Here is a 141,339-nt window from a genome sequence, read left to right on the forward strand (position 1 = left end):
CATAATAGCATTTTGGACATATGCAGAATTGGCAACATTTGGAAAACAAACATTAACTAAGGCTACAGTTTGGATGACAGGATTGAAAATGCCCACGGCTGCACTTTTTCTACATGGAATATATCAGTTTCAACAGTACTAATTTACATACACAATGTGGGTTATTGATTGAAAGAGATTGGACAGGATTTCGTTTTTCACAGCTTTTACTAGTGCATACAGCTTTTACTGTAAATAATTTACAGTAAGAAAAATACATGGGGCACAAAGGGAAAAAACTAAATTGAAAGAAACACAGGAAACACCACTTAGGCAAAACTTTGCATGCAGCACTGTTCTAGTGCTGTCTCTACACATCCGTTCCTGTCTGTCAACATATTCTCATTCACATCACACCGGATATTTTCCCTTGCAATGCAGCGTGGAAATCGTACACCTTCCACCTCCATGCTGAAAATAACTTAAGGAATGGTGAATAAGATGGGAGGAATTCCATCAGCATCCTCTGGTGGGTCACAAACCATGGCCTTATGATGTTTGATCGATAGCAACTCACATTATCACAAATGACAACATAATTGGGCAAATCCTCTCCAAACAGACCCCTCTCATCATCAGGGGTAAGAGCTACAAACAGTAAATGTGAATCTTGTCCAGTCTCTTGCACTCAAACTCCTTACACTAAGGTGTAACCTACAATTTACAATAATTATCATCAAAAATTTAGCCATAGTTTACATCAGAACATCCCTCCAGGGTACACTGTTATATTGACAACATGACTAAGCAATTTGACTGTCTTATCCGTACACAATGACAAAAGGACTTGTCATTCTGATGGCACTGACATGTTCATTCACACAAATATTTACTTTTGAGAGATGAACTAAGGATTTTGAGCAAGAGACTGGCTTTTGCAGGTAATCCATGGTGTTTTGCTATATATAATATATTACTAAAATCCCTCTCTCCATCATTCAGCTACCGTCGGCAGTCTAAATCATGTGACGACAGGTGATTGCAAGGGTAAAAAAGAAACCTGTGTTAGCGGCAGTATTCTTTTTGTCGCGTTACCTGTAAAATGAGATTGCGTTAACGAGTTATCACCGTTAACTTTGACAGCCCTAGTAAAAATGTGTTTGACAGTTTATGACAAATAGTTCAACAATTTTGCATGTAATTACTTATGCAAGGAACTAATGCCCAGATGTTTTGAGGGGTAAGACTATTCAACAGATAACCATCTACTATATTTTGATCAACATTACATGAGCAAATGAAAATGTAGTAAACAGCTGACACTTGTACATAATCAATTGCAATATGTACAAATCATTACCAATTTGTTCAAAGGAATGATTATTGCTTTCATGATGTGCACAAGTGACTAGATTATGTGGAATTTGTACAAGTAGTTTCAAGAATTTCGAAATGCACCAAAGCCACTGAGAAAAACGAATAGAATAAAAGTGACGGGACAAGCTGGGTACCTAATCGGAAATGCAATACCACCAGCATCCACCGGGCCTTTACCTCAAGCAGAGGGGCAGGGGCTTGGTCTGGTCTCTGGCTTGGAAGTGTAAGAGTGATAGCTATAGGTGGGAGAAAGAATGGAGGGAGGGAAGGAATACAACATAGAAAGAAAAGCACAAAGACAAGACATAAAAGAGGAGACACAAGGATCAAGGTAGAGTACATGTATATAGTCCCATCCATTTCAGCACTGGACAGCTCTTTAGACAGCAATAGGGCATTATACATAGAGCTCCTGTTTTAGATACTCTCCACCTCTCCAAAAAGTACTCTCAGCTCACAGTGCAGCTTCTGCCCCAGGAGAACCGATGTAGGTGTCTGATGGGGCCTGATAACCATCTCCCTTCCAGACGGTGTGTTCTCCTAATTCAGGGAGCCTACACAGTTCACAGAGAAAAACTGCTTGGAGCAGTTTTCCAAATGGCTCCTCTGGCATGAAAACCCAAGTTAAAATGTTAAAACTTCAGATCTGGGATCCATTCTCTTCAATCCCAACCTTCATTAGTGAGATTTGAACCCCTGTTAGTTCAACCTGAAACCTGTTTGTGTGTGGAGGTCGGGGTGTGCGTGGAGGTTGTGTATGCCCTGTGTTTCCATTGCCATGGGCCTCAAGTAGTTTGTGGGAAAGCTGCCATCATAGTCTAATGCACCGTGCTGAAATCTATAACCATCATCTACATCTGATATTACTGGAACCATTTTGGTTGCTGTCTTTCAAATGCAATCTCAAGGGAAAGATTTTTTCTCCTTTGCCGCAGGGACAAAGAGAGGGAGGAAGTAGCAGACAGAATGAAAAATGGACAGATGTACCTCTCCATCACCTGGTGATTAACATTAATGCACACTAGAATTGATGCAAAATTGAAGAGAAAACAAAACTTGAGGCTCAGGACTGCAGGTGACTTTTTTATCACAATAAATTGGTTCGGAAATTGACGGGAACAGAAGGTAGCCCAGATGAACTTGTTTCCCTGATGGATTCTCCTAGGGCTTGCAGGGTAAGCATAGTCATGCCTACATAGTGACAATATTGATATGGCAGCTGACAACAGGCTCACCGTTATGCCACAGTCAGACTGAGCCACAGTCCTCTCAATGATTCTGACATCTGTTGCTGGCAATAGAGCAACACAGGTCACGTGACAGCCAGAAAAATTCATAGGCGCCGTTATTGCTGAAGTCACCGTACATCCCCCCCATCGATGCTGCGTGCAATGATGCCAACTGGCACGGATCGCTATGGAAACACACCGGTTTCTCAAAATCCGTCTGTGCTTAAGGTCATAGGTAAAGATGAATAAACTAATGAAATTATAAATTATTGTCGGTATCGATCGAAAGGCAAAGCCTGAAGAGAAATGTGGGTGGCACTTTTTGTCGTCTTCAAAAAGCTCCGCATGAGTAATGGCTGCAAGACTTCTATCTTTTTTGGAAGACGTAGATCCACCCTGCGGTTCAGGGCTTATTTACGGTATTCGCATTTGCGGACCACCTTGTGAAATTGTGAGAGACGCATTGGTTCAAATCTAGATCACAGCAACTGCATTTTCTCTACTCCACGTTACACACTTCTTTTTTCCTTTGAACTGCCAGATTATTTGAGAAGCTTGGAGGGTCTTTATTTGCTGATAGTAGCTACATCAGGTGCGTGTTCAGTGGTCTATTACCGCAGATTCCGCGGGTTGCACTGTTGAGCTCTTGAAAGGAGCGACCTGCATCCTAAAGCCAATGGTTTTTCTCTACCGTTTTTTATAACCTCCACCACATTGCAGTCTTGTCACGTCACTCTACTCCCCCATCCGATTCAACCGCTACAGGAGAGGAGAGGGGGAAGAAAGAGGAGTGCGGATGAATGCGAACGACAGACAGCTTTTAAAGTGTTTCCTTGGTTGTTCTATAATTCCTTGGCGGTGAAATGAGTGAGTATAGCCCGAATCCCTGCTCTGCTACGGTCGGTGCATGGTTCAGAACGATGGGGAGAGGACAGACAATGAATGGGTTTAGCAATGGGATTGCGTTACACTTTCAATGATTTCACACACACGCGCGCGGGCGAGCACACACGCACACACAAACTGCGTTGAGTCAGCAGCCTACTGTGTTCATAGGTAGAAATTGTTGTCTAATTTGTCACATCGTTTTTTGTCAGCCATTAAACAGCCATGTGTCGTAATGACTACTAATTAATGTCCTTTGACGGATGTAACCATCCCATCCATTTGATCGTTGAGGCTGTACCCAATAGCAAAGGGCTGTGTTAGAAATAGATTGGGTTCCGGTAGCGGCACTGTGCCTTGATCGGACAGTGAGGATGATAGACACTGAAATTATGTGACATGAATAGGGAGAGGAATAAACAGTGACGGTCACCTCAGTGGTTTTTGCGTCAGTGAGCAGGTCCAGAGAATGGAGGCTCGGATCGGAGTCTTCACAGAGGCCAAGTCTAAACCACACCTGCATAAGGGCCTAGATAATTTAGATAGACCTTTTTACAATCTTCTTTTGTAAGGCTTGATGGGTTCAGTATTTCTTGTTTAACACTGATACATCTTGATTATCAGTTGTTTATGTAGTCTTAACTTAACGATTGTAGTAAAAACTGTTATTTTGGATAAAGAAAAATCAAAGACAAACAGACCATGGCTAGTATACTTGATGACCAGGTAGAGATGAAATTATATTGTTAGTATAGTAGTGGTGGCTTTCTATTCTTATTATCTCTCTCTGTGTGTCTCTCTCTCACACAGACACATACACACACCATGTCCCATGCTATAGAGTATCCAGTGTGCATGGAGAAGGGAGGGCTTTCATGTTATCAATATCAGATTTCAGCTATTTTTCCTGAGTACCGGCCTTGACTGACTGGTGGTTCTCTGACAGATTATGCAGTCATACTATTCAGGACCGCTAGCCTTCCCAGAGCCCACCATTTCTCTCATTTCCTCCATACCTCTCCCTTCTTCTGTACCTCTTCTCCACTCAAATCCTCATCTCTTCACCTGTCCTCAATCCCAATATTTTCTCCACATCCCTCAGGCTGTGATGTTTTCTGTCCTGCATCTTTGCCTCTTTCACTCATTCAGATCATTGCCATTTGATAATGATTCTGACAGCATTTTTGTTCATGGCTCCCCAGTTACATGAGCCAACCCCTGCCTTTTTCTGTCCAATTTAGATCTCATTTAGACCTGATGAGAGAGAGTAAGACCATATGAAACGATGCCTGTCTTTGTTGCCAGAGCAGCTCTCTCATCAGCATGTGCATTATCATCATCAGTATTACCAGCATCGTTCCTGGCTGTCATTGCGGAGGGTTAGAATCAGCCTCTTATGTTTTGAAGTGAATGTTGGCTCCTGCATGATGCTGCTGCTGCATTATCATTATCACAATCATCCATATTACAAGCTGTGAAGGTTGTTGATAAATCTCTTTGATTGATGGTAAGGTGTGTGGTCCTCTACATATTCTCTGCTCTGAAAGCAATTCAGGCAATGGTGCAATTCATTTCAGACTGGCATTATGACTCTGATTTGCATTACGTCATATTCATAATGCATTCATTACAATGTGAGAGTGATACTTCAGCTCCACTGAACAACTTTAAGTTTTACTAAGAATGTTCATGACACACACACACAAAACTGGCTTAAACACTACGACAGTACTGTAATTTGTAGACCATATTCTGCAGTGAGCCATTCACAGTAGTGCTTACTTTAGGACAATTAACAATCAGGCTTTGATTATGTCTATGACATACCAGTTATTTATTTAAATTATATTCCATTGCACTCTTCTACAATTTACTGCAATTCAAATATGATGTGTGTGTCTGTGCGTGTGTGTGCAGTGCGGTGAGAGCTCCCAGCCCTGGCTGATGCCCTGGGCTGGGCTAAAAGGCAGAGGTAGGAGGATGCAGTGGATCACCCTGCTAGCGGCCCTTGGGTTTGTGGGTCTGTCCTGGTCCACACATACACCCATCCCTACCCCCACCTTCACACACACCCCTCTGGTGGATGTCTCAGTGGAGGAGGGGGATGAGCCGTGCTTTGAGCCCTGCACATGCGAGGTCAAAGAGGGTGTGCTGCACGTGCACTGTGATGGGCGTGGCTTCACCAATGTCAGCCAGGTACGTGACTAAAGATGAGCTGATGTACGTTTTTTCACTGTGCCCTTAGACTTCATTGATTGTACCAACTGTGTCATGTAAGTCCATTTTCATGATCCTATGGCTTGATTTTCATAGCGCAAACAACCTATCAATCACACAGGTGTTCCAGTCTTGGCTCCGCCCCTTCAAGCTCAACCTGCAACGAAATTCCCTGAGGCGGCTTTACAGCAATGGCTTCCAGCATCTTAGCCATGCCGTGTCCATAAACTTGGGCAACAATGCACTGCAGGACATCAAAGTGGGCGCTTTCCACGGCCTGGCCGCCCTAAGGAGGCTCTACTTGCATGAGAACAAGCTGGAGGTGTTCCGCAACGATACCTTTATAGGCCTCGAGGCGCTGGAATACCTGCAGGTGCGTTTAGTTTAATGAGACATGATGATGATGATGATAATACAATTTCTCTGGTTGCAATAATCAAAAACCACTGGGGTGCTGGCAATCAACTGTCACCCTGTGGTTTATCTGTTCTCTAGATGAACTAATGGAATGTAAAATACATTAGCCCTGATCTTTTCGTTCGTAGGTGTAAAAAAATTACATGTTGGCCACTTTTTCTGGTACGCTTAGTACCTGTGGGAGCCAATTGAATGTTTTTTGTGTAAATCGCCTGTTATTTTTGTTTCTAAATCATTACAGGTTCACGGGGTCATTATTATTTGTTTCTTGGATATGTACAAGGTGTATATTCTTTTATTTATTTCATTTACTTTGTACTATTAGATTTTTTAAATGCATGCAGCACGCCTGCGCAGTGCTGCCTGGCCACGCTCGCATAAAAGAGGGTTAGAAAGTCCATGAGGCTGCAGGTAATGGAGGCAAGCAGCATGGAAGAAGAAATATTTATTTTATTGTTTTGAAAGCACTAAAAAGATGGAAGTTTTTTGCATTTAAGTTTTTGGGGCAATAAAACTTGTACTCTACGTTTTTCAAAGATTTTCTGGTCTAGTGTTTTTTCTACGCGTACGATTCTTTTCTTTTGCACCTCCAAGGAATGCGAGTTTGGACTTTGCTCCTATAGTACCAGTGGGTGGCTTTAGTGACTGAATTAGACCCTGATCACGGTCACTCTCCTTTTGCAGGCGGACTACAACGTCATCAAACGCATAGATAGCGGGGCACTACGGTTTCTACACAAACTGCGAGTTCTAATCCTCAACGACAACCTTATACCTGCTCTGCCACCTCACCTGTTCAGGTACCTGTCTATTGCTTTGACATCATACCTGTTCAAATTGTCATTGCTATCCTAAATCTATAGTTAGACACTTACCCCATGACAGTTGCAGAGTTGTACCTAGACACACAAGGTCATGCATTTCGGAGAACTGTATGACAAAAATTTGGTAGCAAGCAACACATTAAACCAAAAGATTAAGAAAGATTTTATTTAACCTCTTTATGATCCCTCTGAATAAAAATGCTCATTCTTCAATTCCCTGTCATTTTTGATGTAATATGTTAAACCAGTTATGTTGACTCTATTTCCACCGACTCCAGGTCGGTTTCCCTGACCCACTTGGACCTACGGGGGAACCGTCTGAAGAGCCTGTCTTATGGTGGAACCTTGGAGTACGTGGGCCGCTCCCTGATGGAGCTGCAGCTGGAGGAGAACCCTTGGAACTGTGGCTGTGAGTCAGTTCCCCTGCAGCAATGGCTGGACCAGATTCCATACACGGCCGTGGTGGGGGAGGTCACCTGCGAGTACCCCTTCCAACTACATGGCAAGGACCTGAGGGAGACACCACGCAAGGAGCTGTGTGCCGACCTCCCTGACAAGGAAATACAGAGCGAAGGGAACAGGATTGAAGTGCCACAGCCCCCGCAAACGCCCCTCAACCCCAAAGCGTCAAGCCCCTACCCTGATCAAGCTAGGCCCACAAAACATTCCTCCATGGTTCATGGGCCTCACGAGAGCACGCACACCTCCTCCTCTTCCTCAACTGAGCGCAAGGAGAGGGGGAGGTCCTCCAGGCCCACCAAGCGTCCCAGGCCCTCCAGGACACCACCCACTCGCAGCCCCAACCAGCCTCCACCCATGGCAGGCTACCAGACGCGGCCACCCATTCCCATCATCTGTCCTCTGGGCTGCACCTGCAACCTGCATATCACAGACCTGGGCCTTACAGTCAACTGCAAGGAGAATGGCTTCCTCAACGTATCCCAGCTCACACCCCGTCCTCTCAATGGACGCAAGCTGTACCTGAGCGGCAACCTTATCCAGAGGATCTACAGGTCAGACTTTTGGAACTTCTCTAGCCTGGACCTGCTACACCTGGGTAACAACAGGATATCTTACCTCCAGGAGGGGGCCTTTTCCAGCTTGGCCAGTCTTAGGAGCCTTTACCTGAATGGGAACAATCTGGTGAGGCTAGGCCCGGACATGTTCCTGGGTCTGCAAAACCTCAGGTACTGGAAATCTGGCATGACATAGCTCCTGGAATGAGAGATTCTAGACAGTGCTATATATTTAATTGAACCTTTATTCATTCTGGGTAGTCACACTGAGACCTAAGTCTCTTTTCTAGATGAGCCCAGTAATGATAAAGTGAAACATTTAAAGAAACCACAAGTAACGTAAATAAATTACAACAGTTGCTGTGCATAGTGATTTTGTTCACCTTTTATTATTTATTTATTCATTCAGCCCCTGCATTTCAGTGCTAGTGGAAACTATTCTAAATCTAAGTCTCTATATCTATTTCTGTTAATTAGACTGATTACCCATCCCTTTCTGTTTTCCCAGGTACCTGTACTTTGAGTACAATGAGATCGGTGAAGTGGAGGCAGGGTCTTTCAACACCATGCCATCCCTACAGCTCCTTTTTCTCAATGCAAACCTGCTAAGAACCCTCCCAGTAGGCGTGTTCTCTGGCATCTCCCTCTCCCGCCTGAACCTCCGCAACAACCACTTCCTCACCTTACCTGTAGAGGGCGTGCTGGAGCACCTCACCGGACTGGTAAAGGTATGTGCGGAGTGTGGTTGTTGGGACAAAACACCATACAGTCTGTCAATCAGTCTGACACACTAAGACAGAGGTTTTCAACCCTAGTCCTCAGGGACCCCTTGTCTTGCAAGTTTTAGATGTTTCCCTGCTCCAACACACCTGATGCAAATGAATTGTCGTTAACAGGCTTTTGCCTAACTAGATAACAACCCTTTCATTTGAATCAGGTGTGTTGGAGCAGGGAAACATCTAAAACGTGCAGGACAGGGGGTCCCTGAGGACCAGGGTTGAAGACCTCTGCACTATGCTATTGGTGGGCTTACACTTTAGTTATAACAATGTAATCGTTTATAAATTACATTTGATTACATATCCTTGAAATCATACTTGTGTTAAAAGTTGTTAAGTAGTAATTAAATGTTGTTTGTCCTTTTTTTTGTCCTGCACACTCTCTAATACTGTACGCTCTGGAGTGTTTAAGTAAAGTCATTTTGAAATAACCACATAAGCAGTGTTATTGTGAACATACTGATCTGTAATGAAATTGTCCATCTAATTACCTGTGGTTCAGGTGGATCTTCAGCAGAACCCTTGGGAGTGCACCTGCAAGGCGGCACCTCTGAAGTGTTGGCTGGAGGGCCTGAGCGCTGTGGTGGTGGTGGGAGAAGTAGTGTGCCACTCCCCTGAGGAGACCACTGGGATGGACCTGCGCTCCATCTCTATGGAGCTACTTTGCCCAGAGCTGAAGGATCAAGATTTGTATCAGGACCTGGATGGGGCCAAGGGGAGCCAATCACCTCCCTCCGTGGACCTGGACAGAGGGGTGTCAGCAGGTTTCCCTGGGCCAGGCCTGGGCCCCTTACTGCCCCAAGGGAAGGGCTCCATTCCCCTGTCTGTACTGGTGCTCAGCCTATTGGTCCTGCTTGTGTCTTCGTTCTTCGCAGCTGCGGCACTCATCGCCTATGCCTTTAGGAGGCGGGACAAGCTGCCGTTCCGCAGGCAGGGCGAGGTGGACCTGGCAGGCATCCAGATGGAGTGCGGGATATTCACAGAGCAGACACATCACCACCACCATGGCTTGCTGAAGCCCCCACCCCTTGCAACAGCTGAGCACAGCCACGTCTATAACACCATCCTCCCCTCAGACCACATTGGTGGTGCTGGCGGGGCTTCCTCCACGCCCATGTGCAGTAACCCCGTCTACAAAGAGGAAGACAAGGGTGTGACAATGAAACAGCAGTGTCATCTGCAGTTGTGCAGATCTGTAGGGAGTGAGGGTAAGTTCAGCTGCCCAGAGAAGAGAAAGAGTGTGGAAGGATACCCCTCTATGGCAGAGAAAGAGAGGGAGTGGACAGTAGAGCGGTCCTCCTCTCCTATCAGCACCATCGCAATGCAACCCCTTTCTGGTCTCCATGGAAACGGAATCCTGTGCCCCACCATGATTGACAGCCAGGGCCCGACTCCTAAAGTGGGATTGGTGGACTGCCTCTTCGGAATGTCCGCCCCAGAGTTCCAGGACCTACCAGACAGGTACGCCCGCCCTCCCCCGCGGTACCCCCACCCCCCAGACCCCAAGCAGGATGCCGGACCCGGACAGTTACCGGTAGTTACTGGGGAAATGGCGGGACCAAACAGCAGTAGCAGCCAGAACCAGAGTGAGGAATCAGGGGAGCTGAGGTCCCGACACAGAACCAAGCCTGACTACCTGGAGGTTCTAGACCGATCCTATCAGTTCTAGCTTTCCTCCTCACATTTTCACCTTTTTCTTCCTCCTCCCCCTTTTAATCTCTCTTTGTAGAAACAAGAGAACAAGATCCTACATGCGTGCAATGAGATGCTAGTATGGAATTTGCACCCTCAACACACAAATGTGGATGGATTTTACTCTCAGTCCTAGTAAATGTGTTTGAGAGGAAAAGCACTGAACTGAGGTCCAGTTTTCAATTTTTCCCACCAATGTTTTCAGTCAGGACTTAGGTGTGATATTACCATTTCTCTCTGCTTTAGTGGCACCTTCAAACTGGAGCAATGCTTTTGTATCGATTTTGTACATAGAAATGTGTCCGGTTGCTGGTACTCTCCAAAACCTTGGGAGGATAAATATACTGTATCAGCTCCCAGTTTCCACATGGATATCAGCCACAGCTGCGTCAATTTTGACACATAATGTCTACTGGAACACAGAGAGAGAAGGATGGACAAACAAACAGAGGGAGAGACAAATAGACAAACATGTGGACAGACAAATGAACAAATGGACAGACAAACGCATGGACAGATAGAGGGACAGACAAACAGATAGACAGAAAACAGCCAAGTGCCTTAGTAACAAGCAGCCAGCAACATGGTGAATGCTTATTTTTCTATGAATACAGATCTATTTATCTAAACAGTGGTTTGACAACTAACAGACAGGATGTTGATAATGACTGGGTCCCAACCAATTTGATCTGCTAGCTGGCCTTTCCCTAATTCCTTAACACTTAATTTACAACTGCACTATTGTGAGAGGGGGGTGAAGGGTGGACTGTGTACATGAACATTTTTTATTATTATAATGATCTTAAGTATTATTATTTTAAGATCTTACTCATTAAACTTTTCACCACAAGGGCCTACAGACCAATTTCTTACTGGGCAGTGCACAAGCAAGGACATACAATCTTCTAGTTTATGCAAGAACAGCCAGTAGGATCAGATTGGACATGGCTCTGGGAGTATGTGAGCTCAGGAGGAAGTGAAGATCACTTTTTGGAACACTATCTACACAAGATGGAATGCCTTCTGGGATTATTGCTGGCACTGCATTTATTCAATTGATTCCAAAAAATATTTTGTGAGAAATCTTGAGCAGAGAGAGAAAGGGACAGAACAAACCCAGGATGAATCATTCAGAAACAGGAAAATAATCAGCTATCAATATCTCTTTTATGAAGGTACCTTTTTTATGCTTTCATCTCCTACATCAGAGGAAATTGTGAATATATTTATTCTTAGTTTTCTGTGTGTTGGACCTCTCTTGTATGGGATACAGTTATATTCATGTATAGAACGATTCTGCATCTGGTCTAGTCTTCTTACCGCAAACCCCAAGAATACAATAAAGGGTGCTAAACTACAACAGAGGACTGCTTCTGTGAAGTCAGGAGGCGTGCAGTATAACACCCCCATGCACAAACCTATTGTATATTACACAGACATACACACACATATAGTGCAGTACACATGGTCAGACACTTCGACACACGCAAACATCCCATTAACAGTACTTGTGCTGGAAAGCAGCAATTGGCTCTGTGCTAACTTGATGACATCCCCACAGTGTAATAAAGATCAGGTGAGAGGGAAGTAACGATAAAAAGAGAGCGCCCAGTCTCCTCAACACAAAGAATACAAGGATTATTTGGAAAGATAAGCTTTAATGGTATGAAATATATAACATTTAAGCTACAAATACCATACAGTCAATTTGTAAAGATAAAGAACATGGGTTGATGTCCTCGGGCAGTGTGGTGAATTTGTCAACCATTTCAGTTCCATACTTGCAGGCCGACAGGAGTGTGATGTGTCTGTGCTGTGGTGTAGATATGCGATGTGTGTAGGGTTGCAAAGGGGCAAAAACATTTCTGTACAATTTTGGAAAATTTCCATGGGAAGTGTAAAATCCATCTGCAGAATCTTTGAAATTTTGGTCACTCAGAGGAACACTCCTCATCACCATGCTATATTAAACTATAACCTTTGTTCTTGTATTTTATTAACTATTTGCTAGTTTAACTTTAATACCGTAGATATAAATATATTTATCCTAATAATATCATCAACACTTACGTGACTGGATATAGTCCTTGGGCTCAAATGCAATTCAATAGTCCTGCTCTAGTGTGCAAGATTCCATAAATGATCTGTGCATATGATGGAGGAATGCAAAGTGCATGCAGGTGGTGTGGCCACAAGTAAGTGGTGTGTTGTGTAAGTGTGATTGAGGAATGCACAGTAGAAATTAAACTGAATTCGCATTTAATCAGGTTGTTTTAACCAACATGCTAAATGGGTTAGTTTCAACAAAATTTAAGATAGGTCATAGGTGAACATGCAATTTAGCACATTTCCAATTTTTTTCCACTAATTCCCATTAATTCAATTTCCTTCCCTTTAATTCCAATGAAAGTTTCCGACTGTTAAAGTCTTCAACCCTGTGTGTGTGTGTGCGTGTGTGTGTCTGTGAGTGTGTATGTGTTAATCTCCCATTCCAATGTTAATGTAGTCTGCGCATGCCACATCACCCCCATTGAGTCTACAGACAAAAACAGCAGTGAAACTGAATATTAGTGGTCGTAGTAAAAGTGACCAATTAAAACATCTTTCCCCTTGTTTTCTGTGTTACTGGTTCTATCTCCCTCACTCTTTTGTTTTCTCACCGATTACATTTTGCAGTGCCAGATGTGAGTATGAGCTTGTGTCTGTGTGTATGTATGTCCATGCAAGTGTGTGTGTGTGAGCATTCATGTGAGTACTTGACAGTTCCGTTATGGTTCATGTGTTTGTCTTCTCGGAGCTATCCTGTCACTGTGAAAACAGCAATAATTTCCCCCTGTTGATGATGAAAGAGTCTTTAGACTTGAAATACAGTTCCTGTGGTTTAGATGGTGCTCTCTATCCCCCCTGCTCTCCCTGCTACCATATGTTTAGCACCACTGTGTCATTTAAAAGCAGTATTACTGTGCCTATGGTTAAATTATGCTGGGAACTGTAACTGAACTATACAAATGCTTATCACTGAAAAAATGAAAAAAATACTCAGATATAAACACTCTTACATGCACATACATAAAAACAATCATATGGAGAGTGTGTATCACTGGTCTTACACATAAGTACAAACACACAAATAAGTAGACCATGCTGCGGTATAGAGGAGTTGTATAGTTGTTCTGCATTGCAGTAATCTGCTCTCTTTTCTCTCCCAGAGATAATCAGACTCAATAGACAGCATCATCCATGGAAATATACCTACAGCAGGAGAAAGAGAGAGAAGGAGAGAGAGGGGGGAAGATCAAGAGAGGGGGGAGAAGGAGACAGACGGAGGCTAAAGAATAAGGCAACAAGATGGGGCTGAAAAAAGGACAGAGAGCGAAAGGCTGTAAAGGGGGGCGAGCTTGACAGAGATTAAAAGAAAAGGGGAGAGAGATCAGGGAGTTGGTGCTTTTGGCTTGAGGCTTTAACTCACTTATTTGGGTGACTGTGTATGTGACAGACACATAAAGTGTGTGTTTTTATGTTTAAGTGTGCTTTTTTGTGTATTTGCAGGTGAGCATTTGTGCTTGTGTGTGAGTGTATGTGCTTGTTTGTGTGTTAGTGTGATACAGATAATCCATACCTGAGCACTGTGACAAGGTGCAGAGAGAATTAACTGTAAGCACTCTACGAAAAAAGTCCTGCCTTCGTATGGAACACATTTACAAAGCTGCAGGTGAAGGATTACTGTAGGATTACTGTCCTGCGGCCTCCTGCCAGAATCTGATATATGTCTGTTTGGGGTTATTACTGTACTCTGATAGGAAGACAGTAAGATAGCAGAGAAGGGGGTAATATTACCACCCACTCATGTACAACATGTATTGCTCTTTGTATGTGTGTGTCTTTGTCTCACTGTGTGTGTGTGTGTGTGTGTGTGTGTGTGTGTGTGTGTGTGTGTGTGTGTGTGTGTGTGTGTGTGTGTGTGTGTGTGTGTGCGTGCGTGTGTGTGTGTGTGTGAGCGTGCGTGCGTGCGTGCGTGTGAGTGAGAGAGAGAGAGATAGGCAGAGTGAATGAGACATTTCAGCTCAATGATTTGAATGTGTGTGTGCTCTCAGGTTCCATCCTTTAGTGCTGCAATAGGAAGAAAGCAATAGGAAGATTAGAGAGCCAGAGAGGAGAGGCAGCTCCTATGTAGGCCTGGCTGTCCTGTTACCAGGATGCTCCAGTCTGTCAGGATGCCATAGTTAGGGGGATTACACTGTGCTGTTGAATGCCTGTGGAAGCTGATACATCACGATACCCTATCAGCTTAATACCACAACCCATATGATCTAGCATTGAGAAGCAGTGGGCACACACTCTCCACACAACTGTCTACTTTTCACTTAATCGTTTATTACAAAAACAAATCTTAATCTTTCTCTAACTCAATTTCTAGAACAACATGAAACCAAAATAAAACTTTAAAAAAATATACAAAAAATGTATATATTTTTATATATAAGTACATTGTAGACTGGCTGTGAGGTTATCTGTAAATGTATCTGTGTGTGTGTGATTGCATGTGCATATTTGTGTGGTACGTGTTGTGGCAACCCTGGAGCTCTGGGTCAGGTGATACATGGGAGCTACTACAGTTCCCTGCTTTCCGGCAGGCTAACAAGGAGCACAGCTGTGACTCATCGGCTAATTAGGGCGAGGCCCAGAATTAAAAGACAAACAGGGCAGAGATTAGGGGACAGGATCGAAGGAGCAAGAAGGGTGAGAGCCTCACTCCGATGACATGTGCCTGTACTCTGCCTACTTTCGGTTGCCAGGCTTAAAAGCCACCAGGACCACAATGAGCTGGCTCTGGACTTTTCCCACCAGTGAATAAGATTCTACGTTTGAAATACCTTTTTTGTGTTAAACCTGTCCCTGATTATGTGACTATCTTGAAATTATACAAAGTCCAAAGCCCAAGTGAGCGTCCTGATTGCCACAATGTGTGTGTGTGTACGTGTCACCACATCCTACAACCTCGTAAAAATTACATTAAATCCATTATACTTTATTGTCCAAATTCATAATACCTTCTCTTTGTTTAATCTAATTCCATTATTATATATATAAACTGCCTTGTCTCTTACAACTGGTGCTCTGTGAGGCACAATCCAGACAGCTCAGCTCAGTGGGCTGTCAGGTCACTGCCATGGCCAGGCTTTTTCGGATCAAGATCAAAGGATCTAGGATCGAGTGCAAATATTTTTTTGTTATACCCAGTGGTGGGTATAATTTGAACCTATACTGTAGAAAAAATAACAGTAACAATATACTGTAATATACACATGTTCTAATGTACACATAATGGCCGGGTTTCCCAGATTCGTTAACAAGCTCTTAACGCTAAGAGCGTCTTAAGAACGTTCTAAGGGCGCTCTCGAACGCTCTTAAAACGCTCTTAAGAAGATCTTTGCGTTAAGCGCTTCTTAACAAATCTGGGAAACCCGGCCAATAGCTGTTTCAGCACAACACACGGTCTACTATGCACAAACATATATTTTAGCACCCATGCATCCATTGACTGCAATGCACTGCATGATTCGTCACAGTCTGGTGGATCACTGTATCATACCGTCCAACAGTACAGTGACTGTAAGAAGACATTCTGACAATATTGTAGAAAATAGTACTTTTACTGTATGTTACAGTTCATGGCACACACAGACACACCATTCCGTAATCACCTTTTTCAAAATTACCTGTAGGTTTGGTTTCTGTCCTATTACACTCTTTCTTTTGTACTGTGTAATACTGTATTCATAACCACAAATGCCACATATGAGAGGTGGGGGCTAGTTGATAGCCTTACAAGATCAGCCTTTATTATTCTGCCCTAAGTACACCATCTCTTGGTTAAAATAGACATTCAGAAATGTCTACAATTAATATTAATATAGGTTATCATTCCTACTATTACTTACTATTACAATTGTTTACACACAAATACTGGTACTAGAGACACACAATGACCACAACATGTAACTCACCAACCCCCTGTACCAATTCTGCTGAACCACAAACACAATTCTTGCTTTAGACTCAAATTGCAGTTCTAAAACACACTTTTTTTTAAACACTACACACAATTTTCTGCATTTGGCACAATTTTCATGAAGAAAATCTCTTGTTTTCACAAGGAACACACTGCCATTCAAATATGCACACTCACTCATCACATGGGCAGACATCTCTCACACAGTTTTACAATTAGCAATCAGGGGTCTCATTTAGAAAGCTTGCGTACGCACAAAACTGGGCTTAAAATGTGCGTACGAGACTTTCCACACTAAGGTTGTGATTTATAAAAAACTAACTTGACGGGAGAATGTGCGGCCCTCCACGCAAACTCAGACCCTCCCGTAGCCCTACGCACATTTTGTAAACAGTTGAAGTTGGCGACGCAGATGACCGTACTGTAGTCAGACTGCAGAAATTGAATGTGGGAAGTCAACAGGTGACCTCTTCTGTTTTGGAGCAATGGATGCCAACATTGGTAACAGAGGCAGACCCAGAGGAGTGAGAGTGAGAGGAGGAGGACGGGGAGGACGAGGATGAGGAAGGCCAAGGACCGTAATCTCCGATGACATTCGAGCCACTTTGGTTGACCATGTGGTCAACCATGGGCTGACAATGAGGGAGGCTGGGCAACGGGTACAGCCAAATCTGAGCAGGTTGTGGCATCCATTATCAGGACTTTCCGAAATGAGAATAGGTAAGATCTCACTAGAAAATTGCAGTACTGCGTATTAATACCGACTCAATGAGTACAGTAGTACAGTATTGCCTGTGGGCTGTTCTGTAGGACTGTAAAAAATTAAGTGTTTGTATGTATTCCTACACAGTATTTACAGTATTTTACAATTTGTTTGGCATAACTGAAAGATTACCAACGCAAGGTGGTTGGGAACGTCTTCTGTTTTCTGAACAAGAAACTGCAATCATAAACATGGTCCTAGAAAACAATGCCATAACTTTACGCCAGATACAAAGCAAAATAATAAAAAACAATGAGATATTTGAAAATATTGATAGGGTAAGCTTATCAACACTGGACCGTGTCTTGCGCAGAAATAGTCTAAGGATGAAGCAGGTCTACAGGATGCCATTTGAACGCAATTCAGAAAGGGTCAAAGAATTGCGATATAACTATGTGCAAGTGAGTCCTATAGCAAGCCTATAGGATTGTATATACAATCCCACAATTGCTGCATACTCTTAACACTATAAATTATACATATTTCAGTATTGTAATGATTGTGATTCACAATAGTGACCACTCCATGTCTATTTCTGATATTGTCATGTGTGTTTCAGACCGTCCTTGACCTAGACGTGGCTGCAGTGGAGCACCAGTTCATCTTCATTGATGAGGTTGGATTCAACCTCACAAAAAGACGATGCAGGGGAAGGAATATCATCGGCCAGCGTGCCATTGTTGAAGTCCCAGGCCAGCGCGGAGGGAACATCACAATGTGTGCAGCAATTACCCACAACGGCGTCATCCATCACCATGCTACCCTTGGCCTCTACAACACTGCCCATCTGATCACATTCCTGGACACCCTACACAACACACTCATTCCACCAGATCAGATAGACGGCCCAGAGCAGCTCAGGTACGTTGTCATTTGGGACAACGTAAGTTTCCACCGGGCTGCTCTGGTTCGTAATTGGTTCACTGCCCACCCACGCTTTTCAGTTGTTTATCTCCCTCCATATTCTTCAATCCTCAATCCTATTGATGAATTATTTTTCTGCCTGGAGATGGAAAGTGTATGACCGAAATCCACAAACACGTGTACCCCTTCTCCAAGCTATGGAAGATGCATGTGGAGATATAGCAGTTGATGCTTTTCATGCCTAGATTCGCCATGCTAGGCGATATTTCCCCCACTGCTTGGCCAGGGAAAACATTGCTTGTGACGTGGATGAGGTGCTACTGCCAGACCGAAACAGGAGAGAGGATGCATAGTGTTTGTTTTTTTTCTGTAGCTGTATACAGTAAATTCTTCTGTTTTGTATGTAGACCATTATGTGACACTTTGTTGGTTGGGATGTACACTTTGTACATTGTTTTGGGGGGAAAAATAAAATATATCTATTACCATGTATTTGTGTTTTCTGAGTGTAAAAACTATATTCTCAAATATTTTACAACACACTGAACAAAAAAAGGCAAAAATCACTATGATGATAGTGTTTTACATTGAGCACATCAGTGTTCAAATGGTTCTTATGAATGTCTATTCATATGATGGTTTGTGTGTGTCATTTGAAGACAAAATACAATTTTGAGATTAAATAACATTGTTTTGAATGTCAAGTTCAATTTTGCAGGAGAAGTGAGGGGTTTTGCCCATTGCGTGTATGTTTTCTTGATTTGTGTGTAGAGTTCTGAGAATATGAGGTATGCATTCAGAAAATGTGTGTAACCAATTGAGAAAAACTGTAACATAACCTGTGACCATGCATCTTCCTGTAACTGGTGTTCCAGTAAATCTTTTTCAAGATCAGCCTTTATTCTTCTACCCTAAATAGGCCTACACCATCTCTTGGTCAGTCTTTGACACTTTCTTCATGAGATGCAGTTTGTACAACTAATTTACTTGTAACTGGGAATACATGAAATGGCATTACATTTCACAGGTCCACATGTATGATTCACCTGCCATTAAATGAACATCTCACTATATACAGCATCCATGCTCTGTTGTCAGAATGTGCAAATCTTTTTTGTAGTCGTTATTCTCATAATTTCAGTGTAACTGACAATTCCACACAAGCCTGTAAATAAAAGTACATGGAGAGAGAACTACCAGTAGCTACCATACATCATTTGCTGCATCCATTTCTGCGGCAGCAGTCATTACAGTAATGTCTCTTCGTCATCTTAATCATCATCATCATCCTTTGATGAAAAGCATTCTGTTGGGGGAAACTGCTACTACAAGTTGAAATAGGCACCAATTGATATTTAAACTTTGTATCAGGTGGAATATGATTAAAACCATTGTGACGTTGAGGCTACAATCACATACGTACAGCCTAAGCAAAATATGCAATACCTGTTCAAAGTATGTTTGTATATTTTATAAAACATTGAACATGCTGTTTTATTAAATGAAGTCACCATCTGAAAAGGTTTCCTGTGTCTTGCTATAAGTTGAGCTGGCTATAGTAGCATTCTCTTGTATTCTTTTAGCACGGAATACTGTTGTTTCTTTGATTCCGCCATTTGCGGTCATCTATTGCAAATTGAATGAGTCTTCAATAAATGCGGGTGGCTCCACTAGTGGTAAAACTAAGAATTACAATTCAGTTAAGTGCAAGTTTAGGCTGAATCCCAATACTTCCCCTTACCCCTACCCCTTGCCCCTAGCCCTTATTTTACCCCTAGCCCTTGGCCCTCGAAACTGAGGGGTAAGGGCTACATCAGGTCTCCTACCAGGTCTCCTGGGGAGGCAAACTGTCAGACCCTCGCCAGCTTTCCACTGGTGTCCCACAGGGCTCCGTCCTTGGACCCCTCCTCTTCTCTCTGTACACCACCTCACTTGGACCAATCATCACCTCCCATGGCTTCTCCTACCACTGCTACGCTGACGACACACAGCTGTACCTGTCGTTCCCCCCGACCGATCCGGGGATCTCAGCTAGGATTGAGGCCTGCCTCGCAGACATCTCCGCCTGGATGACCGAGCACCACCTCCAGCTGAACTTCGCCAAAACAGAACTTCTCATCATCCCGGCCAAACCCTCCATCTCCCACGACCTCTCAATCACCCTGGGATCTGCGACGGTGACCCCCTCATCCTCTGCCAGGAACCTTGGGGTTACCATGGATGACGAGCTCTCCCTCACGACCCACATTGCTGCGGTCTCCCGGTCGTGTAGATTCACCCTCTACAACATCTGGAAGATCAGGAGATACCTGTCTGAGCACTCCACCCAGCTGCTTGTCCAAGCACTTGTCCTCTCCAAGTTGGACTACTGCAACTCGCTGCTCGCCGGTCTCCCAACATGCGCAACCCGCCCTCTTCAGAGGATTCAGAACGCAGCAGCCCGCCTGGTCTACAATCTACCCAGACGCTCCCACGTTACCCCGCTCCTCATCTCCCTCCACTGACTACCCATCACGGCCCGCATCAGATTCAAGACCCTGGTACTGACCTTCCGAGCAGTGAACGGGACTGCGCCCCACTACATCAAGTCTCTCCTGCAGCCTTACACCCTCACCCGCCACCTTCGGTCTTCTTCAGACAACCGCCTGGTGGTCCCACCGCTCAAGACTGCCCGGTCCCAACACAAGCTCTTCTCCTGCCTGGCCCCCCAGTGGTGGAATCAACTCCCCACCTCCATCAGAGACACAGACTGTCTCTCCACCTTCAAGAGAAGGCTCAAGACGCACTTGTTAAGGGAGTACAACGGTACTTAGGAATGGTTTGCTGAACCCAATGCTAGTTTCCTCAAGGATCACAATGACTCTTGCTTAGAGAGTTGTTGCTCTTGTTGGTTAGTGGTAGCTGATTTAAACTGTTGTATTCTATTTTAGTTAATCTTATTTTTATTTTACTGTTACTTGTTTTTCTACAGGTACACTTGCACTTACAGATTCATGTTATTTAAATTGTAACTTGCTTAATTACATGCTCTTATGGTTTTTCCCTTTGGCACGTATTTTTTGGTTGTTCACAATGTGTGCTTCTTGTTTTGGCTAACCGCAATGCTTTGGGGGCTATCTTGTTGTTATTATCAGTGACCTATGCACTTTGTAAAGCTCTCTCTTGGAAGTCGCTTTGGATAAAAGCGTCTGCTAAATGAATAAATGTAAATGTACATATCCCTAAGAAATGGGACGCCACTTGGTTACGGGTACGCCATCTGGCACATATCGATATTTCCAAAGCAAGTAGTGTTATGCACTGATATCAAATGAAATTCGCTGCTAATGGAGTTTACTTAAAACTGTAGACATGCTAGTCAGAAAAATGCGGGACTGTTGTGCAAATCAGCACTCTAACATCAGCGTAGCAAACAAGCAATTTTTAGAAACGTTTCAATTAGGAAAATGGTTGCAAATATATGTAAGGGATAATGCCCGACGAGTTGTCCAATATCACCTGATAATGGACGATGCGGAGGCGTGAACCGTCCGACGCGGAGTCCATTATCAGGTGAAATTGGACACCTCGTCGGGCATTATCCCGCTTATACCATGGTCACTTGCCAACAATTTTTTTTTAACAAACAAGCAAAAGAAATCTAAAGTTTTTTAACGTTAGCCAACTCTGATATTTTATAGTCCGCTCAGCTCATGGAACCAGCATCGGGTTTCCCTTGGCTGAGATATTAGCCCGAAAGCTAACGTTATGCTTGCAAGATTTAAAGGCAATAACATTGTGTGCGGTTGACAAACAGTAAATATAATTTTACAGTATGTTTGACACTAGGATTTGTTAGCTAACCAGCCATGTCACTGTCCCAAAATCAATATCAAGATTTTCACAAACAAAGTAGCCTAGCCTATACCGGCCATTGTCTTGGCCACTGTCGCCGACCGCAGCCTGTAGCGAGTTGAATAGCAAATTGATGTGAGATGATCGTGTCAAAGTTGACATTATCTCCTAACAGTAAACATAATTTGACAATATGTTTAACATCAAGACTAACCAGCTATGCAGCCGTGTCATTGTTACCAAATCAATATCAATATTTTCACGAACAAAGAGGATCGCTGTGACATAAAGTATCAGTAGGGGGCTGTGTAGCCTACTCCTTGAAGCTTTTTCATGAATTTCTAATGTTATGTCCACCAAAAGTTTACTCCAATGCTTGACTAGACTTGCCAGACTGGATGTAGTCTTGTATTGCAACAATTTAGCTGTTGGGTCGTTTTCCATAAGTAATGTTTTTATTGCAAAGAAACATGTTAATTATACAATAATTGCGCTCCAAAGATTGGCGCCAATGGAAATCATTGGTTATAGATAGAAAAAAAGAAGAAGAACGGCCATTTTGCACCAGATCAGCATGGTGCACAGCAGGTAAACCATTTTACTAGCAACAGGCCGATTTTTATTATTTAAAATTGAATTTGACGAGACAATTTATCATGAAATTTGATAATGATATTGGCAATTCAGGTAAAGGGGCTTTGGAAGGAGGCTCTTTAGGGGGCTGGCCATGATAGGTACTACTCTTCGGCGTATTGGAAGACAAGATGTGGCTCCAATCTCTTCTCTCCCGCACCGACGGAGCCCAGTAAGCCTGCAGGCTGCTCTCGCAACGGTGGCCTGTCACCAATATTATCTGGCGGCTCTCCAGGCCGCCAGATAATATCATATCATCCGAGAGCCGACCTACGGCGGTGCTGCAAAGGCTGTGGATTGTGTAGACCCTAGAAAGACCCACCTGAAAGGTAGAGGGATAAGGATATTTAGCCTATTAACCTGTATTTTGGGGATGGAGGGAGAAAATGTGGTCACAAAATTAGACTGCCATGTCTTTATTATACGCATTAGGCTATAGGCTAGGTTAAGAGTAAGCAAATAACCTCTTCGCTGATCTTTTTCAGCATGTTGCATAGATAATGGACACCCATCGGCTCCCGGCTGTACCATATGTCGGAGGACATCATGCCACGTTTTGGGTGGAGGTAGAACGATTTGGCATCAGATGGACATTTGGCAATGTATGCTTTAAAACTTTTGACCAGACACAGCGGATATCCAGGCCTGGCAAACATAAAACCTCTCAGGTTTTCTTTGTCTGGGTCATTCAGGTCTTTGTGGTTTTTTGTTTCAGGATTGAATGCCAGGCTGACATGCAGTCAGACAGGGAAAGACAGGGATATCATGCACTGATGTCCAGAGGAAGTGGAATGCAGGCACAAGGAAGAATGCAGAACAGAAAAAGGTGAAGCATATACATTTAAAACGTCACAAACCAGACCACATTCATCCAGGCTCATCAACATCAGCATCAAGTGTGTCATCTACAGAAGGGTGCCCCAAACTTTTCAAGGATCACTCAGAATTTAAAAGTTATGTCAGTTCCTCTGTGATGGCCCCACTATTCCAGCTACAGACGGATGGTCTCCTTCAGCGGTGTTACAGATTAGATATAGAGAATAATGAGTCAACTCAGAGCCAGTGTGATCTACAGATACCACATACAGAACACGGCACAACACTAACCTGTAAGAAATGTCTCACTTTTTATGAAACTTATGTACAACTAAGTCCTGCTCAGGCGGAGAAGTTGACCAAAAAGACCCAGGTACAGAGTGCATTACAACTGTGGCATGATGCAAGGAAGCTGCGACTGACAGCGAGCACAGCAAAGAGTCCCCAAAAGAGGCACTACTAACCCACAAAAATTCTTAAATGAACATTTGCATCCCATCTTTAATGGCAATGCTGAAACTAGATATGGAAAAGAAAATGAGCACATAGCCATGCAGCACATGGCTCAAGGGCACACTGTGGAGAGGAAAGGCCTGGTAGTTTGTCCTGACCATCCCTGGTTTGGAGCCAGCCCAGATGGATTTTTGGACTCAGCACAGCTCCTTGAGATTAAGTGTCCCCAAAACAGTCATGTGTCACTTGCAGAGTTTCTTGGTCGGCCAAATGGTGACATCAGATGCTTAAGTGATGGAAATTATCTAATTCTTCCCAATGGGCAAAGTGGATACTACATCCAGGTGGTTATCTGGACATCAACTTAGCACCTTGAGTTGGACATTTCATTTGACAAAGACTATGCAGATGCACACATTAAACACCTCCAGAAGTTTTATTTTTCACACATACTTCCAAGAGTAGTAGATGATTTTGTTACAAAAAATCTGAAGCTCTGCCCCAAATACCTGAGTCTGTTGGAAATACAGTAAGCACATAACAGGTCTTGTACACACAACAAACACCTAGAGCGCTGTAGAAAATCAGTAGTAGAAAAGTTAAACAATCAATAAATACAATATTATACTGTAACACACAGGTATGCTCCAATATGGGGAATGTCCTCAATTACACCAGGTTCATTTAATATAACACATAGGAAGGCCGTTTGAAAAGAAGAAGTTATACATAAACTATATCAAAACACATCTGTATTATTATATAGAAAAGTATATTACATGTGATCAAAAGTTAGATAATACATTTAATCAAAAAACATATACAAATGAAAACACTTGTTTTATATAAATCTTTGTATAAGCTTTCTATGCTTTATTTCTAGAGTAAAGGAATTTACGGCACTTTACGTGTTATAATTTCATTTATGAGTCAAATAATTCAGCCACATTCTTAAAATGAAAATGCATTTCTGGAAATGCATTTGAATTTGGGTCACAATTTGCTTCCATAACTCTCGGTTAGTAAGTAGTTAGTATTAAATCAGAAATGTAGGGAGAAACTTCTCCATGCAGGGCTCTGAAGGTGAGGACCAGCATTTTAAATTGAATACTGGACTGGACTGGTAACCAGTGGAGTGAAGATAAACAGGTGTGATGTGTGCTCTTTTGTTAATGTGTGTTAAAAGCCTTGCAGCAGAGTTTTGAACGGCCTGGAGACGGTCGAGCTCCTTCTTGTTCAAATAGGTAAAAAGACTATTACAATAATCTAAACTAATTGCCTCGGGGGAATGTCCCTGTAATTACTGTAAATCTCTCTGGATAAGAGCGTCTGCTAAATGACTAAATGTAATGTGATGGAGAAGTGAAAGGGGACTTCTTTGAGGAATCTTAATGACGATGTTTATTACAGTACAGTAGGAATTCTTGCTGGGGCTTTGCAGTTGATACCACCTAGAACAAAACGTATCCAATTTCTTCCTGTGGCTTGATATGATTGGACGTGGTCCTCCAGAGACTTTGGTTGGAACTGCTTCCACAACAATGGTTTGTTATTCAATGTGGTGGCCTGCTTTTCAGAAATAAAAACTACATAATGCCAAAATTTACAGATCAGATTAAAGTATTCAACAAAGCTGCAAAACAAACACGTAATACAAACAAAGAAATATAACCCTGTGGCTTTTACTCTTCATATTGCAGCTGCTGTTTGGCAGTTCTTTACATTCACACACATGCTGGTTAGACATACCCTTAACACACACACTAGGAAATAGATATCTTGCCTGTCTGGTTTTTCCTCGTTTCAATTTAGCTCCTTGTTGGTAGTGCCATACACTTGCACACATCTATACACACAACACTGTTGCTGTCTGCTCATTCTTAAATGTTGGCTCAATAGGCTGATATCTGGCTAAACTATAGAGCTAAAATTGTAGATGAATAAGTTCCAGTGTGGACTTAATAGAATCAATATACTTCAATAGACTCTGGTTAAACTTAAGTTCTAGTTATTTGAACAGGTCCATAACACTGAAAGAAGAGTAAAAAGAAAAGAGTGGAAAACCAAAACATAGAAGACAGTAAAAAGAAGAGAAGGCTTTAGTCACATCCCAGACTGGAGGTAAGTGAAATTACTATAGTTAGGATGAATACACTGCATATAATATATTTATCAACAGTAACATCAACGTGTTTGTCATATTGTGAGTTGCTGTCAGGGTATTTGGCCAGAGTATTATATTATTGTGTCCCATTAGAAACGGACAAAGTCTCTTTATTTGTCTCTCATGCTCCCTACAAACTCACTTTTTCTCTGGGCTGGTTGTGAAAAATGTAACACAATGACATTTCTAAGCAAAAGAAGGCCCTTCTGAAGATTTGGTACAGAAATAATGGAATATAGATCTGACTAAAGGTAGAAGAAAGAAGGAAAAAGAAGACTGAAGAAACAATGTATAAACCTATTACCTGTAAGCTGGCCTATTACTTGGGGGATGGGGGTGAAGCTCACTTTCCTGGTGCTCAAACTGTACTGCACAATATTGAACATGTAGTATTCACTCATGTACTCAGTGGCAGATCTAGAAAATTGTACATGGGGTGGCAAGAGGTCTTGGCATGGGTAAACGGTACTTGTGAATCCCTATATGTGAATGGCTTTAACAAAACAAACAAAAATACTTTTAAACTTTGGTATTTAGTGTTGAACCTGGCTTTTTCAGATTCCCCTGGCATCTTTTTCCCATTCATGTTATTCTTTTCGCATCAGCTTAATCTCGCTAACTCCCTCCACAACAATAAATGATGGTCTAGGGTTGGCAACAACGTTGGTACACGCACTTGTGTCTGAGAAAGAGAGAATGTGCGACAATTGAAAACAGCACTTTTTAATGCACAGTCTGATCATGCGCTTATTTAAATTAAAACCTAGTGTAGCCTATTGGCTTACTTATCAGTCACACAGTAACTTAACCCTTTACTGCCTAATACAAAATTCCGAACATTCCATATACTGTTGAAATATGATATGCATATTAATATTCATATTTTATGGATTTTCATATAAAATCATACACCTTAACTGTTTATACCATCTTGAAGAGGAGAACTAGGGGATTTTTATCATGTAAATGAATATATGATTACTTAAGGCAAATCATATTTTATCAAAGTGGTTTCAGGTAGATATTTTTAACAAAAACTTCTCCATCCACCATACCTCATCAGACAACTGAATTTGTCACCACTTTAATTACAAGATAGAGAAAAACTTTGAGTAGGTGGAATATCCACAAGTCTGTGGGCAATGTAGAACAGAAGACAGATTAGAAATACCTTATTTTGATTAAAAGTTATGACCATTCTTGTGACTAGTGGAGACATGGGGGAAACCGGAATTATCCTGTCCCAAAAGCAGCTAAAAGCAGCTAGCGCTATGGCTAGATACTCCTCTCGATAAGTAAAAAACGTTCGAGTTTCTTCCACAATCGACCGAATTGGCCAAACAAGGCATGTACATTTAGCTTAGAGTATACATAATCTACCTAGTTAATGTTGTTTTTCGAAGTTTTTTAGAAATCTGCTCAAATCGAAGCTAAACAGTGCTACTACCGTCATTGCTGCCTGTCACAAACGGCCAAGCCGGACACGTCATTCTTTCCTGAAAACACTCGCGTCACTCCCACAAACAAATTCTTCGTAAGTAAAAAGTTGAGACTTTTAATAGACAATATTGACAACACATATTAAGGAACTTGTCTTAACTCATAATATCGTCTCCGATTTCAATTCGAAGCTGTATATCTAACACTGTAGGCAATCTCCCATGGTCTCCGCTCTGGCTCCGCCTCAGAAAACAATGGCTGCCGTTGCAGACGATAGATTTATTTCCCCCTCCCACTAACCCCTTAACCAATGATATGTGCTTTGAGCTTAAGTTGTCATGAGTATCTGGCAGTTTTCAGAAATAAAATCGGTGATTGGATGGCAAAGTTATTAAGGCGGGTTCTATGGGTCTTTTTCGACCCATATTTGAATGGTCCGGCAGGAAAGGTTAACAAACTTAACACATCGTTTTATTCGGTGTGTGAAAAAAACCAAGACAAAGTGACCGATCCAAAGTTAATGTAGCTAACTACATGCTATGGTAGCCTTCGGCAGTTCTGTTAGCTCAACAGCCTGCTAAACATGCAATCCATCGCCGTCCAAAATTCATGCTCCCTCTATGGACGGCACTCTGAACAGCATCGCCGTCCGTAAGATCAGCAGCCATCGCCGTCATTCTATGGACGTCCATATGGACGGCTATGACGCCGTCCATGATCTATGCTCCCCCTAGCGACGGACGTCCCTGCTAATCCATCGCCGTCCAAAATATATGCTTCCTCTATGGACGGCACTCTGAACAGCATCGCCGTCCATATGATCTATGCTCCCCCTAGCGACGGACGTCCCTGCTAATCCATCGCCGTCCAAAATATATGATCCCTCTATGGACGGCACTCTGAACAGCATCCGTCCATCCATGCAAAGATCAGCAGCCATCGCCGTCACTGCATTTTTGCCTGAGCGCTGTGCGCGCTCGCATTAATGTGAAGTTCCGATTTCACCTCACATCAAAACCTTGACTAGTATGGAGGATTATAGGGGCCAAAACTAAATAAATAAATATTATAACACAAAGCTTAAATAAATGACTAATTATATAATGTAATGCCTAATTGACAGACAAAATATATAAATTACAAATTAAATGAGACACTAAATATATAAATGTTACATGTATTTGTGTGTATATTTACATTTACATTTATTCATTTAGCAGACGCTTTTGTCCAAAGCGACTTCCAAGAGAGAGCTTCACAAAGTGCATAGGTCACTGATAATAACAACAAGATAGCCCCACAGCATTGCGGGTAGTCAAAGACAAGAAGTACATATTGTGAACAACCAAAAAATAGTGCTAAAGGGAAGAGACCATAAGAGCATGTAGTTAAACAAGTTAAAATTACACAACATTGATCTCTAAGTGCAGGTGTACCTGTAGGAAAGCAATAAAAATAGGATTAACTAAAAAAGAAGAATACAACAGTTTAAATCAGCTACCACTAACCAACAAGAGCAACAGTCTAAGCAAGAGTCATTGTGAACCTTGAGGAAACTAGCGTTGGATTCAGCAAACCATTCCTAAGTACCATTGTACTCCCGGAACAAGTGCGTCTTGAGCCTTCTCTTGAAGGTGGAGAGACAGTTCGTGTCTCTGATGGAGGTGGGGAGTTGATTCCACCACTGGGGTGCCAGGCAGGAGAAGAGCTTGTGCTGGGACCGGGCGGTCTTGAGAGGTGGGACCACCAGGCGGTTGTCTGAAGAAGACCGTAGGTGGCGGGTGGGGGTGTAAGGCTGCAGGAGAGACTTGATGTAGTCGGGCGCAGTTCCATTCACTGCTCGGAAGGTCAGTACCAGGGTCTTGAATCTGATGCGGGCCGTTATGGGTAGCCAGTGGAGGGAGATGAGTAGCGGGGTAACGTGGGAGCGTCTGGGTAGATTGTAGACCAGACGGGCCGCTGCGTTCTGAATTCTCTGAAGAGGGCGGGTTGCGCATGATGGGAGACCGGCGAGCAGCGAGTTGCAGTAGTCCAACTTGGAGAGGACAAGTGCTTGGACAAGCAGCTGGGTGGAGTGCTCAGACAGGTATCTCCTGATCTTCCGGATGTTGTAGAGGGTGAATCTACACGACCGGGAGACCGCAGCAATGTGGGCCGTGAGGGAGAGCTCGTCGTCCATGGTCACCCCAAGGTTCCTGGCAGAGGATGAGGGGGTCACCGTCGCAGATCCCAGGGTGATTGAGAAGTCATGGGAGATGGAGGGTTTGGCCGGGATGATGAGAAGTTCTGTTTTGGCAAGGTTCAGCTGGAGATGGTGCTCAGTCATCCAGGCGGAGATGTCTGCGAGGCAGGCCTCAATCCTAGCTGAGATCCCCGGATCGGTCGGAGGGAATGACAGGTACAGCTGCGTGTCGTCAGCGTAGCAGTGGTAGGAGAAGCCATGGGAGGTGATGATTGGTCCAAGTGAGGTGGTGTACAGAGAGAAGAGGAGGGGACCAAGGACGGAGCCCTGTGGGACACCAGTGGAGAGCTGGCGTGGGCCTGACAGTTTGCCTCCCCAGGAGACCTGGTAGGATCTTCCCGACAGGTAGGATGAGATCCACTGGAGTGCAGTGCCAGTGATGCCCATCTCAGAAAGTGTGGAGAGCAGGATCTGGTGGTTAACCGTATCAAACGCCGCAGAAAGGTCCAGCAGAATGGACTGGAGTATATATATATAAATTTATGTTTTAATGTGTTCACATTTATTTATTTATACTTACATTTATTTATTTATTTATCCTTACATATATTTATTTATCCTTACATTTATTTATTTATTTATTTATCCTTACATTTATCCACGGTGTAACTTGCTGCAGCAAAATAAATTCGTCGTCCACGTCACCAAGTCAGGGGGCGGGTTAAAGCCTCTGATTGGTGGTTCAACTTGAATCGACTGCTTTTGACAATTCCAAGATGGCAGCACCTTGTGCGGATTCAATAAATGAAATATTGAATGCTACAGTGGGCGAAATGTTGAAGAGATGGAGGCACCTGCCAGTTCACTTCTTTTTTACATCATATTGAGAGCTTCGCTGAAATTATAGGAATGATATTGGCCCTAACTGACAAAGACATCAATGAAAATGTGTTCACGATCCTCAGCGAGATGATACAGCATAGGGGTGGGCATATCGATCTTAAGACCGACAGTGGCCGGGTTGGGAAACCCGGCAACTATCGATACCAACGTTGGTATCAATAGCCTGATTGATAGCGTGATAAGATCGATACTTAAGTTTCATTCCACACTGAGTACACAACTCCCTTTACATCATAGTGGTTGTGCAAACACCGTCTAACTTCGCTCAAACTCACTTTGCACCTCCACTGCTTTTCTAAGCCAAAAGTATCGGTATTGGCAATACTGGCCCTGTATTTACTCATTGGTATCGGATCTATACCACATCGTGCAGTGTCGCACACCCTTAGCAGCTGTAGAGTGAGGCGATAGAGCAGAGGTCGCCAACCTGTCGATCGCGATCGACGTGTCGATCTCGGAGACTTTCCCTGTCGATCTCCAAAATAATTTCAGAAATACTGATCTCCGACTAATTCATGAACGCGGAGGATTCTTAAACTGAACGCGCGTTCTCTTGTACCTGGATTTGCATATTGGCCTGTGCGTGTTGCAAAGCAATTCACCGACAGAATAAATGGGCGTTTTTTCCCGAAGACGACCTTTGAGAGACCTGCTATCCCAGGATACCTGTGGGCGTGGTTGCCGTTGGTTTGTTTATTTACCCGGCCGTGTTGTCCACATAGTGTTAGCAAGCATGGCAGAGGCACCACGAAAGAGGGCGAAAAACTACAGTTTCCATCATGAATGGGAGGAGGAATTCATCTTTACCTTGGTAAAAGACAAGAGTGTGTGTATGTTGTGCCACCAGCCACAGGCACTGTCTAAGCGAGGGAATTTGGAGCGGCACCACAACACTAACCATCCGAAATTCAAAGACTGCTATCCACCAAAGAGCACAATCCGCGCCAAAAAAGTTCAGGAGCTGAAAGTGGAGTTGAAGGCTCAACAGTCGCTTTTCTCACAACCTACGTCTCAAAGTAAGGCTGCAACTGAGGCATCATTTCGTATTAGCCACATTTTGGCTAAACACAAGAGACCTTTTACAGATGGGGATTTGTTTAAGGAACTATTGACCGTCACCGCAGAGACTGTTTGCAGCACCTTCAAAAACAAAGAGGACATAAAAGCTGCATTCCGTGCTGTGCCTCTTGGTCCTACAACAGTGACACGAAGGATCGAGTTACTGTCGGATAACGTTGGTCAACAGGTGTTGGAGGACTTGTCACTCTGTGAATATTTTTCACTGCAGTTTGATGAATCGCTGGATGTAATGGACACGGCTCAGCTTGTTGTATTTGTCAGAATGGCTTTCCAGGACTTTACAACAAAGGAGGACTTCCTCACTCTTCTCCAATTAAAAGAGAGAACGAGAGGTGAGGATATTTACAACGTTTTTAAAAGCTATGTCCGTGAAAAGAACATCCCCATTCAGAAACTGGTGGCAATCACTACCGATGGGGCACCGGCAATGTGCGGTGTGCACGCTGGTTTTATAGCACTGTGCCGTAATGATCCGGATTTCCCCGACTTCATGAAGTATCATTGTGTGATTCATCAGCAAGCCTTGGCTGGGAAAGTTGTGGACTTTTCTCATGTCATGTCACTGGTGGTCAAAGTGGTAAACTCGATTCGAGCAAAAGCGCTTCAGCATCGCTTATTCAAGGCGTTATTGGATGAGCTCGATTCGGCGTATGGAGACCTGCTTCTGCATGCTGATGTCAGGTGGTTGAGTCGCGGAAAAGTGCTGCAGCGATTTGTTGACTTGCTGCCTGAGATTAAGACGTTTCTGTCGAAAAGGAACGAGGAGCACGAGGAACTTTCAACGGATGCGTGGCTACTGGACCTGGGGTTTCTGACGGACCTAACCGGAAAACTGAACTCGCTCAACCACGAACTCCAGGGAAAAGACCGGCACCTCCTCCACATGATCAGCGCAGTGAATGCGTTCAAGGCCAAACTCTGTGTCTGGACCACGAATCTGAGGAAAGGGACGCTGACACACTTTACAAACCTGGAAAAAATGTCACAGTCCATCAAAGACTCTTCTGACTTTCACCCTGAGCAGTACTGTGTGCACCTGGACAAACTGGCAGCGGAGTTCAGTCGACGTTTTGGTGAGTTAGAAATCATGAAGGATATTGCTGCATTTCTTTCAAACCCATTCCTGCCTATTAATACAGAGGAGGTTGCAGACCAATTCGAGAAAGCATTTGCTTTGCCAAGTGGAGTGGACATGGAGATGCTTGATTTGCAAAATGACATTGAGCTGAAAGCCAGGTCAAGGGACAGTGACTTTTGGGGACTTGTCAGCCGAGAGAAGTTTCCTCTCCTCAGTGCATGTGCACTAAAAGTGAGTGCCTACTTTGGATCGACCTACCTCTGTGAAATGGCATTTTCACAGATGAAAATCACCAAATCCAAGTACAGGAGCCGGCTTACTGACAGACACCTCACAGACTGCCTCAGACTGGCTGTCTCTGCTTATGAGCCAAACTACAAGGCACTCACAGACAGTGTTCAGTCACAGCCATCACACTGACTTGTCACATGAGAAATTTGTCAGTGTTGTGTTGTAACTTCAGTTTATAAATAAAACCGTTCATATCCAGCCTGCTCATTGCAAAAGTGTTTTTTCTTGTTCATATTGTTCACAAAGTGTTTGATTTCATTCAATTACAATAAGGCCAAGTATAAAGTTAAGTTGTAAGTTCAGTCTGGAGTCTGTTCTGTCTCTCAACGCCTCAATAGGTAGATCTTCGGGTCACCAAGGCAAAGGTCGGTGATCTTTGGCCTAAAAAGGTTGGTGACCACTGCGATAGAGGATCCCTCTAGATTGAAGAGAGCTTGATCGACTGGTTGAGCCTGCCTGGTGTGTAATACTGTTCATTCACCAATCAGAGGCTTTGACCCGCCCCCTGACTTGGTGACGGGGGGACGACAGATTTAATTTGCTGCAGCAAGTTTCACCGTGGATAAATGTAAGTATAAATAAATAAATGTAAGGATAAATAAATAAATGTAAGTATAAATAAATAAATGTAAGTATAAATAAATAAATGTAAACACATGAAAACGTAAACATATATATATATACACACAAATACATGTAACATTTATACATTTGGTGTCATTTATTTAAGCTTTGTGTTATATAATTATTTATTTATCCAAGTATTTATTTGTTTAGTTTTGGCCCCTATAATCCTCCATAGACTAGGTCCTAGTAATCCTATTCTCACTTGATGAGACAGTATTTATGTGCACCAACGATGACGACCGACCACGTTGGGATGACAGTGACAACCATGTTGATACAGTTCGTTAAAATAATGAAATTATTCAAACAGACCACCAATGGGCTCATTCACATGGTTTATTATCATTAGGTATTTGTAGTAGACCTACCCATTCTCCATGTAGGCCTAGTTGTTGCGAGTACACGTATTGCAAGGGCACCTATCGCAGCGTCTAAATAGGCAGTAACCCAGACTCTGGCCCGCCGTCAAGTGGCGAGGAAAAATACTGGCCCGCGGCCCAAGTTTTGCCCAAACTTGCCGACCCCTGGCCTATACCAAGCTAAATGGATGTGTTTCCGATAAATTTTAATATTTTTGGGAAAGTACAGAGATTTTGACACTTGGTTAAAGGCTGAGTTGTTGACATCGCCAGTGAAGAAAAGAAAAGATCAAGAAAATGCCAAGAAAGGACAGCAGCATAGAAGAGGGCAGTGAAGCGAAGCGGCACTAAGTTTTGGATGACTTAGACAAGAGGATCGACACGAAATCAACACTAAAAGGAGCACAGTATGGGCCATGTCAGTTTTCAAAGACTGGTTGATAGAAAAAAATTATGCCATTGGACATATTAAACTATAGTGCCGAAAATCTCAATCAGGTGCTATACGCTCTTTTTATCCATCAGTGCAGAATGGCTAAGGCCAATCATATTCACTTGCAAGCTACATCGCACTTAGGGCAGAGATAGCACGTCACTTTTCTACCTTTGACATAATGAACTCTGGCAGTTTTAAATCGAGCAACAATATGTTCAAGTCCGTCATCAAAGACTCAAAAGAAAGGGCAAAGACACCAGCCAGCATCACCCCCCGATTTCAGCAACAGACCTAGATCTGCTCATCAATTCCGAGGTGCTGAATGTCAACACAGCTTGCGGACAGGTCAAAAAGGTGTGGTTCGATGTCCAGCTGCATCTAGCAAGACGTAGCAGAGAGGGCAATTGGGACTTGAAGAGGGACTCTTTCATTTTAAAGAAAGACGAAAATGGAATCGAGCATGTTTCTCTAGCATACAACGCAGAGACAAAAAACCACAAAGACGCCAAAGATCCTTGCAAAGGAAATTACTGTGGCTACATTTTGGCGGAGCCTGAAAATCCTAATTGTCCAGTTGCCAGTTTTAAAAAGTATGTATCCCTTTGCCCACCCAATGCCGATGCATTTTACCTGCACCCTCTCAAAAAGGACCAGCAACAGCTTAACCAGCAGGATGTCTGGTACTCTCGGGAGGCCATGGGACACAATTTCCTTGGACAAATGTCTAGGAAAAAGTGTCTAGACAGTGATTTTCGTCCCCACACATGGGCACTACTTTTTAAATGCATTTTTGCATAGACCACACCCTAATGGACATTATGTTAAAAGTTCTCCACAAAATATCCTGCAGTTTTTGTCACGATCCATAAATGTTTCTTATGCTGCTGGTTTTGCTTGTAACATTATTTTTAATCATTTTAGCAACACCAAATAGCTCTCAAACTGTCATTTATACATGTACCTAAACATTTGACACAGGTATTGGTGCATTAGTATACTCAAGTGTCAATGTAGACCATGAAATATGGTAAATTTTTGGAAAATATGCTTATACTTTACAGATTGGCACCAAGCAAAATTAAACATACACATTGTAAATTTAGCAAAACTGTGATATTTTATACATCAAAATATTCAGTAGGCACAGTGTAATAACAGAAAGATAAAAAGAAAGAAGCACACTGGCCCAAGTTGGCTGAAATGACTCAAAATGCTACCCCGTCCCCCTTAATTCTGAAGAATGCCAAACATTTGGCAATTCTACAATAGATTAATTGCAGCTCAAAATCAACCTAAAATACAACACAGCGCATCTTTACTTATCAGTATCATCCCTACTCATCAGTAACATAGGCTACTCATCAGAATCATATTTACTCATCAGAATCATCTTTACTCATCAGAATCATCCCTACTCATCGGTATCATCCCTACTCATCAGTGTCATCCCTACATATCAGAATCATCTTTACCCATTAGTATTCTCCCTACTCATCAGTATCATCAGAATCATCCCTAATCATCAGTAACATCTTTACTCATCAGTATCATCCCTAATCATGAGCATCATCCCTAACCATCAGTATCATCTTTCCTCATCAGTATCATCCCTAATCATCAGTAGCATCCTTAAGCATCAGTATCATCCCTATCGCTATAGTCAGAGCTGTCATCCCATGTATCCCTTTCCTCTGTTTCCTGGGTAACATTAGCACAATTTTGGCACCTACAAATCAGTACAAGAAAGTCTTGTAGACACACAGGAACATCTTCCAGACGACATTTGCCTTGCTTGCAACTGCAGTGGACTGCCTGCCACAAACAGGGGCAATCCTAGCTGGGATTTCTAGTCAAGTTCAAGTCTTTTATTGTCAGATGCACAGAACAACACAAGGTCAGACTGGTCACTGAAAAATTCTTAGGAAGAGACAACACAAAGTAACCTGGCATAACATAACAGATAATACACAGAACATAGATTAAATCTATGATAAGCAAAAATATAGTAAACGTCCTAATATATAATAAGTAAGAGATAATGTATAGAACGCCGGTCATTATCGGGAAAATAAGCCCCGACAGGGCGAACAGCACCCTGACGCGAAGCGGAGGGGTATGGTTTCGCTCTGAAGGGGCTTTCTGTGTCCATGGCAGCTCCCCCCCCAAGAAATCCGGAATGAAGTCAAGAATATATCTTTCAATATTCCGAAAGAAGCCGCATTTTTCTTGTCAAATTTTACAATTAATGGCAATGTACAGTTCAACATGAACAAATAAAATCTTAGGGTCACACCAGCTCAATAGAATTTCAGCAGATGATTGTGCAGCTGTAGAATGTTGAATGTTTTTGAAGATCAACTTCTTTGGTGAACTATTTCTTTGGTGATCAGATCAATACTACGAATGGTAACAAATAAATTGTAAAAAGACACACTGTGTTAAGTAATTTTTTCGTTTTGGCAAGTAGCCGTGTAATAAGCGGGATAATGTGTAGAACGCCGGGAAAATAAGCCCCGACAGGGCAAACAACACCCCGACGCGAAGCGGAGTCTGAAGGGGCTTATTTTCCCGATAATGACCGGCGTTCTATACATTATCCCTTACATAATGTACACCCCTGCAGCCAATCAGAATTGAGTATTCACCCAGACCATGGTATAATTTCTGATAACAGACCGTTGCTATGTATAACAACAGACCGCTGTCAAGGAAAGTGGCCTTTTTGCTTCTGATTCACAACTTTCGCAGCACTCCGCAAGTAGTCCGGTAACTTTTCATAAGTAGTGCTGTAATACTTGAAAAGTTCAAAATTGTGCATCCCTGAAGTAAATCAATGTATGTGTTTGTGTGTGCACCCGCACAGATTTAGTTGTATTAAACATTAAATGTAAGTATTGTTTACTCCTATGTTAATTGTGCAATTATTTCTGTTTGTGCAGGGTGCAGCGAATGTGTGACTGTTCACATGACTATGAATTGGATATGATTGCCTCCAATTAAAATAATAATTCAGTGATTAGGTGAGTTCTTGTAAATTCGAAACAAGCCTTAACTGTATGAATTCATTTGTATCAACTTAATCATATTGTAGTTTGTCTAGTCTTGTCTCTCATGGATGTTTGTAATAGAAAGTGCATACCTGTACAGTTTTCAAGTAAAACCCCTTTGATAATAAGCCTAGATTAAACTTTGTCTCAGGTTCGACCATCTCATCCTACCCAAATGCAACGAATAAAACTACAATGGAAGGTTATTCTCATTCTCATATATGCAGTTGCATGTATGGTCATTTTTGGATTCATAACTCGTATGAAGTCTTATGCTGTTCCAACCAAATCGGAAGATATTTGTCTTTCACTTCACGTGTCAAATGAGACCCTCACCCCTCTAACTGGCACCAGACATCTACTGGTGTCCGCCTACTTAGAGCTCAGGTTGGAGGAGAAGATGGTGCGAATTATCAGTGTGTTCAAGAGAGACTCGGTTCAGGATCTCTTCTGTGTGTTCTGCTGCATTGATAATATGTCGACTACCTTGCCCGCTCAGGTGCTGATGCACTCTGATCACTTTGGCTTCCCCTTTGCTACCACCGACATCCTCTGTAAGATTCCTGCTTACTGCAGCATTGTGCAATATGTCACGTTGATATCACATGCCGACGTCAATAGTACGCTGAAGCAGACCTTCCTCCCCATTAAAAACCTGCAGAGTGGACAGAAAAAGGAGGAGGACTATCACTATCAGTTTAACTTCACCGTCTGCATCTCCAACCTTTTTGGGAACTACAACAATGTGCTTCAATTTACCCAGAGCCTAGAGATGTACAGGTGAGTGTCTACACTGATGATGGAAGCACTGTGTGTCTGCAAGTGTCCGGCAGCCTGCACCTTCAATACAGAACCTCCATGCTCTTTGTCTCCCAGATTGCTGGGTGTTGGCAGGGTGGTGGTGTATAACACTAGCTGTGGACCAGAGCTAGACATGCTGCTGAAGAGCTACAGTCAGGAGGGCTTTGTGGAGGTGGTGCCCTGGCCCATTGAACTTTACCTCACTCCATCCCCTGGCTGGACACCAGACCAAGGAGGTGAATTACATTACTACGGCCAGCTGGCAACACTCAACGATTGTGTGTACAGATACATGTATCACTCGCATTACGTCTTACTTAATGATATAGACGAGATCATAGTACCGTATCAACACACCAGCCTCAAGTCTGCTTTCGACATGCTGCAAAGACAGTACCCACAGGTGAGTGTATGTGAAAATGCTTGTGGGAATGTAATTTTTGTAATATTTTCTATAAATTGTATTCATCCATCTATCCCTTTGCACAGGCAGGAGTTTTCATGATCCAGAACCATATATTCCCCAACACCCAGTTTGATCTGAGTGGAAGGTACCATGTACCCTACTGGGAGGGGGTGCCAGGTGTCAACATTTTGGAGCACATCTACAGAGAGGAGCCAAACTGGAAGCAAACATCAAAAACATCACACCCATTCAAGATGGTAGTGCAGCCAAGGCAGGTGTTGGGGCCAGTGTAATTTTCTGTACACATTGTATGAAATCATACAAGAATGTTCATCCAATCTGCAAAGCAAACTTTCTGGTCTCTGACTTCCAATGTGTAATTTTAGTTACTCTTTTTTCCCATGGACTAGCATTCATTAGAAATCACTCATTCACTATCGATGTGCTTACACCTTCATGTGTGTCTCCAGAGTGGTGGAGCAGACATCAGTGCACAGCGTACTGCACACCTTCAAGGATGTGGTGGAGGTTCCCCCAGGGGTGTGTCGGATCATCCATGTCAGAGCTGCCCTGCAAAATGCATTGACAAAGAATGAACTACATCAGGACACCAGATTATGGGACTACCACAGACAACTGGTTCCCAACGTGGACAAGGCCCTCAGGAGGGCAGGGCTCCTGAATTGAAAGGGTTTGTGAATACCTGGCGGAATCCATTGTAACATTTTTATACAATGAAATAACTAGGACAATATACAGTGCCCTCCAAAAGTATTGGAACAGTGAGGCCAATTCCTTTATTTTTGCTGTAGACTGAAAACATTTGGGCTTGACATCAAACGATGAATGTGAAACCAGAGATCAACGTTTCAGCTTTTATTTCCAGGTATTTACATCAGGATCTGATGCACAAATTAGAAAATATCACCTTTTTGTTCGAACCCACCCATTTGTCACGTGAGCAAAAGTATTGGAACATATGACTGACAGGTGTGTTTTGTTGCCCAGGTGTGTCCTATTACATACATTATTCAATCAATAAATACCACTGAATGTCTACACTCAGGTTCAGATTGGGTAAGATAGGTTTTGTCTATGCAGACTGTATTCAGAGGTGAAAACAACATGAAAACCGGAGCGCTGTCTTTGGGTGAAAAACAAGCAATTGTGAGTCTTAGAGAAGATGGAAAATCAATCAGAGCCATTGCAGAAACATTGGCCATAGCCAGTACAACCATTTGGAATGTCCTGAAGAAGAAGAAAACTACTGGTGTACTAAGTAACAGATGTCGAACAGGTAGACCAAGGAAAACATCAGCAGTTGATGACAGAAACATTGTGAGAGCTGTAAAGAAAGACCCTAAAACAACTGTTAGTGAGATCAGCAACAACCTCCAGATGGCAGGAGTGAAGGTATCACTATCTACTGTTCGCAGAAGACTTCATGAACAAAAGTACAAGGGCTACACCAGAAGATGCAAACCACTCATTAGCAAGAAGAATAGGAAGGCCAGGCTGGAATTTGCCAAAAAGTACAGAGATGAACCTCAAAAATTCTGGGACAAAGTTTTATGGACTGATGAGACAAAGATTAACGAGTGATGGAAAGTGATGGAAAGGCTAAAGTTTGGAGAAAGAAAGGAACTGCTCATGATCCCAAACACACAAGCTCATCTGTGAAACACGGTGGAGGTAATGTCATGGCTTGGGCTTGCATGGCTTCTTCTAGGACGGGCTCATTAATCTTCATTGAGGATGTAACACATGATGGCAGCAGCAAAATGAACTCGGAAGTCTACAGAAACATTTTGTCTGCCAATTTAAGGAAAGATGCAACCAAACTGATTGGCAGAGCCTTCATCATGCAGCAAGATAACGACCCAAAACACACTGCCAAAACAACAAAGGAGTTCATCAGGGGCAAGAAATGGAAGGTATTAGACTGGCCAAGTCAATCTCCAGACTTAAACCCTATAGAGCATGCATTTTACCTGCTTAAGAGGAGACTGAAGGGAGGAACTCCACAAAACAAACAACAACTGAAAGAGGCTGCAGTGAAAGCCTGGGAAAGCATCAAAAAGGAAGAATGCAAAAGTTTGGTGACGTCAATGGGTCACAGACTTGCTGCAGTTATTGAAAGCAAAGGATTTGCAACTAAATATTAAGTCTTATTCACTTAAATATGTTTTAAGTATATCTGTTCCAATACTTTTGCTCACATGACAAATGGGTGGATTCAAACAAAATGTGATATTTTCTTAGTTGTGCATCAGATCCTGATGTAAATACCTGGAAATAAAAGCTGAAACGTTGATCTCTGGTCTCACGTTCATTATTTGATGTCAAGCCCAAATGTTTTCAGTCTACAGCAAAAATAAAGGAATTCGCCTCACTTTTCCAATACTTTTGGAGGGCACTGTATATATATATTTTTTTGTATAAACATCCAAGTTCTATAAATTGATCCAAAGCAAATGTATTTGCTCACTGCTTGCTACTTTTCATTGTTAGTATAATTGGGGTGTGCTTGACTTCGGCGAGCACAAACCATTGTTATCTCACAAATATTTTAATTCTTATTTATTTATTTTCCCACCCCTAAGGATCAGTCAATATTTGGACTACATAGACAACGTAGGTGTCAAAAGTTTCGTATTGCTAGCAATTGAGTTGCTTGTATTGGGATTTACGTTCCGTTGCACAGTTTAGGAGGTTCCAACGTTTTTGTGGCGAAAAGTGCCTTTAGTCGACGAAGGGTACTCTGTGCTAGCTACGTCACCACGTCAACACACGTTAGCAACGACGCATGGATACAACGTGATAGAGACGTTCTAGCACGCAAGTTGGAGCTTGGATTATGAGTGAAAAAAACCACCCCCAAAAATTTTCCAACCATTGTACTTAGTTTTTTTTTTGAGTGGAACTGCTATCTCGGATTTTTGATTTAGCCGTGAAAGTCTTTGTAATTTAAGCGAGTGCGGGTCGCCCGTGAGACCGCCTACAGTAGTCTTTTAGGCGGCAGCCATGCTAAAAAGCGTCATAGTAGTATTTTCGTAATTTTATAGTTCAATTTTACACAAGAAAACTGAAAGAGGGAAATGGTATGACGATATGACTATTGTGAAGACAGCCAGGTGGTGAGATTTTAATGTAGGTTGCTATAAAATCTTTGATTTGTTTGCTACGTCAAAGCCCTGTCAGCCTCCATTGACGATTGTGGCAAGCTGTTGTCGATCTGATGCGTATTTTCGTAGTGCTACTGTAACCCAGATATATTTTCAGTCAGCTAATGCTTTTCTGTATTATCACTGTTTTTGGTGTGTGTCTCTTTAAGGGTTACGACCACTTTATGTTGCGGCAGCTTTACGACTGCTGTTTTACGGTGTGTGTTATTGTTACCTTGGAGATGAAGTTTTCGCGGGTAGCTCTCTTCTTCAATGCCTGCAAGCAGCTTGTGGTTCAGCTGTGATTCTCCTGCTGTTTAATTTTGGAGTTTAACTTGTTAAAAGTATTTTTTAAAGTGAAATATTTACCGTACAAAGTATTCGGTTTTCTTTGGATATCATCCGGAAGTCCGTCGGCAACGTTTATCCACAAGAAGATCGTTTGCAAGGAACTCCGCCGAGTGAATGAACATTGACGAGACACTGCCGCTGTTTCCTGACTGCTTACCTGTGGCGTGTGAGCTCGTGAAGAGCCGTCGTCATCTTCTGAATATCCTGAGGATTGCAGGCAAAACTACTAAACCACCACACACATATAGAGCTCTATAATATTATTGCTGGCCAGCACGTTACTTTATTTTGTTATTTTCTTTGTTGCTAAAGACAATATAAGGACACTTCAAGATTTGTTCTATAAGAAGACCGTTCGGTATCCACTTTGTTTTCATGGACTGAGAAAGAGACATTTAACTAGCTAATTAAAGAGGACGAGTAACATTACTTCAGGTATTTTTGTACTGAATAACACGGTGTTGTTCAGACAGTTAAGTATCTGGTTAACTGCCTAAAAAAAGGGGAAATATATATATTTTTATTTTTTTTATTCTAATTGATATAATCACATTTCCATGTAATTTAAGGTTTACTGTTTTATGTTGTTCCTGACCTACATTGTGATCAAGTAAGACGCATTTCAGTTCATCAAACGTTAAATAAAACTGGATCGATAGTAAACTGCTATCACAACCCGAGTAAATTCTGTTTATTGGTTACACTACCAGGGTCAATTCTACATCAAAATGGAGAGCAGTGTTATGATATAAAGATATGGCGATTGCGAAGACAGCCAGCGGGTCAGAACATTTGTGATTTGTGTAAAACTTGGAATTTGAGTAAGACTTCGTCTTGTTTTGACGTTAGCCTCAGTCAGACTCGGCTCGCCCACTGGCAGTGTGTAGTAGTGGGCTACTGCCTTCAATGCCACAGCTAAGGCTAAACTTTATTATGTCAAAAGAAACGTTCTTATTTCCAGCACTTTCAAACGATCAGTGAAGTGTGGCTAGCAACTGCAGCTAGCTTGCCTGTAGCAAACTTCTATTGCATTAGCCATGTCCCCTTAAATTAATTTCAAACGGATTTACGTTTTGGGGGGAATATTTTCAGTTAGCATTCGGTACTGTTTGAATCGCCCTGCCCAGCGGAAATACTGCCAGTGACAACGTTGTTACAGTAGCTTGTTCCAAACGGGGTTTGCTTGTTTCAAAGGGGATTTGCTTTTTTAAAGGGTGTTCTTAATGAATTATGCAATACGAGTGGGCCAAATGCTTGAAAATATCACTAGAAGGGAAAATGGACCCACCTGCAACCGATGCAAGCAAGCACACCCTACAATTTCCCCAGAAATTGTACCCTCTCTAGTTTTGTTATATGTAATTCAAGTTAATTGCAATGAAGATCTGTGATTATTTTTGATTCTCTTGTAGTTCTTGGAACAATATTCCAGATCAAGCTTACAAGCTATTTATTTTACAGCTTCATGTTGTCCAGTATGGTTAAGTACGTTGGCAGTTTTCCTTTTGTCCAATATGAAACCAACAAGTCCGTACATTCTTGATGCCTTTGTGCATGCCAATAAACTTACTAAGATCGACAAGTGCTGCTTCATCCGTTCACTATAAAATCTGTATTTATTTGCCCGTACTGTACCTGAGCGACTTGATCTTGTAGATCCATGTTGGATCATGGTGGTATCTCTTGTACAGTGACTCGAAGTGACTATTCAGATATTTCAAGAACATAACAAAATAAGAAAAAGGACATTTGCCAAATTTGTAGTCATGCCATATTCATTCCTCAACATCATTTTAACACTCAATGTCTCTGAGTTCATGACCAAAGCTATATCCTATCCTGCTACACCCATCAGAAATTATTTTCCTTATTAACAATGTGCTCTCAACTAATATGAAAATATACACCCTGCAAACTCTCTCCATGGCTTTCCCCAAAACATAACTCCAAAAAACACCATTCAAAAATTATTTGGAAACTATTTATTGAATATTTGCAATCAGATATCAATTAAATACAGGACTTAATTTATCTTGCTGTCTTTGAACAGCAGGGACTGATTGCCCTCTCCTGAGAGAAGGTAATGCTACAGGACTTGGTAAGGCGCACGCTGTGCTTAAGTATTCTAGCTTTCCGCCGTTGGATAAGGGGAAGCAATTTCATCTGTTAAGCCTACTGTTTTATCCTCTCCTGTCCTTCGTCTGCACTGCAGTCACGGGACACAGCGTAACAAGTGGCTACTGAGACGGTTACTTTTGCCAATCTTGTGTTAACAGATCAGTGTAATGGAAGGAGGAGGGGGCCGAGTGGAGGATATCACTTAGGACCAAAAATTCTCCCACGGTTGTGTGAATTTCAAATCACAATTGAAACGCTAAAAGTAAAATAATCACATGAATATATTAGAAAAATGGCAATTAGTATTCAATTAAACACCTTGCCTATTTCCCAACTAGACCAGGGTTATAAATTAAAACTGTTCAATAAAATCAACCAGACAGGAGCAGTTCAATTCCATCTCAAAACTTGAGAAAGCCTTGCCAAAAACAAATTGCACTTTTCAGTCTCTGGAATTTGAATGAATGGAATAAAAACAAACCCCTGCCCTAAAATCAACTCTTCTATATTACATATACATGTATGCTTCAACAGGCCACCAGTTTGGATTGTTGCCTTCTGGGAAGTGGTCTCCTGGGCTAGGCCACAGTTTTGAAGGTCTGCAGTATGAGGTTGGTTTGGTGGATGAGCCGGTTTGCACTGATGAACACATTTATCGCCCTGGAAGACAGGGAGTAACAATTGGACTAACACTAAACACTTGCAATCGACAATGTAACAATTTGCACTAGGGAGCAGTGTAATTAAGTCTTTTAACAAATGAAAAATTATTTTCTTGTCTCCCCACAACAACATTAGTAGACATGGCTTGACACACAAACCTACTGAAGATGAGGATCTCGATGTTGTGCATGTTAAACAAAACTATTTTACATGGGATTGAAGTTCTGCCTACTCACTTCCCGTCTTTGAAGTATGTTTTGAGGGTGTCGCTGAAGCTTTTAGAGTATTTCACAAACTCTTTCTTCTGATGCTCCAAGGCCTGGGTAAGGTCAGAAAATTGAAGAGCATTGACAAAGAGAATGTGGCTGACTAACAAGATTAACATGTGTTTGTGTGTCTCACTCTGCGATTCTGGTACTGGTATTTTTTAAAGACGTTGTTGACTGTGTCCAGTAATTCCTTTATGGCACTGGCAATGTCTCTGCAGGAAATAAACACCAAATCAGAATGGATAATTCATTAATAATGATGTGTGTGTGCCAAGAATGTGTAGTAGTAATAATATTACATTTCATTTGATTATGAGATTTATTACGTCCTCTATGTTCTGAATTTGTTTAGGGTTCAGCCTTACTTAATGGTCTGTAAGAAACGGACTCTGTCATTGATCTCATCTGGAATCTTGCTGAGGATGTGTTTCAGAGCTCTGGCCTTCTCGTTCAGGTCTTGAAACTCCTTTTCGGGACGGTCGATCATAAACTCTGTGAATAAAAAAAAATAGGTGCACTGAAAAGAATGAAGAGAGAAAGAGTGCTTCAATAACCTACTTACACCAGGGATATCTCATGCATGCTCACTCACCTTCCACATCGTCCGCAGCCATGCGTAGTAAGGATTCAGTGAAGTTGATCTGGACATTCTTCTTCTCCAGAATCTTCATGATAATATCCTGGGTCAAACCTGGGTTCTCCCTCTCGGCCTAGAGACACAACAATCCCATTGTAAATCATCCCTAAACCTCACACTCTCTCAGACACACAAACATAAACTCAAATATTAGCCTGGTAATAGGCTACTAGTCAAAGACCCAGTGTCCATGTAGACATTACTCATGACAAATGGCCAAACAGACAAATCTCCCAACCTCTGTGTAGAGCTTGTTATGCATTACAGATATACTAAATAAAGCAGTGTCTAAAATCCAGTTTCACGCCATGACTATGACGTTCTACCTTGATGAAGGCTGCCCGCAATGTCTGAGCAGCTGATAGGTTGATTCTCTCCAACTGATAAAAAAAAAGAAGAAGAAGTAAACCATACAACCTAACCATTAGTAAAGGCTCAGCAGTGAACCTCTGGCTCTCACCGTCAAACACACAGACAGGCACACAGAACATAAAGTTCACCTCATTGAACACTGGGTACATCACAGCATATAGCGTCATGGAAACCATGGAGCTTGTCTCCGCTTCGTTCTTCATCTCCTCCATTGTCATCCTCCAGGAGGAACTGCGCTCAGTATACAGGTGCAGCACAAGCAGGCGGCAACTCACACACACTCAAACATACACTCACTCACCCACCCACACAGACACACACCGTGAATCCAACAGGCCCCAGAGCGTTAGCAACCTGCACAAATAGAGAAGAACAGTATTCATTGTCAGAATCTCCTTTTTGGCTGAGTACTGTTCATGAGAACACTACCACTAGCTACTACCACTACCACAGCTGCTGGGATACTTGGTAGTAGCTGTCTAGCTTGGTACATAGACAGACGAGCCAATGCTACTTTGATATGCTTTAGATCTAACAACTTAGACGTTTGCTGTATTAATTGATAATTGAGTGGATAGGATCTAGAATTGTATGACAACGATTCTGACAATATTATTAAATCAATACAGCATTAACACACATGACAGGTACGATTTGACTAGCTAGCTTGCTAGCTAGCAAGTTAGCAAGCCGAGGCCTCGTCTGCTCTGCAATGGCTTTGGTGAGATTACTGTAGTTAGCTCTAGCTAGATGGCTGGATAGCTAGCGCGTATAAACTACCAAGCTAAACACAAGACTATTGACAAATTAGTGAGTGACAAATTACTCTATGGGTACGTGACAATATATGTAAATAGTTATGATTATCGTTCCATATGTAACTAGTCTACCTTTCTTTTGAGTTATTCAATCGGCAAGTTCGTTCAGCGATAGGTGAATAGTCGCTAGCTGCAATGGTTTCTTCACAACTCAACAAGGCGGAAGTTTTTCAGTTACAGCCATATGAGACGGCTTCCGTCTACAATCCAATCAGCTCGCTTGTAATGGCATAGCCACTTATCATCCAAAGTTTGTGTGTGTGTGTTTGTGTCCTTCTGACCAATTTAGCCACTGAGCAGTACATTTTTAACCATTTGGTAGATGTCCACACACTAACCAAGTTATGTCCGTTTTTTTCGTGCAATTAATTCGCGCGTTGAATATATTTTTCGAACCTGTGTCCAGACAGCACAAGCTTGCACATCAGCGACATTATTTCTCTGAACGATTTTTTGGAGTTTTTTCAGACCCAGTTCGAAGATTCTGAGGTTTCGCGTCCAACATGTACACATCTGACCAATCAAAATGGTTGTTGACCACGTCACAACTGTCATAACCTATGGTCATAACCAAGGGGCAACATCTCCACTTCCTTAAAAAAATAAAATAACTGACTTATATCAGAGAATGTCTAATATAGGGAGAAATGGCACTCTCGGGAAACTTCCGGGTTCTGAACTGGTTGCAGTTCCACTCTAGTTCCATCTGAGGGCGCTAAGAGGGAGTGCAGAATGAATGGAGGTCTATGAGGCTATACTCCTCAAAATCCACTTTTCTCTGGATATCATTTTTTGTTTAGTAATTTGAATTCTGAATTCGAAACGGGAGACCCAAAAAATACTTACTGCGGGCTGTTAGATTGTTTTAAAGTCGCCTTTCTGTTCTAAAAAGCCTTTGAAAATGTCATTGACGTCATACACATGGTACGACCAGAGCTACTGCTTTACGGCAAGCTCTGGTCACTTCCTTTTTTCTCTCAAGGCATCGACAACACAGCTGACAGGTTAGTTTCTCCCTGCCAATTATCACCCTACGTCACACAACTGTCAAGCAGGCTCAACTGCGTATGTGGGTTGCAAAAGACAAACTTCTCCCCGTTCTATTACTCTTGGAGTGTCGTTCAGGTCATCATATATCTCTGGCCACTGGATTGCAGGGCTTGATATTAACTTTTTGAGGCTCTTGGTCTTTGAACAAATACATTTACGTTCACTTGTCTATGCTCAAAAGTCACTTGACCCCGATACCCTTAAATAAATAGCCTGTCCAAGTGATCGGGCAAAACTAGCCTGGCTAACGGAGGTCGCTTTGTCAGGCAAATGACGAATGAAACAGACAGGTTAAAGAAATCCGAGATTCTGGCTATCTTCACCAGACTCGTATCTACATTAGGCAGTCCTCCCTGACGTTTCTGGTGTAGAATGGAGTGAAATACAACATTGTGCACACTGCCAGTGAGCGAGTCTGACTGAGATTAACTAAAAAACAGTGTAACTGGGATGTAGTCTCACTCAGATTGCCAGTTTAAACAAATCAGAAAAATAATCGGACCAGCTGACTAAAAGCAGAATTCCCATATCTCTTGAAAGCTGCCCTGCTCGACTTTTTAAATGTAGAATTGACTGTAAAAGTGTAAAATTATAAACTTTGTGACATGACGTGAAGACATGGTTGCCGCTCGACTATGCGGTCTGTACCGGGCGACATTCTCACTCTAATGTCAAGACTTTCGTGACCCAAATCAAAATTCTGATGCCACAGATCATTGGGTAATCGCTTTCTCTCCTACAGGCATGTCCTCCTCGACGCTTTTGGTCTTTTTAAATCTAACTATTTGTATTATCCGTGTGATCCTTTTGCCATTTAAAATTCTATCCTTTCCCAGTTTTCTGCAGCCACAGTGGGCGCGCATCCCGATTGTTTACAAACAAATAATTGGTCTATACACATGCTAGAAAGAGTTTTGGCTTGCTAATATTGTTGCTAATGTTGCTAATGCTCTGACATTCTGATTCCGCTTTGGATGCCATCAAGCGGGAGCTCTGGTCGTAGTCAGGGCCAGGTTAAGGTCATCTGGGAAAGTTTCTCGTTTCTTAGTATCAGAATAAACAAGATGCCAGCACTGTGCAGCATATTCCTGCTCAAATTGGCAGACAATCGCAAACAGGGCTCGGGGGATAACGTTTCACAAGTTAAGGAGTAAGGTTTTGTGTCTTACGGGTTACATTGTTAAATTGCGGGTTTGAAAAAGACAAAGGGAGCATTTTGAGTTATATTTTCTTTTTGTCTTAAGGGCATTGTTTGGCTGACATGATTAGCGTAATACTGACATGAGGGACGTAGGTCTAGGAGCAGTTTTAACCTATCTAAACATGGATTTCATGAGACAAAATTATGATACAGATAGTGTAAAGTCAATTTTTAAAAAAAGTTAACATTATTTTATTTTGGTTTGAGGAAATGTCAAAGATTGAGGAAGTGATTAGATGGTTACATAAAAGATTGGTTTAGAGTAGATCATGGAAGGTTATGAAATGAAACGAGAGAATGTTTTCTGGATGTGAAGAGATGATTGGTTTTAACATTGATATTTTCAAAAGGAAACTATGCATATACTTTGAAAGTATATGGGCAAACATTTCAAGTCAAAATAGTCAAATCTAGAGTTTTTAAGAGTTTTGATAAGGGTATAAGATGCATTTTGGTTAAAAATGAGAAAGAGAAAATATTTACAATGTATTTTAATTTGGAGTTTAATTTTAATTTGGTTTTAAGTTTTATTTCAGAGTTTTATCAGAGCCTGGCATACTGTTTGGGGTAAATAGTTAGGCTGTGATAATGTTGTATTAATAAATGGTATTAGTGCATGAAGAGGGTTATTATAACATTCAGTTATGAAATCATTTGGGAAGACTCATCAAGTCTGATAAATTGTGGTTATGATGGTTTGAGCTGATTGGCTCGTTTTGAACTGCAGCAAAACGAATTATGAAGTTCTACCTATCTGACCTTTGTAGGACGTAACTTTTAAAAGAAAGAAAACGTTTTTTTTTAAGTGAAAGAAACAAGACTAACAGTTGATTTTGTTTAAATAAGGAAACAAAGAAACAGATTGTAAATTCTGGTAGGTTATGTAAATTCACAGGAGGAACTTATGTTACTAAGGAATCTGTTTCGTTATGTGCTGATTTGAGTCATGGGATGAATCATGTCTAACTAGAAAAGAGATATGTTCTGTTAACTTCTGTTCCAGGTGAAGCAGTAAACCAAAGAGTGGAGGAGTTACACCAGGAGATTAGTTTGACGGTTACAATTTGAATTCAATGTCTTTTTCATATATATATATTTTTTTGTTGTTCTATATTACAATTCTAAAAAGCGGCTAAAGTTGTATGTATGTGGTGAAGGGGGCCTGAGAGTATGTCTGCCGTGGATACATGGATGTCGAATGTCCACTCTGCGGAGTGACGGTGGGTTTCCCCCTATAACATCATTAGGGTTTTCCCACTGTGTCCAGTGTGTCCTCATCACTTGGCCATAACGCTGCATAGTCTCATCAGTATTGTTGAATTGTATGTCAACATTGTGTAATCAGTAATGGGATCTTTTTTATGTTTGTTGTCACACCCTAAAAGGGTGTGAAAGGAGGGATTCATTTTAACTAAAAAAATATCCACTTTAAATCCTCAAATGGGTTCTTGATTTCAATATCTGTGTTAAATCATTGGTGTCTGACTGTTTGCATCTCATTTGACTCAGTTACTGCTTGATCATGGGAGATAAGGTGATGCTGGGACTGTAACTCTTTTCTGCTTCAGGACGAGTCAGAGCGGCGGGTCTGACTACCTTTGGATATACAACCCCTGTTCTAAGGCCCCATTCCCTGGAGACCCTGTCCCCCCCTTTCTCACTGGATGATCTACCCCTTCCCCTTGCAGACCCTGCCCTATTTGCCCCTATGCCTCATCAGACCTAGGAGTGGTCTGCCCCCCCCCCCTTCCCCTTGAAGACCCTGCCCCACCTGCCCCAATACATCATCAGATATTTGGTAAAGCGTGATGTACATTTATGGACAGGGCCATTCCAGGTCATCGAGAGAACCTTGCAAGCCCTAAGGGTGTTGGGGAAAGGGAGTATGTGGAACCACTGGAGCATGTGTTCTGCTGTGCATGAGTTGGTGGAGAAGTGCCAGGACGGCCAGTGAACCTTTTGCTGTGGCTACGAATGTGAGAGTCCGGAAAAGAGGGTTACGACTAGGTCCCATGTATCAGGTCCCTGTGCAACCAGATCATTGTCTCGGCTGTGGAGAACCCAACAAAGGGGTTCCAAATGCCATTGCTGGGGGTGGCTGATCAGGACGAGGAGGAGGTGCTTGGTCCGGGCTATGTTGATTGATCTCTGGTGTTTTCAGAGATCAAAAGAGGGATTAAAGAATTTATTTTACATTACAGTACAATTCTAGAACTATAATCATTAGCTGTATCACGGGCATGGCACTATCTATAATTCCAGTTATTAATATTTGTGGCAACTTAATCACCAAATGCATCACGGGCACTGTGCCCTAGTGAATATAGCAACGGGAACAATGCTCGCACAACTTTATAAAGGATGCATGTATTAAAGTTATGTATTGTGCTTATTAAATTGATGTCTTATGAACTTAAAGTGTGCTCAGGCTTAAACATTGTGTCTCACACAGGGTGTGGGAAACAGGCTGTATTTTGTGTCGTTATTTCTCCATTTCAGAAGCAACCTTGAAACCGGGCTGAGACAGCACCCAAGCAGGTGGGATGCGTGGGGAAGAACAAACTCCCGCACGAGAGAACAAGCTCAACCCTTTTTTTATATTTCTGTTTCAATTGCACTGTATAATATATGCTGGGGCAGGGACAGATAGTCAGTTGGACTATCTGTTGCAGTTAAACTCTGTTGCGGGTATGGAAGCGTAGACAGCCCCAGAGCTCTGTACTTGTTGATTTCCAACTGTTGCATTAAAGCTGATATTTGTGTCATTGGATACCATCATTACATATTGGAATAGACACATACATTTGAATGGATTGGAGGATTATAGGTCATATGACCAAAAAGCTATTGAAGTTTCAAACTTTCAAAAATTCAAGCATACTAAGATTGTGTGAGATAGAAATTAAGAAAGTAAAGGCTATGCAAACATGTATGTATAGTCAGTGAACACTGAAATGGATTGAAGGATTATAGGTCACATGACAAAAAAGCTATTGAAGTTTGAAGATTTGTTTTGAATAAAAAAATATTTTTTGATAAACTGAGATGAAAATTAACAAAATAAAGGCTGTGCAGTATGAATGCGCACATTTTGAACAGTTTAATATGATTTTTATGCTCCTAGTTCACGTTGTTGAAAAGCTATTGACATAGGAGACTCCTGGCAGGAACAGCCTCGGTGGTCTAGGTGCTGGGTGGAACAACTTCGGTCATCTGGGCGCTGGGCGGCACAACCTTGGGACGAGGCAGGGGCACAGGGCAGGACTGAGGCAGGGGCACAGGGTAGGAACCACTGAACGAGACACAGGTGAAGACAATGACAGACACAGGGAAAAACTAGGGCAGGACAAAACCGAAAACAGGTGGCACGGCTGTGGCCGTGACAGATACAGTGGTATCGGGAGGAAGTGATGTTCCTAGGTCAGTTGATAATCCATAAAACTAAACGCATGACCGTAAACAAGAAATCAGAAAACTCCATGAAAATAAATGAACCCCAGTTGTTTCAAGGATGTTGCAAAATTTACAAAGTGATCTAACAAACATGGTGCCAACCTCAACGAACAGGTCCTCAACGGGTAAACCTGGCCACCCCATCTGCTGTCAATGTTGAAGGCGGGAGTGGACCAACTTAGCACACTTTTCATCACCCTTGATGAACGCAGAAGGAAACTTCACTCTGCCCCTGTTCCTGATGCCCCTGTTCCTGATGCCCCTGGTCCTGATGCCCCTGGTCCTGATGCCCCTGGTTCAAGACTCTGCCCATGTCCTGAGGCCACTCCCACCCTGGATCCCTGCAGTCCCTAAACACCACCATAACTCCCTCCCCTTGTTGAACCCCCCCTCCCCCCCATGGATCTGTTGTGTTTGTCAAAGACTTTTGAGCGACCCCTGGAGGCCAAGCACATTTTGTGAAAGGGGACTCGTAAAATGTAATATAATATAAATAATATAATGGAGGAGGTGACAATGGACTCAATGATGGCTGTGTTATAATTACTTTATTACTTTTATACTGTTTGAAATGCTTTGAATATAATAAACAATATATAGCAGGGTATATCTATTTTCTGGGATCCCTATCTAAAAGACCTTAACAAAAGTTATGCAGTGTCCTATTTCTGTGCTTGCGATGGCTATGCTAATCATCGCGTATCCTCCCATATTGTGGAACTATTTAACTCCCTTGATTACCTTTATTCAATGTCCAGTCTTCTGAAATACTTAACCTGAGTGTATCAGACACCTGCACCTTACATATGTAATGCATACGTTGATTTTGTCCTGAACTTGTACTTACATATTCCCTTCATTGACTTGGTACTTTCACAGCAATTGGGTATTATCAAATACGTCTTCACTAGCTAATAGCTACTTACTAACCGAACGGTCGAGGTTAGTAAGTAGTTTATTATATGTCATTTTTAGCTTCTTTTCAATTTTTAAACGAAAATAAATGGTACCTCTACGCTAATTGTAGCTAGCTCTCAAGTCTTCTCACGGTGTGTTTCATGTGTTGCCTAGCAACTCATTACTTTTGATAGAAAGCGGACAACATGGTTCTGCTAAAATGGCTTTAATTTCAACACAAAATAACGACACAAGTGATTCAAAGAGTCTAGTCTTCATCCTCACTTTCGATGACAAATCTTTTCAGCATCATCTGGATAGTAAAACTCAGCAGCTGACTCGTCGATATCGCTCATTTTGAAGCTGACGTCAGAGGGCAATACGGATCCGTATTGACCGGCGAGGAGGGCAATACGCGGCTGGCATGACTAACCATTAGCCTGGTTATTATCAGAAAGCTTGTACCGTCGTTGCCATATAATAATGGATTATACTGGGCTATTATTTTGGTTGTCTATTCTATGGCTGTGGGTTCTCCATTGAATCATCACTATGGGGATACGATGAGATGAGTTGTCAAGCTGTCCAGCACGATCCCCAGCAGAGAACTTGCCTTCCTCATCAGTTCATTTAGTATATCCACATCCACAGACGTGATGGAACACAGACCTTGAGTCACATGATTGGTATAGGATCTCAAGTAGCAAGTAGAAGTCACTGCTATCATCGAGACTCACTGCTCTGCTAACCTTGAGTATCTCATGCTTAAGTGTAGACCTTTCTTTTTGCCCAGAGATCTACTGCTGTAACTGCAGCTTATATCTGCCCAGATTCTAATGCTAAGCTTGCAATGAAAGAACTGCATGCTGCCATTAGCAAACAACAGAGGGGGGTGAGGACCGTGTTTACACTTTGGACCGTGTTTACAACAACATGCTAACAAAGCCGTCCCCCTCCCCCACCTTGGACAGTCTGACCTCTCTTTGTTCCTTCTCCCCAAATCTTGACCACTCCACCCTGGCCTGGACTGACCACACAGCTTCCTCCAGCCACTGAACAATTGCACTAGACTTTTTATAACAACTGTAAAGTTCTAACCTATAGTGTATTCATATGTATATCTATTTATATACATATCTTGTCCAAATTCATTGTGTTTATATCATATATATATTGCCTTATTCTGTATATAACTTCTACCATCACCTGTACTTACACCTGCACCTTATATATACTTATATCACATCTGCACTACCTACTGCTATTGCTGCTCATGTTCACAGTCTTACCACAGCTTTACAGTCAATACTGTTCATACTCCATATATCTTATTTCATACTGTATATATCTTATTTATTTATATATTACCACTAGATATATGCGCTTCCACTGCGCGTTTCAGATTTTTTGCAATCCTGGTTAGATGAAAAACAGCATTTTGTTGTCTCAGTACTTTGCAATACTGTGCAATGACAATAAAGTTGAATCATCATCATTGAATCATAAGATCCTTTTCTTATCTAGGACATGGCATTTGTAAAGAAAAACATTTTACTTCTTGTCATGTAATTAGTTTTGTTCCCCAAATTATATTATTTTCAACTACATATGGCTCATGATAAGATTATATGATTTAGAGAAGGACTTAATGTAGATATCTATGCAAACAAGAGCAAAAGAGAACAACAAAAGTTCAAGGGTCCTCTCAACTTAGTCAATCAACCAGTTATAAAGGACTCTTTAATAATCGCTCACACAAAAACGACTGTGAAAACAATTATTGAGGATAAGACTTTCTTCGCAGGCAGGTTGCTATAGCATATGTTGAAGTATTAACAAAAGATGGCAGTATCTTTGAACTTAATTAGTTGTGCAGTTTTATTCTGTTGTATTGCTGAAATTGGTTCTCCAAGTAATGCTACATGGAATACAAATGGTAAGTACAACAATATGCAGTTTTTTACAGCACAAAAAAGTATTAGATGGACAATATAATGTTGTGTAATGCAACGCAAATAGAAACTGTTATGAAATAATTTGTATTATTATTATTTGAACCACTATTAAGGCAAATGCAACTTTGGACAATATTGAAAATACAATAGAATAAAATGCTTTAGCAGTAGGGACAGTTACATCCTAATGTCTCTCAAAGTGTATTGGTAAATACTTGTGATAATCTAGTTAAAAGAATGTAACAGATTATTCTAGTTCCTGCAAACTATAATTAACTAAAAATAAAGACAGCATTGATTGGAATTTTTTGTTACATCAGCAGATGTAGCGATGGGACCAATTCAAGTGTTGGGACATCACAGCTAGAGTAACATCATGGCTCTTTTTAAATGTCCTTACTCCCACCGTATTTCTGCTTTATTAATACCTAGCAATGCAATATACCGTATTTTCTGGACTATAAATCGCTCCGGAGTATAAATTGCATCAGTCCCAAAAATTGTCGTGAAGAGGAAAAAAACATATATAAATCGCACTGGACTATAAATCGCATTTATTTAGAAATGTATTTCACAAAATCCAAGACCAAGAACAGACATTTAATCTGGAAAGGCAAGTTATTCAACCACACAATAGCAGAACAACAGCCTGAATAAGTGTCGGGTATGTTTACGTAACACATTAACAGTTATTTACAAATTGCTGCTAGCAATTTTGGTGCGCTATAAGCATTATTCCTTTATGATGCCACCCCTCCCTGAAAAAACAATGGCCTTTTTGGCCTTTATTTGAGCACAAAATAGTTATTTGAGCTTCATGAAAAATTAACAGCCGTTTTTCAACTGGTAAAACCTTGTCTAGTTAAGGTGATGTATTTTTGTCTCTTATTTTTTCAGCCCCACCCTTACGTTTCTTAGCCTGGTTTTCCAAATTATAAACATTTAAAACTGAAAGCATGCAGCCAAGCAGCTCTCCACCTTTATAACTCATTAAAAACGGTTTGAAAAATCGAATATAAAAGCATCATAGAATGTTAAGTAACAGCTAGCTGGCGTCAGTTACTTGTAAAATGCATAGATAGTGTTTAACAGTAAAATCTCAATTTAGCTTGCACCAAAATAATTCTGGTGTGCTAACATTAGCAATGACGTCAGCTAGTTCGAGGTGTATGGGCTAACCATTAAATTAGCACCACATTTCCCGTATTTAACAATGATTAAACATGGACTTACCTAAAAGTGATGCACGGGCATCATCTCGCAGTTTCTTTCTCTTTCTTATTTCTGCCCCTGACTCCTGTTGTCTTTTCGAGGCCATTTTCGAAAAGTTGACCTGGCGTAGGCCTACTGTCAAAGTTCGTCAGTCCAGTGAGATAGGAAAGGGCACCCACGGCTAGCTTGGGAAGTTGAGTGTGTATTTGTTTGGGGGGGGGGGGGCACCATCGTAACTTTTTCAGCAGTTATATATATATTTTGTTCTGCCTGTTTTGTGATGCCTAAAAAGGTGCCTAATATTTCTATACTGAAATAATATCGGTATTGTAATTATTATAACTATGATGACTTTTCAGTTGCCAAAAATTGGTGACCCCTCGGGACTTGGTGCCCTACGCACAGCGCGTAGTGAGCGTTATGGGAGCAGCGGCACTGGTTATTCAACTACAAAATAGCTTAAAGGAGACATTACATGAAAACTTCATTTTTGGAGGTTATTTAACATTAATATGAGTTCCCCTAGCCTGCCTTGGTCCCCCAGTGGCTAGAATTTTCGATAAGTGTAAACCAAGCCCTGCGTGTTCTTCTCCGCCTTTGACAATATGAAGGCTCAATTGCTCTGTTTTAAAATCTCCTCCTTGTGATGTAGATAGGAGCAAGGTTACCTCCCCTCTCTCTGCTTTGCCCGCCCAGATCATCTGGCCCGCCCATGACAAACTGAGCTACCACCGTGTAAGGGCGCCATAGACTGACGTCGATGGCTGCTGATCATTGCATGGATGGACGGACGGCGATGCTGTTTAGAGTGCCGTCCATAGAGGGAGCATATATTTTGGACGGCGTCATAGCCGTCCATATGGACGGCGATGCTGTTCAGAGTGCCGTCCATAGAGGGAGCATATATTTTGGACGGCGTCATAGCCGTCCATATGGACGGCGATGCTGTTCAGAGTGCCGTCCATAGAGGGAGCATATATTTTGGACGGCGATGGATTAGCAGGGACGTCCGTCGTTAGGGGGAGCATAGATCATGGACGGCGTCATAGCCGTCCATATGGACGTCCATAGAATGACGGCGATGGCTGCTGATCTTACGGACGGCGATGCTGTTCAAAGTGCCGTCCATAGAGGGAGCTTATATTTTGGACGGCGATGGATTGCATGTTTAACAGGCTGTTGAGCTAACAGAACTGCCGAAGGCTACCATAGCATGTAGCTAGCTACATTAACTTTGGATGACTCAATCTTTTGTCAAGTTAATTTGTATGAATTGCATGTTAGTGTAGGCCATATATTTACGCCTTTATTTTATTTTTTACATAATCAGCAGTATAATCTCATGACAATATAGACTTGAAAAACAATATGTTATGGTTTGGGTTTGACTAGATATAGGCTACATATATTTAAATTATTTAAAGAATTGTTAATTCTCTTAAGAACGTAAGGGACATACCCTTTCCGAAACTTGTAATGGCGTAATAGTTGGTGAAAGACCATATTGAACGAGGCAAAAACCCGGCCAATTTTGGAATCCCTGCCGGACGCATTTTTTAGGACTCGAAAAGAGGACATGTCCGGGTAAAAGAGGACGTCTGGTCACCCTATCTTACAGCAATGGGGCTATGAGCTAGCTGAGTTACTGTCGCTAATGTAAAGGTAGATGGCATCAAGTGTGTGTGTGAATACAAACGTCATTGTGGGACTAATCGTAGTGGCTATAATTCTGCACCATGGCTGAATTTCGGGAGAGACTTCAGATACAGTATTAGGGGACCAATAAGGCCTATATAAAAGCATTCCAAAACAGCATTTCATGTCTCCTTTAAAGAACATACCTGGTAGGCTAAATAGGTAAATTAACATAACAAGCTAGCGAGTCCAACAAGCAAGTTACCGGTAAACTAGTTCAACAAGCTCCTAATCTCATTCCACTTCATGGAATCCGTTGAACTCGTTGGTTCATGTCAGTCAGTATAAATTCACATTTAAAAACATGTTAAATTTAGTACTGTCAAACGATAAAAATATTTAATTGCGATTAAAAGCATTAATGTAATAGTTAACTCGCGATTAATCGCAATTAATCACACATTTTGATCTATTCTAAATGTCCATTGATATATTTTTGTCCCATTATTTTTTCAGATTTTGATGCACTTATCAACATGGAAAAGTGGATCGGATTGCTTAGTGCAAATGTTTTATTTATTTATTGAAAACAACATTGCAATCGCCTGGTTTTGACGAGGGGGCGGAGTATATGCATCAGCTGTGTGCTTGGCCATCATGTGGTATTTCAGACTGGACGTGCTGCGATGATAGCTCAGTTCACAACAACAAAACACACAGATCACTTTGCTCTTTGCAATGGAACCATTTGGTAACTTTTGAAAAGTAAATGTTCCTTTCAGAATTTTTCTGGCATCCATTTTGGCGTCTTGCGCTCGCCATCCACTCAAAACGTAAACAAGTGTGTGCGGCGTGCTTGTTTTTTTCCCGGTCTAGCTAAATCCGGTGTGGTGTTGTAGTTTTCCAACGTCAGTAATTGCTGCAAGAGCATGTGAAAGAAACTACAAAGTTTGCTTGGCCAAAAAGAACGTTAATCGCTCGATAAAAAAATTAACGCCGTTAAAATGGGTTTGCGTTAACGCCTTTAATACGTGTTAAACTGACAGCACTAGTTAAATTATATATATTTTGATATATAAATTGCACCTAACTATAAGTCGCAAGACCAGCCAAACTAAGTGTGATTTATAGTCTGGATAATACGGTAATAGTACTGACATGAATTTGTTCCATAGCACCAAAGGGTATATCAGTATATCAATAGTTTTAGTAATTGCTGCATCATGTGTTTGCCAGTTCCAGACAGGATGAAATTCTTTGCTTGTTGTCTTTTTTCTCATTCCATAATTTATATTAGGTGTACTCAACAAAAAGGAATTGATTATTTCCTCATTTCAAGAAGGCCTTCAGATGGTAAACAACGCAATGTTTCAGACCATGATACGGTAATCAACTTTTTCTTGTAATCTGTATATGTTTCAAATGAGATAAACAAATAGAAAAAAGTCAATTAAATTCTACCCATTCCTTTGAGTTACAGGCAAAGCATGCACCAGTCACCATTGCAGATGTATACTTTTCTCCGGCAAGCCGAGTCTAAAACCCAAGAGATTTCCACAGCCGCAGAGGTCTTTGAAACTACTCTTCATGTTTTAAAGGACAGAGCCAGTCAGAGAGATAAAAGGGATCTCACTTTAACAGGTACAGTCAAATTTTAATTCCGAGCTATCAAAAAATATAGGACAAAACCAGTCTGAACCAATCTTGCAATTAGACATTCTTCTGAAAAATTGTGCATGTATGTTCTCTGCAGTGAACACACTTAAGAAACAGAATTGCATTGCATAATTGCATTAATGAACTTGATGCTGCCACTTTTCCAGAAATCCTTTCATGGCAGGATACGGAGCTGATTGGAGACATGTCAGGATGTCCTTCACCTATGTCCTCAGTCATCTGTCGTCAGGACCACCTATTCGACAAGTACCGGACCATATCTGGCGTTTGCAATAATAAGTATTAAAAATGTATATTTACCGATATGAGTAATATGTCTGTTAATACAGAACATTGAGACAGATAAGCAGAACAAGGTCTTCTTGATTTTGCACATTTGTTCCCTGTAACGTTTCAAGTATCCAACAATCACAAACCAATTATATAATATAGAATACAGTCAGCAGCTATAGTTATTCATTCATTATTGATACCTACTTTCACTTGTGCCCTGCCTTTTAGTTCAGCAGTGACACAGTCTTATGTACACAGTGAAAAACTACAATTTTATAAAGGATAATGTATGAAAACTATGATTAAAGGGGTGATTGACAGTTTTTTGGGGGAATTTCACACTGTTCCTTGATGTCTCCGACTAGGATGTGTAACATTGGTTGGGCTGAAAATGGCCAGGGTGCTGTTCTATGCCCCCTGATACATCCAGTGAAATATTCCCGCATGGGAAAAAACGCTAGGTTTTCTCCTTTTATGGTATGGTCATGAATATATAGATGAGCTGCGCGCTGATTGGTTAGTTTACAATGAGTGAAGCTGCGGAGCAAGGACGCAACACGGCCAACACTCACTAAAACAAGAAGGTGAAGACTCGAAATAAAAACGTACAAACAAATCTATTGTGTACAGATTGACTAGAAATGATTACGTTAGTTGTTTCCACTTCTGTTGTCAAAGCAAACAGGATTGGTCTAGGTGGGTAACGTTAGCACTACAGCTTAGCAAACAAACTATCATGATTCAACTCAGCTTCAGTTAGTGCTAGCTATCTTGCTGAAAAATAGATCTGGAGAAACATGCATCTTGAGTTGTAGATTTACATGACAACACAGGTTATTTATTTGAATGAAACACAGTCAGGATCCTGAAATTACGTTATCCCCGTTGCCAATAGACTAGGCTTAATCATCACACATTCTACCTATGCTCTTGCATTAGCAAGCTAAACTAGTTTACATGCCTACATTCTAGGTGTTTTCGCTATCTAGCTGTTCTTGCATTCCTTGCAAATCAGCGTTAATAAAAAGCAGATGAGCTAGAGTCTAGCTAAGATTGACTAGACGGGCATAATGTTTGTCTATAGCGTAGCGTAGAAGATCCCTGTGCAGTTTGACCCTCAACACATTTGCGCTAACCATTTCACTTAGGACGGTTTTGAAAACCTAGGACAATGTAAAGCAGGATTTGCTATGAAGCTGTTGCTGAAAAGAGGTGCTTTCCGACCTTATGTTCATCATTACCACAAGCTGTAGTATGATTTTGTCGGTAACAGTTATCAGCAATGCTAACGTATCCTGTATCTAGCACCTGCCTTTCTCCAGTTCTTTCAAATAGATAATCTATACAGGCGTTAGCAATAGGCTAGACTGCTATTCGTTTTCTGGCTATTTTTTGGGAAGCTTCCCTTCTAATGCCGACCAGTGGCGGTTCTGGCACATTGTGCGCCCAGGGCGAGTTCATCACTTGCACCCCCGCAAGCGCGCCTCGCTTTGAATCAATATGGGACGGGGTTTGTTGTCTTCAATGCAGCATCCCATGCAAATCACGCCACCTGCATTCTGTGAAGACTAGTCCTATTCTCCCCCTGATTGGGTAATTTCTTGCTGCCATCGTTGGTTTGATCAGTTTGTTTCAGGTTCACGGCCAATCAAGAGTCAGAGGAGGGGGGGTCTCTTGGCGGAGAATCGATTTAAAAGAATGGCGGAGGCAGCTCCAGATACCCCCCCCCCCGCGTAATAGGAAATACACTTATATAAGGAAGTAGACTTGACATGCTCAAATACTGTACACTACTACTTCTGGTAGCTATCATATTTTCATGTTATCGTGTTCTCATGTTATCATGTTCATGGAAGATCCTTTGCAAGTCTCCTGCACTGTATATATATATTCCAATAGACCTTTTTCAGTATCAAAACAATTGTTTACTTTAAAGTTAATAAGTTATGGATCTGTTAATTTAATAAGTTACTAAAGTATGGTTCACATATCACAAGTTCCTCCAAAGCCTATTTTTTGTGGTCTCACTGTCAAACCTTGTTGGCCTATGTTTATTATCGTCATAGATGTGTATTCAGCAATGACAATATGACCACTTGAGTTGTGGTATAGAGATAGACTGAGTGCATCTGTTCAAACTGATTTCAATAGCAGATATATTTTTATAATGTCCATGTATCAATCTTAATATTTCTATGAAAATATGTTTTAAGTTGTGATTTACCACCACTGGCACGTCATTGGGCCTGTGGTCATCGTGGCCCCGAGGGGTGTGGCCCCCCGCTGCGGCAGGCGTCCCTTACTTTTCTGTATTGAAGGTGGCAACCCTAATTCTAGTACCTCCTGCTGAAAAAATTAGCCCAAAAACGGATATAGCCTAAGCTTGAAAGTTATTTTTGTACAACTAGCTAGTTTAACAAGTTTACTGGATGCGATCATTGTCAGTAACAACAACAGCAAAATGTGACCATTTGGTCCCAGTCTACAGTCCAGCCTGGAGAAGACAGCGGTGCTCCGTTTTGTTACATGGAAAGTTGTACAGCTAAGCTGGCTAACCTTTAGACTACCGCTGTTTGGGAATTGCTGGAACTAACCAATCAAAGGCCATAAAAAAATACAGGGTGTTGATATCCCAGCCTGGAAACATAGCTAGCTACATGTGATCACCCTGGCATTTGCCTGTGGCGTTTCTGCAGAGGTTTTGCCATTTAAACTAATGTTCTACTATAGGTAATTGCATGGTGGTTTGTAACGTTAGTGACTGTGGCTAGCTAGTTAGCCACCATTAGCTTTACATTTCTCCACAAAAACTTAAATTAAACCTAAACCGTGCAACGGAACATATAAATTCAAATACAAGCAAAGCAAACCTGACCAAGACAAACCTTTTAAGACCAAGATTGTCTATGTACTTCTTAAACTGAAGGACGAGTTAGGGTGGGAAAATAAATAATAATAATAAATATATATGAGAACAAATATAGGTCAGAACATAGGCAAGCACACCCAATAAAAAAGTATAACAGTAGACACAATAGGTGGCTTTGCAGCTTCTCTGCTTGGCCCCCGAAAATAAAACTAACCAAAGCAGCAATAGGTGCATTTGCAGTTTTGCTGCTTGGCCTCTAAATATGTTATTTGCTTTTTTTCAGACAAAACCCTCTCTGGGGAGCAGCCAACACTGCATTGGCCAGATGGCTACCAGCAGAATATGAAGATGGAGAAAGACAACCCAAGGGCTGGAACCGTGGACGGCTTTATAATGGCTTCCAACTACCCCTGGTAATACACTGTAATATTTTATCAGAAATGTGTGATCCAATGAATACTTTTTCTGTTACATGTTTTGTTTTATAGGAGACAAAAGTAATTATTATAATTTAGTCAGTAAACATGAATGAAAATACTTATTTGATATGTAACCCGCTGTGTTCCATGCCTGTGATGTTGCAGTGCGTTGTGTTCTGGCATGCTCAGATATTAGGCCGGAGAACTGGGTCTCTGGGTCTTTATTCAATCCTGTGACACACAAAACACATGTATCCCTGATTTAGGTGAACCACCAGTTGACTTCCCTCAGGTCAGATGGAAAAACCTCTTTTTTGAATCACATCAGAAAACACATATGGGATAGGACACTATGAAAAATAACAAATAAAATTCATAACAAATTGTTATGAAAAAACAAATAACAATTCTAGGATGAGCAATTAGATTCAATTAGATAACCAGAAATCAGATTTAATAAATAAAGAACCCCTTTTGAAACAAGCTGATTCCAACAATGTTGTCACTTTGCTGGAATTGTGATTGAAACAGTACCATCTGCAAACTGACAATATGTCCCCCAAAATGTAAATAAGCTTGAAATATATTTCTGGGAAAACTGGCTAATAAGTTTACTAGAAGTAATCATTATGTGTCAGTGACAAAGTCCCTGTCAGAAGACTATGGAGCCATGTGACCGGCCGTATGTGGGGAAAACCGCCTGGCGCTTATCCGCTCCAATTGTTTCTATATCGAATGGCATTGATTGTTCTATAGGACTTATGATCATCATTAGATACCCCTCTCGTGGTTACTTGCTTTAATAATCTATCAATCCCACCACAATACTGGCTACTGTAGCTGGCTAACACAGCCTGGTACATCCTATGCTTTTGAAAACTGGATTATCTGCTACTGAAGAGCACCACCTAGCAGGCATAATGTACAATTTTCTTCACCTGGACATTGAAAGATGTCCCTGTGTGTTTATACTTTTCACCGAGGACAACAACACAATCTTGTCAGCCGACTATAAAATATTGGTAATGTCAGGCTACTATAGACCAACTGCAGTGACAGATGGATGAAGGCACATTAATTTTCCGACTGCGCCTTTGCTCCGTGCAAGAAGTGCCATCTAGGGAACATTATGTGTCAGTAACAATGTCCCTGTCTGAAGACTCATAAGTGTCATATGACTCCAACGGTGCTATAAGTAGGGAAAAATGGCTTGGCACTTCTAGTGTTAAATTGTTGATTTGAGGTAAACATTTGACCATTTGGCTTAGGTCAATGTGAGCCATTGGCACAACCTAACCCATACAATTGCTGACCCAAAACCACAAAGAGTTGTTCAAAGAGACCACTTTTTGGACAAGCAATTTTCTAAAACTGTTATGGGTGATGCACAAATACATTTAGATACATTTGTTTGAAACCAAAATAGATTTGCATTTATGCACCAATGCAGAATGTGAAAATGGCTCTACATATCGCTGTATCCTAGAGTAGTTACTATGTATCTTGTGTTGTAAATTATTTTACTAACAGTTAAGCCTAACCGTCGCTTGGAAGTGTCACCTACCAGGAGAAATATCTACTGGCGCTGATGTCGTCACAGTGAACATTTTAAATTGTCAGTTTCTCCGATCGATCACCTAGGCTACGAAGCGTTAACAATGTAACCATAGCTATGAATGTAACGGTAAAATGATTCTGTTTACGTCACGCGAACCAAGAGAACAGGCGACTGTTTACCGAAGTATAAATGCAGCTGCCTGAGCGACACTTTTTTTGGTCGTCGGCGACATAAGTATAAATTAGGCTTTATTGCCAATATGTTGCTAAAAGCGATTAATGGATGGTTAGTGTGTGCTAAATTGGACACATCCATACAATATAATGTAGGTATAATCCTAAAATAGCCTAAAACAAAAGAAATCACTTTCTATTTCATTTATTGCAAAAGTCTGTCAGCACTTTCCTAACCAATACTGATGCAGAATTACCATTGTGATTTTTAAATTGTTTGTTTTATGTTACGATTGTATTTCAGGTGGATGAAGTCAGCAAAAATATAATGCAGAGGTCTTCCAAACATATGGCACAAGATGAGGTCTACTCTCAAATGCTTGTGGACTGGGGCCAGTACATAGACCATGATATGTCCTTCTCTCCTCAAAGCACAAGCAAAGCCACATTTTTGGGAGGACTGGACTGTCTAAGCACATGTGAGAACATAAATCCATGCTTCCCTATTGAGGTACTGTAATTCTTCAACTATTACAGTGTACAATTGTCACATGCCTATATTTGTGAAGGAATGTGGGTGATTTTCATAACCGTATACAAGCATAGAAGCATACAAGAAAAATCTAATAATAATTATATTCTTTTTAAAATTTTAACATACATTTATTTTCACTACATCAACTACATTCACTACATAGAACCCATCATGCCCACTTTCCACAGTAAACTGAACAATGAGAAATATTGACTTTTTTAGCTGTGTTATGTGGCTTGCATGTCATGAGGTTTTCTGAAGTTTTTGTTTTTCAATCATTTTCTTCCTGCTGCAGAAAGTCCCCAATGACTTGTTTTCTGCAAACAGAAGTTGTGTGCCTTTTTTCCGCTCCTCGCCATCCTGCTTCGCTGGTAATACGCAGTCTGTAATTGGGGGCATCAGACAAGGGTTAAAGCGCCAACAAATGAACTCTATCACATCATTCATTGACGCATCTTCTGTATATGGCAGCACCCCAGATTTACAGAGTTTCATCCGTAACTTCTCTAGTCCAGAGGGGCAAATGGCCATCAATAGAAGATTTTATGACCAAAGGGGTCGATCATACCTGCCTTTTGTCCACACTGGTCCATCTGCGTGCTTTCAAGATCCTAACAACCCCCATGGACAGGAAAGGGTGGATTGTTTCCAGGCTGGAGACAGCAGAGTGAATGAGATATTGACCCTGTCTGCTCTGCACACACTATGGGTGAGAGAACACAACCGAATTGCAAAGACTCTAAAGAGTTTCAATGCCCACTGGAGTGCAGAACACATATACCAAGAAGCCCGCAAAATAGTGGGAGCTCTGCATCAGGTAGTAATTTTCTTGAACAAGTTTACTATTAAATGTACAGTTCTTGATAAAGTACTATTCTTGTCCAATTCATGTTGTTGGTCTTCTTGAGGACCCTAACTCTTACAAGTTCGAGTTCAAGTCTTTTATTTGTCAGGTATACAGAACAACACAAGGTTAGACTGGGCACTGAAATTCTTAGGACAAGACAACGCAAGCACCTGGCATAACATAACATATAAGTACACGGAACACACAACAGCTATGTTGTGCAGCATTACAGTTACTGCAATAACTGCACAGCATTTAGATGGGTGGAAAAGAAGACCTCCAGCTGACTTGTGGAGACATTGGAATCTTATCTTCCGTCTGCCAAAAGTCATAAGATTAAACGCTGCGGTGTTTATTACACAATTATTGGGTGTGCTTTGCCTTCGGCAAGGGCACAACCATTGTTATCTCACATATATATTTCTTTCTTTATTATTATTGTTTATTTTCGCGCCCCTAAGGCTCAGTCAATATTTGGACTACATAGACAAAGTCGATGTCAAAAGGTTTGTCTTGGTCACGATTGCATTGGTTCTATTGGGATTTATGTTCTGTTGCACGGTTTAGGTTTTAATTAAGTTTTGTGGCAACTAAGTTTTTGTGTCTATGTTTTAATTTGACCAAATAAATAACAATTTTCAGATTTTTTTTATGCAGCGTTTAATCCAGGGCGATGCTACACAGTGCTTATAATTGAAGAAATACAGTAGTTGTCACTCTCTGCAAATAAATTGGTATGGTCACGGAAGATGCGTTCAATAAATATGCCATTGGGTGGAGTAGTCCCAGTGTGCGGAACAGGCCTACTTTGGGCCTATAACCGTGATAAGTCACTTATCTGATGGCAAGATTCCCCGTTAACATTATTAATGTGAATTGAAGGCAGAGCAAGACTAATTAGTTTATATAGGCCGAGCACAATTCATACTAAATGGCAATTCAAAGAGCTTTAGAAATTAGCAGAAGTGTAAGTGTTGTGTGTATTTATTAAAACAAACATAATTATGTGTAAAATAATGAAAATTATTAGTTGCAAAATTATAAAGGACAGAACTATTCAGTTTTAAATTTGAACCGACGAAAATGGTATAACTTATTTTGGGCAAACATGTCAGCTCTCAATTGTGTAGCTCACATGTTTATAGTAGTGCTCTTGGGTGTGCGTAAATTCTCTTCTTACCTAAGAACAAATCCCAAATAACAACATTGGTAAATGCCAGAATCTTCGTGAAAACCACGTAAGTGGGGTTTAAGAACTTCTTTAAATTGTCCAAGGTTTTGATTTAAAACTGTCTTTGGTGAAATGGTTCGAGCAAATGAATAAATGAGTGTCGAACTTCACAGGGATCTTCTCATAGAAAAACATCAGCCATGCATGTCGAGTGTCTGGTTCCTTGGGAAGATTATGAAAAGTGTCAGCATTCCCAGTACATCCTGGAAAACTGCATTTACGATGGTCCATTTTCAATATACTTACAATATACAATAACTTTCAAACTTCACAACAGTACATATATGTACCCATTATAAGGTTATTTTTGTTCATGAGGCTACTTTACTGTTCCCGCAAATTTTTGTATGCCATCATGATTTCAAGTGTGGCACATTAACAGTTTGCAATTGGTTGATTGATGGCATTATGTGCATGTACTGTAGGTATTGTATGTGTGCATGTGTATGGGTGACAGACTTTTGTATTTGTACGCTATGTCATTGTTTAACAGTTTAGTGTGTCCTCGAGACAAATGTTTTTTTTTTTAATTCATGCAATGAATCTAAACGTCTCCTATTGCCCTCTGTAATTTACAGATTATTACCATTAGGGATTATGTTCCAAAAATCATTGGCAGTGAGGCCTTTGATCATTACATTGGTCCCTATGGGGGTTATGATCCAACAACAGACCCCTCAGCCTCCAATGTCTTTGCTACGGCTGCATTCCGTTTTGGCCATGCCACAATTTCCACTGTTCTCACGAGACTCAATGAAAGCTTCCAAGAACACGAGTGCTTCTCCTCTTTGAGTCTACATGAGACTTTCTTCAGCCCGTGGAGATTAGTTAAAGAAGGTTGGTATTCTTTCTGTCTGTCCCCTATTAACTACTTACCATTTCACTTAAGAATTTTGAAAACATGTAGTAGACGTGGCCACGCCCCCGTCGGAGGTACACTTACACCCCTTTTCCACCAACGCATTTTGGGTGCCGGTTCGGAGCTGGTGCTTAATCGCGAATCAGTTCTTTCTCTTTCGACAGACTGAGAATCGGAAAAGTGGTTCGTAAGTGGTTCATACGTGGTTCGCAAATAGCACCACTTTGGAACTGGGCTAGATTGGGAACCAAGTAGGAACCGCTTGGGGCGGGGTTCCCGTGACCAACAAGACGAACAGAATCCTTTGACCGCCATTGCTCAAAGTCTTTAATTCATATTTCAGCTAAACGGTACTTGTAAATCAGCATCTGAATTAAAATTTAACGGGACGTGGGCAGTGTAGTTGCTGAAAATAATTTGTAAATTTGCTCCGACTTTTCGATAACCCATCTAGCATCGCAGTGCAGTGCAGACACTAGTTGCTGCGTTTTATCATAATCCTATCAAATGAGTGAAATGACAAACACAAATGTTATGAGCTATTGCGCCTATATTTAACACAAATGTAATTCACAAGCACTATACAGCAAAAGTTAATAAAATGTTGCGCTGATAATGCCAGTGTTGTCATACTGCTGCGAGTCCAGGGTATTGCGCAATAACCAAGAAAACACGCATCTCAACCTCGCGTTCCTAGCGTTCTTCAGATTGATAAACAGCCTTTAGACGGGCTCTTCTTTGTGTTTGGCGCTGTGACGTAATTACGTGGCTCTGTGGTGGCTCTCTGGCCCGTGGAAAAGCAAACCGGTTCTTAGAAGGCTCCGTTCTTGAACCAGCTCCGAACTGGCTCTAGCACCAGCTCCGAACTAGCTCCTGGTTCACTTTGGTACTTTGGCACTTTGGGGGTATGAGTCGACTCGGGATCGAACCCGCCACCTCTGATATTTCAAGCGTGACCACTACCCGCTACGCTAATCTTTACGCTGTTGTTTTGAGACAACCACAAATACGTGATTGGCCTACATTTGGGTATTGTCTGGTGTGCCCACGGTAACCAGTTGTTTTCGATGAACCCAAAACTAAATGTTGCTGTAGAGGGTCTGGGATCGCTCCATTGACAAGCGTTAACTTCCTTGAAGCCGGGTACTCTGTTGAAGTTTAAAACTATTGGATCTGCCCAGAGCCACTGTGATCTGCCATAACCAATCGCTAGCGTTCACCTTAGCCAACTCCTTCACCACCAGCTGCCTAGCTGCCGTAGCTGGAAAATAAACGTTATCTGTCCTTGGCTATTGCGCAATACCCTGGATTCAATTAAGCAGTGGTATGACAACACTGGCATTACAAGTGCAACATTTGATAAACTGTTGCTGTATAGTGCTTGTGTATTATATTTGTGTTTAATGTAGGCTCATACTTAATAAAGTTAGACAAACTCAAAACTTTTCTTTGTCTCATGTGTCCATATTATAGCGCCAGGAGTTTGAGAAACTGCCCTGACCAAGCCCCCACCCCCCACTCCAGAGACAGTTGGTGAAGGAGAGGTTCAGACCATAAGTTACAGGCATGCAAACAGGTCAGGGGTATAAAAAGTGATAGGATACGGCAAAGCCCCGACCCTCTAGGGGGGTCCTAAAAATTATAATAATAAAAATAAATATTATTGTTTATTATCATTTGATGCTGGTAGTTCATGAAGAAAGGGATGTCCTTAGTTTTTCTATTTATTCAAAATTTGCATAATAATCAAATCAAATCAAATCAAATTTATTTGTATAGCCCTTTTTACACGCAAGCATGTCACAGAGGGCTTCACATGCGCCCATAGAACTGCCCCTCAACCAACCTAAACCCTCAAGGAAGACAAGGAAAAACTCCCAGAAAAACTCCCACCGGGAGAAAAAATGGAAGAAACCTTGGGAGGAGCAATTCAGAGAGGGATCCCCTCCTCCAGAGACGGTTGGTAAGAGAGAGGAGCAGAACACAAGCTAAACATAGTCATACAGTGTCAATGGGTTTTGAAACACCAAAATCCATTGTTCGGCTTTAATAATAATAGATGTATTCATTGTTATCCTGTGGAATTAGGGATTTATTACAGGCATGCAAACTCATGCAGACTCACCGTTCTGAAACCAAAATGGCTAACCTTCGTGATTCGTGCAGATCCGATGAGAATTTATATTTATTTATTTATTTGGGGGGTTGGGGGCCATGGCCAACACAGCATTTTACCTAACCCAACTTTACAATTTGTTCTGAACCAATCGTCCCTCCTAATGCCTAAACCTCACAGCCAAATTAGAGGCAGAGTGGGGAGAGGTTTACAGCCCCATCTTACAACATCTAGTACTATTTTTATGCAATTTAAAAAATGATGTCTATTGGATGTGTGTACAGCTTTACAGTCAATGATGCTTTTGACTTTTGCTTTTTAAAGTAGTTCAACACAGGTAATCCCGTTTGTTTAATGCATTTAACTTGAAAATGTAATACATTTTCTTCCAGGGGAGCATGCCCCGGACCTCCCTAGAGGGTCAGGGGGTTCGCCGTATCATTCTCACCTTTCTTTACCCCTGACCTGTTTGCATGTTATTAGCAAGGGGGCACTTTTGCCAGGTACGGTATTCATGTCACATTCTCATTGGGGGCTGAGCACTCCTAAAGGTCTGATCTTAGAATCGCCTCTACTCCCCACTCTGCCTCTGATTGGCTGTGAAGTTTACGCCTGGGACACACTGGCTGCGAAGCACCTGGAAGCGCCTTGATCGGCTACGACTGGCTCAAGGCTGTTCACACCAGATGCGCATTTCTCCGCGCAGGTCACCAAACCTTTCAGCTCCTCTGAGCTTTCCTTAATCACATGTAACACTGACATGGTACATAAACATGGCAGACTTTACATTAGTTTTCATCTGTGAGAACAACATTTATCTTCCAAAAAGAATTATATCATATATCAAAATGCTGAAGAGACAGCGCTGTGTACCAAAGAGCTGCACAGATCAGTTCATCAGATCATGTGCTCCCCGGGATGACAACGGCTGGCCGATCATCTCAGGAGTCGGGCTGCTAGCGGCCGAGACATAGCTGCAGGAACATATTTTATCAGGGGTGTGCTGGGGGGGGGGGGGGCTTAATGTTGCGGGGCGGCAGGGACGGACTGGGAGTAAAAATAGGCCCTGGACTTTGATCCAGACCGGTCCACCAGAACCGGCCCCCTATACGCCACCACAGCTGCCCTGCTAATGCATGCACATTCTGTGTTTGATGTGATACTAGTTCGGGAGTTCGATTAATAGTTAATGCGGGCCAAATCTTTTGGCCTTTATTTGAGCGCAAAATAGTTGTTTGACCTTTATGTAAAATAAACAAAGCCGTTTTCAATTGGTAAAATCTTGTCTAGTGAAGGTGATGTCTTTTTGTCTCAAATTTTCAGCCCCATCCTTACGTTTCTTATAGGGCTGTCCCGACTCAGTCGACTAGTCGATTTTCTGGTCAATATGCTCTTGTTAATTATTAGTTATTCTACTGTTAATATATAACAGTTAATGTGAAAATAACAGCCATTTCTCTTGTCCAAAAGGTGGAATAGAGCCTGTGTTACGAGGTCTGTTGGGGACGGCTGCTGTGATAATGACCACAGACAAGCTGCTGACAGATGAGGTGACAGAACGACTTGTGGTGCTAAACATACCAGAGAAGTTGGACCTGGCCTCACTTAACCTACAGCGTGGCAGAGATCATGCACTACCAGGTGAGACACAGTGATTAAATATCCATGACATGATGGCCAATAAGGTAGAAAGCCCTTGTTCAATAACATGAGGAAACACAATACATCCACTGGACAAGACTGGTGAGTATAGTACTGTGATGTGGTAGTGGGTGTTTAAAGGAAAACAATGAAAGGAGACGTTGGGCGAACAGGAGAACAAAATGGCAATATAAATTGAAGTAATAAAATAATTAATTGTTTAATAACAAATTAGTTAAGTAAACCAGACAATTTCTAGTACCAAATTACAAATACTTACAATTAGGTCTATTATGGCAAAATTGCAACCTTACTAAATTCCTTAGTGTTCTGTCACTCAACGCATTAGCTCATCATCTTTTTGTTTCAACACTACATATGGTCTTTGTTGGCTGACATTATTTGCATTAAAGGAGACATGAAATGCTGTTTTTGGATGCTTTTGTATAGGCCTTAGTGGTCCCCTAATACTGTATCTGAAGTCTCTTTCCCGAAATTCAGCCATGGTGCAGAATTATAGCCACTATGAGTAGTCCCACAATGAGCTTTCCTCAGAACGCGCTGTTTTGGTGTCTGTAGCTTTAAATGCTAATGAGGAGGAGAGGGGCGGCAACATGCGCTAATGTTTACAACGGATGTATCGCAATGGCTCGTAGCCCCGTTGCTGTAAGATGCCGCGAATTTAGCCATTCTCATCTGATCACCCTGGTTTGCAGAGGTGCGCACTCATAGTCATTTCAATGAAGAGAAAGGCGGATATCGCGCGCCATAACACCAACAGCAGAACGGTTATCCAAATAACAAAGAAGTGTACAACACTGGCGTTACAGCGTTTGTATTCACACACATACTTGATGCCATCTATCTTTACATTAGCAACAGTAACTCTAAAACTAAAAGGGAGTCAGATGGCTGAGCGGTGAGGGAGTCGGCCTAGTAATCAGAAGGTTGCCGGATCGATTCCCCGCCATGCCACATGATGTTGTGTCCTTGGGCAAGGCACTTCACCCTACTTGCCTCGGGGGGAATGTCCCTGTACTTACTGTAAGTCGCTCTGGATAAGAGCGTCTGCTAAATGACTAAATGTAAATGTAATGTAACTCAGCTGTTAGCTGCAGAGCTAATGTTACAGCAACATTCTAAGGGTAGCAAGCTAGGTAACCATATACAGTAAAGCAACAAAATGATATAGCGTTAGTTAACTTACTTGTCCAAGGTTTGTAGCTTGACCAAGGAGAGTTAGTAATGATCCAGAATTTTATTTCAGCAAGGCCAGTTTTGTGTCGGCTCAAGTTGAGGAAACAGTAAGCTGAAATGTTTGGCGCAGACATACAAGACTCTGTGACGTTGTGTTGGCGCAATTCCAGCGAAAATCAAATTAAGATACTGGTTGTGCAGAAGCTTGGATGAAGGAACTAAAAAAAATACTTTTGTTTTGATTTGTACATCCAAGCACTGAGCAACTGTTATGCTTCGTTTGTTTGCTCGCCATGATGTCTCTCCAGGAAAAACCAATATCGCACTCGCCCTTGCACGGTGGTAGCTCAGTTTTTCATGGGCGGGCCAGATGATCTGGACGGGGAAAGCAGAGAGAGGGGAGGTAACCTTCCCCCTATCTACGTCACAGATTTTCAAACACAGCAATTGAGCCTTCATTTTGTCAAAGGCGGAGAAGAACACGCAGGGCTTGGTTTACACTTATCGAAAATTCTAGCCACTGGGGGACCAAAGGCAGGCTAGGGGAACTCATATTAATGTTAAATAACCTCATAAATGAAGTTTTCATGTCATGTCTCCTTTGATTTGCACATTCCTAAGAACATGTACAATGAAGTAATCGTACTTGATACTTATCCGAAACAATATCATGAATTCAGTTTGTGTTTCCATTCACACCACAAAACACATATCTTTGAGATACTCACGTTTTTCATTGTAGGCTGCATTGTAGTAAATTTGAGAGGGTGTTGGATGAAAGGTTTTTGTGTATGTAATCTGATACATTTTTTTCTGCATGAAGAAGGGATAACAAAGATAACAAAATATTCTTGATAGTACAAAGGAAACCGATGGACAACTACTCCAGAACATCTTCCATGCTAACTCCTTAAAGCATACCTAAACAGATACCTTCAGCCTTATTCCAACACTATGTCCAGTCCCCACAAGTAACAAGGGGGTAGCTATTACACTACTGTTACCATAACCCTGATACACAATTAACACTGGCTGTTTATCAATCCACATTTTTCTCCGTTCTTGTGTTCTTGCGAACTCATTTTACGTCATATTTCATTGCCAAGTACGGTTCCAATCCAAAGAACACAAGTAACCAAGAACGTCAAAAATACCCGGAAGTGTTCTTGATCCACCACTTTTATCGAGGATGCATCGGATGGTGACTTGGCCAACGAGAACGCTTCTGATTTCCCAGAAGTCACTGCAAGATGTCAGGAGAGGCGGACAAACTTCATAACTATGTTTTTACTATCCATATTTCAGCTAAACAATTAAGGAGGACCAAACCTGCCATATTTACAAATGAATGAATAAATAAATGTCCACCTCACTTAACAACCAACTTCACTACACTGACCGGCCAACCATGTGTTTACCCCGATAAAAACGATGTCCGATCAATTTTCAAAATGTAAACATTTTAAAATAAAAAATCCTGATTGTTGATTGTCAAACCGACATTTGTCCTGTGTGTAAGAGCGAGATAGACGATCTGTCGTAGCCCCTAATCAAGCAGAAGAGAAATTTGTTGATTGACGACACAAAGTTAATCATCGAAGATTAAATGTAGCTTAGTCTTACATGGAGTTGTATGCCCCACATCACGTATTTTACAAAGACTACGGCAACAAAAGCCAAACGTTGCCATGTTATGTTGGGAATGGTATGCTGTTGCGACGGTTATTGGAGCAACAAGTTGCCTAAATAGCTTATATCCTATGCCATGTTTATGTACCATTTAAGCTTTACATGTATAAAAGGAAAGCTCAGAGAAGGTGAAAGGCTTGGTGACCGGCATGGAGAAATGCGCGTCTAGTGTGAACAGTATCGCGCCATTCGTAGCAGATTGTGGCGCTTTAGGGCGCTTCAGGGCGATTCGCAGCCAGTGTGTCCCAGGCGTTAGTTAGATTGAATCTATGGCTCTGGATTGATTGCCATGTCTGAACGTCAGTTTCCACGCCTACTGGCCTCCTTTCACTATCATATTTGGATCAATTAATTAATTAATAAATGAATGAATGATTAAATAAATGAATATATAAATGAATGAAGAAATGAAGAAATCAATCAAGAAATCAATGAATAAATAAATGAATACAAAAATAAGTACATACATAAATGTAAAATATGTAACTATTGATCGACAATTGTGCATTAATTAATATGTTTATGTTTTAATAGATGTTGCATGATATTGTCAACTAGGCTATACAGCATTTCATAAATGTTTCCAGTAACATTCGCTAGATTATGGCCACTACACATTTACTGTATGGCTAGCGAGTGACTGCCAATCAGCATTTCAACGTTGAATGTCAATCGTGTGCCCGGTGAACTAGATTAGCTAGACTTGGCCTACTGTAGTATGCAGCTAGAACAGAAGAAAGTTAGAGCTACGTAGCTAGCTAATGTGACGAGACTGAATTTAACACACCAGGGACACCGACAACCTCGGCAACCCTGCACCAAGTATATATTTTTTTGTTAACGTCTCTTTAATCGTACAGAGGTGTATAAAACAAGACTTGGTGTGTAGACACATATACAATCAGTTTCTCCTCCATCTTGAAACTGTGAAACCTAGAAAATGTTTACCATGACCAACGGTTGCTATGTTACAAGAAACCAATCCAATTGGCCAACGCTAGCATTTTCAAGCTCCTCATTTACATAAAGTTGAGAAAATCCAACTTGCAATGCTCCGCTCCGCTCGCCTTCCCACAATGCCCAACGCGAGCGTCAATGCCTGGTTTCATTGAAAATTCATTGGAAGCCGACACCAGCGCCGCCATCTCCGCTGCAGTGTGAACGCACCGTTAGCGTTCTTTGGATTGATAAACAGCCACTATGTTTATTAATGATTATCACACTACTGGGGGGTATTCCAGGTAGCGGGTTTAGTGAAAACTTTGAGTTGGTTAACCTTGAAAAGAGGCATACTTTTGGTCAGTGTCCATTGTAACTTACTCTGTGGACCTAACCTGCTCGCTAGCAGGTTTGCCATGACTAACTCTGCCTTTTTACCTATCCCCTCCAACTTTCTGAGCCTGATGGTGTTGGCAGACGTGGGATATCCTTTCCTGGTTCAGCTGACCAATCTCGAACAAAATGTAATTAACTTAGTTGTACGCCGGGAGAGGATTTTAATACTGCGAATCGATGTGCTTTAATTCCCTGATGAATACCTAAGTTAACGTTACCGTTTCACAATCTGTCATTTATTTTAGCAACATTCTCAGCCCTTACATGCGGGGCCCTGGGGGTCCAGGTAGCGGGTTTAACAAACTCTGAGCCTAACCCTGAACTCTGAGTTGAGTTACTCCAAAATGGGAAACTCCGAAAACTCGGTTGCAGAAAAGCTTATTGGAATTTTATTTACTCAACTTGGAGTACGTCAACCGGATCTCTATTGTGCGCAAGAAGTGCCCATCAAGCCAATCCAACTTGTGAGAGGTGCTTCAGATTAATTCAACAAATTGATAAAACTAGAATTTCAAAGGTCTGCCAAACTAGGGTAGTGGTAAACTAGGGTAGTGGTAATGTAAATGATCAAGGTAGGTGCTTGGTCAGCAACCCATTTCTATTTTCTCTCATAAAATCAAGGTAACATTACAATAATATATTTTGAGTTAGTATTATTAAATAAGAGCGACATTATAATGTACTATTTGTTAATTCAGTATGAGATAATTGGTCAGGAGTCCGTGGTCCGAAATAACTTTTCATTCCAAATGTTTGAGGTGTCATGGACAGGTGATTAATGACTTTTGAACTCCCCCAGAAGTAGCAGGTTCTGTAAAACGTGTTGTTGCATTTAAACACCATTATTATATCACTCAGACACCATTTGGCACCTGTATACTGTCTTGACACCTACCTTACTTATTCAGACCACACACCACTGTGTATTATTCTCTTCACTAGGTTATAATGAGTGGAGGATATTCTGCGGTCTTAGCAGAATAAAGACTCTAGACCATCTGAGAAAAGCTATACGGAATACAAGTGTTGTAAAGAGGATCATGCAACTTTATGGACACCCTGACAACATTGACGTGTGGCTGGGAGGACTCGTCGAAGATTTATTACCTGGTTCTAGGACTGGCCCACTATTTTCATGTTTAATTGCAAAGCAGATGAAGATGCTTCGTGATGGGGACAGGTAGGCTATTTGGGAAATAAAACCAACACATAAAAGAACTAAATATAACATATTGTCGTTATTCAATTCTTCTTTCCACACATTGGCATTACCGCAGTAATGAATGATGATATACAGCTGTTAAGTGAATACAAGGAGATATTACTAGAACAAGTATATATTGTGAAGCCAAGTTGCTAATAGGTTATTGTTATCCTTTTGATTATACCACTGATACACTACAAAATCTAAGTAGTAATTAAATGCTCATACTCCAAAGAAACAAAATAGTTTCCAGGTGACCAGGGGTGGACTGAAACAATAATTCAGGCTGGCGTTGGGGTTTCATTTTTGGCCAAACAACCAAAACTATGTTTAACACTAGAAGTGCGGAGCCACATTTCCCTACTTATGGCGCTGTTAGGGGTCTAATTGACCCATGAGTCTACAGACAGCGGCATTGTTACTGACATGTAACGATCGGTAGATGGCACTTGTTGCACGAAGCAAAGGCACGGTCTTAAAATGAACATGCCTTTGTCAATCTGTCATTTATTTCTGTGTTGTTATTTGTGATTATTTCATTAGAGTGTTTGTTGTGTAGCCCTTTAATCAGTTGGTTTATAAATGCGTAGCCGACATTATCAACATATTGCCGGCTGACAATTATCACTTTGTTGTCTCCAGTCAAAAGTAGTGTAGCGACCCAGCAGAGGGAGTTTTTGGTTAGCGGGTCAGCCTGTCATTAGCATGTAATTACACACAGGGACATCATAAACATTCAATGGTCTGATAGATCCAGTTATCCTGGCAAAACAGTTATTGTTCTTTGTTAATTGACAGGGCACGGTCCAAGTATTGCAAAAATGAGAGAAGTGTATTAGTTGGGAATTTTAAAGCTAAAAGCTACAATCTCTGCTTTCTCTCCCGTTCATCCTGCTCTCAATTCTTTGCTCTCTGAACAATACATTGTACTGTGGCTTGTGTGTTAACATCCACACAAAATGCAAAAACTCTATGCTAGTTTCTAATTAGGCTTCTGCTCATCGCTGGTGGAGCTTATGAACGCCATGTTCATACTTGTAGTTCGGTTCTCTTGAGTCTTGGATCACTTGGTCTGGACCCCACATTTTTGGGGGCTATAGCCTACATTAAAAACTGGTTCTCTAACAGAGCAATCACATCAAAGTTTGTTTTCATCAAACCAAACTAAGTGGGAACACACCCTTTGTGTGTACTCATAGTTTTTTATTTACCACTGGATTTGGTTTATCACTGTCCTGTGAGGCTACATTTGCCCCAGTGCAAACGTTAAGGAAGCACAACAGGGCCATCAGCGAACTGCTCAATCCGCCCCCACTTCGGCTACAAAAACCACATTTTTGTTATGCTTTTCCCTGCATACAGACTGCCCGTTAGACACTCCAAACCGGTTTTAAACCAAGTGGCTCATCACTAGAATTGTGTAGGCTGGTTGGCGCTGCACCGTGTGTTGTCCAGTCTTTATTGTCCTGTTGCTCATGTTTGTACGTGCACTGTAAAAATGTGGTCTTATTTAGTTTTATGTAGTCTCGTGTACTTCTGTGTTGTTTCATGCAGCTTCTGGAGGAACGTTGTATCGTTTGAAACATTCATGTCATTGATTATATATTAAATTACCAGTGCGATCTTTAGGAGGGGGGATGGGATACCCCAATTACCAGACACAGCCAGAAATGTAAACTGAACACACTAAAGATGTACTCTGAATGTTGACAAAGCTATTGGGAAACCTCTTGAAGTGCACTTTACTTGAGGGTTAGATGAAAACAAATGTTGATACAATTGCTCTGTTAGTGAACCAGTTATGCTATCTGTGATTTGAGTAGGCTAATATAGGTACCGCATTTTTCGGAAAATAAGCCACACCCCACCAGAATGGGAGCTTAGTGTTTGTAAATCAGAGTGCAGGCCACACTGGATTGTAGGCTGCACTTTAAACAGGAACAACGATACCGTAACGCTGGCTAGCGTTGAGCGGAACAATGCTCACGACTGTTTATGTACCCAGAAAACACATTTCCAATGGACAACTTGGATAGCCATCTAACCAAACAACATTCCCAATCATGGTGAACACTCAAATGATCTAAACTACAGACCATAGCATTACGCATATCAAATCAGAACGAACACAATAGAACTCTGAACAATGCTTATCTAACTAACCTTATAGTGATGTCGTTGGTGAACAATTCGTTCATTTTGAACGAATCCTTACAAGGACTCGGGAGTACCGAGTCCTCTCAAAGAGTGATTCGTTCATTTTCTCGTGGTCGCGCATCGGGACTGTTGCATAGGCTTTTCTAAGTAAACAGAAATTATTCGTTCAATTCCCGACTCGGTCTTCGGGTACGAGTCTTTGGAGCATTTTTCACGTGACCTGCATAGGCTCTGTACTGGTAGCTAGAGGAAACAAACAATTCGTTAATTTCCCGACTCTGCCTTTCTACGAGTCTTTGGATAATTTTTCACGTGACCTGCATAGGCTCTGTACTGGTAGCTAGAGGAAACAAACGATTAGTTCCTTTCCCGACTCGGTCTTTCTACGAGTCTTTGGATCATTTTTCACGTGACCTGCATAGGCTCTGTACTGGTAGCGATAGGAAACAAACGATTCGTTCATTTCCCGACTCTGTCTTTCTACAAGTCTTTGGATCCTTTTTTCACGTGACCCGCATTCCCTTTCGTGTGGCCTCAGTTTTAGTAAGACTGAGTGATATTTGTTCAAGTCATCATACTGACAGTTTTTGTTATTTTCCCTTTACATTTACACTTACAGTTTAGTAATGTGTAATTGTTTGCCGTGACAATTAAATGCTAGTGTGATAATAAATGACCAAATCATACAAACTGCGATGATACATTATTTTAATTCAGGAATTTCTTTAAAATAGTATCTGCTGGTGCACATGTCATGCACTAACCTACATGAGAATATGATACATGTTTGCAGTGGACAGATAGCCCCCCTCCCCCCCTTCAAATGAATGAATGGCTCGAAAAAAGATTTGTTCACTTTACTGAATGAGATTCATTGAACCCAATCAGTAAAATGATCTTACATTTTCAGCTTGCTGCGGGGCATTCTGGGTACCAAGAGCATTGGGCCTCATTCTCGAACGCAGTTAAGAAGAATTTAAGATGGAATTTCTTCTGAATTGGATTTCGGAAAACATTTGGCATTCATGAAAGTTTTCTCATCTGGGATTTGTTCTGAACTTCAGAAGACTTTCCGAACTCGAAAATAGCAGTCGTAAATCGGCCAGAGTTGTCTCAAATGCGATTCCTTAAAAAACCACAAGGATCAAAGGAATCACATTTAAGAAAACTCTCCGTGTTTGAAGTGTTAATGAAGTTATGAGAAATCGTTGGTGATTGCGTTCACATCAACTCTACAGACTATGGCAAGCCGTTTTATCATTTAACCAATGAATTCTTGATATCTTTTTCACCCTGAGGTTTCCCTACCACGGTGCAGACCCACGAGTCAGGAAGGTAACATGAGGATAGCCTACCGAAGTTGAATTAGCTAATGTCGTTAGCCCTGATAGTGTAACTGAGCCGACAAAGTAAATAATTATTCTTTCAAGTAATATGCTCCCATTTTATGGAATGCCGAGTTAGTCACAATTAAATTAAAAAATAGATAAAGACATAAATAAATAAATATGGCTATGAAATAATCCCTGAAATAAAAAAAAGATGGCAATAAATATATAAATGTAGCATCATATAATTATATAGCTGAATCCTATGGAGAGAGATATGTCTCCAAAGTATTCGTAAATGCAAATACCATGATCCACAAATGTTTCACGATTTACAAATGTGTTTTGCCATCCACAAAATCAAAATGCTTACTCGTGATTTGTAAGTTGGCATTTACATAAATGTTCCATGATTTTCACACATAGATTTCCATTTGTAAATATATCGTTTGTAATTTCTTAAAATACTTAACATTCCGTGTCTGTATTTCTCATGGTCTGTTATTTGTAAATCTACAATTCGTGTGTGAAGTGTTGATTCTGCATTTGTGGACCGCCCAATACACACGTGCAGGGTTCTAAATTAACCTTTTTGATCACCAGCCAATCAGAATTTCCACTAGCCAAATTCTTTCCGGTGAAAATAAGAAAAATTATGAGTTTCACTGAATGCATTTGATCATTTTATTAACATTGTTGGCATGAAAAACACTGAAAATGAAGTAAAATGAAGCACAGAAGTATGATGCAAGGGTATGTGAAATCACCAACGCGTGACTAAGTAAGGTCACGATTTATTGTAAATGGTTAAAACGTCCATTCGCATCATGATGAGATTGACTCCTGCCCATGCATTTACAGTAATGTTTTGTCCTAAGCAGGCTTTAATTAAACTGACCTAATATACCGTTTATTAAGAACAGTGTATTTACATTACACTAGACTGTGTCAGTAAGCAAAATAATTTTTCTTATGCGTAGACTACATGCAGCAATCCTTACAAAACATGACAACATTTTCATTGTCAAACACAAGCCATTCCCAACCCGTCAGCCATTTCATTACATTTTATTTTCTTTGTTTCTCTAGTGCTATCAATATCCTCATCCCCTGCCTCGTTCCTCTTCTCACCCCCAGAACTTTGTCCTAACCACCGCCGCATTAAGTTAACTTTTTACTTTACTACTCTAGCTAGCTCTTATTACCTCCTATGATCCGCTATGCTTCGTTTGACTTCTTCCTTGTGTTTTCTGGTGGACGCTTCATTCGTTTCCACAGTTTCTCTCGCCGGTTTCACTTCAACTGCGCGGAGCCAATGGGCGTATAAAACGTTATCACGTAGCATTATGGCACAGTGTTCATGGGAAACTCAGGAAGTACTGCCAGGGGGATAAATGACCGAGAACCATGCCGAGAACAGAGCCTTATGTATCATTAATGTAATGCCTCATGTATCACTGGCCAAACTGGCTAGTGAGTTTTTATTAACACCCGCCAAAATGAATTTTAACCCGCATTTGGCGGGTTGGCGGGTGTTAATTTAGAACCCTGCACGCGTGTATATATATCCTGACAAGCCATGCTGATCAATTTGATCTATAAGGCCAGCATGCGATCCCTGACACAAGTAATTCAAATGTTGAGCATTAAATTATCATTAAATTAGCTGCACGGTCAGTAGAGATGTTGGGACGAAGCCACTTTTTAGTTCTAAAACCGGGCTATAAGCCGCTTCTAAATATAAGCCGTACAACCACAAGAAAACTGTAAAATCGGGGGTAAAAGCCACAGCTTTATCTCCGAAAAATACGGTAATTTGTTGTGATTGTGTGGCCAAATAATGTATTCTCCTGAGTTTATTTGATATACTATTTGCATAATAGGTGTATTGCATAATATTGTGTGATGTTGCTATTGGCCTGTATGAGAGTTTGTTTGTCAAGTGCAGTATTGTCTTTTACAGTGTGTTGCTCTGCTCACGTGACTGTTCTTTTGTTACTTGCACTCATCTGTGTAAGTGTGATGGCACTGCTGTATCTTCAGTCAGTCACATTTAAGAATTACTGGTGTGCTTTCTGCTTGGGTGATTTTTGGAAACAAAATTGCAATAGACTTGAGCCATACACTGCCTTGAGATGATTTAATTAATTGTATCATCGTCTTGTGATTTGTGAGTGAGATGGCAGTACTTTGTTTATCAAATTGGACAAGCATACTTGCTGCCTGCTGAGCTGGACTAGTCATTCAGCCTTTGACCAATAGGTGTGTGATTTGACACACCTGGGTGTCAATACCTCTGTTATCGCTCCCTTTTGGGGGGGATGAACTTCAGTGCCCAGGGGCTGTTTGGGGGACTAATCCGGCCTGTCATAGGGGACTGTCACCCCCTGAGCCTGCCCCCCAAAAACGTTTGTGTATTTATTTGCTGGGCCACACTTCTTTTGTTGTGAATTGATCATTATCTAGATTTTTGATTTATTCTGCTAAGATTTTGTGTTGTTGGGTAAGTTAGAGAAAAGTTTATAAGATAAATGATTGCAAATCTTTGTTTAGTGAGGCAAATATAACTACCTAAGGACTAAAACCAAATCAAATCACATATTTAATAACTTTTTTTAAAAGTAAAAGAATTATCAAAAGCCTACTACATGAGAACCGAGGGTTACCGACATGCAATGCAAAAAAACAATTACACACGATCATGTCTTTTTGTAAAAATGAACTTTTGAGGTTGGAACTTACAGGAATTACAAAATCATTTGCAAGAATTTCACATATTCTATTCAAAGAACGGTAGCAAGACAGACACCAAAGTAGGTGGATCAGGTTAATTGCATTACATTTGAATTGACGAGACAGGCTGACAATTTAGGTAGCACAAACTAAGATACAGCATGGCAAGTACCCAGCCCACTCAAAATGTAAACTGAGCTTTATCATTAGTTAGAACAAAATATTTAACATTAATTACAGAATTACTGAACAGTTCCTGGTCCAGAGCAAACATATATGTGATTGGCCATTTGTATTAGCTGTCATGACTGACTGATATGAATTGTTAATATTTTTCAGGTTCTGGTGGGAGAATGAAGATGTGTTTACAGAGCGTCAGAGGGCAGAGCTTCAAAAGCACTCTCTCTCAAGAGTCATCTGTGATAACAGCAATGTGTGGGAGGTTCCTCTTGATTCCTTTAGAATGAGGAAATACCCAGACAATTTTCTCTCATGTAATGACATTCCATCATCAAATTTGGAGGCCTGGAGAGAGGTTCCTAGTAAAGGTAAGACAAGTCTCCTTTCATAATGTATTTTCAATTTTTAAGGCTTCGGTTTATTCACTGCCATATATATTAGGATAATAGCAGTTGCCCCGAAAATTATCATTATCCGAATAAAGCTAGATTCGAGTTGATACCATCATGGAAACGTACTGAATGTGTTGTAAGCAACAAATACAACTTTTAGGAACATGTCATTTTGTTTGATCTACTCCAATAATACTGTAATCAAAATCTTGTATTTAAGTTCAGTTTACGTCTGACATTTGACAGCAATTGTAATCATTCTTAACTGAGATTTTATGATATTAGGAACTACTGGAACTGTTTGTAACTATTGAAGCTCCCTCCAACTACGTGAATGAATACACAATTAATATATTCAGATATATATGGTCTGTATGTAACTTTGTTTTATTTCAGCACATGTACACTGTGGCATACCAGGAAAGATAGAGCATGGTGATTACATACTTTCATCCACTCCAAAGAAATTAGTGGCTTTGTATTCTTGTTACCATGGTTATACTTTAAAGGGTAATGTAGAAATTGTCTGCACAGAAAATGGTTGGAGTGGCCAACCACCTCAATGCTCAGGCAAGTAATCATGTTTTATTGCATCCAGTGTATATATATATATTTTTCAACATTGCACTCATCGTTTAAAGACCTGTGCACTTTTCACATTACATTTACATTTAATCATTTAGCAGACGCTTTTGTCCAAAGCGACTTCCAAGAGAGAGCTTTACGAAGTGCATAGGTCACTGATAATAACAACAAGATAGCCCCAAAAACATTGCGGGTAGCCAAAACATGAAGCACACATTGTGAACACCCAAAATAAGTGCCAAAGGGAACAACCATAAGAACATGTAATTAAACAAGTTTTTGTCCTTGATTATCTGCTGCACTTACTCAATTAGCATTACAGAGGTAGGTGCCAAGGGATTGTCTTTTACCAGACACAGTGTGACAACAATAATATCTAACAAAAAAAACAAAAAACATATCTGAAGTACTCGCAAGGGAAGTCTGTATTAGTGGAATAACATCTCAATTTAACAAAGTAATCAAGGGTTGTACCATTAACTATTCTTTATCATTATTCAACTTTGTATCTGTATTTTGTTTGTTGGGATTGTTGTGATTGTATACATTCTTATTAATAAACGTGCCATTCACTACATCAGGGGTCCCCAAACCTTTTTCTGCGTGGGGTTTTTTCTTTAATGTGGGGCAGGGTCGGTCTGTAAGAGTAAATTACATGGGCCGCAGTGACTGCCAGTATTATTGTGGAGATGTTATTATGATTTTAAATGTATTTATTATGCTAGATTAGTTTATTATTTTGTTATGCACCATACATCCGTACATATTAAGGGATAAATAGCCTATTAAAAGAGCATTATGAATATCGCAATGACCTTTTTTCATATTCATTGCTATTGAAATCAAAACATTTACTTACTTCTGCATATTAACCAGTGTAAACATTTTTTTATTTTTTTTATAAAACACACCAAAAAAAGTGTCTGGCATTGTTCAGAGGGCCGGTCCAAATGCGTTGGCAGCCCGTAGTCTGGGGACCCCTGCATTACATAATGGGGGTATTTCAGGAAGCAGGGTTAACTTAGGCTGAATTCAAACCGTTACTCTGGGTTGACTGACTGAGGTGGGAAAGTTGACGGTTTCAGAACAGTTTTTTTTATTGTGCCCACCAAATTGATATCAGATTTTCACCCATGAATTCTGGGACTCTGATTGTACTTCATGTCCTTCATACTTTGTTTGCCAGTAAGGACATAATATACATTACGTCTTAAATTGCATTCATAATGGTATTCAAAAGATGGTCTTAAAACAGTGCTCAAATTAGTGGGAGCCAGAGGGAGCCAAGCCCCCAAAATATGAAGGGGTCTCTCATATCTGAAAGTGTCTGCCTTATGTTGCATTGTAATCTAATCTTAAACAACGCTCATTATTACGGTGGCCCACGGGTGCACACCACAGCAACATTAGCAAAGCAAACAAAAGTTGAAAACACAACAACATTAACACACAACACAACGATATTAACAAAAATTAAACATTTATAAAAACGCTACATTTCAAAAAACAATCTACTGCTTACAACACAACAGCATTGGTTCACACCACCAACATCAGCCGACAACACAACAGCATTATCCGAGAACACAACAGCATTATCCGAGAACACAACAGCATTATCCGAGAACACAACAGCATTATCCGAGAACACAACAGCATTATCCGAGAACACAACAGCATTATCCGAGAACACAACAGCATTAGCCGAGAACACCGCAGCATTATCCGAGAACACAACAGCATTATCCGAGAACACAACAGCATTAGCCGAGAACACCGCAGCATTATTCGAGAACACCGCAGCATTATCACAAAACACAACATTTGCAGAAACGCTGCCTTTCAAGTTAGGTTTACACCAAATCATTCTCCAGACCATTAGTCTAGCTTACGTTAGATAATGTTTACGATATTTAGCTTACTAGTAATAGTAACCTAGCTAGCCTACTCTAATGATGTGTTGCAGCTAGCCACTGTAAAGGCTACAATGTGTCAGCTTGGACTCTCTACGAAAAGTAAACGCTTTGATTTGTGGCAGGAAAATAAATTATACAAGAAACTTGTTTGGCTGTTTCCTATGTGGATTCTATGTGAATAAGTTGAAGTAGATAAAGTAAAGGCAAAGATAGGGCCTACCTTGTTTACCAGTGGTCTCACCAAGCAGACATCCTATAAGACAGTTGCCATTAAATTATTATTTTGCATGCATGTTCAGATTACTCAGATTTGTCAACCAATTATTGCCTGTAGGCAATAATGTATTAGGCAAATGACAATGTTTTTCAAGGTGGAATTATATTGTTTTATCTGGAAATCACTTTTTCACACTTTGGGCAGTGCCAGTGGCTCCGTTGGTCATGTGTTTCTTTTTCACAAAGGCAAGGAATTGTGACCTTCTCTGTTGACAAATTGACTTTTTATTTTGCATAGGTTGTTAACAAAATGATTCATAACTGCCAAGAAAAGCATGTACTTTAGTGACCATAATAATTAGTCTAAACATAGATCAACTATTTGTATACTTTATGAAAATGTATTTAGTCAATCAAGGTGCCTATTACACTGCTTTTTGGGGGATCTCCCACAGTCCACTAAGGTCAAACTAGGCTAAAATGGGATTTTGTGTGACCAAATTAAATTGAGGAAAGAAAATAAGAAAACAGCCTTACCGTTGCCACCATCTATAAAATACACTGCATACTTAATGTGCCTTTGCTGGAAATGTTGTTGAGACGCTGCTGTCCGAGTGCGACAGTACCTGCAGTCATCTTCCCCAATAGGCAAGGCGTCGGGTGAGCTGAATTTGAATATTGGCTTATACCCTGAACACAACAAGTGCAATTAGCAATGGGACAATGAATCACACCTGAACCAATAGTCTATGTCCATCCAATGACAAGGTGGTCTACCATGGAAAATAACAACATTTCTGATTCTCCAAAGTTTATTGATTCACTCACAGCACAATGGAGGTCCCATTTTAGGATATATTATTGAGTGGTCTGTTATGTTAGGCAGTGTGTAGTAAATTAGGACTTTTATTGTGAAGGAATAAGTGGTGTGCACTGTGCAAAGACTGTGGAGACAAAAGGTGTTTGACTTCATTCAAGGCTTGGTCACTGTGGAATCAGGAATGTCCGGCTTACCCCCTAGCACATGTAATAGTTATTTGTTTGTATACTGCTTGTTTTTACTATATTTCTCCAATAATAAAAAAAAAACAGAGCTGTTTTTAACTCCTCCCGAATGCAAGCTGCAACTCTAGCCAGCAGTGCCGGTCCTGCGCCCCCCACAAGACATGAAAAAATGGCAGCTGCCCAGTCCGTCTGTGCCTTAAACCGCCCCTGCTCGCAAGTCGTTCATGCAACTGCAGCCGATGTCGAAAACACCTAAAGTGTAGCTGCCTCATAGAGTCACAGACGGGCCCACACAAATGCCCATGAAGTGAAGCAAATGCACTTAATAGAATAAAAAAAAAAAAGAATATTGTCACACAATTATAGGCTATATTTAAACTTAAATTTTGACAAACATATTTTGCTTCACGTACAGTGTTATTTAACTATTGTCTGAATGAGATACTTGGCAGCAGAGTCCGACTGGCCGTCGGGAGATTTCCCGGACGGCCGGTTAAACAGCCGCAGAATAATGCAACAAAAATATATATAGGCCCTACAATAATAATACACGATCGTTGGCCGGTCTGTGTTTTAAAGTCCAAGGCCATTTTTTAGTCCCATGCCTGCTTGGGAGTAGCCTGGCTCTGCCCTCCTACGTACTTCCGCTCAATTTGGATTTTGCTTCTGTACTCGGTCTGGCCATTCGGTACGTAAGTCAGATTTTGCAGGTTGATTTTCGACCGGCAAATCAGCGAACAGAGGAAGTGGCTGAGAACGATGACGATGTTGTGCGCTAGTTTGTGTTGTAGTTCCGTAATGGCGGCGGAGAAAATGCGAGCAAAGCCATTCGGTCCGTTGTGGCAACACTGCCGAATATCTATAAACTAAAGCCGGAGCAAGAACAAGTTTTGCTGAGTTTTGTTGGTGGCCATGATGTTGTGGCCCTCCTCCCTCACGGGGTTTGGAAACAGTTTGATTTTCCAGCTACGGCAGCTAGCTATGTTACAGTAGTGGTGAAGGAATTGGCTAAGGCGAACATTAGCGATTGGTTATGGCACATCAGAGTGGCTCTGGGCAGATCCAATTAGTTTTTAACTTCAACAGAGTACCCGCCTACAAGGAAGTCAATGCTTGTCAATGGAGCGAGCGAGGCCAGACTATGTACAAATGAAATGTACGAGAGTCTGGTTAGGACCAGGCTAGCTTGGGAGCCCTTGCAACATCAAAAAGAAAAGCGAATCGCAGCCTTGAAAGGAAGGTGGAAAATGGCTGAATGTGCAGCTAGGACTTAACAGAAAAAGGAGCAAAATAGCTTTAAACTGGCTTTTCCCAGTGTGATTTTGAAAATGTAAAAATACTGGATGATAAAACACATATCAAGGAAAAGTCAAGAAAGCAGGCTCCTGAAATGTTATCGAGGGCAAATATTTTTTTCCCTCTTCACTGTTAACGTAACCAGTAATAGACGCTTCCTGTGTTAACCCAAATACATAGTCCTATACAATCGACTAATATTTAGTTTGTGCAAAAAAAATATGTGATTGATTGTGTGAGTGTCGCACAGAAGTGGCAGTCTGCAAAGACAACGATAACAGGACAGCGGGGGTTTGTGCTCTTACAAATACACTTTCTATCAACAAATATACCATTTAACAATGTCATAAAGTCAAATATCAAATTATTTTGACCTTATTTCAAAACCAAATTTATAGTTAGAATCAGAATCAGACAATGTCAGTTTACCCACCATTGATTGCACCAACACCAAAGTAAAATTTTGTAGAAATGTAAGGGCCAATAGTGCTCTGGTTTAAACCGAGGGAGTCAGATGGCTGAGCGGTGAGGGAGTTGGGCTAGTAATCAGAAGGTTGCCGGATCGATTCTCGCCACGCCACATGATGTTGTGTCCTTGGGCCAAGCACTTCACCCTACTTGCCTCGGGGGAATGTCCCTGTACCTACTGTAAGTCGCTCTGGATAAGAGCGTCCGCCAAATGACTAAATGTAAACCAATTAAATAAAAGGCACATCAGATGGCTGAGCGATTAGGGAGTCGGGCTAGTAATCAGAAGGTTGCTGGTTTGATGCCCCGGCCAAGCCAAATGACGTCATGTCCTTGGGCAAGGCACTTCACCCTACTTGCCTCAGGGGAATGTCCCTGTACTTACTGTAAGTCGCTCTGGATAAGATGACTACATGTTAAAACTTGACTGTTTTACAACTACATTTTTTTATTGTGAGATGGACTTTGAGGTTCACTGTATGTCCATTTTACCCACTGAACTGTCGTTATTCAACTGTGACAAAGTAAATACGGTTCTGTGGTCAATTACTCCTCAAAGTATTTTTCTATATATACTTTTTTTAAATAAAGATTTTTTTGTCTATCTCGAAAAACTATGCTGGGCCTGCTCAAACCATACCTCTTCCACAAATACTGGTCAGGGAATCACAGTGCATCGCTGAAAACCCTTGGGGTTGGTGGGATAAACGCTCTTTGGTACCTGTGCCCCTTCATCCACAGGGTTGTCGAAACACGGATACACCATAATTGGTTGTAACTTGTCTACACGCACTGCTTAGGGCCTAGGCCTTATCTCATGTCAATTAGCCAATGGCTTTTGAAAACTGTTGAAGTGACATGATTTCTTGATTAACTTGTTTATTTAAATTAATACGTTCTTTGGAGATAAAGCAAACACGTAAATTAATTAATGCTGGGTCATCTTGTGAAAAAGAAACTGCACTTGTTTTGTCCGAACACGGACAAAACAAAGACACTCGACGGAACTATCTTTTAATATTATGTTTCCGCCTCTTTGAAATTCTTTGCAACACAGCTAAATTCAGCTCGACTTTCATCCTTACACTGAGCAGGCTTGTTAGAGGTATAAGTTACCTTTTTTACTTAGCTAGGACTATAGTCCTACTATAAGTCTACTTAATGGAACAGAACCCTCACTGAAATAAACGAGACTTATCGAAACAAGTCTGTCTTTTCCTTTATCTACGTTGATGGAATACCCCCCAGTTCTCTACGCAATGGATCAGGGCGAGCATTCCAAACGATTCCATGCTCCAAACAAATCGTTCCTGAGCAACGAGTCACTTCCGTTGTTAATACCAAGAATAATGGCGGAGAAACGTCGCCCCGTTGTCCCTGCAGCGATGTTAGAAACCAAGTCGACTAAAACGGACAGCGAAAGGGAATTTCTCTCGCAGGTGGGGGTGGGAGAATTGCTCCGAGGCGCTCTGCTTAAGATGGTTGAAGCTAGATCGGATGATCCTATCGGGGTCTTAGCCGATCACTTCTGTAATGTAGCATCCGAGTCAGAGAACGGCACAGCGGGATACAGTGACGGAGAGCAAAGAATCACACTCACCGCCGGCGTTCAAGAACAGCAACATCTCAACAAAGCACTGTGGCACTTGAAATTAGCGCATCACTCCCAGAGGTAGGAATACCTTGCAAATGGTCCCTCCAAGGGCGTAGGTTTGGCTTGAAAGTTGGTAGGAACACAGATCATTCAACTGTGTAAGAGGAAGTAACCACTGTTATTATATGGTTAGGCAAATTTTGTAAACAATCGCAGTAGGGATCTGACGGGGACAACAAGAAAAGCCACAGTATCAGGGTCTTGGCTGTGGTTGTTAAGGCTGTCCCCGACTAAGATTTTCCTTGGTCGACCAAGACTCGACTAAAACGTCTGAAAATCGACTAATCGAACTTTGAAACGCTTAAAAAAAAAACGTACAAACATTTTCGCGATCTGACTCAAAGGCTGCTGGACATTGCAGATTCAGGCGTTGCAATAGAGAAAGATTTTGTTGTCTTGGCCGGAGAAGATAATGTCATTCAATTTGGATGTGATTCTTATAATAGGCATATTCATTTTTCAACCAAGCGCGTTAGCATGAGCGAAGTAGACAGGGCTATCGTTTAGGGGTGAAAGGTGATGAGAATTCTAGGGGCCCACAGGCCAGGGGGGGGGCACAAAAACCCCAGTAGCCTATTATGTAGACCAGGGGTCGGCAACAGGCGGCCCGCGGGCCAATTGTGACAAAACAACATTTTGTAATCGCAAATGCTGCGATTTTACTTTGGTCACGTGACACGCGAGAGTAAAGCAGTTTGTAGACTAAGTATCAATTTTGCACGCTACAATTTACCTTGACCTGTACGATGGCCTTGGGCTCAACAGAACCTGACACTACAGACATTTTAGTGTCAAAAAGGCACAGTATGTCAGTTGTGTGGGGATATTTTGCCCTTAAAAAAGATGCTGTGCAGTCACAAGTGTTTTGCAAAACTTACCTGGCTAACGTTGCTACCTCATGGGACAACAACACCAATCTATTTCAGCCCTTAAAAAACACAGCAAAGCCATGTACAAAGCATAGCTAAAATGCAGAACACCAGTGTGTCAAATAAGCGTGTCTGACAGGTTAATACAGAGTTGTAGTTCTCTAAGGTCACTGTTGTAGTCATGGCCAAGTATGCAGACTTGGGTTCATGTACTCCCAATATCGATCAAAATACCAATTTTACACAATATTTGTGTAAAATACAGTATTTTACTAGTGCAAGATTACAGTGTTACGCCACCGGTCACTGAACCAGTCGTGTGTCGGCTAGCGAGCTAGCAGTGGCACAGAACAAAGTCACGTAATGTGACGAGACTGAATTTAAAAGTAAAATAAAAAACACACCATGGACACTGACAACATCGACAACCCTGCACCATGCATTATTATTTTAATGTAATCTTTAAATTCAGTCTCGTCACATTACCTAACTTCGTGTTCTGACCGGGACTGGGTGTGAAGCCACACACTAAGTTTCTCCTCCATCTTGAAACTGTGAAACCTAGAAATGTTTACCATGCCCAACAGTTGCTACGTTACAAGGAACAAGAAACCAATCCGATTTGCCAACACTAGCGTTTAACACTCCTCATTTACATGACGTTGAGAAATTGCAACGCTCTGCTCGCCTTCCCACAATGCACTACAGGAGCGTTAACACCGGGCTTCATTCAATCTTCACCGGGAAAATTAATTGGAAGACGACACTCCGCTATAGTGGACACGCACCGTTAGCCTTCTTATTAGTACATTTTTAAGCCATACTAAAGCATTTGTCGAATAGTTTTTGTCTATTGGAAAATATTCAATTGGAATGTTCGTAATCACATATTTGTGATGTTACTCTGTGGGACCCACATTCGAACGATCACATACTTGTAAAGCTACTCCTTAAGAAAGTGCACCCACATGTTATTAGCCTACATTTAGCTTTGATTTACCCAAATATTTTCAAAGAGGTGCAGGTGGTATGTTCTCCTTAATTTTGCTGAACTTTGTGTGTTATGTGGCTGACTGGATATTAATAGTATATATTTATTTTTTTATAAATAATAAATCATATGATAATAATAAAAATCATATTGTATCTCAATATTAGAAATTAATCGCAATAGGCTTATTTTCCAGAATCGTTCAGCCCTATTTATAATGTATTTTGACGTTTGTGAGCCGGGCCACAGGTAAGGGGCGATGTGCTATTTTGACAACTGTTGAACAGACTTGCAAAATGGCACCCGCAACAATTAAATGACTCACCTGTTGTCGTGGAAAACAAGTATATGGCTGCAAGGTATATCTGTCTCTTTTAGAGTCAACCTCACAAATACAGCAAAACAAAGCGAAAACTGGAGGTGGCAAATACAAACCAGCAAAGATTGTCATATAATTGTTCCAGCAACCATTATTTTCAATGAACGCTGAAACTGGGAAAGTCCCAGACAGCACTCCATACTACAATGTGTTGTGCAATCTCATGAGTTATTTAAATCACTTCACAAAACTCAGACAATCAAAATGAAAGTTTACAATGCATGTTAGGAGAGAAACAACGAGAGAAGCAAAAGCTGAAGTGAGAGAAGTTGTAGAAGGACTTGCGCAAAAATCAAGATCGATACAGCCATACCTTTGTGTTTCTCACTTTGAGAAGTAAAGAATAACTTATCCCGCTAAAGGAATGGGCAAGGCACAGGCATACGGAGGGAAGTTTTCTGCTGAGTTGATAGCTGTCTTGAGTTATGCAGACTTAAATGCCATCTACCAGTCATCTGATACATCAATAATTGAATTGTTGATTTAGATATTACATTTATCTCACATTCGTGCTAGATATTACTTTTATGAAAATATATGCGCTAGCGATTTAAACCACCCCATGCATGCCATTTTTCATGTTTCCTTACAGATCTGCCTTCAGCAATAATGTACGTGTGGCATATGACCTACTGACCCAGACGGGCCCCCAGAGGTATAGAGAACAGCTCTGTGGAGGCCCTGGAGGCCGTAGTTCCAATAGGCCAACCGGTGGCGGTGTGCGAGGGGGCCTCTACACCCAGACTCTTCAATGCCTGTGCAGTGAAGGTGGGGTCCCTGCCTCCACTTCTGCCCCGCTTCTAAGGCGCCTTCACTGCCAGAATCACGAAGCAGTACCTTACGATGTGTTCGGGCAAGGCGTGTTGACGTGTGCCGTGTTCTGTGACTACATACGGCGTGTTCAGCGGTTGTACGCAGAGGTTTGTGGCCCAGCCGAGGGGCCTGCAGGCCGTGCCCTGTGTCTGGCTGTGCTGGGGACCTTACAGGAAGCCCTGGAGACCTCCCAGGGATGTGACACCAATGCAAATGCTAACACAAAGGCCAATTCCTACCTGGAAGCTAATGCTAAGGCTAATCGCTATCTGGAGGCGAGTGCTAAGATCTCGCCCTGCAAGCTTGCGCAGGCCATGGCTGAGGCACACACAGCTGGAGAGGCATCAGGAGTCAATATGGACGCCAAGGAGTTTGAGGATGCAGCAGCAGAGTTGTTCATCACTCGAGTCAGAGTTATATCATAAGTTAACTACTGTGTGCATTACAGATTTGTACAACAAATGGTGTACATGCTCAGAATAATATGCTTTCCTGAGTTATACTAAACTACGTGAAAACGTGCAAGCTGACGGAAATATTTAAGATATTTTGAAAAACAAAAGTGACAAATGTATGTGTCTGTTAAATTAATCTACCTTCATCACTTGTATAATTTATTTCATTGTTAATCATGTCACAAATAAACCAACCTGTGAAATACTTTCTGTGTTCTTGACTATTACAATGCTGATCACATAGGATTCTTCATTGATATCTGTATGGACTTCAGGGTGTATTCACAAATATGGTTAAAGGGATCAAAACCTGATCGGAACCTCTAAAACAAATGTGTTGATAACATAAATTGACAATGAAATTGTTAAATGGTCAATGGTCATCATAATGTTTGCTAAATTAACACTGCCCATTGTAGTCAGGTGCATGCACTGTAGCTAGATATGATAGATGGACAACTGAATGGCTGTTGATATGCAGAGTTTTTACATAAGACTGTCCTTTGCTGAGGTCAAGAGGCCATACAGTGAGGCTCCTCACATTACATATTTAGAATAGGAATGTCCAGACTCTTGGGAGATAGAAGGAAACATGTATAAACGGTATTTACATGAGTTATGATGTTATCATCTTTTGGTCTGTTCTACTATACGCATGGGCTGTACTTGACTTTGTAAGGAAACGTTCTGTGGATCCTATATCTGTACTGTCCATCCATTATATAAATAACGTCTGTGAGACATGTTCTTCACTCATGCTGACCACTATGTCGTGAGGAAGTCACATGATCCGAACTCATCTAATAAACAAAGTCAACTATCTTCCATTGTCGTGCAACTCTTTCCGCCTCCGACTGACAAATTTCATCCTATCAATTGGCGTTATGAAACAGCATACAAGCAGCAAGACAGACCAACAGGTGAGCAGACTTTGTTTGTCATTATTGAAAGATCATATCGACTTCTGCTTACCTGTGGTTAAACAGCTGTTAGGTCACAAATCTGTTCAATCAATTAAAAAAAAATTACAATCACTTTGACACAAATTTCAGAACCGTCATGTATGTCCTTTTTCAGAACTCTGGACACAAAACTCACAACTGATGATCAAAATGCACATTTTTCTAAATGCTAGAACAATTTTCAATTGCTTGGATACTTTACACATACACGTTAGATCATTTGTTCATTGAACTATAATCATCTGTTCAAAATGACACAACTAAAGATCAAAGTATCACCATTTCAAAATACTAATTCACACAAACATCTGAAATGTCCGTCAATTCCTTACATTACAATGATCTAACTGTCAATTGATACTACTGCTGAAAATGATAAGTAACTGTTGCATTTCCCTTATTGCATAGTTTTATAAAAACTGACAATTAATATTTCAAGATTGAACATGAAAGTTTCAGTGTAACAAGATCCATTGACACCAGTTACTATGAAACATGAACAAATTGGACTAAACCAACATGTTTTCAGATTTGAAAATCAGCAGCACCTGTAGGTATGCGGGGCCTTGTACTGTAATTACTTTTTAATTTACAGCCTTGTACTTGACCCCATACTCTCCCTTCCTCAACCCTATTGAGGAATTGTTCTTCACATGGAGGTGTATGATAGGCACCCTCATGAACAAGTTACTCTTCTCCAGGCCATGGATGAGGGATAAAATTACATCACGGCAGACCAGTATCAGGCCTGGATTCGCCATGCCTGGAGATTCTTTGAGATGTTTGTCAAATGAAAACATATTTTGCGATGTGAATGAAAACTTGTGGCCAAATCCACACGACAGGGGTGATGGAAATATAGGAGAGTAATCAATCCTATATTTTGCTTTGTTTGTTTGTTTTTTGAGCCAGGTGAGCAACACTACAGTACATGTTTACATACTGTAGCATAGTTTTCTTTTGTAGCTAATTATGTTTGCTTTGATATAAAAAAACAAAGACATTTTGTAATTTGATTGTGCTTCATCAATACATTTCAGATTTTGCTCAATGATTCCATTGTCTGTAGTATTCTCTCTTAGTCCATTTATGGTGATGTACTTATCTACATGTATCACATATTTTTTGGTACAATATTTAATGATTGTACAAACAACTACACAAAAACACAAAAACTATGGGTATCTTGTGTTTGGGTGATATAAGTGAATGTTCCTTTGGTATTTCATGATATATTCATTTTTTGAACTAATGATTCTGCATGCGCAAGGTGTCTTTAGAGATATGAACATACAAAGCTATGCTTTGAACATGTGACAGTGTGTCTTACAAGTAATGACTGTTTCAAGTTTTGTATCTACAGTTTTGAAAAAGGACATCAAGGTTTTGAAATTTGTGTCAAAGTGATTGTAAAATACGATATAAAAGGGGAAAAGGAAGATTTCTATATGGTCAAAAGGCAAGAGGCACTACACTAATAGTGAATTGGCAGAAACGTGCATGAACACCACTTAAATTACCGATAATTGTATGCAATATGAAAAGGCCTATAAGTTCCGTGCCAGTGCCGCCGCTCCCATAATGCGCAATATGCGCTGTGCCTAGGGAACCAGGTCCTGAGGGGGCACCAAAAAATAGACAACAAAAAAATCATCAGAGTTATAATTATAATGCTGAAATTATCTCAGTATAGAAATATTAGGCACCTTTTAGGCATGTGTATTATAAAACAGGCAGAACAAGAGATATTTAATTGCTCAAAAAACGTTACGCTGGTGCCCCCCAAAAAACCTTTATAAATAAAGCTGCAAGCAGCGATGCGGGTTCCTCCGCAAAATGGCAAAATATTAAATGTACAATGTAGAATGTCAAGAGTTGGACAACAAGAGAGCAAAACGACTTCATGTTTGGCCAACAACAATAGACTGAATGGGGATTTGAACTCATGAGCATAAGGTTATAAGTCAGACTTTCTATCCTCTCTGCTACACACCAACTGTTTTGATCTGATGAATAGAAATGGTAGAGTATTACCTTTGGTCAGCTTTGGGACAAAGGTTAAGAAATGGTTGACATTGAAATGTCAAATTGCATGAAATTGCACATGGTACTACTTCAGAATAATATCATTGCGAAGCCAATAAGGTTTGAAAAACCATCAGTCAAAATTATATTTGATTTATTGACACAAAGATATTGAGGCAATATGGGCATTTACATAAATACACCCCTTTCAGCCATTTTGTATTGCATTTCACCCTATATAAAGACACATCTGCCCACACAGAACTTCCATCCATGCCATTTCCCTCTCTCCCAGTGCAGGTCATGAAAAAAGGGTCTAAAATCGCCACTGATTTTCAATATGCGACGTGCGGGACAAGGGGTGAAAATGCTGTGCGACAAAACGCAAAGCGGGACAGGTGGTCACCCTAGTGTCAAGGGGCAGGATGAGTCTGTGAGAATTTCAGCGCACACACTGTGGAGCTATTCAATTGAATTCAATCATATATTGACATACCAAGGTGAAATTGTTTATGGTACTTCAGAGTGATGTCGTCTTGAACGCTATTAGGTTTGAAAAACAATCAGTCAAAATTATATTAGATTTATTAACACAAAGAAATTGAGGCAATGTGTACATTTACATAAATACACCCCTTTCAGCCATTTTGTATGGCAGTTATTTTTCAATTTGACCCTTTATAAAAAACATGTATTCTACACATCTGTAACAAATTTCAAGTCGATTGGATTTATGGTTTGTGAGGAGAAGGGTTTTGAAGGTTGTGCCAAATTTGGACAGTACAGCCAAATTTATCATGGCAAACCTTATGGGTTCTGACGCTTTTTTGTTCCCCATGAGAAATAAGGCATATATACACATTTTCAGGCATTTTGGAGTGCTTGGAAAATCACGTAAACTTTGGGCATGTTTTATTGCGCCACCAATGGGCACACATGGGCCACTAGCCGTCTGGGAGTAATTAACCTGTTGTATCATTGGGCCAAATTTGAAAAAATAGGGTCAATGACATTTTGAGCTAATGAGCCATTTAACTGAGAAATATAAAATAAGAATACTAACAAAAACAATAGGTTCCCTCCTACCTGTTCGTAGTATGTTTTTATATTAAATATAACATTGAACATGGTAATTTATTAAGTCCACTACTTTTTCACCTGTAATATTAATGAACAGTTGGTTTAAATGTTCAATATGGACTGGCTACTGCATTGAAATGGATGCATTGACCTGGCCAGCAATTGTCTCTGATGCCAATTGTCTCCTATGCTGCTACAGCCGAGTCAGATGCAGGGAGTCAGATGACTGAGCGGTGAGGGAGTCGGGCTAGTAATCAGAAGGATCTGGATCAGAAGGAGCTGGATCGATTCCCTGCCATGCCAAATGACATTGATTCTTTGGGCAAGGCACTTCACCCTACTTGCCTCGGGGGGAATGTCCCTGTACTTACTGTAAGTCGCTCTGGATGAGAGCGTCTGCTAAATGTAAATGTAGAGCCGTGTTGCTTTTTTCCAGAATATGTGCTCAGATTGACAATGCCCATGTAATAAAACTTATATCTGAAGTGTGGTGAAGTAGGACAACAATTTTTGTTGCCGGGTGCCATGGTGGATCTATCGGTGCTCCATTGATGTTGGTTTTTATTAGTTCTCATCTCAGGGCTTTCTCAGGTAAGAAAAAAATAAAATTTGTCTGTCTATTTTTTTTTGTCAGATGATGTTGCAAGAGTCTTCTCATGAAGATAATGAAGGATTCATTCCAAAAACATGTTTTTGTACGTTTTTAAGGAAATGTAATAAAGCAACGTTGGGCCTAGTTGGGAGCAGAATTCCAGCATTTGCTCTCAAACTGTCAGAACAAATACACAACTAATGGTTAATTTGGAGTGTGGATTGCTTTCATACCACTATAACAGTACATTTCATTAATAATAATCACCCAACAGTCATATTTTGATGAATCAGAATTTATTTAAAATTAAAATAAACGGTATAAATATTATAAAAACAGAATGAATACTTCAAAGACCCCGGGTTCATTGTTCTCGTGCAATGGTAGTCCCAAAAGCAGTTCCTTTCCTCAGAAAATTTCATGAGGAACTTGTATTTGGCTCCAAATTAGTCCAGCAAATCCACACCGCCCATGTATTTGTTGTATGCACCACAATATAAGGTCTCTTAACTTCAGTGTAGGATTTTTTTTGTTTGAGCGTTGAATCTTTTGCACAGGATCAATGCCAGCAAAGGATGACACAAGTGTGACTGCCCTGTTATCATACCACTTGACAGCACATATGCTGGGGTTTGGTTGGTTTGTGTTGGTTTGCTCGATGTCCTAACCATCATCATCATTAGTTGGACAATCAGTGGGTCTCTGATTCTCTTTTTCCACTACCTCAACATTTTCAACCACCTCCTCATCACTCAAATCACTGGTGTCGGATTCCATGTCAACATCACTTTCTCCATTTTGGATAGCATCAATGACATCATGCACACTGGAGTAAACTCTCCTTGCTGGTCATTTTGAAATGGAAATAATAGTTAGAGTATGTTCAAGTATACCCAATTCCAATACAAATGAATCTTATTCATGCTATACATTCCACTGAAGGCACACAATACTGTCTGGCTAGCCTAATGTGCTCTCTACTTAACATTCTAAAAGGAAGATACAACCCCCCAGATCTCTTACATCCCCATATTGCAGAACATTCACACCTGTCCCTGAACAATGCACCATACATGCAACCCCCACATTCCAAAACATTTTCACTTTTCCCTGAACAACCATCCTCCAAAGAATTCCACAAACAGTATTTGCCTTGTGCAACAAGCAGATATTTGTGCAAACAAGCAAAGTCCAGATTTAAAAAAACAGTTGACTATGTTTCACTGCTAACATATAAATAACATTGATTTAGAAATCTTCAAATCTGGTCTAGACTAAAAAATTATAACAAATAGCCCATTTGTGAAGTGTGAATCATCAAATAAATCTCTGTAAATATTTATCCTGTATCTGAATATTCGAGAAGTGTAATGTCTTCATGTAGAGTGCAAGGTGCAATTGCTATTTTAGCTACCATTTTGACCCAACGTTGTAAAATCACAACAAAGACAAAAAAAAGCTGAAAATCAAATGTGATGCATGAATTCCACAATAACTTAGTATGTACATGAACTACGTATTCTAAGAATCACCCCAAAAATTATTTAATGGAATTTACTTACTTCAATGTTGATATATCCAGTCAAATGAATTCGCTTCCAGGAAAGTTGGCTGGTGGAATGAGTTCATGGCCTTATAGCCAGATTTATATACACATTTAGTATCCAATGGCATAACCCTAACCCTACAATAACACCCAATGGCTAAGAAAATGTGGTCTTTCAAAACATACACAAAAATGTGAACATTTGTTTTTTGGAGAGCTAAAGGTGACGTTGTATATTACCACAAGGGGTCTTACAGGGTTAACTCAGAGTGGACGTAGCTTACTCTGAGTTGATTTAAAAAATTCAAATCAGCTTTTCTGTAACCGAAAAGTCGGAGTTTCCCATTTTAGAGTAAATCAACTCAGAGTTCAGGGTTAGGCTCACGTTTGTTAAACCCGCTACCTGGAATACCCCCCAGCCCACTTGGAATGGGTTCGTAGTTTTTAGTATCTGTCTGTGTTCAGTAGTGTGTTAGGACAATCAGCGACCCCAACATTTCCGGGCGTTGAAGGGGCCAAGCCAGGACGCAATAGGGTCACTACTGTGTGTCGCCTACTCTGCCGCTCACCTAGCGTAAGGAAAAGGTTGCACAGGTAAAGGAGTGGAGCCGGAAGAACGAGCAAATCGGGTTGCTCAGTTTTGGATTCTTCTTTACAACTGAACTTGATCATTTTATAGTAGTTCTGATATTCTGAAGGTAGAACACGGGAGACGAATAATGATGGACCAGGGAAAGAAGATCATGTTGATTGTAGTGGATGTTCTTTGTGTGTTTGCTGGTAAGTAATCCCTTTTCACCACAACATGGCTGAAATATTATTTGTATTACATCACAATAACACAGGCAGACTCGAGCATAGTGTTTAGCCTACACGCGTGTCATCATTCTATACAAATAAGTCTAGATAGCTAACTTTTTTTAAAGAAAAACTATGATACACATTTTTGTAAACAAGTTAAATTATAGGACGGTGCAGTACACACCCTTGCGCGCGCGCACACATGTTCTTTTTTGAAGAATCTGGATGCATGTTGCGTCAATTTTGGTACTGAAATGTAACTGCAACCGAATGTAGCCTTCTGTAGGTAAAAAGTTCAATCAAGCCAGGGACATTCGGACCTGCCTTGCTACGGGTGTATACATTTGTACATTTTCACAATTATGGATATGTATTCATATGCAATTCCTTAAGCATCCCTCATGTGTCTCTGTGACTCTGGTGTTTAACTCATAGATGCAGGTGTGTGAGGGGTTATGTGTTTCTGACTTCAATGTTGACTGGGCCTACCTGTTTTGACTTGTAGTGTTATAGTTTAGAGAAGGCATGTGAAGAGTATCCTCTTACTGTACACTCTCGTGTCTCATTTTCATTATTTCTTAAGAAACGACAAATGACATTACTGGGTCTTTGTGTTAGGGGGGTTATTATTGTGTTTTTTTGTGTTTTTTAAGAGTATGTGTGTATATGTAAGTATGGGTGAGAGGTTATCAGAATGTGTCCATGCATTGAAAAAGCAGCGAGTGATATGGAGGAAGGACATTACCAGTCTTTCCTTAGCCCCCTCTGATCTGGACCTTTGTACAGTACTTGTTGGCTCGGCTGCGTTTGTTTTGGTCTGATGTGTACACACACTCCTGATGTATCTTTTATCTATAGATTAAGTAGTTATGTTCTATTACAAACATCTTAAGTGTGATCGGTCTTTTTTACTCCCTTTTATTCTCGAGTTTTCTTGTCTTATCCATCTTTGTGTTCCTCTCCTTGTGAGGAGCAGTCAGCTGTACAACAGTCATTTCAAATGTCCAACACAGATAAGATACTTTCCTTTATTTGTGTGTGTGTCTGTATGAACTGTATGTGCTGTATGTTGCAACATATTGATGTTGAAGGTGTTGAGAAAATGTGCTGAGAAGCCAATTTGTAACTTATCACTGGACTCTCTTTCCAATACTTTTTCCCCGTAATCCTCTCTGGTGACTATCCCTCTATCTCACCCCTACTCCCTTCCTGTTATCACAGCCTCATAACACACACACACATACACCACTGCACATACAGTTCTCTCTTGGACACAAAATAACACTAAAAGACACCAATACCAGGAGATAAACATGTTAACACTTTCTGCACTCCTCATCTCTCTCTCTCTACCTCCCAAATATGTCAACGACAGCATGCCATAGGTCGCCCCTCAATGTCTTCACTGAGCAGCACTCAACAAATTATTTGAATGCCTTCCGCCTTGTTCACCATCATTAGTTGGGAGAGATTGATACAATGTGTTAAAGCCATCTGCAGCCCTAGCAAGTACATTTAAAACAGAGGACAGCTGTTGCTACTGGTCTTCAAGTCAATATTATCATGCAGGCAATGACAGGATAAGTTATTGTGTCAGTTGTCCTCTGTTGTGGTTTTGGATGAGAATGAAGTTGGGCCCTTTTCACAAAACATCTTAAGGCTCAAAGAAGCTTCCAAATTGTTCCTAAGTCACTAAGACAAAATCACAAACCTAAAATGGCTGCAGGTACAATTTTTAGAAACATTTAATGTTGTAGTTTTTTTTTTTAGCTTTTCAAAGGTATTGGACTTGATCACTTTTATGACCATAGTAGAGCTACTCAGGGATGCAGTCACTTCACCAACAAGCAACCCAATAACACCAGAGATTAAGGTTGTGACAACTCTTTACTTGGCCACAGGAAAATGTGCTCTCCAAACTCCACATCATCTGACAATTCAAAAGTTTTTCGCTTGATGTTTGCCAACTACAAAGTGAGGAAGACAACTTGATGTCAATAACTGGACAACTGAGTGTAGCTGGTGCTATAGATTGGACAAATCCGAATTATTGCGCCATTACAATATGAACATGCATTTGCGAACATCATTTTGTTATATCATCAACACACCAGTAGCATAGCCACGGGGTGATCTGGGGGGGCCGAGGCTCCCTCATTTGCATTTCTGGAAATTAACGGATTGGACTACTTTATAGTGCAAAATAGAGAATCCCTACTCAGATTGTCCTAGCATTCAAATATGGATGGGATGATTTGACAATACAAAACACAAGTTAATTTGCATATCGCTTTTGTAACGCCAATATGGCCGGTTAGCAGTGCTGACTGCTGGCATAACATTGAATCAACTTCTTTCAAAGGGTTGTCTTTACTGGCTTGCTAACAAAAAGACAATATAAAGTGGACACTTATTTCAGTATAAACCAGTACATTTTGTGACATTAACACCAGTATTGGGAATAACGTGTTCCATACTTTTTCAATTAAATAACGCAGTTACATTACTGAAATTTAAATGGGCTCGTTACTTTTTTCTTGCATGAATTCCCCAATTTCCTGTTTTTAATATAACTTAAACAAGTTTACGGCGCCCACACAATGGCCGGGGCCGACAACGAAACCATTTATATATAGTATAAGTAGGCCTAATAAAAGGAAATGATGGCATGGGGGGGAGAGGCTTTTTTGATAATTTTACATATTAGCTCATGTGCATTTGCACCCCCTACTGTTGGGTTCTAGCTCCAAAATTTGGGAACGATTTACCCCTACACATTAGACAGGCAGCTTCACTGCCTGTTTTTAAGTCTCTTCCTAAAACCCACCTCTATGTTTTGGCCTTTGAAAACTGAATTGAAAATTAATGTCTGGTTATATAGATGGTATTAGGTCTTTGTAAGGTGTGTTATTGTTTTTGTATTTGTATTGTATGAGATGTGTGAGTTTTTGTATTTAGGGCTTTTATGTTTGTTTTATGTTATTTTGCTTGTTTCCTTGCCTACTCTTTAGCCGGCTTGCAAGCCCAAACAAGTGTGTGTGGCGTGCCTGTTGTTTTGTTTCCGGTCTAGCTAGATCCGGGGTGGTGTTGTAGTTTTTCTAACGGCGGCAATTCATTGTTGCTAGCTCTAATCAGATGTACTAACTATGCTAATAAGAGAAGACTTTGTATGCTAACGAACAGCAATAACTAATTTGACAGACTAATTTGACAGACTATAACCAACAAACTTATAATACACACGCTCTCTAGCTACCTACAGTAAAAGTGTTGCTTACTTTTGATACTAGACCTATAGTCTAGCTTTAACTGCATTTAGAATAAGCTATATCTTACAATAAACTTTAAGTAAAGCTGGCTCGTCGGATATTTGTGTTTCTCTGCGTCTTTCACAAACTATTACGCCCTTACAAATGTTGAAAATAGTTTTGAAATATTGCAGTAATTTGATCAATTTACCAGCTAACTTGCTTCAGAACACTGAACAGGAATGGGGTTGAACGTTTGAAAATACAATGTTTGGGACTATAGGTCGCAATTGACACGCTTTACTTAAGCCTTCTTCGATAACAATGGAAGTCTATGGAAGTGTCGCAACTCTCTTTTTATATGGCTTTTTATATGGGTCTACCTAGCTTTGACTACCAAGCCTTTTAATCAGTGGCGTGCTTACATAGTCTATAATGTCCCAGTATTTTAAGAAAATATTATAAACTATATACATGTTTCTTAAAGTATTTGTTCTAGTTCTATCAGACTTAAAGTCGCTAGTTGTCTAACAGCATTAACTGTTAAGTCAGTGGCGTTGTTAGACATAAGACTGTACTGGGGCACAGGCCCCTATTCATATCCCTTTTTCCAAGCGTGTTGCCCACAATGCACTATTAGGCTATAGAAACTCCCCTTGCTTAACCCACTATATAACAGTTCAGGGACGCAAGTTTGATATCAGCTTTGGCAGGGACATCTATAGTTAATGCAAGTTACATTTTTGACATCCCATCAGTTTGTGTTTTCGGTAAACTGCTTTGATTTTACAAGCGTTGATTGGGATACTGCGTGCATATTTTGGGGTATTATCAACCAAAATTAATGCACTGACTAATAAAGTAAATTGTTAAAACTCAAACTTTAGATTTTACTGGGGCACAGCAGATTTATACTGGGCCCGTGCCCCTGTAAAAAGGGTCAAAGGACGCCCCTGTGTTAAGTTATGCTTTATAAACGAATACAATAAAAAAAAACACTGTGCTCCTAAATGTCTTTGTGTGCTCCTAAATTTTTTCAATTAGGAGCGCATGTACTCCTTGGTGAGAACATTAGCGTAGAGCCCTGATCTTGGCCCTTCGGAAGCCGAGGCTCTGCCCTCCTACGTACTTCCGCTCAATTTTCATTTTGCTTCTGTACTAGGTCTGGGAATACGGCACATTAGTCGGTTTTCGCAAACAACATTTTTTGTAGGTCCAATCAGCGAACAGAGGGAGTGGCTGAGAACGATGACGTTGCTGTTGTGCGCTAGTTTGAGTTGAAGTTCTGTAACGGCGGCGGAAAAAGATGCAAGCAAAGCCATTCGGTCCGTTGTGGCAACGCTGCCAAATATCCAAAAGTTAAAGCCGAAGCAAGAACAATCTTTGCTGAGTTTTGTTGGTGGCCATGATGTTGTGGCCCTCATCCCCATGGGGTTCTGGAAAAGTTAGATTTTCCAGCTTGCTCCGTTAGTGGTGAAGGAGTTGGCTAAGGCGAACGCTAGCAATTGGTTATGGCAGATCCAGAGTGGCTCTGGGCAGATCCGATAGTTTTAAACTTCAACAGTTCAAGGAAGTTAACGCTTGTCAATGGAGCGATCTCAGACCCTCTGTACAAATGAAATGTATGAGGGCCTGGTTAGGACCAGGCTAAGCTTCCCTTGCAGTCTTAAAGAAATCGCCACTAGTACAGAATAGTGTCTACTGTTTTGGAAAAAGTTTGAAGTAGAATTGGAAAAGTAGGAAATATTCTTAGAATTTTTTGGACTCGGTTTAGGGATTTGGCACATTTTAGTACCACATTAGGTCTCTGTGATTGCGTTTCAAATGTCAAATTTTGTGTGTAAACAATTGGGAAAAACTGTAATCTATGTCTGGGCAACTGAAAGTTTTGAAATTTGGGGTTTGGAGGTTTTGAAGATTGGAGTTGGGGTTAGGAGTCAAAAGCAAAGAGACGTATTGTCATGTGCACAGTACAGGTTTATTATAGACAATTAAATTCTTGTGACATGGCAGCTATGTATAAAACAAAAGGAAAAATGAAATGAAATGCAAAACACAATCAAAGGAAAGCGCACACGCAAAAAAAGAATATTGCAAAAATAAATGAATAACAAAAAGTATAAGAGATTTTCACACCAAAATACAAGCATGGCAACAGTATTATTGATATAAAGTGAAGATTGCCTATGAGTATGAGTTAGGCTTTAGGATTTCGGCGTTAGTAGTTTGGAGTTAGTAGTTTGGAGTTATGGTTTAGGAGTTTGGATTTAGGAGTAATCGTTTTTGTCCCAGTTTCCCAGACATGGATTAAGCCTAGTCCTAAAGTAAGACAACAATTCAATGAAGATCTCCATAGAAAACATTTTTGTCTAGGACTAGGCTTAATCCATGTTTAGGAAACTGGCCTAGAAGTTTGGAGTTAGGGTTTAGAAGTTAGTAATAAGAGTGTTTATGTAGAGGTTCAGGAGCTGGGATTTAGGGATTAAAGGTTTGGGGTAGGAGTTAGGTTGAGTATTTATTTAGAGGTTAGGCTTAGAAGTTTAGGTTTTGGAGTGAGTTATGACTTTTTAGCCTTAGGTATTAGGGTGAGTTTATGTAAAGACTAGGTTCAGGAGTTAGGGTTTATGAGTTAAAGGTTAGGAGTAAGTTAGGATTTAGCAGTTTGGAGTTGGAGTGTTTCAGTGGAGGTCCAACATTTGTCTGACAAAGTAACTTAAGTGTTAAGATGATCCATCCCACAGTTTTACTGTCTCACAAAACAGACAGCCTCTTGAGTTCCAACTATGTGTCAGTGTCAAGGAGGGGGGGGGTATTGACTCCTGCTCTCCGACGTTCCTGTGTAAAAATAACCATGATTCTGACAGAGAGAGGGAAAGAGTGTCAAGAAGAGAAGGAGAGACAAAAAGGAGAAAAGAGGGACGGCAAAAAAGAGGGAGAGCAAAAGATGAATGCTCATTGTTGAAATCAAAAGTGTGTGTGAGAAAGAAGGCAAGAGCAATACATTTAATCATTGTTTATATTTGGCAGTACATGTACAGTGTTAAATGAAGAGGGCAGTATGTGTCAGGATGTCTGTCGTTGTTGCTTTTGGATGGGACTGTAATGTGAGTGCTGATGTGTCCAGTTTGGCATTCATGTTTCATCTTAAGCAGAATAACAGGAACACTTACACTTCCTGGCAGGTCAGAGGTTAAGAGGAAGTTCTACATGTGCCCAATTGCAAATTCCTCCATGTTTATTTTCTCTGAGTAGAGTCCGGAACTTCTTGACAGATGAGATTATGAAAGAGTAAAACAAAACTTTCCCTTCTTTATCTTTTATTTTACAGTTTCATACATTCTGATACTCAGGACAAAGAATACCTTTGCCCAGATCTGTGTGTGTGCGCACGCTCGTGTGTGTAACCCAGACAGTGGAGTGTTTGTGCACAAGATAGCAAAATGGATAACTTGTCCCCGAGACTCAAATTGTTCCTAAAACAGAAGCTTACTTGAAGAATAATGGACATAACTAGTCAGGTCCAATTTAAAATGATATGAGCTGCTTGAGGAGAGGACAGGAGGAGATAGGAGGGGAGGGGAAGAAAGGACCATGATGGGAAGGCTATAGATTCTTTAACATTACATCTGATGAGAAACCAAATTTCCTACAGTTACTGGCAATGTACCCTGCTTGATGGTGGACACTTTAAAGTCCCTTTAATTGAATAAGATCACCCTCACATCTCAACATTTTCAGTAACTGTATTAATAAACTGTGTTACACTCCCCACAAAGAAATATATTCATCCTATCTTAAAATGTTTACCAGTTAATAAGCATGATGTTGCGGAAAACAGGAAGACTATTTCATGTTCGTAAGGTCCATGACATTAGCCGGTACGGTTGAACCGTTGTGCCTTGAAGATTTAGGAGACAGCTTCACACACTCTGGTGCCAGTCTGCCTTCAGTCTCTTTGTCCAGCTCTGAGTCACTCCTCAATTTGTGTGTGTTTGTGTTTTAGAGGAAGATAATGTATGTGTGTTGCAGAAGGAGAGAATGTGTGTGTGTGTAGGTATGCTTCACAAGGACAGATAATGAGTGTGAGTGCTTTGCAGGGAGGGAATGAATGTGCGTAAGATAGGGAGAGAGAAAGATAAAAAGGTTAATGGAAACAACATTTTCCATGGACCTTTCCACGACAGATCCGAATTTCTCATGAGAGTAGTGTATAAAGACATTGGTGACCCAGAAGTGTATATGTGAGATTGTGTACTAAAGAAAAAGGATGTCTATAGTTGACTGTTAGCAAATTAGTGTATGTGTGTCGTAGTAATGTGTGTGTTTGGTTGTATTGTTTGAAAGTGTAATGGGTGTAATGTATGTCACGTGTCAGTGGTTGGTTCCCAGGCCCCTGTCTTTGTCAGTAGCCCTCAGGGTCAGACGCAAAAGGCTAGGATACCAAGCCACGTATCAATGGTGATAGAAACTTCCTCCACAGGGAAAGAGTGGGAATTTAGCCTATAGAGGTCACAACCCTTAGAACTTCCTCTTGTACTTCTCTCTGTCTTTCTTTGACTTTCTCTGTCTTTCTGTCCCTCCACCGTCCCTTTTTCCTCTCTCTAGTTGCCCTACCCTCTGCCATACTGACCATAATGTTCCAGCCATACCAGCGAGGCATCGACTGTGAAGACAAGTCCATCAGCTACCCGTTCAGACCGGCCACCATCTCCCATGGCACCATGGCTGCAGTTACCATCTCCTCCTCCCTCATCATAGTAAGTTCAACCCTGCCCCCATCTCTCTGGTCCAGCCTGGCTGCCATGTTTTCTCTATACAGCTATGGGATTTTGGGGATATTAATGGGTGAAAGGAACAGCTCAGTGGTAGAGTATTTTCACTTTCTGTCTCTAAGATCACCATTGGAGAGGCATACTTGGTCTACTGCAAGCGGCTCCACTCCAACTCCCAGTTCAACCAGTACCTGGCAGCTCTCTACAAGATAGTGGGCACCTTCCTGTTTGGAGCTGGTGTCAGCCAATCACTTACAGACATGGCCAAGTTCACCATAGGTCGACCTCGACCCAATTTCCTGGCGGTCTGTTCTCCCGTTGTGTGCTCTGGGTATATGCCTCAGATCAACTGTACCGGCAACCCTCGCAACGTCACAGAATCCAGGTGGGTCTTATCGTACTTGTCTGTCTACCTCCTTCTGTCCTACTCCCTCCATCTTAGTGATGTGCTGAAGCGATGCATTAGCCGATCAGTTTGTCCCTCTATGTTCCAGGTTATCCTTCTACTCGGGCCACTCCTCTTTTGGGATGTACTGTATGCTGTTTCTAGCAGTGAGTGCTGGACTGTGCATATGGCGCTTTTCCAATGCATGGTATCCTCTCATCTTGACTGGACTCAACTGTACTCGCAAAGTTCATTTTCCACTGCAGATAGTACCCACTCAATGAAGCTGGTCGTCGTATAGCAATGCTGCATGAAACTGTCGTAACATCTTCCACGCAACATACTCCACTCTCACTGGATCCTTTCATCAGCAACCACAGGAACATCTACACCTCCTCAATTGACAACATTGTTTTACTGGTTGACATTTAATTGAGTAGTCCATGGAATAAAACTGTGACAGCTATTATAGCCAGCAGTTGCTATTATTGTCTTGATTCTCTTTGACCAGTCAGTAGTCTGTACTGTTTTCACGTCACCTTTTGATATCACTTTGGCTTGCTTTTAACCTAGACGGATATGGAAAACCAAAATAGCCGAGACAGTACCATGCAATGAAAAAGAACCAATAGTAGTGGAGTTAAAATGACCATAGACACAATTTTTCTATTAACTGCTGTTTCCTACAGATGACCATGTGTTATGATGATCATGACCTGTGCTTGTGTGTGTGTCTAGCTGTACGTGCAGGCTCGTATGCAGGGAAAGTGGACCCGCCTCGTTCGACCTACCATTCAGTTTTTCCTGATTGCGTTTGCAGTGTACGTAGGGTACACACGCGTGTCGGACTTCAAACACCACTGGAGCGATGTGGTGGTAGGTTTACTGCAGGGGGCGCTCATTGCTGTGCTGAACGTAAGTGAGAAAGAAGAGGGAAGGAGTGGCTGTGCATCATGCACTCTATATCTAGTTATCATTGATCTATGATCTAAAAATGTAAGCTCCTCTTCTCTCTCCTCTCAGGTCCGCTACATGTCAGATTTCTATAAGTCCCGCCCCTCCCGCTGCCTGCGACCAGCAAACCCCTCTGAGAACGAACACCTGGAACGAAAACCCAGCCTGCAGTCACCTGACAACCAACATAGCAACCACTACAACTGCTCTGCGCCTGTATGAGTATTTGACAACACAGTAACATCTTCAACTGCCACCAGATGAGCTGTGTGAAACAACCACACTATAAAAAAATGTGACAATCCAGGACATGTTCAGACAACTTAATCAGAATGAAAAACCACTACATCCACTCTGGTGCAAGCTTGTGAGCGCAAAGACAACACATACCACAATTCGCTCTAAACAAACCAACTTAAGGGAATCATATGATTTAAGCATATATTAGTAAAATGTTTAACCTGCTGAAGAGAAAAGGGGAAATGGATAGATACAGAGATAGAGGTAGAAACAACCAGACTTCTCCAAATTTATTCCAAATGAAATTATCCAGATTGTGCCTTTCAAGAGATGTGTATCTTTCTGAAACCAGTGTGCATTGTAGCTATATCCCTTATTTGTCTTCTTCCCTCTCTCGTTCCACTAGTGTGTCTTTAGACCACGTTTTTTTTACTCAATAATACATGTCAGAAATATGTATACTGCATTACATGTACCGAATGTTGTCATGCTGTTATATCTTATTTTTGTTTACAGAATCATTGTCAATTCATTGTCTAAACCAACGTTGTATAAACTGTAAGAAGGTAATTCCAGTTCGTCATTGTTCTTTTCTCAAAGAAATATTGGGCTTTTTGTACCTTTTATAACTTTTTATGTACAATATACATGTTTTATAATGATTATACCAAACTGTAACTATGATGATTTCCTAATTGTTTGGAGATAGCCAATCAGTAAAGAGTAAAGCCATGGATTACACATACACACAAAAGTATGTTTGTAGGCTATGCACACTTCTTAAACCTTAAGCCTTACTGTGATGTATCACTACACTCTAGAAGACGCCTGGGTGCCTACAGAACCACAGACCAGGGGATGGGGAATTACAAAACATTTGTGTGAAGTCTGTGTATGATGTGGGGTTTTACACATTGTTCAAGGTTTTCAAATATCTTTTGATACTTGTTCTATATCCGTGGGTATGTTTTTCAATTACTTTATGATTAAATATGAGTCAATATGCCTTATAAGAAGTGGTGTCTTGATTTTCTTTGAAAGGGAAACAGTGTGAGACTGCATAATTGTGTTTAGACCCTGACAGCAGTTGAATATTTTTGTCCAGGTACTTTCCCTTCATGCAGCTTTTGACAATAGTGTAGAGCACAGAGATGGTTCATGTTCAGACCTGCTCCAAGGGGTTGTGGATCACCTCAGTGAGAGCCAGAGGAATGACATGGGTTAAGCATATAACTCAGGAACTCAGGAGCTTCAATCAGGTCTTTTATTTGTAAGGCACAAAAGACATTTCCTTACTGCAGAATGGTTCATTCAATTAGAGTACATGGTTTGTTGGTTTTACAATACATTTCTTTCCCCCTGCTTTTTAAATGAAGCTATAGTACACTTTTTTAATAACATAACATTATTAACAAGTACATATTTGTAACTTTTACATACAACAAAATGAAGAGTTTCAATGAAAATGACAAAAGACATTTACAAAGCTCCAAGCAGTTGCCTCATCGTTGTCAAGGAAAGGAGGGGTGGGGGTGGGGGGTTGTATAGAGTCACTACAGCATTCTAACACACACACTCACTCTCCATAGTCCTCCATGACACATGCTCAAACACACATCGGAAAGCAGCTCTGAAAACATACAAAAATGCTTACAAAATTATAAGTATATTTATGTACGTACATAAGTTGGCCCTTGACAACATACACAAACATCTACCATTCACAGGTCTGAGTTGAGCTTTGTTCAACTAAAGTTGTCCTATGCTAGCCTAGGAGGGGTTTCACAAACAGGAGCTATATCAGGGTAGTAAGCTAGGATAAACTGTTAGGCTTCTGGTATCCCCCCCCCCCCCCCCCCCCCCCCCCCCCCCCCCCCCCCCCCCCCACCACTAGGGTTTATTCTAGAAGGCGCTAGAGTTTCAGCCTTTAAAAAGATATTTGAGGAATGCTGTGCTTTTTTGAGAGCCCCGATTTCATCTGGCTAGCTAACATTAACAATGAGTCAAGTGCATCAGTCAACAGTGCTGTTTTACTGCCATCTTCTGGCTAAAAACACCACCACACATCCTGCTCTTCTACTAAAAACACTTGCAATATGTGAGAAGGGAAGCAGTACAACAGTCTGGTTACCCAATGACCCTCTACAAACTCCTCATTGAAAATGTAGATGCTAGGTCCTATTTTTTGCCTGACATGTTCATGGACTGAAATGTCCCTATCCCACTACAGCTGAAAGCTGATTGGCTGAGACCCAAACAGAGTCATGTAACTCGAGGTCTACCCTAACTTTAAGAATGCTGTGGGTTAAAGTAACCCTAGTAGGTTAATGTTCTCTTTATAACTAGTTAAGCTTTCTGATTAGGGCAAAACTGACTTTGGCAGTCCCAATTAAGTTCATCTTGGTTGAATGGGAAAAAAAACAATAAAGGAAGCAGAAAAATAAACTGGGAGATGAAAGGTGCTTAATATAACAAAACATTGATTTGTTTACACGCACATTTACACCCCCACCAACACTTGTTTAGACAAACACTTTTAATTAGACTGTCTCTTACTTAGAATCCTCTTCTTTAAGGTTGGAACAGAACATGTCTTGAAGAGGTCCCTTTGGCTCTTTGTGCAGATTTGCATGACATCACTGTACTTTCCTCTGCACTGAACTTTCATTAGATAGGGTGAGGGGTTAAAGGGGACTAAGCCACCAATCAACAGACAGATACAGGATGAAGGGGGAAGGTCTATTGACGCATCTCCTTTATCCCACTTGTCTAAGATGAAGGTGTGGAGATAGAGAGGGAGGGAAAGGGGAAGAGGGACAGATGATGGGCCAGGCAACAGAATCAAATACAATCAGACTAATTTTATATATCAACAAATAAAGGAAAACCTTGGAGAAAAAAATATCAAAGATGATGCGCGCAGAAGAGGAATGGAGAAGAGAAGGAGGAAATCGAAGAAGGGAGCAGAATGATGTTGCCTTAAGCAGAATCTGGGGAGACTGACAGTCAACTCTTACTAAACTCCTCTACTCCTACCTCAAAACCCTTTGGGACAATTCCTCTTAAGGAATAGAATTCTAAGCAGCATCACCTACCCATAACTATGTGAATCTCTCCCTTTCTTGATGAGAAATTCCCTATGATCCTCTCTCCCTCCACACTGTGGCAACAATGGGGCATTAGTCAAACTTGTCTCCCTACCCTCTCTCTCCTCCTCCCAGACTCCATTCACTATGCCATGCTGCACCACGCTTCAAGGTCTCTTCCCATCAGTCTGACTTGTCCCCGTCCTCTTCTCTCTGGTCCCTCTCGGCCCCCTCTCGGACCTTGTCCTCCTTGGCTAGCTGAGCCTGGGCGTGGGAGTGGGAGGCCAGGATGGAGGAGAGGGAGAGCAGGCCAGAGCTGGAGGTGACAGCAGGTAGGCTAGGGGGCGTCAGACCCAGGGGCAAGGGTGTCATGGGCAGGGCCAAGCCCTGGAGCTGAGACAGCTGGTGAACCTGGAGCTGTTGCTGAAAAGACAGATGACACACACAGGAGCTAACTACAGTTAAGACCGGGATCCACTGAAAGGAAAATAAGGCAAAATTCATCCAACAAAATGTCTTCCCCATTCATTGGGTGTGCTTAAGCCTTCGGCGAGCACAACCATTGTTCTCTCTCATATATATTATTATTTATTATTTTCCCATCACTAAGGATCCTTCAATACTTGGACTACATAGACAACGTCACTGTCAAAAGGTTCATCTTGTTAGCGGTTGCGTTGCTTCTATTTGGATTTAGGCTTGAATCGGGCACTGTTTAGGCTTGAATTCAGTTTTTTGGGACAAAAGTGCCTTGTGTGCACATTTACATTTACATTTATTCATTTAGCAGACGCTTTTATCCAAAGCGACTTCCAAGAGAGAGCTTTACAAAGTGCATAGGTCACTGATAATAACAACAAGATAGCCCCACAGCATTGCGGGTAGTCAAAAACAAGAAGTACATATTGTGAACAACCAAAAAATAGTGCTAAAGGGAAGAGACCATAAGAGCATGTAGTTAAACAAGTTAAATTACACAACATTAATCTCTAAGTGCAGGTGTACCTGTAGAAAAGCAATAAAAATAGGATTAACTAAAATAGAATACAACAGTTTAAACCAGCTACCACTAACCAACAAGAGCAACAGTCTAAGCAAGAGTCATTGTGATCCTTGAGGAGACTAGCGTTGGGTTCAGCAAACCATTCCTAAGTACCATTGTACTCCCGGAACAAGTGCGTCTTGAGCCTTCTCTTGAAGGTGGAGAGACAGTCCGTGTCTCTGATGGAGGTGGGGAGTTGATTCCACCACTGGGGTGCCAGGCAGGAGAAGAGCTTGTGCTGGGACCGGGCGGTCTTGAGAGGTGGGACCACCAGGCGGTTGTCTGAAGAAGACCGTAGGTGGCGGGTGGGGGGTAAGGCTGCAGGAGAGACTTGATGTAGTCGGGCGCAGTCCCGTTCACTGCTCGGAAGGTCAGTATCAGGGTCTTGAATCTGATGCGGGCCGTTATGGGTAGCCAGTGGAGGGAGATGAGGAGCGGGGTAACGTGGGAGCGTCTGGGTAGATTGTAGACCAGGCGGGCCGCTGCGTTCTGAATCCTCTGAAGAGGGCGGGTTGCGTTGCGTGCACTAAGGGAACTCAGTGCTAGCCTAACGTAACAACGTCAGCACACGTTGGCAACAACACATAGATATGTGCACAGATGTGCTAGGAAGACTGTTGCACAGCAAGTATCGTATTGTGCCGTGGTGTACTAGCAGAATCATACATTTAAGCAATTCAAGACTTGCATGTACAGTAAGTACCGTATTTCTACGATTAAATCCCAAGTGTACGATATAAAATTTAATTCGCCACTCGTGAATTCGCCTTTCATCAACCCCAAGTTTGCGTGCTACAGATCTGTTGCTGCTGGTGAATGCTTTTTGCACATCTTTCTGTTTGAAAACTTGTGACAGTTAAAGTAGTTCTACTACCCATGCACACTTAATTGATAGCCAATGCAGGGTTTTTCCTGCGTAGAGAAAATGTTGGCGCGCGCAAAAGCCGTTTTCTCGAGTGCCAATGACAAATCCAGAGCGGCTAAGGCAAAAAAAAGTCAGTGATGAAGAAAAAATAAAAATTTTGTTCATCACGCGTGCAGTGCATTTCAGCGTATATGTTCTCAATAGTATGTTTCAAGTAGGCTACAGCCGAACCCCTCGTTCTGTTTTGATCAATAGTAATCGAGTTGATAAGCGTGTCTTCTTGTCTGATCAATACGCAACTGTGAGGTGTGCAAATGGACAGAGCGGCCACTAAATTGTCGTTTCGCTGCGAGGGCCAGCCCGACGTGCACGAATACACCTGTACAAATGCAAATGAAATTTGCGGTTTGCTATATATTAGTCCCAGCCAGCCGTCAACAGTGATTCTTTACAAAGTAATTTCAACTATAATTGAACTAAAACTGTTAACTATTGTAACTACGGTACTTAGGAATGGTTTGCTGAACCCAATGCTAGTTTCCTCAAGGATCACAATGACTCTTGCTTAGTGACTTGTTGCTCTTGTTGGTTAGTGGTAGCTGATTTAAACTGTTGTATTTTATTTTTAGTTAATCTTATATTTTTATTTTACTGTTGCTTGTTTTTTCTACAGGTACACTTGCACTTACAGATTCAGGTTGTTAAATTGTTACTTGTTTAACTACATGCTCTTATGGTTTTTCCCTTTGGCACTTATTTTTTGGTTGTTCACAATGTGTGCTTGTTTTGGCTACCCGCAATGCTTTGGGGCTATCTTGTTGTTATTATCAGTGACCTATGCACTTTGTAAAGCTCTCTCTTGGAAGTCGCTTTGGATAAAAGCGTCTGCTAAATGAATAAATGTAAATGTTATAAAATGTCATTGCGGAGCTCTGGTACCTGCTGCGCTGTTCGCGGCTGTATTGACAACCAGCTTTATTTGTGGCTTCAACGACACCTTTATTAAAACGCAACAAACTTTATTGCGGAGTGGAGGTAGGCATACTAATAGACTCAGAGCTTTTCAGGTAATTCATCGCTTCACCATCCGTAGCAACAGAGTTAATAAAGTAGCTAAATATGCTAGTGTACGTTATTTGAGGCCACTTTTTCAGGTTGTCCTCCCATCCCTCGTAGAAGAAGGCAGAGGTATGATCAAATTGTCCCGTTTGAAGTGTAACAGGATGTGTTCCCACGTGTTTTATTTTGCATCAGAATTAGCTTACCGCAATGACTGTTTATGACCGTTACCATGACAATCGCCGGCTTGGGAAGTCGCGCCAATAATTCAGGAAATGGTTCATGGGAGCTAGGAATAAGGTTCTACACTGCTATCACTTTTTTGTATTTTGAATTGTAAATGAGCAGCAACAAATGCATGCTTTTAAATCTATGCAATCTTCATAAATAAGAAGTACGCATTTTTATATCAAATATACAGAAATATCAGTTGTAAAAATTACAGTTAATAAACGGACCCATCTGCAACCGATGCAAGCAAGCACATCCTACAATTTCCCCAGAAATTGTACCCTCTCTAGTTTTCAATTGAAGTCATGTGACCGCCTCCACGAGGAAGTAAAGGATAGCTGGCGAAGTGAGGCAGGCGAATAGGCCACCCAGCAAGAGGAGCAAATCCTATTCTATTCTTTTGTCACTGTTTACTATGGGCATTAGTGGATGAGCAACATCAGTATGGCCCATACTATGAGCTACCTGACTAGTACATGTGTTTTGGGAGAGTGGCTTTGAAGGGAGGGGGTGGGATATTTGGGGTTGGATATTTTCAAAGTCAAGCCAAAATGGATGGTTTCACAAAACGTACCTATCCAACCTTTAGCCTTTGGTGCTTCAGAGTAGCAAGCACGGCTTGCGTCTGTCTTATCTGTATCTTTTCACTGCAACTCTGCATCGAGATTTAGGGAGTGATGTGATCCGTACAGATCATGGATCAACTACAGTCTGTTACACCACCCACAAATTGCCTAAATACACAGGCAATCACCGATTGAAGTAGTGACGGTTGTCCATAGGAAAAAGTGCTTGTATCGCCCAACCCTATCACAGAAGTCCCTATGTATAGTAACAAACACAGAGTACAAACAGATTCACAAGCACACACTTACCCGTATGATGGAGTTCATCTCAGGTGGGGTTACCTGCTTGGCTCTCTCTATGGCACCCATGACCTGCTGCTGATGCTGAAATATACAAACGCACACTATCAACACCAACACCAAGTTATATTACAATGATCAATAATCTACACTTATCTGAACAGTAACTTTACTTGACAACCCTACTAATGATTTGATTGAGAATCTGAACGGAAACGTAGCTCAACTGAAGTTAGACAAGCAAATCTTTGGAGAGGAGGGTGCCATACCTCTTGTGATAGGTAAGGGAGAACTTGAGCACAAATTCCATTCAGTCTCTTTACCACCTCAGCCTGGGAGGAAGAAACAAACCCAGAAAAACTGGATTTTACTGAACAATGCCGTAAAGACTTCAAAAGAGACAACAAAGTAATGGTCAGGTGCGGATGGAGGTCTCTTACCTGTTTGTGCATTTCAATGTTCAGTCCATAGGACATCTCATAGTACTGCAAAATTAGCATGTGTGAGACATACAATTACAGCAATAGTTGGTTTATGAGCTTTGGTATGATATCAAACTAACATGATGTCACTCACCATGATGTAATGACGCTGCATCTCTGACTTCTCACTAGCTAGTTTATCACACTCCATTTTCAAACTGAAAAGACAGATCACAAAGCACACATATTAAAGTAAGCTTTCCAACTGTAAGTGCATGTGTATCTGTTTGTATTTACTAGACTTGTACTTACGTATGTGTGGTTAACTGACTCTTTACCTGTGGTATTGTGCTTGGAGGAACTGGAACTCATCCTTGATCCGGTCACAGGAGTCTGAGGTGGTGAACTTGAGGGGCTGACTGGACTGAGAAGATGTCTACAAAACCAGTGCGAGGGAGGGAGAGAACACCCTGTATGTAAAATACTCTTATCTACTAAAATAGTTTCAATAAAATAGTAACCCTCAGTTAATAAACTTTAGGGTTAAAATGTTCGTATATGAGGGTACTTTTACCCTACAATATCCTATACCTTATCTTTGATTTTGTTTGACCCAGTTTAAAAATGAACCCTGACCCCCCACTCTTAACCTTAAATCCCAGACTGGTCTCTTAATTATGTTATCTAAACGCACGACAGTTCATTTAGAACAGGATCGAGGGGGGGGGGGGGGGGGGGGGGGGGGGGGGGGGGGGGGCAATGATGAGAAGTAATCCTGGATTAGATAGCAGCGTTTTATGATTTAGTTAGACAAATGGGGGTCTGATTTACCGACAGCAAGAGTATCTTAACCAACACGCTACCTTGATAATCAACCAAAGAGATATCATTGTGTGTTTTGGCAAGCTCCTTGGATGTTATTGCATTTCACTAAAGGATAACTTTCTACATGATCAGGGGACAGAATATAAACAGAATGCCTGGGGCACATGGCACACACGAAGCTACGCTTATTCTCGAGTTAATACGATTTTGGGGCAAATGTTGGTAGCTGTAATCATTGTCTGTCTTGTTGACTAGACAATAGCTTAACAAGCGTAAAACTAAGGAGCAGTTTCTATTTTTTTCTATCAAGAGGTTAACTTGTGACTCCACATATGCTAACACAGCTAACGCTAGCTACTAAGATAGTTTAGCTTTTTAGCTAGAGCTAACGTCGTTAGCAATATCACGCTTGGGATAACTACTTACCGAGTGTCTTGATTGTGGAAACATCATGTCAGTGGATTTTACGGAATATTTCCTTCCGCGGTTAGGTGAATAAACTCAACCCCTCCACCTATTCGTTTAGGTAGTTATGTCGACACGCTATTATACTTGAAGTGGAACCGCAGCAGCAGCAGCTTGCTAGACAGCTGTATTGCAATCGTTTCTCAATCTTACACCGTTGCTTTTCTTCAGTTCGATTTGCTTGTCACAAAGCCAACTCAAATGTTTTGTTTTCTTTGACAATCCCTTTCCGTGACATTTGATAGACGTTAGATCAGCAAAAACTGCATGGAATTTTCTAAACAAAGGATATGTTAGCTAGTAGCTAGTTGTCTTAAATTAAGTGGATCATCGCGAGGAACATCTCCGTTGTTCAGATTGGAAAGGAGACTCGAATCTTTTCTACATTAAACAACGTTTACAAGCGTACACCACCCCAATTCCCTGTCTAAACTGGCTATCCAGTTAGCTATACAATGTACGATGTCGAGGAACGAACGCCCCATGTGATGTGGGATTGAGGTGGCGCACTAAAGGTCCATTTTAGATGTCAAATGTATAAAATTACAGTGCGGAAGTGCTGTTGCAGCATGGCATGCCCCTGGTGGAAAGCGTGCAGAACTGTGGGTCCATACGTTTTGAACTGCAGCGTCGCCATTGACGGCGGGAGGAGTTACCAACACGTTAGATGCGTTCGACATGGACTGCAGCTGCATGAAACGACCGGCGAGAGTGGCCGCTTGCAGTCGGGGAGGAGTTGAAAACGGCTCTGTGAAGTTGGACATTTCAGCTTCTTGTGGTTTGCTGCGTTGACGTCAGTCACGGCTGATTAAGCGCTGTTTGCTTACTTTACTCTATTTATAATTAAACGTAGTATTTCCGTTAGTGAAGAGGCGGAGTAAAACCCTTTCTTCTATAACATTTCAATTCAATTTAACTGTTTGGTCCGGATTTGAGCATTGGCGAAACTGAAGGTGTCAGAATAATGACAAAACACGCGTCAAAGTTGTCATGTGTGAGTCTGGCCAATCATGAAATAGCTGTGTCTTCACTTGAACCCGTGCAGTTGCTCTTGAGAAAATGCGCTCGGCTACACAGCCGGCAGTTCTCGAATCGATCTCACGGTACTTTGATGGCTACGTCACAGTGACCTAGCTTCGGCGCCGTCTCAAGTCGGACAAAAAAACTGGAGCTGTGTCTACTACCGCCACTTGTGCACTTCGAGCACTGATTTTCAGTGCTTAGGGCACTTCACTCACAAAACCAGCAGAATTCAGTGCACTGAAAGTACCCGGATGGCGCACTGCAAACGGTCCAAAAAAACTGTGTACAACGATGGACACTACTCGCCCTAAACTGGCGCCATCTTGGCTACGTAGCGGAAAAGGAGAAGCCCTTTCGGCAGCTTTTTCAACTTGAGTGGAGAAGCGCGTTCATTTTGGCAGGTTTTGCGGGTGTCGCAAGCAGATTTGCGTCCGTCACTGCCACCAAGTGTTTAACGTAAGTGTTCCATTTGAGACAGCACTTATCATCGACGGAGTGCACTGAATATGTAAGTGCACTGTTTTGCAGTGCACTGTATTGCAGTGTACTGTATTGCAGTGTACTTCATAAAGTGCGCGGTAGTAGACACAGCCAGTCTAACCAGAATTCACTAGTTGTATACTACTACCGCGCACTTCGAGCACTGACTTTCAGTGCTTAGTGCGCTTCAATCAAAAAAACAGCATAATTCAGTGCACTGAAAGTACCCGGATGGCGCACTGCAAACGGTCCCCAATAAATGTGTACAACGATGGACACTACTCGCCCTAAACGGGCGCCATCTTGGCTAAGTAGAAGAAGAGGAGGAGCCCAGAGAGGCTGTGTCTACTACCGCTTACTTGAGCACTGACTTTCAGTGCTTGGGGCGCTTCACTCACAAAACCAGAATAATTCAGTGCACTGAAAGTACCAGGATGGCGCACTGCAAACGGTCCAAAAAAACAGTGTACAACGATGGACACTACTTGCCCTAAACGAGCGCCATCTTGGCTACGTAGCGGAAAAGGAGGAGCCCTTTCGGCAGCTTTTTCCACTTAAGTGGAGAAGCGCGTTCATTTTGGCAGGTTTTGCGGGTGTGGCGAGCAGATTTGCGTCCGTCACTTCCACCAAGTGTTTAACGTAGCAGTGTTCCATTTGAGACAGCACTTATCAGCGACAGAGTGCACTGAATATGTAAGTGCACTGTTTTGCAGGGCACTGTATTGCAGTGTACTTCATAAAGTGCGCGGTAGTAGACACAGCCAGAATGTCTAATAAAGGGAGAACTCCCACTCTCGGGAAACTTCCGGGTTCTGAACTGGTTGCAGTTCCACTCAAGTTCCATGTGAGGGGGCTAACGGTCGAGTGCAGAATGAATGGAGGTCTATGGAGCTATACCCCTCAAAATCCACTTTTCTCAGGATATAATTTTTTGTCCAGAAATTTGAATTCTGAATTCGAAAGGGGAGGCAAAAAAAAACACACCGCTGGGTGTTAGATTTTTTAAAGTACGACCGGAGCTACTGCTTGACGGCAAGCTCTGGTTACTTCCACTTTTCTCTTGAGGCATCAACAACACATCTGACAGGTTAGGCTCTCCCTGTCAATACACATGCTAGAAAGAGTTTTGGCTTGCTAACGTTGTTGCTAATGTTGCTAATGCTCTGACATTCTGGTTCTGCTTCGGATGCCTTAAGTGGGATCTCTGGTCGTAGTCAGTCCTTCACTAACCAATCACCATTCATTAGCAGAATGCTAGCGTGTTATGGGCAACAACAACTTACCCTGTAAGAAATCGAAAGGACATAAGTACTCGTTCATTCAACTTTTAACCTGTAATCCATGTTGAACATGCAAAAACTACCATCAAATCTGAGATTTATCAACGACAATCAGGCGAAAGAGGCAAATTTAGCCGTTTAGCTCCATAGACTAGCATTAATTTTGCACTCGACCGCAATCACGCCCAGTGGAACTCTGGTGGAACTGCAACAAATTTCGGTACAATGGTGCTTAATAGGGAGTGGGCAGGCTCTCCTTAAACAGGCTCTGAGGAGCCCTTTCGGCAGCTTTTTCTACTTGGAATGGAGAAGCGCGTTCATTTTGGCAGGTTTCGCGAGCAGATTTGCGTCCGTCACTTCTGCCAAGTGTTTAACTTAGAGCTAAGTGTTCCATTTCAGACAGCACTTATCAGCAGATGGAGTGCACTGAATATGTAAGTGCACTGTTTTGCAGTGCACTGTATTGCAGTGTACTTTGTAAAGTGCGCGGTAGTAGACACAACCACTGTTTCAAGTCAGCCGCCTGCAGCCGGCTACAGCGCTGCATGAAGTCGGTCCATGTCGAACGCACATAATGTGTAGGATGTGCTGTTGCACATAATGTGTAGGATGTGCTGTTGCACAGCGAGTATCGTATTGTGCCGTGGTGTACTAGCAGCACATGTACATTTAAGCAAATCAAGACTTCATGTATAGTAAGTAATGTCACATTAAATAATGTATTAAACTCAAGCTTGTGTGGTGCATCGCTGTCTTCAATGCCATAGCCTAACTCAATTTCCGACGCTTTCAAACAACAAAATATTACTAGAAGGGAAAACTTAAGAGGACGGACCCACCTGCAACCGACACAAGCCAGCGCAAGCACACCCTACAGAAATTGTACCCTCTCTAGTTATAAATCATCTTCCTCTCCCATTGGAGTCTATGGCAGACCCTAGAACCGTACGGTCACATTTGTGAAATGTGGCACACATTAAGGACAGGCCTCTCTATTCTCACCAAGTTTCATTTCTCCCATTTAAGCACTCTACGCCACCAACTGGTCAAAGTTAGACATGTGTACACATGTAGCTTTTGAACCGTATGACCGATTTAAAAAAATGAGGTACCGTTGGATTCCCTGGATTGAGACCACTTCACCCTATGACTTCAGTTTCTGTTAATATAGATTTTCAGACATTTTGAATTGTAAGGAAACAATTCTCTTTTCTTTTTTTGCTCCTCCTCCTACACATTTTGTCCAATCTTTCCCAGAATTGGCACACATCATCGTCAGAGCAACCCTTACTCAGATATTATAAGGATTTGTGATTTTGAAAACAGTTTGTCCATTACAGCCAATCAAAATTGGCAAAACAGCAATTAAACAGGAAGTTGGGTCATATCTCAGCAACTCTTTGAGAAATCAACATTTAACTTGGTATCTCAACTCAGAACCCTCTTTTGAAGATGTGCAAAAATTTCGTATCATGTGACCACTGGGCGTGGCCGCAGAAATGCAAAAAATGTGTTTTGGCCAATAACTATTGATTTGTTTGCCTTTATTAAGTGATTCCTTTGTCTCATGATATCTTGGGACATCCCGTGTGTGACTCATAATAATTTGTGATAATAGCCGAATTGATGCGGCCGCCATTTTGAATTCATTGAAAAAGTTTTTTCTCTACTCCTCCTACACATGTTGTCCAATCTTCACCAAATTTGGCATAGATTATCTTCAGACTAACCTTTACAAAAACGATCACGTTTTTTTTTTTCTTTTCAAAACCGTTTGCCCGCTACAGGCAATCAAAATGTGCCGTTAAGCCAGTAAACAGGAAGTTGGGTCTTAGCTCAGCAAATCTTTGATAGATTCACACCAGACGTGCTGCGTGTACTTGTTGCCCTCTTCTGAGGATGTCTAAAATGTTTTCTGGGTCATTTGACTGCTTGGCCACCACATTGCTGCTTGCAGCTATATGTGAGTGGTGGAATAGTCGCGCAACACAACAAATCGACTCGTTGCAGCCCTAATTTGCATGAATGTACCAGAGCGTTAGCAATTTGTTTAAAATAATAAGAAATTGCTTTTATAATGTGCATAAGTGACAAGATGATGCGGAGGTTGAACAAGTATTTTTGTAATCTGAGAAATCTAGGTACTAAAGCCACTGAAACATCTGCATCTATTTCAGAAATCGGTGCGTCACCGACGACATCACAGGCACTGTGCCCCATCTATAGTTCCAGGCATCTATGCTTGTTACTTAATCACAGGCACTGTGCATTAGTGGGTTCTAATGTGCGTAGTGTTAAGCATATTCTCACCCCAAGTGTTTTTTTGTTTTTTTTCAAAATCTGAAACTGTAGAAACACCTGTATACATTTTTTGGCTCGCATTTGCCCCTTCGTACATTTGACCTCAGGAATGTGTGTGCGCCTCGATTTTCAAGGGACCCTATCAATGGGAGTAGTTCGAAATGCCTCTGGACACAAATGGATTGAAACAACAAATCATCACACTGGTTGTGTATGAAAATGACTCAACAGCACTTCTTTGTCGTCATAATATTAAATCATCCCCATTTCTGACAAAAAGGTTGTGAGTGGCTCAGCACTTTCCAGGACGAAGTGGAAACCTGTTTGAATGAGAGGCTAACCCTAACCACACCCATCTGCCAGGGCAAATAAAGCCAAAGTTCAAAATGTTGTCTGTTTCCCAAGCTAGAGTATACTTCAGCAATTTGAATAGAATCCCAGGTTTACAGAAGCATCACATCTTTAGACATCAGAACTACACATACTAAGCAATCATGAAACACACAATAAGCAAGTATAGGAACAAATTTATTTCAATTTAAAACAGATACCTTGTCATTATGTTTCTCTCTTAGAAGGCGGCAATGATCATAATTCATGTTCATGTTTGAATGAGGATCAGGCAACAGTGGTTGAAACAAATACATGAAACAAAAAAAACTGAAATATGGCAGAGTAATGAAAATCAATAAAAATACAAATTAAAAAAAGATTAAACTCTTAAGAACTCTGCTTCAATAAGCACATTTGAAACCTCACTTGCAAGACAAATTAAACACATGCAATTATAATTTCCCCCAAAATAAAATAAAGTTACCATTTTCTCTTAAATCTTAAATACAGAATAAAGTATTTTGTGTACTTCTAATCTACCTTTTGTTTTGTCTCTGGTGTGTTTGAAAAAAGAGTCTGCCTGGGAGTGCAGCCCTCTAACTGATAATGACCACTGCGTTGGCACTTAAAGAGATCCTGGCTCTAGAGTGAGGTTGGCACACTCCGTATAATACATCATTTACATTTGATTTACATTAAAAAGAAAACTGCATTTTTTACGCCACTACACATTTACCATCAGGTTTCGTTAGATTAAAAAATCAAGTGGTCCTAAAAACAAGTGTTTCTGTAATGTTTTCTTATCATACAAAGAAAGAGGAAGAAAGAGCAGGGGAATGGAACCAAAGTTAATAACTTGAACTTCTCAATTTGCACCGTGTCCATGTTGATCTCTAAACAGAAAGGAGATTCCACTGGTTAATTCGCTCACAGGAATGGCAAGTCCAACCCCAACTGTCAAATGGCTACAGAGTAAACTAGGTTCTAATTCTGAGCCAGCCTGCATCTGCTCTGTCCCCCATTTACCTAATACCACTGATTACAAACAAATAAAAGGAAATTCAAGTTACAGCATGATAGCAGAAACCTGTCCAGTCCTTTCACAAACTAGCAGTCATGTACAACAAAAATAAAATGGGAGTATTTGAACAAATTAATCCACACTGTCTACAGTCTTAGAATACATCTCTTCTCAGGTGAGATGAAAGAAAACCCAACTGCAAATACAGGGGAACTGAACAGAGAACCTCTTCTCCTTGGCACCCATACAGCCAGATGGAACAGATCCGTTAACAGTCTAGCTGTCCACACTGTGCTGCAATTCTGTACTCGCACACAGGAGGTAACCTGAACCTAACTTGCAGAGATGTAAACGTACCATATCACTTGTACAAGCCTCTAACCTGCGGTCCAGGGAAGGACAAACACTACTTACTGTGAGGGAACTGAAGCTGTGCTAATTACTGTACACAGCTAATCAATTATCTATCGATAAGATCTGAAAAAACCACTAAGCAAAAAATGGCAACTCTCACTATTCGCTTCACTTCATAAAACTTGGCCAAAAGCAAACACCTGGTAATGAACTACGCTTTGTTTTTAAATGTGACAAGTGTTTGAGACTTCCTATAGATAAGAACACATAATAATTCACATCTGATACAATATATTGGACAGAGACATGTTAACCACTGTGCCAAACTGAATTTACACTATCGAGCCAATGAACAAACGTAAAACGATCCTACATCATATTAGTCCCTTACTGCCCACCACTCCCAAGCTTTAAAACTGCTGTGAGAACAAAGATTATCTGGGAACAAGCGTGAGTGAATTGACTTTGTTCACTGTGACCCTGTGCTATTACCTGCTTGATGCACTGTGATAGCCCTTAATGAGAATGGAGGATAAGTTGCCCGTAGAAAAGGTAAAGCTTCAAAGACCAAAAGTATATCAGCACATCACTGGCACTAATAAAGCAAGCTTCAAAAACTGGAAATTAAACAATGCAAACCAACGACAGAACCATGTGATAAATTACAAATAGCAAGCATAGGTCTTCAATCATTGAAGAAAAACAAAGAAAACACCTACGTTCATACGTTCATATTGTACATTGTTCTATGTTCGTTTTACAGCGCAGCATTAAAAAAAAAAAAAAATTAAAAAAAATTAAAAAAAGGAAATACTAGTTTTAATTATTAAACAAAACGTGAGGGCTGCTAAAGAAACCATACCGTCCGGACATGGAGATGCAATGGCTAGTTCAACTGGAAATGTCTTTAGAGAAAATAGAAAGCAGAGAAAGCCCATACTATACCAGACGGTTGTTTTTACAGCAGAGTAGACTCAAGTATGCCCCTGGTTTCCCATGGGAGAGAGGAGCACTTCGACATGACTTAACAAAAGCAGTCAAATCATCCACACCTTCAAACCTGGTCCATAAATTAGATAAATAAAAAAAAATCTTTAATTACTTTTTTTAAACATTTTTATTATCTCTTGTCACCATATAGTGTAGAATCTAGCCTGTTCTAGACTCAGTACTAAAGGGCTGTAGTGTCATGGTGGAGTCTAGAGTGACAGGACAGGCTGTGGACGTGCCTAATCTTCAGACTCTCTTATTCCCACAGCACCACTCAGCCCTGAATGTTTCTCTAATAATAAAGTGAACAAAATCCAGAATCACAGTATCAATACTATCTTAAATTCATACGAAAACAAAACAAAAAAACAGTACATTATCAAACGAAGTGGATCATTTTTGTTTCCTTTTTTTTGCCAAATAATGTGTACCACAGAGTTTATACAGGAGTGTTTCTGTGTATATGTATTTACAAACAAATATACACAAACAAGAACTTTTGCAGACTTCAGAGTGCACGTGTCCATCAATCTGGGAAATAAAGGTCAATAATTTCCACTTCATCACTCATAAGCAATCTTCTATAAAACAAAAAGTGACTATACAATAAAAAAGTAAACAGAAATCCTTCCTGTGTTTGATATAATGAACGTCACCATGTCACTCTCAGTATGTGTATCCAATGGGATTGCAGTGACAGCGATTAGATGCCATCTAAGGTGACATTCTTACATTTAATGATCGCACACACCAAATGACACCATGCTGCCCTTAGTGATGGCAAAATCAGAGCACAACTTGTATCGAGTGGTAGGGTCATCATTAAAGTCTGAACATAGTGTGGAACCAGATACTGAGATTGTTAAATGGAAGGTTACAGAGTCTCTGTCATTCCATACAGACATCCTCTTGAGGAGGGAAGCAATGTGATCAACATAAAACAAACACAGAAATCTGCAAAGGATACCTATGTCAAGTAAGTTTCTGTTTCCATGTTTTTATTTTTGTATATTTCCGTTTTTGGACATTTAAGGTTCGGTGTTTTATTAACCTGTGTTATTAACCTCTGAGTCACCATTATCCCATAAATAGAAGTTACTATTTTTAAAAATGTTTTAAAAATCTCAGCAATAGAGATTTTAGATTAGCTTTTTCTCTCCGTCTCGTGCTTTAGTGTTTTGACATATGCATTTAATATGTGTTGCGATTGCCACGCTCACACTGGAGGGTACATTCATGGATGCAAGGTGGAGACTCTTTTCTCCGCCCCCTACCTTCCTGTGTGTAACATCATATCCTGTTCTGGGTCATGCTGTTCCTCCTTGAGCTCACGGCAGTGTTCCACGCTGCATTTTTGTTGATGGTTTCCTATTCGCTGCCTCCCACTTCCGCTGTCAAGAGCTCAGAAAGAAGGCAGGAAGTGAACTCACAAGCAGGTGTCAACTCAAGAGATTCAAGGGTTAAACCCCTGACTTCACAAATCCACAGCACCTCACTGGTCTTTGCTGCCCCACCCCCACCCCCTCACACACACACACACCACAATGTCCCCTACATAGTTACTGTACAGCCCATGAGGGTGTATGTGTGCCAGATTAGTGTGGGGGGTGGGGGTGGGGGGCAGGGGGGTTTGGGGAAATACTGATCCAAGCTGCCATGAAGGAAGGTGAGTGCCAGCTGTGGCCAGGCAGATGGGGGATTGACAGGGGAGACAGTGGCGTCTTTAAAACCATTGTAGTGAAAATCAAGAAGAGGATGGGGTCCAATAGGTGTCTGTGTTTTCATGTGTGATTGGTATGTATTGACGCATGTGGAGCCGAGCACAGACTCATTGAGGTGTGTGTGTTCTATGACGGGGAGGTGTGCTGGTGTGAGTTCACACCAGGTTGTACTCTTTGAGATTGAGCTGCAGGATGGTGTCTTTGACAGCAGCAAACACAAAGCGGATGTTTTCAGTGTCCGTGGCGCACGTAAAGTGGGAGTAAATGATCTTGTCGCTGTCGGGATTCAAGTCCACAAACATCTTCAGGATGAACTCCCGCGCTGCCTGAGCGTCTCGCTGGGGACCTATGACACACACACATACACTTACAATGTGGACATAACAGCACACAGATTTCTACCTAATAATGACCATCATACTGAATTAAGGCAGTGTGACCTCACATACAGTAATGTGCAGAAGTCTTATGCTGGGGACACACCACAGGATAATCGGGCCAATTTCTGCTAGGTAATGTCCAGATAATCTTGATGGTTCCGCAGATTATTTTATCAGATGTTCACTTGGTGTGAGGTGCGTTAAGAGTGACCACACACTCTAGGAGCAAAACGGCTAATTCATATTTTTTGTCATATGTTTGTGGTCTCTCTCAGTTTGAAAATCTTATAAGGTAAAAAAAATTGTTTAGTGTGTCCCCAGCATTAGGCACCCAAGATATTTTACATGAAGATTGTCTTGTACATAAAATGTGTCTCATGTATTTGTGCAGCAGTATAAAAATGCTTTGGCACAAAAATTAAAATGGTTCAATCTCTTCATTTCCTTATTTCTTAATGCATTTTTGCTAAAAACAAAAAAAAGGTTACCTGTGCCCCAAAAGATTACACACTGCTATACCTATGCACACAAACGTGCATACTAACACCAGCTCACCATCAAACTCTGGGAAATAGTCAACCAGGTGTGAGTAGGTGATCTTCTCCTCAAGCAGGTCTTTCTTGTTCAAGAACAGGATGACGGAGGAGTTCTGGAACCAGGGATAGGTGATGATAGTCCTGAACAGGGCCTTACTCTCCTCCATACGGTTCTGATAAGAGGGAGCCAGAGAGACTAAGAGTGAGAGAGAAAGACGGACAGAGAGCCAGACGGGAAAGATAGTGCATCATCCAGATATACAATCGATTTTTTTGTGTGTGCGTTACCTCGTTGTCAGACTCCACCAAAACCTGGTCGTACTCGCTCAGTGCCACCAGGAACATGATTGAGGTGACGTTCTCAAAGCAGTGGATCCACTTCCTCCTTTCTGACCTCTGACCCCCCACATCCACCATTCTTGAGGGGGAGGAGCCAGAATACGCAGGACCACAAACAACACATCTTAATATCTGTGTGGTTGTGGGCATGCATGTGTGTATATCGACTGCTTTTATATGATGAGGCTTTGTCTCCCCTTCATTTAGGTTGTGATTCCATTAGTGAAAGTGTCCTAAGAAATTCCTAGAAAGTTTCAGAACGTTTGCTTAACTATGTGCTTTAACTTGTTTTTACTTATGAGTAAAAACACCGTCATTCTAAGTCAAGACAGATACACAACCTAAAAGAGCATGAATAGACACTTATATGACCCGAGTCTGGCAAACTTAAAAAGTAATAGTAAGAAAGGTAAGTTTTGCTGTTGCCATGGGCATGGTTGGTGCCACCACAGCTGTCAGTTTGCCAAACCCTGCTTGGTGTAGAAAACACACTTGTGACATGATCACCCATTTACAGGATACAAACATGGACAAGATTTATAACCACAGTGAGTGAGTTGTGCCCAACACCATCTTCAGTGATGCATTGGAGGTAGATGTTGCCCTTAAAACCTTCACACGAGCGAAGCCAACTCTGGACTTCCATCCCACTGGTCAGGGGCAACCTCTATACCACCCCAACCCATGCCAATCTGTGAGACAGAAAGGGTGGAGGTGTATGTGTGTATGTGTTTGAAGCTTCAGACAGGATGAGCCATGCAGCTATGAAACCTTAGTGAAGGACGAGAACAGGTGGAGAGGAGGTAAAAATAATTAAAAGCAAAGGGGACAGAAATAAAAGAGTGAAAAGGAGAGCCAGAAAGGTGGAGGACTGAGTACGGAAGACTGATGAAGGGGCAGTAGAGTAGAAGAGGATGGGAGGATGGGTGGAGAAGGACATTGACTGCGGGATTCCTTGGTTGGTGGAGGGTTGGGATTGCATGTGACGAGAATGTACAGAGGCAGGTTTCTGTGACCTAGAGCAGAGGGGTGTGGAACACGCCTACACACTGATAGTTCTTATAGCTCCACTGTCAGCATGATTGGACCCCTACTAATAACCATTCTGTTTCATCTCCTTCTCCTTGCTGACTACCTGATCGTCCTGTCAAGGTCAGCCAGGTCTTGTAGGAAGAGTTCATGTTTCAGTTTTATTGCGTATATATCAACTCCTCAGAAATGAGATTCTGGACAATCAAGCTACTCAACACCGTGATTCAAAGAACAGATGTTTCTGAGTATGTATAGTATATACATACACTAGGCCAAGTTAGGAAATACATGGTCTCATGTAACAGATGGGATATTAATTTGCAGTTCATCAGTGCCCTCTGGTGGTGGCCCAGTCCACTGGGGTCCACAGAGACCCGGGGCCAATCAGAGCTCTGCAGGACCTGCAGCCCAAAATAACCCTCCTCCAGCGGAGAGGACGACCTCGTTTCTTCTGCCAGGCAGAGAGGAGAGGATAGGAAGAGAGGATAGGGGGAGGAAGAGAAGAGTGGAGCGAGGTGACCCATTTACTGAGACACAAAATGTAGGACTTTGGGCTCATGAGAATGTTAATGTGGGGATGGAGGAGAGTGCAGGAGTGTGCGAGTAAGAACAGAGAAGGTGTGTGTTATGAATGTGCATGGAGACACGGGGGCGGATATGGGGCATAGCGCTAAACGCCAGCTTTCAGCAGTTAATGAACTTTACATCCAAGATGGGGGAGGCACAACGTTAATGAGCGGATGGGTTCAGGAGACAAGCAGAACACATGGGATGATTGACTGGTTCACTTGAGTCTCCATATGGAAGCTAAAGCGAGCATCCTCTACCTGAAAATGATGCTTTGCAAGTCGAAGGGGTACTCTATGATCCCAGTGGTGGGGATGCGGACCCTGAGCACGTCCTGCTGGGTGGGCAGATAGTTGGGCTCTGCGATACGGTCCAGATCAGTTAGATAGCTATGAATTGACAATTGGAGAGAGAGAGGGAGCGAGAGAGAGAGAGAGAGAGAGGGAGAGGGGGAGAAGGAGAGAGAGAAACAAGGACAACAGTCATATAAAGCGTGACAAGACAGTTACCAAAACCCCCTGCCATTCCAGAGTGGATTGGTCTGGTGGATTAGGCTTGGGAGACCGTACCATGTCGAAGAGATACAAGGGTGTTAGTCAAATCAATCACCGCCACTCCCAGACCCTTAGCTTACCTCTGTGAGACCAGAGATTTGTCATCATAGAGGAGCCAACCCTACTTCTGTTTTCTTCACAGGTATCAGCTCTTCCATTCAAATAAAGACCTTCCAAGCAACGTTGGTCGTCAGGTTAACAGTTCTATGGTCTTGTTCAGATAATATTGTTCTCCAGCCCAGTCTCAAAGAGGTTGCTAAGTTGGGACCTGCGTGTGTCACACAAGGACGTGGCAAGGACATCAGTGGGAGCAGAAGAAGCTAGCTGGAGGAATACTGGTTAGACAGATGATGTCATAGAGGAAACCAGGAAGTGGGCTACACATGGGAACCGTTTCAGTTCCAAACAGTTTCAATAGATCCATCTCTTAGAAGAGTTTCATGGAACTCACAGCACAGAGGCCACCTGTAGAATGAGGGTCTATGACGTCACCTTTTAACCTTTCCTGGTCAGGGTACCGGATAGGACCGGGCCAGCTTCCCTTGAGACATCCAGAACTCATCTAGGTCCTGGGCACAAGCAAACGTTACCCCCTAACCACAGGTCAGGGGTCAGGATTATCCTCCATCGACTCGAATCTCAGCTAGAGGAGTGGACAATTGCCTGGCCCAGGAGCAGTGGGCAGGGGGCAGCCTCTGCCTGGTGCCTGATGCAGGGTTCCTGTTACTGGGCATCTACCTGAAGATGCAGTTCTCCAGGTCAAAGGGGTACTCTATAATACCGGTGGTTGGAACCCGGACCCGTAGCACATCCTGCTGGGTGGGCATATAGCCCTCAGCCGTCACACGGTCAATATCACTAAGGTAACTGGAGACACACACATACACTTTTATTTGGGTAGCCGATGACTCAAACTCGTGCATGTGTCAGACATCTTCAAAGACACTGATGCAGAGTTCATACACACACACGTATACACTCACTCCCACGCCAGACCTAGGAGCAGGAATTATACAGTATTAGGTTGTAATACACTCAACCTACAGCCAGGGGGCAGAGTGAGGTGATGCAGTGGTTCAGCTTTAATTTAATGTTTGAGTCAAGTAGCTCATCTTCACATCGAACACCAACCACCTTCCACCTTCGAATACAGCCTAGAAATCATTCCACACACATGCAATTCTATTGACCACATCCATAATAAGTTAAATGTGCAGAGGTTTTCCCGCTTGCATTTGAGGGAGCGTGTACGTCTGAGAATGCTCCAAATCTCTGGAGAAGAGTCAATTGAATGACGAGCACAGCACAACGTAACCCAAGCACAGAAACGCACACAATTCCATGTACACACATGAAAGCACCTTAGCAAAATAACACCACCAAAGATCGTGCACACGCGTAAGCATAAGCAAACATTTGCATCACCTGTCTCCCCAAACTCTCACACATGCACATAAACACAGACACGCTGTACGTATGCACACACACAAACACCCACTCACAAGCACATACTATTTGGTGGAGTCAGAGAGCTGGTACTCTCTGCGGCGGTCATAGGCCTCCTGTATTCCTGGATCAGCCCACAGGGTCTTGATGGCATTGATGTACGGATGGTCAAACCCAGATACCTTCTCAATGTCCACCTCCTTCACCACCATGGCGTTAGACTGCAGGGACAGAGGGATGAAGGGGGGGGGGGGTAAAAGAGGAAGAAGGGACATTTTTAAAAGAGGGATGAGGGATGTTAAACTGTGCTTGGTTCAGTGTGCCACAGTAACTCACCCGGTTTTGCTCGTATTTGTAAGGGATCTTGAGGTTCTCACAGGCACGGATCATGGACTGCATGGAGGTAAAGATGTTCTGGTAGACCAGCCTGGTGAAGCCCCTCTTATCCTCGTCTGTGTAGCCCGCCCCGTGGATGATCCTCATCTGCTTAATAAACGTGCTCTTTCCACTCTCTCCTGTGCCTAAAAACACCAGCACAGCAGACCGTCAGAGGGGACCAAACAGAGCAGGGGGGAACATATAACAGCACACACACATTGAATGCAGCACAGCTGAAGGGAGAACACAACAGACGCAGAACAGAGGAACCAGTAAGCCTATAGCATTCCAGAAATTAACTGTCTTGGTGAAGGAGAAAGAGAAGGGGGATGAAAGCGAGGGAGTTCAGTCTAACAGTTTGAAGAGGAATTCAGAGAGGACATCTCCATTAGAAGAAGTGTGGCATTCTTCAAGTCCAACAAAAATGTCTCACAACGCAAACCCTTTCCAAACATGGACCAGCCAACAAGCTTCTCATCTTCACCACTGGCTACTCCGGCCCTGACCATTCACCACCAAGCACCCTCCCCCTTGCTCCTCCTGACATAGGACATATGCATCTATTTGACCCCAAAACAGAGTGGACCTCAACAGGGTCGTTCCAGGATTACAAAACCCAATGGGCACCGCACAAACTTAAATGGGTTATGCTAAACTAAATGCTGTCTAATGTCCAAGGTTATTTGTCTTTTCTAAGACAGGGCAGGGGAAGGATGGAGGATCTAGGAATTAGAGGATGGTTGGAGAGTGACAAAGACGGCATGGAACATAAAAACAGCCCCGTCAATGAGCAACATGGTTCTCTATATAGTCTCTGATTCAGTTGTCAACTAGAACGGCGAGTTCTGTTTTCTTTAGCACTGTGAAGGGTTTGTCTTAATAGGTTAAGTTTACAAGGGTGGCATGGTGTGTTTTTAGAAGGAGCAGGTCCATTACACAGTAATAACACAGGCACACAGTCAGGCAGACATATTCCCATATGTAAGCCATTTGAACAATAGACTTCCTTGCTAAATTCTACATTGCTAAACAAGTGTGTGACAATTCTGTTACAGGCCCTGCATTTTTTAGGTTGTCAAGTATTACTCTTACCATCCTGCTAGTTTTGCTTTGTTATAGGGTTTGAGCTAGTAACCCATATTTCATTCTCTCACGCTCCCCATAACCAGAACCTAAGCTTAACCCTCAAGGCCACTGGTCCACTGCCAGTTAAATCTTCAATTTCTCATCAAATCAAATGGACAGGGATCCACAGTATGTGCAAACTGAAAGAGAAGCAGAAGACAGAAGAACACACACACCACCTACATTCAAGCATTCAAGGTTTTTGAAGAACAGCCATATTGTGGTTGCCATGGCAACCTCTCCTCTATCCCTCCGTTTTGTAGCAATTTTTTCTCTCACTCACTCAACCTCTTTTCTAGAGGATAGTAAATATAACTATGATGCCCTCAGGCTCTCTCTTCCCCCCACCCTACACCACTCCCCTCTCTCCATCCCTCCGGTCTTCTCACTGTTCTTTCACTCGCTACTGTGACTGGAAGGGCCTTCTCTCCTGCAAGTCTTCAAGGTTGGAGACCGAAGAGCTGGAAGCTGCTGCCCTACTATCTACTGTCGTGCCAGGCAGCTTGTTCCCTTCCATCAATCAAGTCATGCAGAAACAGTGTATCTGATAACCATGGCCACTTCTAAGTATTTGCATCTTTAGTCAAAACGTGTTTCTATTGTTGTCCTTATCTCTATTTGGACATAGTCCCCAAACATGTTGCATTCACTGATTGTCCCCTGGAGAGGAGGAGAGGGGATCCACAAGTACAGGTTATATATCATTTTGCTGGTGCTTGCAGTGTAGAAACAGAGCAGACAGCCTAAGTGAAGCAGCAGGAGGATCACTTACTAAATGTCTGATTTATTTCTCGTGACCCCGTCACAAGATCATTCTCCACTCTCTCTCCCTCAGCTGTGTCACTTTCCTCTTCTTCCAGACAACACACCATATGCCTGTTTCATTACTCCTACCCACCCCAACCCCACCAATGTCCCTTAAGGAGGAAATATGCCTCTCTATTCTCAAACAGTTCCCTGTCCGGCATTTTGGATATCCTAACTTGAATCTGGTCTTTTCTTTTTTGGAGGATGATCTAGAAAAAGAAGGTCACGTTTTAATAGCTCATTCTACTTAGGTTTGATAACACTCCTTTCCAGATAGCAGAGAGGGAGAGAGAAGCATAGAGGGATCTTAGATTACGCCCCCGATGCAACAGTGCAAAGTAAACTACACTGCAGTGTGCCCACACACACCTATGCAGAAGTCAACGAGTTGCCAGGAAGATACTCGGCAAAATGTAGGGGGGAACCATGCAAGTTGTACACAGACAGACATAACACTTTAACACCTGGTGTAGACTTATGGCCCCAGGTTGATATGTTCACTGATGTATTGTCACACTAGGTTTTACCTTAAAGGGGTGGTGGTGGGGGGGGGTCGTCTATCGCTTGTTGGGCATCCGCCTTAGCTGCAAAGTGCTGAAGGGAAACCCTGGGGTATGCAACATTGGTGGGCCTGAAAATGGCCCGGGTGCTGTTCTATCGCCCTAATGCAACCCTGTGAAATAGCCATAGAATGAAAAACAAGAGATTTTCTCCCTTTTATGGTATGCTCATGAATATCTAGATGAGCTGTGCGCCAATTGGTTGGTTTTCAACAAGCAAAGCTGTGGAGCAAAGACGCAACATGGCCAAACATGCATCGTGAATTGTAGATTTACATGACAACACAGGTTATTTATTTGAATGAAACAAAGTCAGGAAAATGACCATTGCCAATAAAGTAAATCACACTTTCTACCTATGCTAGATACAGTATACGTTAACATTGCTAATAACTGTTTGTGACAAAATCATATTTACAGCTTGCGGTTGTGATGAGCATACGGTCGGATGTGTATGTAAATGTTGGGACGTGACAAAGGGTACAGACCAGAGCCAAATAAAGTGGAGTTTTTGGAAACCGCCCGTTTTACAGCGGCATTTTCAAATTGTGAGATTTTTATAGGAAAAAGGTATCAATGGACTTTGAGGTTCACTGTTTGTCCATTTTACCCACCGAACTGTCGTTATTCAACTATGACAAGGTAAACTCGGTTTTGCATTCAATGACCCCTTTAAAGATGGCTGACCAGGCAGGATTTCACAATCCTTGCATGTGTTTTAAATGATGTCAACTTGTAACAAGAGAAAAACTGCTGATGACTGTGACACCCCTGCTGGATAGGCCTGTGTCTGGCTGTCTGCACAGATTTTCTCTGTCTATGAACTTGGTTGTCCAGATTTATCAGCTATGGAAATCCTGAGGGATATTTGCATCATGGTAAACATGCATGCAAATGCACATGGTCAGTTAGGGTGAACGGTGTCTGCATGTGTGAGGTGCCGGTCTGGCTGTCGCTGGCAGGTAGTGCTGGTTAAGCAAGGAAAGGGAGCAGAGTCAGCGACCAAGTCATAGAAAGCACACAAATACACAATGCCAACCAACTGTCTACAAACAGATCCTGTGGTCAACCTCAAGGCATAGATGTTACCTTTATTTTGGTGTCTCAATTTGGCAGACCTTCTACAAGCTGCAATTATTTTCAGCTTTAAACAGTACTCCCTCCTGTATCTGGGCAAAATGGTTGCTTTGCACTGAACGCATCTCAGCTTTGCTGAGTGCTCAGTCTGCGTGGGTGTGATAGAGGAGCAAATTATGCGAACACGGTATGGCGCGTGCACACGCACACACACACCTTAGTTTGACCACCTTCATATGCCTCAACTACGTCTGTTTGGCAGTGAGTGTACACTTAATGCTCTGTGTGAGTGGGTGGGAGTGAGCAGCAAATCAAATAGTCCTTCATAAAAGCCCTAGAGCTTCATCCTGCACTGGTGAGGCGTGCTGCAGTAACATGCTGCTATTAGCTGCTGTTCAGCTACTGTGACTGGCCCCCTTCTCTGGGGCCTTGACATGGGACATATCCAGATGAAACAGAACAGGAGATCCGGGGTAGAGAATGACTGGGACGAAAAGGGAGAATAGGACGAGAATCAACAAAAAGGAAAATTGAGGCCACAAAGCAAAATCTGACAAGAGAGGAGTGGAATAAGTCAAGAGGAAGAGTGTAAAGAATGATGGAGCTTGTAGACTAGGATTTAGTTGAGAACCAGGCTGTGTATGCTCCATCTGAAAGCAGAGCAGCAGTAGGCCTATGTGGGACAGTTACCATGTAGCTTCCCCATACACCCCCACATCTCAAGAGACCTACAAATGACCCCATTTAGCAGTGTGAGAGCATCTTATTCTCATGTGTAAAATGACAGAAACACCATGCAAATTGGAGAAAGTGAGAAATAGGAAGGTGTGTACTCGGCATCTACAGCAAATGTTGTGTGTCATGGCTGGAACTCGGCTGGCACTCCTCGGGCCAGTGGCAAATACATGAAACACACACAAACGTTAGAAAGGTGAGCACTAGGGCTGTCAATGAATATTCTAAATTCGGATATATATTCTAATAGTGGTTAAAAACCGAATTTCAAATGTACTAAAATTAATATTTGGATGTAAAAAAAAAAACTAAAAACACAACCGCAGCAGCAGCGCGTCTGTCTGCTTTGCGGGTGGGCGCGCGCCTGAGCGAGCGAGAAAGTGCAGAACCCAGCTTGACCGCAGCAGAGGAAGTGATTGTCACCCCCAAAAATCTAAAGATTGATGTCTGGAAATATTTCGGATTTTGGTCAGTTGATGGTAAACTTGTTGAACCTACAGCTAAAGTAGTGTGTAAACTATGTAAGCTAGAGTTAGCTTACCATTCAACAACTAGCAACTTGCAGCTATCCCATGTTTACCATAGCACAGCTCGTTTGAGCGTTCAATGTCGGTTCTATACTGTAAAACTTCAATGTTAATAATATTTGTTTCAATCACTGGATGAAGCCTGCCATATTTGGGACAAGAATCACATCCTTAAATTGCTTGCACAAAACTCTTGATCAGAACTCAGCATTTGTTTTTTGTTTGTGTTCATTCATTTTACACCGCTATGCGCAGAGCGCGCGAGGTGCGGGAGAGAGAAAGAGTGCGTGTGTGCGAGCGAGAGGCCAAGGTCTGCAGTCTTGGCCATTAATTCATTTACTTATTTTTGTGTAGGTAATATGTCAAATATGTTCAAACTTCAATAGATTAGGCCACCTACAGTACACAAGTAGTGATGTTTCGTTGTATTAACTTATCCTGTTATTGACGTACCTAATGCGCAACCAGATATTCGAATATATGTGTTTTTTTAAAGTGAATATTTGAACGTCACTTTTAAGCAATTTTGACAGCCTCAGTTAGCACCTAAGAAAATATCTACATTCAAGATTTTGGCTAATGAGGCTACACTCCACTTCCCTGGCACTAAGGGAGTGAACACACACATTCTCGCCTTCCCTCTCTCTGAAACGGACATGCACACAGCTGAACAGAGCAGAAATGGCCTTATATGATCAAAAAAAGACAGTTGGCCAAAGGGGGGAGGTCAGCACCTCAGTCTTACCCTAACACTTCCAGCTTCCCAATCCGCAACAGGCAAGCCATAAGGGGAGTTACCAGGTAACCAGACCATGCTCACTTAGTCACACTGTTCATGTGACAGTAT

At 41.5% G+C, this 141,339-nt stretch overlaps 8 protein-coding genes and 1 long non-coding RNA gene across 15 annotated transcripts in view; 5 read left to right on the forward strand and 4 right to left on the reverse strand.

The window, feature by feature from the left end:
• Window positions 1-5,450: 5,450 nt before the first annotated feature.
• On the forward strand, window positions 5,451-10,392 carry LOC124466382 (SLIT and NTRK-like protein 3). The gene is made up of 6 exons (XM_047018212.1): window positions 5,451-5,666; window positions 5,809-6,060; window positions 6,789-6,904; window positions 7,207-8,115; window positions 8,453-8,672; window positions 9,226-10,392. The coding sequence occupies exons 1-6, from the start codon at window positions 5,451-5,453 to the stop codon at window positions 10,390-10,392; spliced, it is 2,880 nt and encodes a 959-aa protein (XP_046874168.1).
• Window positions 10,393-25,603: 15,211 nt separating this feature from the next.
• Window positions 25,604-39,402, forward strand: LOC124464589 (glycosyltransferase family 92 protein F13G3.3-like). Of its 4 annotated transcripts, XM_047016494.1 has the most exons (7): window positions 25,604-25,912; window positions 37,291-37,371; window positions 37,550-38,178; window positions 38,275-38,435; window positions 38,529-38,602; window positions 38,689-38,876; window positions 39,076-39,402. In XM_047016494.1, exons 3-7 carry the CDS (start codon window positions 37,574-37,576, stop codon window positions 39,290-39,292), a joined length of 1,245 nt encoding a protein of 414 aa, XP_046872450.1. In that variant the 5' UTR covers window positions 25,604-25,912; window positions 37,291-37,371; window positions 37,550-37,573; the 3' UTR covers window positions 39,293-39,402. The 4 variants fall into 4 exon arrangements, with proteins under 4 accessions (XP_046872450.1, XP_046872449.1, XP_046872451.1 ...); XM_047016493.1 differs by having other exon boundaries at window positions 38,275-38,602; XM_047016495.1 differs by having other exon boundaries at window positions 38,060-38,178; window positions 38,275-38,602.
• Window positions 39,403-44,087: 4,685 nt separating this feature from the next.
• On the reverse strand, window positions 44,088-47,579 carry LOC124466474 (programmed cell death protein 10). The gene is made up of 8 exons (XM_047018356.1): window positions 47,070-47,579; window positions 46,308-46,533; window positions 46,134-46,187; window positions 45,763-45,880; window positions 45,536-45,662; window positions 45,304-45,382; window positions 45,138-45,220; window positions 44,088-44,898 (listed from the first exon to the last, which is right to left on the reverse strand). Exons 2-8 carry the CDS (start codon window positions 46,395-46,397, stop codon window positions 44,817-44,819), a joined length of 633 nt encoding a protein of 210 aa, XP_046874312.1. The 5' UTR covers window positions 46,398-46,533; window positions 47,070-47,579; the 3' UTR covers window positions 44,088-44,816.
• A 12,049-nt stretch (window positions 47,580-59,628) lies between these two features.
• Window positions 59,629-85,527, forward strand: tpo (thyroid peroxidase). The gene is made up of 11 exons (XM_047016920.1): window positions 59,629-59,785; window positions 59,881-60,041; window positions 60,224-60,356; window positions 63,503-63,632; window positions 65,674-65,880; window positions 66,200-66,721; window positions 68,561-68,819; window positions 72,428-72,598; window positions 77,762-77,999; window positions 84,581-84,789; window positions 85,210-85,527. The coding sequence occupies exons 1-11, from the start codon at window positions 59,751-59,753 to the stop codon at window positions 85,389-85,391; spliced, it is 2,247 nt and encodes a 748-aa protein (XP_046872876.1). The 5' UTR covers window positions 59,629-59,750; the 3' UTR covers window positions 85,392-85,527.
• LOC124464979 lies at window positions 65,855-92,244 on the reverse strand. Of its 2 annotated transcripts, none has more exons than XR_006955780.1 (5): window positions 91,982-92,244; window positions 88,068-88,220; window positions 87,535-87,567; window positions 66,473-66,557; window positions 65,855-66,287 (listed from the first exon to the last, which is right to left on the reverse strand). It is a non-coding gene; the product is annotated as an uncharacterized LOC124464979 (long non-coding RNA). The 2 variants fall into 2 exon arrangements; XR_006955778.1 differs by having other exon boundaries at window positions 91,900-91,986.
• Window positions 91,329-96,276, forward strand: tpgs1 (tubulin polyglutamylase complex subunit 1). Its single transcript, XM_047016908.1, has 2 exons — window positions 91,329-91,971; window positions 94,785-96,276. Exons 1-2 carry the CDS (start codon window positions 91,532-91,534, stop codon window positions 95,428-95,430), a joined length of 1,086 nt encoding a protein of 361 aa, XP_046872864.1. The 5' UTR covers window positions 91,329-91,531; the 3' UTR covers window positions 95,431-96,276.
• A 5,764-nt stretch (window positions 96,277-102,040) lies between these two features.
• LOC124466396 (phospholipid phosphatase 2-like) lies at window positions 102,041-113,075 on the forward strand. Its single transcript, XM_047018228.1, has 6 exons — window positions 102,041-102,445; window positions 110,320-110,471; window positions 110,609-110,871; window positions 110,981-111,038; window positions 111,610-111,786; window positions 111,895-113,075. Exons 1-6 carry the CDS (start codon window positions 102,385-102,387, stop codon window positions 112,045-112,047), a joined length of 864 nt encoding a protein of 287 aa, XP_046874184.1. The 5' UTR covers window positions 102,041-102,384; the 3' UTR covers window positions 112,048-113,075.
• Window positions 113,076-113,315: 240 nt separating this feature from the next.
• Window positions 113,316-121,494, reverse strand: LOC124464956 (TLE family member 5-like). Its single transcript, XM_047016897.1, has 7 exons — window positions 120,888-121,494; window positions 119,975-120,072; window positions 119,791-119,854; window positions 119,655-119,699; window positions 119,484-119,546; window positions 119,224-119,298; window positions 113,316-115,574 (listed from the first exon to the last, which is right to left on the reverse strand). Exons 1-7 carry the CDS (start codon window positions 120,912-120,914, stop codon window positions 115,335-115,337), a joined length of 612 nt encoding a protein of 203 aa, XP_046872853.1. The 5' UTR covers window positions 120,915-121,494; the 3' UTR covers window positions 113,316-115,334.
• Window positions 121,495-127,476: 5,982 nt separating this feature from the next.
• gna11b (guanine nucleotide binding protein (G protein), alpha 11b (Gq class)) overlaps window positions 127,477-141,339 on the reverse strand; it is a 20,891-nt gene continuing 7,028 nt past the window's right edge. Inside the window, exons 2-8 of one of the 3 annotated variants that reach the window (XR_006957950.1) lie at window positions 135,620-135,804; window positions 135,350-135,504; window positions 133,544-133,672; window positions 131,634-131,763; window positions 131,365-131,518; window positions 129,983-130,775; window positions 127,477-128,778 (exon numbers count right to left, since the gene is read on the reverse strand). Coding sequence is in view for 2 of the 3 variants with exons in the window: in XM_047045110.1 (XP_046901066.1) it covers window positions 130,585-130,775; window positions 131,365-131,518; window positions 131,634-131,763; window positions 134,576-134,704; window positions 135,350-135,504; window positions 135,620-135,804 (944 nt within the window). In the remaining variant the exon portion in view is untranslated. Of the gene's footprint in view, window positions 130,776-131,364; window positions 131,519-131,633; window positions 131,764-133,543; window positions 133,673-134,575; window positions 134,705-135,349; window positions 135,505-135,619; window positions 135,805-141,339 lie in introns of all 3 variants that reach the window. The other 2 variants (XM_047045110.1, XM_047045101.1) reach the window with 2 other exon arrangements.

The sequence above is a fragment of the Hypomesus transpacificus genome, chromosome 3, assembly GCF_021917145.1.
Source record: "Hypomesus transpacificus isolate Combined female chromosome 3, fHypTra1, whole genome shotgun sequence".
Classification (NCBI taxonomy): domain Eukaryota; kingdom Metazoa; phylum Chordata; class Actinopteri; order Osmeriformes; family Osmeridae; genus Hypomesus; species Hypomesus transpacificus.

What these genes read in the sequence shown, in the direction of transcription:
- LOC124466382 (XM_047018212.1), top strand. Translation starts at nt 5,451, where the DNA reads ATGCAGTGGATCACCCTGCTAGCGGCCCTTGGGTTTGTGGGTCTGTCC. An exon ending in AGGCGCTGGAATACCTGCAG is followed by an intron (nt 6,061 to 6,788) that starts GTGCGTTTAGTT and finishes CTCCTTTTGCAG; the next exon opens with GCGGACTACAACGTCATCAA. An exon ending in CTGGGTCTGCAAAACCTCAG is followed by an intron (nt 8,116 to 8,452) that starts GTACTGGAAATC and finishes CTGTTTTCCCAG; the next exon opens with GTACCTGTACTTTGAGTACA.
- LOC124464589 (XM_047016493.1), top strand. Translation starts at nt 37,574, where the DNA reads ATGCAACGAATAAAACTACAATGGAAGGTTATTCTCATTCTCATATAT. An exon ending in CAGAGCCTAGAGATGTACAG is followed by an intron (nt 38,179 to 38,274) that starts GTGAGTGTCTAC and finishes TTTGTCTCCCAG; the next exon opens with ATTGCTGGGTGTTGGCAGGG. An exon ending in TGCAAAGACAGTACCCACAG is followed by an intron (nt 38,603 to 38,688) that starts GTGAGTGTATGT and finishes CCCTTTGCACAG; the next exon opens with GCAGGAGTTTTCATGATCCA.
- LOC124466474 (XM_047018356.1), bottom strand. Translation starts at nt 46,397, where the DNA reads ATGACAATGGAGGAGATGAAGAACGAAGCGGAGACAAGCTCCATGGTT. An exon ending in TGTACCCAGTGTTCAATGAG is followed by an intron (nt 46,188 to 46,307) that starts GTGAACTTTATG and finishes TTTTTTTATCAG; the next exon opens with TTGGAGAGAATCAACCTATC. An exon ending in ACATACTTCAAAGACGGGAA is followed by an intron (nt 44,899 to 45,137) that starts GTGAGTAGGCAG and finishes CCTGTCTTCCAG; the next exon opens with GGCGATAAATGTGTTCATCA.
- tpo (XM_047016920.1), top strand. Translation starts at nt 59,751, where the DNA reads ATGGTAAACAACGCAATGTTTCAGACCATGATACG. An exon ending in ATCCATGCTTCCCTATTGAG is followed by an intron (nt 65,881 to 66,199) that starts GTACTGTAATTC and finishes TTCCTGCTGCAG; the next exon opens with AAAGTCCCCAATGACTTGTT. An exon ending in GTGGAGATTAGTTAAAGAAG is followed by an intron (nt 68,820 to 72,427) that starts GTTGGTATTCTT and finishes CTTGTCCAAAAG; the next exon opens with GTGGAATAGAGCCTGTGTTA.
- tpgs1 (XM_047016908.1), top strand. Translation starts at nt 91,532, where the DNA reads ATGGAATACCCCCCAGTTCTCTACGCAATGGATCAGGGCGAGCATTCC. An exon ending in TTAGCGCATCACTCCCAGAG is followed by an intron (nt 91,972 to 94,784) that starts GTAGGAATACCT and finishes GTTTCCTTACAG; the next exon opens with ATCTGCCTTCAGCAATAATG.
- LOC124466396 (XM_047018228.1), top strand. Translation starts at nt 102,385, where the DNA reads ATGATGGACCAGGGAAAGAAGATCATGTTGATTGTAGTGGATGTTCTT. An exon ending in TGTTCTTTGTGTGTTTGCTG is followed by an intron (nt 102,446 to 110,319) that starts GTAAGTAATCCC and finishes TCCTCTCTCTAG; the next exon opens with TTGCCCTACCCTCTGCCATA. An exon ending in ACTGTATGCTGTTTCTAGCA is followed by an intron (nt 111,039 to 111,609) that starts GTGAGTGCTGGA and finishes GTGTGTGTCTAG; the next exon opens with CTGTACGTGCAGGCTCGTAT.
- LOC124464956 (XM_047016897.1), bottom strand. Translation starts at nt 120,914, where the DNA reads ATGATGTTTCCACAATCAAGACACTCG. An exon ending in TGCAGCGTCATTACATCATG is followed by an intron (nt 119,700 to 119,790) that starts GTGAGTGACATC and finishes CTAATTTTGCAG; the next exon opens with TACTATGAGATGTCCTATGG. An exon ending in TCCCTTACCTATCACAAGAG is followed by an intron (nt 119,299 to 119,483) that starts GTATGGCACCCT and finishes TGTATATTTCAG; the next exon opens with CATCAGCAGCAGGTCATGGG.